The sequence below is a fragment of the Pelophylax lessonae genome (genome assembly GCF_965119305.1).
Source record: "Pelophylax lessonae genome assembly, chromosome: 6".
NCBI classification, from domain to species: Eukaryota; Metazoa; Chordata; class Amphibia; order Anura; family Ranidae; genus Pelophylax; species Pelophylax lessonae.
Window position 1 is genome coordinate 277,890,755 of NC_138773.1, and position 144,179 is coordinate 278,034,933.

Consider the following 144,179-nt stretch of genomic DNA (forward strand, 5'->3'; position numbering starts at 1 on the left):
TTGGATAGAAACGGACAGGCGGTCCATTTCCATCTGAATGCCCCATAGAGAACAGTGGGCTGTGTCTGTGTCCGCTCTGTACAGGCATACCCCACTTTTAAGTACACAATGGGACCAGAGCATTTATGTAAAACTAAAATGTACTTTAAGTGAAGCAACACCTTTTTTTCACTTCTCAATGCATGCAAATACACTAGCTCCATAGGAAATCTTGGTCAGCTTGATATGGCACTGCTCCCAAACCATAAGTGACAACGACACCAAGCTTGGGGAGCATGTTAAGGCCAGGGGATCCAGGACTATGACCTGGTAGATTACAAATAGGATATGTTGTAGTCCTGGGTCCCTTCTCGGTGCTCCCTAAGTTTGGTATCCCCGTCACTTATGGTTTGGGAGCAGTGCCATGTCAAGCTGACCAAGATTTCCCATAGACGCCAATGTTAAAAACCAGGTGTAGTGCCATGCCAAGTTGACCAGGCTGTGTCTGTTCTCGCGAGTGTATGTAAAGTGAGTGTACTTAAAATGGGGTATGCCTGTATAGTGATGAACTGTCATCCGTCTGCTCGGTGAGGATCAGCAGGGACATCCCCAGCTGAGCAGACGGATCCACTTGCCGGAGTTCGCCCTATCTAAAAGGGGCCTAAGCACTCATCTGAAGCCGCACGATTTCAAAGCAGCATGTCTATGCCACTTCGGGTGCAACTTGAATGACATCTGTACGGCTTCATGCACAGATGTCTATTAAAGTCACACCAGAAATCAGCAAAAGTAGTGCAGAAGCTACTTTTGCAAATTGGTGCGGCGCCGCATAGTCGGCATTGCACCATTGCCGGCAATAGGCTGCGACTTGTCATGCGATTTGACCTATCATATCGCGTGACAAATCGGTTCAGTGTGAACGAAGGCTCAAGGTAATTTATGGTTTTTCCCTCAGAAAATGATAATTAATTAGGTGTCATGGTAATCTGACATTATTTTCCAAGTTATTGACCTTACTTGCAGCATGCTGTTTCTGGGTCACTGACTCAGCAAGTATTAAAATAGACCATAGCTAAATGACATTTAGTTTGTAAAATGTGTGTGTGATAGCACTGGACTGGAAGAAGTGAGACTTGGTTCTGATAAATATACAATAAAGCTATAATGAGCTTTCCTTCATAGGAGCTGATCCATGATGAAGATATTAGTATTAAAAAAGCTCAGATCAAGTTAGAGATATTCAGCACATGTACCACCGTCCCAGTATTGGAATATAGAAAATAGTACGGGGGGGGGGGGGCTAAGAGGACTTTACAGGCTTTGGGATACATGTACCTGCATGGATGTATCCATAATTATACCAGTGACCTTTTGGCCCCTCAAATTTAACCGCATATTCATCTGACCCCCCCGCCCACCCATATGCTGATTGTTTCAAGTACATAGGTATGTACCCTCCTTTTCTACTTCCACACTTATGATTTTTTTACAATGTGAAGGAGCTCTATGTACTCCTAGCTTAATTATTATAGGAAAACTTACCATTATATATATCCTTGATTTTAGAGAGCTGGATACACACTTTTATTCTGAACCATCACCTGTGGTCCATGCATATACAGGCATACCCCGTTTTAAGCACACTCACTTTACATACACTCGCGAGTATAGACACAGCCTGGTCAGCTTGGCATGGCACTACTCCCGGTTTTTAACTTTGGTGTCTATGGGAAATCTTGAGCAGTTTGACATGGCACTGCTCCCAAACCATAAGTGACAGGGATACAAAACTTAGGGAGCACCGAGTGGGGACCCAGGACTACAACATATCCTATTTGTGGCCAGCCAGCTTGCCAAGGTAATCTACCATATCATAGTCCTGGATCCCCTTAACATGCTCCCCAAGCTTGGTGTCCTTGCCAATGAGAAGGGAAAGTACTGGACAGCCAGGGCTCTTGTGCAATATCTCTGGATTGAGATGGGGCTCAGGTAAGTGTTAAGGGGGCTGATGGGAGATGCTGCACACAGAAGGTTTTTTTATCCTTATGCATTCAGATAAAAAAAAAAAAAACTTCTGCCTTTAGAACCATTTTAGGAGTTTGGATTTACATATATTTTAAATCCAGGACCAGGGAAGGACTGGGCCAGGGGGCCAGGGCTGCTGTTAGAAATCGCGGGGCCCCGTACAGACTACCTGGCAGGGCCCCCCCAAGAAAATATTAAAGATATATTTAGCTAAAATTACAACAAAATCACTATTAGCAGACACAAATATAACATAACTCGCATAATTCCTGATTGAGATGAAAAAAATATACAGGCTGGGCAGTTGGAGCTCAGTGATCAGAGAGACAGAGGAAGAGAAACAAAGTTACAAATAAACTCCTGAGCAGAGATAACATTAGAACCAGTGCTGGGAGGGGGGCCCACACAGGGAGGGGGATTAGTGAGGGACGACTGTCTCTTTCTCAGCAGATAAAAGCTGATAGCAGAGAGAGGGACAGAGATCAGATTCAGGTGCTGGAGGAAGATTTCTGTATTTGTTGTCCATCACTAATACCCCTCCCTGTGTGGGCCCTCTTGTGTGCTCAGGCCCCCTACAAGAGGGCTGGTGGTCCCCCCCTATCAGCGGCCCTGCAGGGGGCAGGGGGGAAATTGCCCCCGGGCCACTCTGATGCCCCATAAAAAGGCTGCACCACTTCTGCCAAAGACATGCCTAAATGATTCCTGGTGAAGAGAAGTAAAAGATCCCTGCCGCTGACCTACTTAGTGTGGGCTGAAGACAAGGACAGAGCGCAGGCCTCCCCCCAGCATGGATGGTGTAAACTGTGTCTGAGCAGAGGACAGTTCAATGCCCTACTGAAAACTCTCCTCCCCCAGCCAGCCCCAACCAAGCTGTCCCAGCTCCCCCCAACCGCCCCCTGCTGGCCAGGTCAGGAACCCGAACATGGCCAGTGAGTAGAGAGTACCTGGAGCAGAGCTTCAGCCTGGAATGGGGGTCAGGAGGTGGCCAGGAAGAGGGAGAGTGGGAGGGGGATTGAGACACTCCACCATGGGCCTCTGATTTGTATTTGCTCCCTGGGCCGAAAGTTACCCGTCAGCCCCTGTCCAGGACAACCAAGAGAGCAGCATTTTCAAAAGGAGATTATCAATGAAAAGCCAACAAATTGATTTCATGACAGGTCTCCTTTAAAAAGAATTGGTATCACAGAGTTCATTACGTATATTTTTACCTGCATTGCCTAACACATGAAATGTAATTGACGCAGGTTTAGTCCAATATAATTAGATGAAATGTTGGTCATTATCAGCTATAGCTGCCAAAAGCCTAATTTTAATTTATCGTGGGTTTTATGAATTATAACAAAATGAAGAGACCGCTGTTCTTTGGCAATACAGAAACACCTGAACAGAAAAGCCTAATTAGACTGTGCAATCACTTCAGACAGTATGATTGACAGGTGTATTATTTTATTGTACGGCTGTATTGTGTTATTGTGATTGGCTTAGTAAACCTGGTTTACTCTCAAGGAATGCATTGTTCTATGAACTGTGGATCTTCTTTCTGCATAATACATTGTTGTACTGCTATACAAATCACAACTACAAAGAAAATAAAGCCCTTCTACACTGAGCTCCCACTACTATTAGCATCTAGCAGGCTTAAAGTAACTGTAAAGCCAATAACTAAAATCTCATATAAGCTTTATAGTGTATGTAAATTCTAAATACAGCTTTCTATGAAACTGTTGCAAAGTTTCTTACTTGAAGATCCTGCCCATAAGTGCACTTCCTGCTGCTACCAGACAAGATCATTGAGTTGACTGTTGGGCTGGCTGTAGGACAGCTCCCTAGAGGCAGGTAAGCTAGGCCAAGTCCCAATCAGGGGCCTCCTGTAGAACTATGAAACAAGATAGGCTTGGGTTACTGAGCCCCCTACCCACTGTGGAACTGCCTGCTATTTTACAATTACAGGGCCACCAGGATCACATACTGGTCTCTTGCCCAAATCATATTTGAGGCCCATCAGGGATACTTGCCTCTACGCAAATAAGGATGGCACAAATCTCAGCTTACTCAATAATGGAATGTCCAGTTGGTTGCAGCTTTTTTGAACACTATATTTAACAGCCATTCCTCCAGCTAGTTCTTCTCATAGTATGTCAGAATATCCTGCATCAGGGGCGTAACTACAGGGGTTGCGATTGCAACCGGGCCCCATGCTCCAAGGGGGGCATGTGCGCCTCCCCTGTACACCTGGATAGGAGGGGCGGTGAGGGCAGCATGTAGAGAAATCACTGTCCACCTTTTTCCTCCTGTAGCTGCGGGAGGAAAATGGAGGAGATTGATTCCTCTGTATGCTTTACCAGCTCCTTCCTTTTCTGAATGGACAGAGTCATAGTCAGTGACGTTGTAAAAAATAAAATAAAATGATAAAAAATAATACAATTAAAATACTAAAAAATAAAATCTACTGACACCAGTGGGTGAACTTCCAGAATCGCCAAGGTCACACTTGCGACCGGGCCCTGGCAATCCACCACCGTAGGGAGGCCCCAAGATGGCAGGAAGGGGGCCCACTGCAGAACTTGTGAAAGGGACGCGCTGTGGGACCATAATAAAGGGTCCCGTAACGAGAGTAAAGGGCCCCAGGATCAGTGGGAAGAACCCCAGGCTTGAAGGATAGGGCCCCGGCCAGGGGTCCGGGGGGCCCTTCATGGTTTCTTGCACCAGGGCCCTGAAGGTTCTAGTTACGCCTCTGTCCTGCATAGATGGGTTGGCTGCCAACACAGAGGGGAAAAACACATGGATCTTAATCCACCATGAAAATTAGTACTTCAATGCTGTCTCTTCCCATACACACTACACTAGCATCTCTTTGCCCTTTTAATAAACCTAACCAGGGGGAGGAAGTCCAGCTCTGACTGGCTGGAGATAGGGTGGAGACCACCTTAAAAGAAACACTAACCTCTTACATGCCCATCTTATAGACCCGATAGGCAGCCTAACCGCCAACTGATAAGTCGTAATCCATGATTTCCAATGAGTACCGTTCATATCTGTGAGACTTCAAGTTGCAACGACTTTAACCACTTTAAGACCGGAAGATTTCACCCCCTTTCTGACCAGGCCCTATTTCGCGATTTGGCACTGCGTTAATTTAATGGACAATTGCGTGGTCGTGCGACGCTGTACCCAAATAAAATTGATGTCCTTTTTTTCCCACAAATAGAGATTTCTTTTGGTGGTATTTGATCACCTGTGCGATTTTTAATTTTTGCGCTATAAACAAAAAAAGAGTGACAATTTTGAAAAAATATATATATATTTTTCACATTCTGCTATATAACATTCCCCCCCAAAAAAATTTAAAAATCAAATTTTTTTTAACATTTTAGACTAATTTGTTTTCTGCTACATATTTTTGGTAATAAAAAAATATTTTGATTGGTTTGCGCAAAAGTTATCGCGTTTACTAACTACGGGAAAGATTTATGTCTTTTTTAATGTTTTTTTTTTTTTTTACTAGTAATGGCGGCGATCTGCGTTTTTTAACGGGACTGCGACATTGCAGCGGACAGATCGGACCCCTAACTGACCTTTTTGACACTTGGGGGGACCAATTACATTACTACAGTAATCAGTGCTATAAATATGCACTGGTACTGTAATAATGACACTGGCAGGGAAGAGGTTAATCCTATGAGTGATCAAAGGGTTAAATGTATGCCTCATGCTTACTGACGTGTGGGGGGGATGGGGGTTCTGTGACACAGACAGAGATCGCAGGTTCAGCTATACTGAATCCTGTGATCTCTCCCTGTCTGTCACTGAGAAGATCTGCCTGCTTTGTTTACATAAGCAGGCAGGTCTTCTCACACTTTCCCAGACGATCGCCGCCTCTCCTCCTCCGGCCCAACTCCCGCTGTGTCTAAACACAGTGGGAGCGAGCCTCCAGCAGCGCGAGACCACTAGGAGTGGTCCCCTACGTCGCTGGACCCAGGGGAGCCGCACTGCCGCAGTAGGATTACTGTCGGCAGTTGGCAAGTGATTAAATTAATCACTGCACTACTTTGGTCCAACTTTAATGCGTTTTGAGGTCCATAGACATAGGTATTGCTTAAAGTCCAGTAAACGTTGCGGCAAAGTGGCGTCGAAATCATGGCAAAATCGTGGTAAAATCGGGACAAAATCGCACGACTTTTAGGTCGAACAAGTGTGAAAGGGGTCTAAATTTGTATTATCAACAAACACTGAGATTAAACTATTTATTCCAGCCTTTTTATAAACAAGTTAAACAGAATTGTTCCTGGGAACGAGCCCTGGGGCACCCCACTCAAAACTCCAGGACATTCAGAAAAAATGCCATTATATCACTACCCTCTGGGCATGCTCCTACAACCAGCTTACTATCCGAATACATACAATATCATCATTGCCAAAGGCATTAATTTGCAAATTAGGTGTTTATGGGGTACAGTATCGAAAGCCAGATACACTGTGTCCACAGACCTTCCTTTATCCAAATTAACCCTTACACTCCATATATTATGTTGAATGATACATAGTCCTGACTGCTATATCACACCTCCCAACTTTTTGAGATGGTAACGAGGAACACCTATTAGCAAAAGTATGTAGTCATAGGACACACACCCTGTCACGCCCCCTTAAAGGAGAATTATCCAAAAATTGTATTAGTTAAACCCAGTGCTTTTTTTTCTTAACCACTACTATTCCTTTATACTGTTTTTTGGAATTTACAAATGCAGTAATTTAGAAATTGGATGAAAAGGTTTAGCACTGTGAAACACTTTTTGAAAGATAAAATGTTTTTTATATAGATCAGGCCAAAATGAGGGACAAATAAGGATGAAAGAGGGACTTTGTTCCAAATCAGGGACACTACATCGATATCAGGGACAGTTAGGAGCTATGCTATATTGTATATGCTATACACTATATTGTGCATCAAATAGTCCTGATTGCTGGTTGAAAAATAGTTCCCAATTATTTGAATGAAGTTCTTTGAGGTAAGATCAGATAAAATTTTAGCTCTCTGTATATTCTGTGTGCAGAAAAGCAACTTAAATGAAAGAGTTTCATTTAAAAAAAAAATGATCCTTTGTGCCAAGGTTTCTGTGTGTCTTTGAGATTCTTACTTGTGAGTAATAAAGTATATTTTGTGGATAAAAGGAATTCAGCATATGTGTGCCCTGTATACATCAATTAGCATCACACTCTATTTATTCTATTCTTCTTAACCACTTAAGCCCCGGAGGATTTGGCTGCTCAAAGACCAGGCCCTATTTTGCGATTCGGCACTGCGTGAGTTTAACAGACAATTGCGCGGTCGTGTGACGCTGTACCCAAATGAAATTGATGTCCTTTTTTGCCCACAAACAGAGTTTTCTTTTGGTGGTATTTGATCACCTGTGCGATTTTTACTTTTTGCGCTATAAACAAAAAAAGAGCGACAATTTTGAAAAAATAACAATATATATTTTTCACATTCTGCTATATAACATTCCCCCCAAAAAAAAATTAAAAATCAAAATTTAACATTTTAGGCCAATTTGTTTTCTGCTACATATGTTTGGTAAAAAAAATCGTAATAAGCGTATTTTGATTGGTTTGCGCAAAAGTTATTGCGTTTACTAAGGGAAATATTTTTGTCATTTTTATTGGGTTTATTTTTTGTCGAGTAATGGCGGCGATCTGCGATTTTTTTTTTGCGGGACTGCAACATTGCGGCGGCCAGATCGGACCCTTGACTGACATTTTGATACTTTGATACCAGTGACATTACTACAGTAATCAGTGCTATAAATATGCCCTGTTACTGTAAAAATTACACTGGCAGGGAAGGGGTTAACTTTATTAGTGATCAAGGGGTTAAATGTGACCCTAGGGGCGTGCTTCTAACTGTAAAGGGGCGTGGCTAGTGATGTAACCACAGAGACATACGATCCTACATTGCAGGATCGTATGATCTCTGCTGTTACATCAGGGAGAATGACAGGCGGCTTTGTTTACATCAGTCGCCTGCCTTTCTCCCTCTCCACCGCGAGATCGCGAGTGACCGGCGGACATCGGACCCGCCGGTCACTCGCACGGACATGTCTGGGAACGAGCGGGGGCGGGAGCGTGCCTCTGGCGGCGTGCGCTCGCCCCCTAGAGGCTCGTAGGCGAGCAACGTAGTACTACGTCACTTTGCCTGTACGGGGCTGACTGCCGCAGTAAATAGTCGTGCAGCAGTTGGCAAGTGGTTAAGCCACTCCCACTTGCAGACATGATTTTATAAAAAAACAGTACTTTAGCAAACTAAATATCATTCGGTTAGGATCCACACTGAGCAGACTTTGCATTTATCACATGCTAAACACTGTCTCCCCTTTTCTGTGCCAGTTTATATTATAGGTCCCATATATAAATGTCCAGAGGAAGAAGGCCGCTTAGGCAGGCCATACACAATGCGAATTTCGAATGGAAATCCAAATCGAACGTAAAATCTATCGTTTTTCGTATCGTTAGTGTGGTATGTGCGACTTTCGTACGACAGCCAAAATTGACTGATCCAACATGTTGTTTTTTTTGCGAAAATTGTCCCAATTTCGTATCATTAATGGGGGAGTTGTATGATTTCACCTAACAAAACACAGTACAGTAGGGGGTGTGTCCAGTAGAGGTGTGGTTAAAAGGTCAAAACAACATTGCATCACTTCCCATACTGGCACAAAAAATAATGTTTGGAAGTACGATTTTCGAATCACATTGATGGTACACTCGCATACTGTACGTGAGCGCCGCTTTTGTTTATCGATCAACAGATCGTTCGAAATTCGCATTGTGTATCGTCTGCCTTACTTCCTTGGTTCTTGTGCCCTCCTTGCCTTTGAAATCTCCTGGAAATTTAGACAGTAACCAGTGCTGTGTCTTCTTCCCTCCTAGTGATAGTAAAAAGAGGGAATAATCTCATTACATGGCCAGCAGACTAGGGTCACATTTAAAGCAGGGCTGCCTAAACAGTTTGGCATTCCCTAAAGGCTGAAGTGAATCACCAGCATCAAGCAGACAGAAATAAGCTAAATTTACCAAAAATATAGGAAATAATTTCACAGAGCCTAAAGCGCACAGCTTCTTTAAAGTGATACCAAAGTGATTGTAAAATCTCGTTTTTTTTTTTTTTTTTTTAAATAACAAACGTTATACTTACCTGCTCTGTGCAGTTGGTTTTTCACAGAACAGCCCAGATCCTCCTCTTCTCGGGTCCCTCTGCTGGGCTCCTTGTCCCTCCCTCCCGTTGAGTGCCCGACAACAAGTAGCTTGCTATTGGGGCACCCGAGCCGAGTCACAGCTACCTGTGTCCATTCAGACATGGAGCCACGACATGGCCCCGCCTCCTGTCTCTCCTGATTGGCGGACTGACTTTCATTTACAGCAGCGGGAGCCAATCACACCACGCTGCTGTCTCAGCCAATGAAGAGGAGAGTCCCAGGCAGCTGAGACACTGCTGCAACATCGCTGGATAGAAATAGGCTCAGGTAAGTATTAGGAGGGCTGAGAGGGGCTGCTGCACACAGAAGGTTTTTTTTTTTTTCTTAACCACTTGCCGACCGCCGCACGCCGATCTACGTCGGCGGTCAGCCCCTCACAGGCAAAGTGACGTAGGGCTACGTCACTAGCTTGTGAGGGTCTAGGGAGCGAGCGCGCGCCTCCGGAGGCGCGCTCCCGCTCCCGCGTGGTCACGGACCCCCCCGCGCGTGTGATCGGCGGGGGAGAGGGAGAAAGTCAGGCAGCTTGTGTAAACAAGCTGCCTGTCATTCTCCCCTCTGTATGAGAGCTGATCATATGGATCTACTATGTAGATCCGTTGATCACTCTGCATACAGCTGAAGCCACAGCCAATCACAGTTAGAATCACGCCCCTAGGGACACACACAGCCCCTCCCTCTCAAATAAAGTTAACCCCTTCACTACCAGTGTATTTTTACAGTAACAGTGTGTATATATATAGCACTGATTACTGTAGAAATGTCACTGGTAACCCCAAAAGTGTCAAAAATGTCAGTCAAGGGTCTGATCTGTCCGCCACAATGTCGCAGTACCGCAAAAAAAATTGCAGATCGCCGCCATTACGCGTTAAAAAAAAAAAAAAAAAAAAATGACAAAAATCTTTCCCTTAGTCAGTAAACGCAATAACTTTTGCGCAAACCAATCAAAATACGCTTTTTGCGATTTTTTTTACCAAACATATGTAGCATAAAACAAATTGGCCGAAAATGTTAAAAAATTTTGATTTTTACATTTTTTTGGGGGGGAATTTCATATAAAAAAAGGGAAAAATATTGCTATTTTTGCAAAATTGACGCTCTTTTTTTGTTTATAGCGCGTGATCAAAAAATCGCACAGGTGATCAAATACCGCCAAAAGAAAGCTCTGTTTGTGGGAAAAAAAGGACGCCAAATTTGTTTAGGTACAGCGTCGCACGACCGCGCAATTGTCCGTTAAAGTCACGCAGTGCCGAATCGCAAAATAACCCCTGGTCGTTTAGCAGCCAAATCCTCCGGGGCTTAAGTGGTTAATGCAAAGAGTGCATTAAGTTAAAAAAAAAAAACCTTCTGCCTTTACAATCCCTTTAAACACTAAGTTTTTCATCAGTTACTGAGTATGCAGCTTCTTTATCTTTTAATCCTTGCCTATGTTCCTGTTTAGCCTGGTGCCACGATCACTGGCCCAAGTTTCCTGTTTCAGGGTGGCTCCTCTCCTGCAGCATCCTATAGAGCCACCCTTGCATGCAAGGACTAGAGTTGTGTCTCCCTACACTGCATACATCATTAGCAACATGCAAATAGCAAGGTACTCCTCCTTCCCCTCCCCTCTGCAAGCTAACAGACTGGCTGGAGACTGTACTGTCCACTGTTAACTGTTATTTGTGAAGACTGGAAATTCAGCGAAGCAGCACTGAGAAAATATAAGCCAGCAGTATTGGAGGCTGTAAAACATCAAGTGTTGGGGTAAGAATGTTAACAAATAGTGTACTGGAGAATATCTTTGTTTAAATTGTGATTAATGCATTCATTTAAAAAACTCTGAGGGTTTAATAAAACTTCAAGTACAGATACATTATTGCCACGTGTTTATTAACCACTTAAGCCCCGGAAGATTTTACCCCCTTCCTGACCAGGGGGTTTTTTGCGATTTTTTACTGCGTGATTTTAATGGACAATTGGGCGGTCGGGCGACGCTGTACCTAAACAAATTTGACGTCCTTTTTTTCCCACAAACAGAGCTTTCTTTTGGTGGTATTTGATCACCTGTGCGATTTTTTGATCATGCGCTATAAACAAAAAAAGAGCGTAAATTTTGCAAAAATAACAATATTTTTCACATTTTTTTATATGAAATTCCCCCAAAAAAATGTAAAAATCAAAATTTTTTAACATTTTCGGCCAATTTGTTTTATGCTTCATATGTTTGGTAAAAAAAAATCGCAATAAGCGTATTTTGATTGGTTTGCGCAAAAGTTATCGCGCTTACTAACAAAGGGAAAGATTTTTGTCATTTTTGGTGGGTTTTTTTTAACGAGTAATGGCGGCGATCTGCGATTTTTTTGCGGGACTGCGACATTGCGGCAGACAGATCAGACCCTTGACTGACATTTTTGACACTTTTGGGGGTACCAGTGACATTACTGCAGTAATCAGTGCTATACATATGCACTGTTACTGCAAAAATGACACTGGCAGGGAAGGGGTTAACTGTATTAGAGAGGGAGGGGTTAAGTGTGTCTTAGGGGCGTGCTTCTAACTGTGATTGGACATGGCTACTAGTGTAAAAACAGAGATCAACGGTCCTACATAGTAGAACCGTCTGATCTCCATTTTTACACAGGAGAGAATGACAGGCGGCTTGTTTACATTAGCCGCCTGCCTTTCTCCCTTCCCGCCGAACGATCGCGAGTGACCGGCGGACATCGGGTCCGCCGGTCACACGCACTGACTTGTCTGTGAATGAGCCAGGGTGGGCGCGCGCCTCAGCGGGCGCGCGCTCGCCCGCTATTGGCTCACAAGCCAGTGACAGGCTAGTGACGTATATATACGTCACTTTGCCTGGCCGGGGCTGACCGCCGCAGTATATGTACTTGCGGCGGTCGGTAACCGGTTAAATCAAGTGTAGCACTGCCCCCCTGGGAGCTGCTGAGAATGGATTCCTCTGGGTTAGCCATAGCAACAGTTTGTAAAACTTACCACTTTAAGTCCTCGGCTCAGTCAATGAACTGTCCAGGGGATTCGATTTTTTGTGTTTTATTTTGAACTGGGATGGGAGAAGGGATGAGTGGGATACTCCAACCTAGGACATCTAGCTGTAGTGTATACAGCAAGGCCGCTGCTTCACCTTGCCACCGAAGTCAAGATATAAAAAGTGAACTATACTTTAGGTTACTCTTCAGGGTCTAACTTGGCACCCCCTTTCTTACTTGCCATGTGTGCTAGATCCTGTCCACTGACTCTCTCCGGAGTGGTCCCCTTCCTGGGTAGACCCCTGGTAGGCTCTCTGGTACTCACGGATACTGTTTCTCCTCAGGTTGCTCTGCCACTTGCTCCACCGTCAGTATCCTCTGGACCTTTTAGCTCAGCACCACACTTCTGGCCAACTAGGCCAACTGCTGAGACCACTTTCCAACTGACAGGAGGAGAGACAGCCATCACCCTCTTCCTGGGACCTGGCTTCCTGCCGAAATACACCCTGTCACATGTGCCCTTGGCTTTTATGACCAGTCCCAGGATGCATCACTGTTGTGCCCTCCCACTGGGACAGCCACAAAAGCCTGTGTGTCACTGGCTGTGTTTCCTCCACTGTCCAACAGGCTCCCCTATTGGATACAGTGAGGGCACTCCCTCAGACTAGGTGAATTACACATGGACACATGCAATAGGCCTAACTATTGATCAGGCTCTCCTGATAAGCAGGCAGAGCAAAAACTATGCTTTTCCTAGCACCTATCTAGGAGGGTGCTACACAAGTCACTGATTAAAGTGTTACTAAACCCAGGACCCTGCATTCACTATATCTGGTCTCCCACAGTACACAGAACATGGAAATGCAATTATTTTAGTAAATATAAACTGCTAAATACCTTTTCTCATCAGCAGTATATAGCAGTCCTGTGACTTCTATCAGTGTCTGGTTAAAGCTTGTAGGAAGAGTTTTCATTCTGCACTGGCTGCCCCATGTCCTATCAAGATGCAGGATCCCTGACCCTCTGTCTGGACAGTGCTGATTGGCCCTGTGATGATCACATGCACTGTACCAAGAGAAAAAAACTCTCTAGCAACACACACCAAAACTGAGCATGTGCAGACTGACTCCACTTATGTGGACATGTTTGGGGGGCAATGCAAAAAGGGGAGGATTAGAGAAGACAGGATCAAACAGCCTTTTTACACTATGCAGAAAAGTAACCCATGAGGTTCCACAGTGAGTATAACAAGCATGCTTTACTGCAGTGGTCCTCAACCCTGGTCCTCAGGGCCCACTAACAGGCCAGGTTTGCAAGATAACTGAAATAAATCCCAGGTGATATCATTTGCTGCTCAGTGATTGCAGTACTCTAGTCTGCACCTCAAGGTAATACTTAAAATCTGGCCTGTTAGTGGGCCCTGAGGACCGGAGTTGAGGACCACTGATTTACTGCATACACACACTGATTTTACTGTTGTGGGTTTAGTAACACTTTAAAAGTTCAGTTGGCCAGCAAACCTATTGAACTTAAATACTTTTCTTATTGTGTTGACAATCCTGACTGAAACATTTTTACAGTTTATATGTATGCCTAAAATATGTCTTGGTTGCAGCCTGGAGGGAGACTGTCCTTTGGGACTGATATTGACCCTGGTTTTCTGGAAAGTTTGTCTTCAGAACTGAAATGTGACAGTTCTGTCCTTCCCCCAGGAAAACCTCTTTGGCATTTTTAACATAACCGTGACATACCAGTTCTCCAAGGTATTAGCCTTCCACTGTAGCTGAAATAAAAATAAGTCTGAACTATATTGTGAGTTTTTCTGTTAGAGCACTTTCTGAAATGCCACATAATAAAGTGAACCTGTATTGTGTGGAAGTACCTTTATTTGCAAAGTTGTATAAAGTACTCGAAACCCATACTTGAGTAAAAGTACAAGTGCTCGATCAAAAAGTGACTTGAGTAGAAGTGGAAGTGCTCGATCAAAAAGTGACTTGAGTAGAAGTATTAAAGTATTCAACATTATTTGTACATAAGTATTGCAAGTAGTTTTTTAAAAAAAATTTGCTACTCAAGTACTGAAAGTAAAAGTACCAGTAGTTTTGGAAAAAAAATTGCTACTCAAGTACTGAAAGTAAAAGTACAAGTACTGTGTTATGTAGTTATTAAAGAAAGAAGTCAAAAGTTTGAACATCATATTGTTTTTTATTATTTCAAATGCAGCTTTTATTTATACATACAGTAGCATTTATTTTCGTATGCGCTGATAATACACATGTTTTGAGCTTCATGAAACCTGCCATCTACTGTTCTGGCAGTGGTAATTTTTATAATTGTAACGAGTAACTATGCAGCACAAAAAAAAAATATTGGAGTAGAAGTATTGAACTCATCGAAAAATGTAGTGAAGTAAAAGTGGAAGTAGGAGAAAAAAATTCTATTCTAGGAAAGTACAGATACCGCCTTTTGGTACTGAAGTACAGTAATGAAGTAGTTCTACTTAGTTACTATACATCTCTGTTTGTTTGTAAATCGGGCTCTTTACACCTGGGGAAACATTAGACCCATGCACACAGTGTGGGGACTCCCAGAGCTCTGGTACACCACACACTGTCCCACAACCAAAGAGAAGGAGACTCCTTGGCCAACACAGGAGTGATAAGCTCATATATGATACATACTTACCTTCCTCTGACAAGACCCTGGCTGGATGCGTCTCATATTGTGCATGCACATTGTGGTCTCAATCATTCATATGTCAAGTTCTGGTACACCTCACACTACAGCGAAAATGGAGGAGACTTTTTGGCTAACACAGAAGGTATAGGTTCATGTAAATTACGTTCTTACCTTCTGACACGGTTCTGGCTGGATACTACTCATACAGCTCATGCACATTGTGGCCTCAATCATTCCTATGGGGAGCTCTGGTACACCCCACAGCCGAAAATTACCTAGCCAACACAAAAAGACCTGGCCAACACAAAGATGCAAGTTTACCTAAAGCTGTACTAAACCCTGCTATCTTTCACAGCAAAGGAAGTTGCCATCTTAGCCTTTGTTTGCTCTTCAATTGCAATGGGGTGGGGGATCTCCTAAGCATCTTCAAAACTGTTCTTGTTGCCCAGAGAGCAACCAATCAGCTTTCTCCAACAAGGTTCTGGCTGACTCCTATTCATACTGTGCATGCACGCTGTGGCCACATGAATTCCTATAGGAAGCTCTGGTACACCTCACACTGTCCTACAGCCATAAAGGAGAAGACACATTGGCCAATTCAGAAATGCCAGGTCCACATAAAGTATATTCCTATCTTCCTCCGAATAGACATTGGTTGCATGTTGCATGTCTTTATGGACCTTGCTTTGTGCACTGGTCCAAATCATTTGGTGGAGGGGGGATTATGGTGTGGGGTTGTTTTTCAGGAGTTGGGCTTGGCTCCTTAGTTCCAGTGAAGGGAACTCTTAAGTTCATGCTCCCAACTTTGTGGGAACAGTTTGGGGTTGGCCCTTCCTGTTTAAACATGACTGCGCACCAGTGCACAAAGCAAGGTCCATAAAGACATGGATGAGCGAGTTTGGGGTGGAGGAACTTGACTGGCTTGACCTCAACCCAATAGAACACCTTTGGGATAAATTTGAGCGCAGACTGCAAGCCAGGCTTTCTCATCCACATCAGTGCCTGAAATCACAAATATTCTTCTGGAAGAATGGTCAAACATTCCTATAGACACACTCCTAAACCTTGTATTTGAAGAGTCTGCGCTAAGGATATCCCTATCTGGCTGCAGCCTACCTCATATATAATCCCACAGGGGATATATGTAGATATTAGAATAAAGGAGAGGTATTAGGCGCTGCCTAATATTCCAAAAAGTGTAACAAACTATAAATAATGAAGGTGCAATAAACAAATATAATAAATATTGTAAATGACTAATGGCTGCTCCTGATGACGTTATATCGACGAAACACGTAGAACGTCATCGTGTCACTTTCGCAAACTTCCGGTCTTTGGAACACATAGCGTTCTGGAAGTGCTTCACGTATCCGGGAACGATTGATTTACCGGTTTTTACTGCCTGTGTTCATCTAACTTTGTGAGTACCATTCTTTTGTAATAAACATCATTGTGTTTAAGCAGTATTTCCCTATAAGAGCTTTTTATTCCTACATATCAGGGGCATATAAGACCTACATATACTGTCTGTTGACATCGTGGTTGTGTAACTGGACATCCATAGGAGAATCATCTTTCCAAATTGATATGCCTGTTACCCCTGTGGGGGTTCCCTTATCTGGTGAGTGCGGTCCTGGGTGTGAGGGGAGCACGAGCAGTGCTGTATCTTGGCCTAGGCTAACAAGGCCCAGGCCTAGGGCAGCACTTTGCAGGGGGGCAGCAAGAAAGCTGCACCCAGAACAAAAAAAAAAGAAAACAGCCTCCTCCCGACTCCCAAGCAAAAAGAGTCCCTGCCAACTTGCGCTACACTTTTAGTATAGTGCCAGTCTAATGGGGCGTATTGGGCCAGAGGGCAGGGTCCAGAAGGCAAATCAGTCTGGCACCCTCTTAAAGCTGTCACACTGCTACCTGCCGGTATGATAATACCGGCGGGTGGGGACATTCGGATAGACCGCAGGGCGCCGACCACACTTAATACAACTGGCCCCACAGCTGCCAATGCTAATAAGTGTGGCACTGCAGCCTAATGCTCCGCCTACCCTCCTCCACCCCCAGGCATCATGTCAATAATATAATTTCATTTCTTTAAACATCCTTGTCCTTGAGCAAGCATATTGAATTGCATCATATACAAATAAGACTTTTAATAGTATATGATGGCGATAATATTTTGGACCTTTTCACCTCATATGCGCTATCGCAATATGTCACTGGGTTAGTAAGATTACTCCAATCTTATAAGATATTTGGACTTATGTTTGCTGCCACTGATTATTTCACTTATTTGTATAATGACTATGGACTTCCTATTTATTTTATAAATAAGTGAAATAATCCTTTGATTACAATCAGTGGCAGCAAACACAAGTCCAAATATCTTAGGCTGCACTAATGGGCACTGATAGGCTGCACTGGTGGCCACTGATGGGGCTTTACTGATGGGCACTCATGAGGCTACACTGATATGCTGCACTGATTGGCAGTAATGAGGCGGCACTGATAAGTTTGCACTGATGGGCACTGATGAGACTGAACTTATAGGAACTGATGAGGCTACGCTGATGGGAACTGATACACTGTGGTTGTGGTCTGTGGTTTACAGATGATAGGGTGGGTCATAAACAGGAAGGGCTGTGGCCTTACAGGAAGGGGAGGGTCATATTTAAATTAGGGGGTGCACACGTTTATTCAAGCCTAGGGCAGCACAAAACCTAAATACACCACTGAGCATGAGTGTTTTTCAAACCATCACCAGTCACTCTGAAGATCACCAAGGAATTTTTTTGATTTTCATTTATTATTTTTGTATATACATTTTTCATATGGACTGTGGTTTTTTGACTTGGATTGCACTGAAGTCACATTTTTCACTTGTCACTTCATCTACCTTGTAGCTGCTATATTAGTGGTCCTTTGTTGCATATTTGCACAATTTTAGGACTTTACTGAGATATAGCACTGTGGCACATTATGAAATGTTTTTTGAATACTAATTATAGAATTGCTTTTTAACAATGTATGCACTATTGTCATTTCATACTTATTTATTAGGTGGATTATTATTGATTTTATTATTAGATGGATTATTATTGATTTTATTAGTAGGTGGATTATTATTGTTTTTTTTTAGTCATTTACAATATTTATTATATTTGTTTATTGCACCTTCATTATTCATAGTTACACTTTTTGGAATATTAGGCAGCGCCAGATACCTCCCCTTTATTCTAATGCCCCGTACACACGTGCAGATTGTCGGCCGAAAAGATTCGGCCGACGACCGATCAGCCGATTTTTGGCTTGTTAGTATGATGCTTCCGACAGCCAACAGCGCACTTTCGGCCGAACAGAATCTGTCGTGCAAGCATTAAAATTTTTGTATGCCGACACCAGAGCGGCCGATTGTTCGCCAGTCAATACAGAATTCGGCCGACAGACAGCAGATTTGCAAGACTGGGCATGCTCAGAAAAGAAAAAACACACGGAAAGTTAACCATCACATGACATCACTTCTGCAGTCGGCTGTAGTCGGCGGACAAAATTCTTGTGCAGTCTTTTGCACTTTTCAACAGACACGACAGCCCGGGGACAAAAGACGGCCGATCGTTCGGCCGACGATCTGCACGTGTGTACGAGGCATAACACTCCTAAACCTTGTGGACAGCCTTCCCAGAAGAGTTGAAGCTGTTATAGCTGCAAAGGGTGGGCCAACTCAATATTGAACCCTACGGACTAAGACTAGGATGCCATTAAAGTTCATGTGAATGTAAAGGCAGGTGTCCCAATACTTTTGGTAATATAGTGTAGCTGTAAAGGCTCGGTTGTTCAGGTTTGCAGGATGACGCATGCTGTTTTTAGAAGAATCTTTTACAATGCTTCCAGAACATGCTATCAGCCCAGTAAATAATATACCCAGGCATTGCACTGAGGGAAGGGTGTTTTAGCAGAAGTCATACCTGACTATTATATTATTACAAGGGCAATTTTTCACCAGGGAATTAATTAAATGTAATCACCACCTGCAGCTGAAGCCGGCTCCCTCTGTCCTCCTCTGTGTGATGATTCAGGTGTCGGCTCTTTGTGATGGCAGAGATATGATAACGCTCAGCATCAGAACAGCAGAGAATCAGTGGGGCATCTCACCTCCTCTTTCATCATTTCTACGTAATTGTAATATTCTCTCCTACCTACGAAATCAGGGATAATAATGACAGCGTTCTGCATCCAATTCTTTTATTTAGCTATTTTTAACCATTATCACTAAGGAATCCATTCTCTTGCATTTTACAAATTCACTTCTTCTTCTGTCTTAAAGGGGTACCCAAATGAAATTGATGTCCTTTTTTTCCCACAAACAGAGCTTTCTTTTGGTGGTATTTGATCACCTGTGCGATTTTTATTTTTTGCGCTATAAACAAAAAAAAAAGCAACAATTTTGAAAAAAATAACAATATTTTTCACTTTTTTCTTTATATGAAATTCTCAAAAAAAATGTAAAAATCAATTTTTTTTTAACATTTTAAGCCAATTTGTTTTCTGCTACATATTTTTGGTAAAAAAAATCGCAATAAGCATATTTTGATTGGTTTGCGCAAAAGTTATTGAGTTTACTAACTATGCAAAAGATTTATGTCATTTTTATTGTTTTTTTTTTAACTAGTAATGGCGGCGATCTGCAATTTTTTTGCGGGACTGCGACATTTTGGCGAACAGATCGGACCCCTGACTGACATTTTCGACACTTTTGGGGGTACCAGTGACATTACTACAGTAATCAGTGCTATACATATGCACTGTTACTGTAAAAATGACACTGGCAGGGAAGGAGTTAACTTTATTGGTGATCATGGGGTTAAGTGTGTCCCTAGGGGCGTGATTCTATCTGTTAGGGGCGTGGCTAGTGAAGTAATCACAGAGACATACGATCCTACATAGCAGGATCGCATAGCCTCTGTGATCACTTTAGTGAGAATGACAGACGGCTGTGTTTACATCAGCCGTCTGCCTTTCTCCCTCTCCTGAGGGAGATCGCGAGTGGCCGGTGGACATCGGAGCCGCCGGTCACATGCGCTGGCTAGGCAGAGAATGAGCGGGAGAAGGTGCGTGCCGCCGGCGGCACGCGCTCACCCCCTACAGGCTCGTGGGCGAGCGACGTACCCCTACGTCACTTTGCCTGTAGGGGGCTGACTGCCGCAGTAAATAGTCGTGCGGCAGTCTGCAAGTGGTTAATCATCCCTTGTGATAGCATGGGCCAGGACAGATTCTCTTAATTAATAGATCTGGGGTTTATTAGACTCCAGATCTCTCCTCTGCCCTTCTTAGCATGCGGTAACAGCAAGTAAACAAACGACCAAAACCGGAAGTGACGAAATGGTTGGACAAGGGAGTCCGGAAACCACAGCACACGGCTGCAGGAGGGGGGCCATCATCCATCACTTGTAAAAGTGATCAAGTGGCTGTTAAGTGATGCACTGTTGCTTCGCAAAAAGTTAATTGCTGGAGCTAAAGAATGGTCAGTTAAAGACACCCTAATGCACTTCCACAATGCACTTCCACAATGCAAAAACTAAGTTTAGTTGAAGAAGCCTCCTTAAACATATAGACACTATATTGTCAAAAGTATTGGCACACCTGTCTTTACACGCACATGAACTTTAATGGCATCCCAGTCTTAGTCCGTAGGGTTAAATATTGAGTTGGCCCACCCTCTGCAGCTATAACAGCTTCAACTCTTCTTGGAAGGCTGTCCACAAGGTTTAGGTGTGTGTCTATGGGAATTTAATGAATTTTAGTGCACACAAATAAAATATAATACTTCCAGGCAGTGATGTTGGACAAAAAGGCCTGGCTCGCAGTCTCCACTCTATTTCATCCTTATTGTGTACTATTGGGTTGAGGTCAGGACTCTGTGCAGACCATTCAAGTTCCTCCACCCCAAATTCGCTCACCCAGACGATGTCAAATTTGATGAAATGCGTCGGATGGAGCTTGTGTCTATGATGTCATTGCATCTTTGATCCATGACCTTCATATTACTGTCTCTGGGATGAATGTTTTTATACAGCTCTGTTTTCCATTTGGATTGTTGTAAGTGTTTTTTACATTATAAATAAAAGGTTTTATTAATGGTTTCACACTATGTACGGATACTTGGTATTCCTTTACATATACCCAAGAGACAGGAGCTGGATCTGTGAGTGTGGTGACCTCCTATCCGGATTTGGAGCATTGGGAGACCTATAACATCTCTTATGGTGCGATTGAGCCTCATTGGAAAGATGGAGATCTTTCAACAGCTTTGTTGACTCAGTACCCATGGTATATGAGTCCACTATCTCTGGTAAGCATGCTGGCTACACACTGTGGTGGTGGATCACAGGTTGACTGCTATCATCTTTCACGGGGGGATTCATTTATATTCTGTTTGGATTTATTCCTTACATTGATTGCTATATTTCATTTATTACATCACTGATTTTGTGCTATTGTCATCCTGAGGACCATCTTGATGCACTAATTTGTGGAAGTGTAATTATTTCACTTCTATTATATATGCATTTAATTTTCTTCAAATTTTTTTTTATTCTATGTATTGAATTCAGAACACATACACTATATTACCAAAAGTATTGTGACGACTGCCTTTGCACCCACATGAACTTTTAGGAGTGTGTCTTTGGGAATGTTTGACCATTCTTCCAGATGCGCATTTGTGAGGTCAGGCACTGATGTTGGAGAGAGGGCCTGGCTCGCAGTCTGCGCTCAAATTTATCCCAAAGGTGTTCCCAAAGAGCCAACCCCAAACTGTTCCCACAAAGTTGGAAGCAGTGGCGTACCTAGAGCATTTGGCACCCGGGGCGGATCCTATATCTGGCACCCCCCCCCCCCCGACTTTAAAATGTAAAAACACCCACAAAAAAATGTAATGTTTTCAAGAATATTTTTTGCACAAATTTCACAGCCCCCCATCACAGTGCCCCTTGCAGTCTGCCCTCCGTCTCTCTAATCACAGTTCCCCCTTTTGCACTCTCTGCCTCCCCTGCACAGTCCTACCTTCAGCATAGATAGATAGCTAATATTAGCAATGTGTTTAAGTTTGAGTAAGAGATTGGAGAATTGCTAAAGGAGATATTCAGAGACTACAGACATGATACAGTAGATGGTCAGAGACTGCAGACGTGATACAGGAGATGGTCAGAGACTGCAGACGTGATACAGGAGATGGTCAGAGACTGCAGACGTGATACAGGAGATGGCCAGAGACTGCAGACATGATACAGGAGATGGTCAGAGACTGCAGACATGATACAGGAGATGGTCAGAGACTGCAGACATGATACAGGAGATGGTCAGAGACTGAGGACATGATACAGTAGATGGTCAGAGACTACAGACATGATACAGGAGATGGTCAGAGACTGCAGACATGATACAGGAGATGGTCAGAGACTGCAGACGTGATACAGGAGATGGTCAGAGACTGCAGACATGATACAGGAGATGGTCAGAGACTGCGGACATGATACAGGAGATGGTCAGAGAATGAGGACATGATACAGGAGATGGTCAGAGACTGAGGACATGATACAGTAGATGGTCAGAGACTACAGACATGATACAGGAGATGGTCAGAGACTGCAGACATGATACAGGAGATGGTCAGAGACTGCAGACATGATACAGGAGATGGTCAGAGACTGAGGACATGATACAGTAGATGGTCAGAGACTACAGACATGATACAGGAGATGGTCAGAGACAGCAGACATGATACAGGAGATGGTCAGAGACTGCAGACGTGATACAGGAGATGGTCAGAGACTGCAGACATGATACAGGAGATGGTCAGAGACTGCGGACATGATACAGGAGATGGTCAGAGACTGAGGACATGATACAGGAGATGGTCAGAGACTGAGGACATGATACAGTAGATGGTCAGAGACTACAGACATGATACAGGAGATGGTCAGAGACTGCAGACATGATACAGGAGATGGTCAGAGACTGCAGACATGATACAGGAGATGGTCAGAGACTGCAGACGTGATACAGTAGATGATCAGAGACTACAGACATGATACAGTAGATGGTCAGAGACTGCAGACGTGATACAGGAGATGGTCAGAGACTGCAGACGTGATACAGGAGATGGTCAGAGACTGCAGACGTGATACAGGAGATGGCCAGAGACTGCAGACATGCTACAGGAGATGGTCAGAGACTGCAGACATGATACAGGAGATGGTCAGAGACTGCAGACATGATACAGGAGATGGTCAGAGACTGAGGACATGATACAGTAGATGGTCAGAGACTACAGACATGATACAGGAGATGGTCAGAGACTGCAGACATGATACAGGAGATGGTCAGAGACTGCAGACGTGATACAGGAGATGGTCAGAGACTGCAGACATGATACAGGAGATGGTCAGAGACTGCGGACATGATACAGGAGATGGTCAGAGACTGAGGACATGATACAGGAGATGGTCAGAGACTGAGGACATGATACAGTAGATGGTCAGAGACTACAGACATGATACAGGAGATGGTCAGAGACTGCAGACATGATACAGGAGATGGTCAGAGACTGCAGACATGATACAGGAGATGGTCAGAGACTGAGGACATGATACAGTAGATGGTCAGAGACTACAGACATGATACAGGAGATGGTCAGAGACAGCAGACATGATACAGGAGATGGTCAGAGACTGCAGACGTGATACAGGAGATGGTCAGAGACTGCAGACATGATACAGGAGATGGTCAGAGACTGCGGACATGATACAGGAGATGGTCAGAGACTGAGGACATGATACAGGAGATGGTCAGAGACTGAGGACATGATACAGTAGATGGTCAGAGACTACAGACATGATACAGGAGATGGTCAGAGACTGCAGACATGATACAGGAGATGGTCAGAGACTGCAGACATGATACAGGAGATGGTCAGAGACTGCAGACATGATACAGGAGATGGTCAGAGACTGCAGACATGATACAGGAGATGGTCAGAGACTGAGGACATGATACAGGAGATGGTCAGAGACTGAGGACATGATACAGTAGATGGTCAGAGACTACAGACATGATACAGGAGATGGTCAGAGACTGAGGACATGATACAGTAGATGGTCAGAGACTACAGACATGATACAGGAGATGGTCAGAGACTGCAGACATGATACAGGAGATGGTCAGAGACTGCGGACATGATACAGGAGATGGTCAGAGACTGAGGACATGATACAGGAGATGGTCAGAGACTGAGGACATGATACAGTAGATGGTCAGAGACTACAGACATGATACAGGAGATGGTCAGAGACTGCAGACATGATACAGGAGATGGTCAGAGACTGCAGACATGATACAGGAGATGGTCAGAGACTGAGGACATGATACAGTAGATGGTCAGAGACTACAGACATGATACAGGAGATGGTCAGAGACAGCAGACATGATACAGGAGATGGTCAGAGACTGCAGACGTGATACAGGAGATGGTCAGAGACTGCAGACATGATACAGGAGATGGTCAGAGACTGCGGACATGATACAGGAGATGGTCAGAGACTGAGGACATGATACAGGAGATGGTCAGAGACTGAGGACATGATACAGTAGATGGTCAGAGACTACAGACATGATACAGGAGATGGTCAGAGACTGCAGACATGATACAGGAGATGGTCAGAGACTGCAGACATGATACAGTAGATGATCAGAGACTGCAGACATGATACAGGAGATGGTCAGAGACTGAGGACATGATACAGGAGATGGTCAGAGACTGAGGACATGATACAGTAGATGGTCAGAGACTACAGACATGATACAGGAGATGGTCAGAGACTGCAGACATGATACAGGAGATGGTCAGAGACTGCAGACATGATACAGGAGATGGTCAGAGACTGAGGACATGATACAGTAGATGGTCAGAGACTACAGACATGATACAGGAGATGGTCAGAGACTGCAGACGTGATGCAGGAGATGGTCAGAGACTACAGACATGATACAGTAGATTATCAGAGACTGCAGACATGATACAGGAGATGGTCAGAGACTGAGGACATGATACAGGAGATGGTCAGAGACTGAGGACATGATACAGTAGATGGTCAGAGACTACAGACATGATACAGGAGATGGTCAGAGACTGCAGACATGATACAGGAGATGGTCAGAGACTGCAGACATGATACAGGAGATGGTCAGAGACTGCAGACATGATACAGGAGATGGTCATAGACTGAGGACATGATACAGTAGATGGTCAGAGACTGAGGACATGATACAGTAGATGGTCAGAGACTACAGACATGATACAGTAGATGCTCAGAGGCTGAGGACATGATAGAAGATAGAAAAGCACTAGGGGGGCCGGAGAGCACAGATGAAGCAGAGAGCACTGGAGGTGCTGAAGGGCACGGTGGGGGGGGGGGGAACTGGAGAGAATTAAGAGAGGGTTTGGAAAGCATTGTAGGGGGGTTGGAAGGTGCAGGGGGTGGATTGCACTGGGGGGGACAGGGAGCACTTGGGGGGGCGAGCAGGGAAAACCAGGAGGGTGGAGAGCACTGGGGGGACAGGGAGCACTTAGGGGGGTGGGCAAGGAAAATCAGGGGGGTGGAGAGCACTGGGGGGACAGGGAGTACTTGGGGGGCGAGCAGGGAAAATCAGGGGGGTGGAGAGCACTGGGGGGACAGGGAGCACTTGGGGGGCGAGCAGGGAAAATCAGGGGGGTGGAGAGCACTGGGGGGACAGGGAGCACTTAGGGGGGTGGGCAAGGAAAATCAGGGGGGTGGAGAGCACTGGGGGGGCGAGCAGGGAAAACCAGGGGGGTGGAGAGCACTGGGGGGACAGGGAGCACTTAGGGGGGTGGGCAAGGAAAATCAGGGGGGTGGAGAGCACTGGGGGGACAGGGAGTACTTGGGGGGCGAGCAGGGAAAATCAGGGGGGTGGAGAGCACTGGGGGGACAGGGAGCACTTAGGGGGGTGGGCAAGGAAAATCAGGGGGGTGGAGAGCACTGGGGGGACAGGGAGTACTTAGGGGGGTGGGCAAGGAAAATCAGGGGGGTGGAGAGCACTGGGGGGACAGGGAGCACTTAGGGGGGTGGGCAAGGAAAATCAGGGGGGTGGAGAGCACTGGGGGGACAGGGAGTACTTGGGGGGCGAGCAGGGAAAATCAGGGGGGTGGAGAGCACTGGGGGGACAGGGAGCACTTGGGGGGCGAGCAGGGAAAATCAGGGGGGTGGAGAGCACTGGGGGGACAGGGAGCACTTAGGGGGGTGGGCAAGGAAAATCAGGGGGGTGGAGAGCACTGGGGGGGCGAGCAGGGAAAACCAGGGGGGTGGAGAGCACTGGGGGGACAGGGAGCACTTAGGGGGGTGGGCAAGGAAAATCAGGGGGGTGGAGAGCACTGGGGGGACAGGGAGTACTTGGGGGGCGAGCAGGGAAAATCAGGGGGGTGGAGAGCACTGGGGGGACAGGGAGCACTTAGGGGGGTGGGCAAGGAAAATCAGGGGGGTGGAGAGCATGGGGGGACAGGGAGTACTTAGGGGGGTGGGCAAGGAAAATCAGGGGGGTGGAGAGCACTGGGGGGGCGAGCAGGGAAAACCAGGGGGGTGGAGAGCACTGGGGGGACAGGGAGCACTTAGGGGGGTGGGCAAGGAAAATCAGGGGGGTGGAGAGCACTGGGGGGACGGGGAGCACTTAGGGGGGAGGGAGAAAGCACTGTGGGGAGTTGAAGAGCATGGGGGGGGGCTAAAGAACAGGGGGGGGCTAGTGCACTGGGGGAGAGGGGCTAAAAGCACTGAGGGAGGGATTAGGAGCACTGGAGGAGGTTAAGAACTTTGGGGGGCCAGCAAAAGAAGTTGTATAGGAGGGGGATGGGGCAGTTGCATATAGATGAATTGATCTTTCCCTATTCTTCCTGCAGGAGGGAGAGGAGGAAAATCAGTTATTCAGCAGGAAGTTGCAGGAAGAATAGAGAAAGATGAATTCCTCTATATGTAGCAGCCCCATCCCCCTCCTATCCAGCAAACACTTTTGCAATGGGCACTCACCTTCTTCCTGCCGAGGCTCCGCCCCTTATTCCCGCCGCGACTTCGCCCCCTTATTCCCGCCGCGGCTCCGCCCCCTTATTCCCGCCGTGGCTCCACCCCCCACTAGCAGCACGGACTGAAGGAGCTGCCAGCCACTGCAGCTGCCTTCACACTGCGGGATCTGTCTGACTATGAACACACCGGGCAGGACACCGGCTGACACCCCCCAGTGAGTGGCACCCGGGGCGGGCCGCACCCCCGCCCCCCCCATTGGTACGCCACTGGTTGGAAGCATGAATTTGTCCAAAATCTCTTGGTATGCTGACGCCTTAAGAGTTCTCTTTACTGGAACTAAGGGGCAAAGACCAACCCCTGAAACACTCCCACATCATAACCCTCACCGCCACCAAATGATTTGGACCACTGCACAAAGCAAGGTCCATAAAGACATGGATGAGCGAGTTTGGGGCAGAGTAACTTGAACTCAATATTGAACCCCAAGGACTAAGACTGGGATGCCATTAAAGTTCATGTGGGTGTAAAGGCAGTCGTCCCAGTACTTTTGGTAATATAGTGTATCTTTGATTGCCATTGTTACATTACTTTGGGGGTTTATTCACTTCAATTCTAGCGCTGCACTATAATGTATGTATTTGATTATGCACCAGTTTATGTCCAGTGAAGTGTCAGCAGCCACATATATCCTCTAAGAGTAGTTTCTTCAATCTTTTCATTAAAATAAATAAACCTTCCTTCTCTGTGAAGCCCCCTCCCCATCCTTATACCTACGTGCACCGGTCATGATCTAACAGTTTTTTATGAGGCAGGTGAGGCAGGGTCTCTCTCGGCTATCTCCCTTCTCATTGGCTCAGACACAGCAGCAGGAGCCATTGGCTTCCGCTGCTGTCAATCACAGCCAGTGAGGAGGGAGCAGGGCGGGGCTGAGGCACGCTCTGTGTGTCAATTGACAGAGAGCCAGCTTGGGAGTGAGCATGCACAAGTGCCCCCATAGCCAGCGACATGTTATGGTGGGCACTTGGCAGGGGGGAGAAGCCAGGAGTGCTGGCAGGGGACCCTAGAAAAGGGAGGATCAGGCCATTCTGTACAAAACCATCACACAGGGCAGGTAAGTATGACATGTTTGTTATTAAAAAACAAAAATTGCATTTGCAATCACTTTAAGAGTCAGTTCACACTGGGGCGACTTGTCAGGCGACTTGGTCGCCTGACAAGTCGCCGTGGGTAGCCTGTCATAGATTAGCACAGGACCCGTTCTAATAGGAGCGACACAAGTCGCTCCGACTTAGAAAAAGGGTCCTGTACTACTTTGGGGCGACCTGGAGCGACCTGCATTGACTTCAATGATATGAAGTCCGTGCATGTCGCTCCGAGGTCGCGGTGTGCGCTGTGCACCGCGACTTCACAGGTCGCCCCGGCAATTCGGGTCATCTGTATGTGAACTGGCTCATAATATCATGTCACAGAAATGATCAGGTGAAATGAAAGAATAAAGAAAAAACTCCAGACCAAAAGGCTGACATCACTAGACGTGAGAACCAGATTCCTCAAACCAAAGAAATGGGTTCAGATTTCCCATTAGGCAAAGCCGCCACATAACAATAGACAGCCGAGGCAATTATAGACCACACAATTCTTCCATTCTTTGTACAAATATTCATCCTATATAAGGATATTTACACATTATCACAATATTCAAAGCCAGGTTAGGACCAGGAAAACAGGTTGATGTTTTATTTAAAAGAGGAGCTCCTAGATGGGGGATATTAAAGATGCCAACAGCTTTGTGCCTACAGGCTTTCGTGATGAAAATGCCATCCTGTATAATAATAATAATATATAGGGATTGTTCTTTTTCCTAAAATGAATATGCAGTCACACATGTTAAAAAATACAATATTATTGCTTTGCATTCATTTATTGCTTTGAAGATGATCTGAAGCTTCAGAAACTTTCTGCCTATTTGCAGATACAAAGACATTTTGGGAAACAGGCAGCTTTGGAATGTAGCGAATTATCTTCTTGAAGTTTTGCAAAGGAAAACCAGGCAATCCTATTTCCTTGTTAAGCCGCTGAAGAAAGCGTTCAAACAACTCGGATTTTTGTCACAGTTTTTCTTTGCCGTTCACTCGTCAACTGTTATCAAAGCAGCTGGCCATGGACTTCCTGGAAAGAAAGACAGATGATTATGTAGAGAAAATTGTTTGTACCGGCTTTAATCCTATTCTGCTCTTGATTTCCCTGAAATATGTTGATGCGCCATAATCTTTAAAAACTTTTCAAAAGGAAGCCATATTTTTTTTTCATTAGCCTTATTATTTAGTATACTGTATATAGGGTCGTTAAAAAACATAATAAAGTAGAACTAAAGGTGAAACATATTTTTTTCATTTTGGATAGTGTAATGGAGAGTTATAGCCCCTCTAAGTTTTTGGGGGTTTTTTGCCATCTGTGTCCCATTGGGAAGATTTTTTTCCATTTCCTGTCCGGATGAGCCTAACTTCAGCCAAATTTATTTATTTTTTTTTAATTTTGGATACAGTGGGAAAGGGTTGGAGCCTCCAAAACACCTGTCACATAAAGTCAGAACTCTTTAACTACTTCAACTTCTGAAGATTTACCCTGCTTCATGACCAGTAGGGATAATAGAACTGTTCGGGTGGACCATCGGTTCGACCCGAACATTGGGTGTTCGAAATTCGGCCGAATTCCGAACTTTTTGCGGTAAAAGTTTGGAATTCGGCCACCAGAACCGCCCAAAATGCAATGGGACAGGAACTGGGCTTTAAAAGCCCGTGATTGGCCCAGAAACATCAGTAAAAGCCAATTGAGGAGGCAGGAGTCTGCTAGGAATGTGATTGGAGTGACTACGGGGTCCAGAGGCCAATCAGGAGTGAATACGCCCCCCATACGTTCCCAGTATATAACATAGCCCCGCCAAACCTCTAGCATTGTAATACAGAGGCTGTGGAAGAAAGTGGAAGCATTTGTGTTTCTTCTGCTGCTTGTAAAGCTCCAGTGTCATTTTGCAATTATAAGTGTGAGGAAAGGGTTATGCAGTATAGTTAGGGTACTATATACCACTATAGTTAGATTCAAAAATCTAGTTTGTCAGGGTGACCGTAGTGTAGTTTAGGGTGAACTGACTCTGCCATGTCAGGGTGACCGAACTCTGCCATGTCAGGGTGACCGAACTCTGCCATGTCAGGGTGACCGTAGTGTAGTTTAGGGTGAACTGGCTCTGCCATGTCAGGGTGACCGAACTCTGCCATGTCAGGGTGACCGTAGTGTAGTTTAGAGAGAACTGACTCTGCCATGTCAGGGTGACCGTAGTGTAGTTTAGGGTGAACTGACTCTGGCATGTCAGGGTGACCGAACTCATCCATGTCAGGGTGACCCCACTGTGCAGATTCTGGGTTAGGGGTATACATATATATATATATATATATATATATACACATATGTGTGTATATATATGTATATATATACACACACACACACACATACACATATGTGTGTATATATATGTATATATATACACACACACACACACACATATATATATATATATATACATACAGAAGTTCAGAAAAACGCCCAAAAAACGCCTGAAAAACGCCTAAAACAAAAACGCCCAGGTGTGAAAGGAGGGTAACACCATCCCTGCGCTACTGAAATTCTAAGAAGTTCGGGTCCCATTGATTTCAATGGAGTTCTGGAATCCGAACCGAACTTTCGGGAAATTCGGGTGTTCTGGTCGAACCGAACTTTTCAAAAGTTCGATCATCCCTAATGACCAGGCCATTTTTTTGTAATACCGCACTGCATTACTTTAACTGACAATTGCGCCGTGGTGCGACACTGTACCCATATAAAATGTTTGTCCTTTTTTTCCCCACAAATAGAGATTTCTTTTGATGGTATTCGATCACCAATGGCTGCCGGGAGTGGGCGGCAAGGAGTTGAACATCAGATTGTTTTGGTCTGTTTTGTGGCTGCCATCAATTATATTTGTGTTTTGGGCAAACAGAAGGGTGCAAAAGGGTTAATAGCTAAGCAGATTGTATGTGTTATATCTTAAGATCTATGTAATGATTGTACAAACGAATACATTTTTTTTTAATTGAAGAACGCCAGCAAATGTGGTTAGGTGATGTGTGCAATGCGTTCTTTACAATTTTTACTCTGCTGAAATAGTACAGCTACAGTCTAAGTATTTTCTGGATCATTTTGGGCATTCACTGAGAGATTTAATTTTCTGCTTGAAGATGTCATATAAAGGAAGTGATGTTATGTACGTCAATCAAATTAATGGAATTAGTTAAGGGTTATGTATAGTAGTTTTCCACATGTTTTCTTTAACCACTTGCCGACTGCTCACAGTAATATTACTGCGGCAGTGTGGCTCCCCTGGGTCCAGCCACGTAGACCTACGTCACTGGACTGCTAGGGACTCCGGCGGCGCGCGTGCGCCACCGAAATCTAAACACAGCGGGAGTCCGGCCACGGGAGGGACAGCTCAGATTGCCACTGCCCTCCCCAATCATCAGGGAAACGGAGAGAAGACCCACCTGCTTATGTAAACAAAGCAGGTGGATCTTCTCAGTGACAGACAGGAAGAGATCAGCAGATCCAGCAAAGCTGAAACTGCGATCTCTGTCTCTGTCACAGAACCCCCCCCCCCACACACACACACACACACACACACACACACACACACACACACGTTAGTAAGCATGAGGCATATAATTAACCCCTTGATCACCCACAGTATTAACCCCTTCCCTGCCAGTGTAATTATTACAGTAACAGTGCATATTTTTAGAACTGATTACTGTAGTAATGTCACTGGTCCCCCCAAAAGTGTCAAAAATGTCAGTTAGGGGTCCGATCTGTCTGCCGCAATGTCGCAGTCCCGCAAAAAAATCGCAGATCGCTGCCATTACTAGTAAAAAAAATTAAAAATAAAAATTACATAAATCTTTCCTGTAGTTGGTAGACGCAATAACTTTTTCGCAAACCAATCAAAATACGCATTTTTTTTTTTACCAAAAATATGTAGTAGAAAACAAATTGGCCTAAAATGTTAAAAAATTTTGATTTTTAAATTTTTTTTGGGGAATGTCATATAGCAGAATGTGAAAAATATTGTTTTTTTTTTTTTTTCAAAATTGTCGCTCTTTTTTTATTTGTTTGTTTGTTTTTTTTTTTTTTCCAAAATCGCACAGGTGATCAAAAAACACCAAAAGAAAGCTCTATTTGTGGGGAAAAAAGGACGTAAATTTTATTTGGGTACAGTGTCGCACGACCACGCAATTGTCCGTTAAATTAATGCAGTGCCGAATCACAAAAAAGGGCCTGGTCAGAAAGGGGGCAAATCCTTCCGGGGCTGAAGTGGTTAATTATTTCTTATAGGACTTAGAAATAAATTAATAGAAATTTTTTTTTCTTCTCCTTTTTAGGCCAGCAGGTGGAGCTCCAGTCTCTTTACACAGTTTTCAAAATCTCAGCTTGTTTCTTTGAGTAGCTTACAGCGGTACTAAAGCCCGCTTTGTAATTTTTACAAACAGGTAAGTCTATAATAAGGCTTACCTGTAGGTAAAATGAATATCTCCTAAACCTGCACCATTTAGGAGATATTCACCCTGCATGCAGCCAGTGACAACACCGACTCATGTGCTTTGAAGTTCCAGCGTACCTTGCCGGAACTTCAGAGGTTCGTACATCATCACAGCTCCAGCCAATCACACAGCCAGAATGCTCAAATCCGGAAGAAAGGCTGGGTAAAGATGTCAGCCCTCCCAGCGGTGAAAATGCACCGTGAGAGGGCGCTCTAAGGTAAGTATTCCATAATGTGCTAGTATGCAATGCAAACTAGCATATTATACAATTGCCTTACAGGTGTTTTTTTTTTTTCCAGCCCTGGTTTACAACCGCTATAAAGCGGAAATTTACCCGAACCAACTTGATAACAAATAAAGTTTTTTTTAGCAAGGAACATACTGTACATTCTACATTAACAATAATGCTACCAAAATTAGTGTATGCTGTAAATTGCCTTCAGCATTGCTCCTGTTTCTTCTTGCTGGAGGATTCCATTTTGCTGAAGCCCTGAGCCCCTGAGCAGCAATAAATCTTGAGGGTGTCAGCAGATCGGCCTCTAGTGGCTCTTATTTTAGGCACAGTGTCATAAATATAGCCAGCAACTGAACATGAGCAGAGCAGGGTGAGACAGTGTATTACTGGATTTTAAACAGTATAGGCACTTATTTTTAATGTTTTATATATCTATACCTGCAAAAGAGCCAGCATGACGTGATCTATCAGAACTTACTTTTGTGACTAAAGTTCCACTTAAAGGGGCCATGCACACTAGGTAGCAGAAAAAATGCCAGAACTGCTGGCAGAAAAAAGCAGCAAAAGAAAATGCTCCCAGGGAGCATATTGTACACACGTTTAGGTGCATTTGTGCACGTTTATGAGCGTTTTTCCCGAAAAATGTCAAGTTTAGGCATATCAAGTGTTTTTTTCTGCCTGAAAGTTCCTCTCAAAAACGCACTTGCGATGGGGTTTTTTTCAGCGTGTAAACGCTCCCGTACAAGTATGCCTGTAAATGCCCAAATCTGCATGGACACATAGGCTAACAGAGTTGCTTCTACAGGCTGAAAGAAAAAATGCCAAACGCTTTTATAAGAAGTATTTTTTATGGCCAGTGTGCATGAGGCCTAAAAGAAGTCCTTTGTTTATAAATGTGAAAACATAATGGACAGACATTTCAGAAGTGGTCAACGTCAAACGATAATTCTTTTTTTTTTGGTTAAAATTAAAAAGTATGTTATACTTACCTGCTTTGTGCAACAATATTGCACAGAAAGGTCCCTTTCCTCCTCTTGTGGTAGTCCCCCGCCAGTGCTGTCATCTTCTTCTTCCACCAGATGCCTCCTGTTGCAAGCTGAATGGTAGGGAGGCACCCCTGTCCGTATACTCCTCATTCCGGCTGTGTGCGCCCAAAGACACACATAGCATTATTAAACCACACCCACACCACCTCCTCACAGACGTTTGACTGACAGCAGCAGGAGCCAATGGTTCCTGTTGGCCTCAGTGTTTTCTGTCAAAACGGGAAGTGAGTGAGCAGTGTTGCAGCTAAGACAGCGTTGGGCAGTGACAGGAGTCAGGTAAGTGTTTCTTAATGTGAACGGATACTAGGATAAGTAGTGAGGCATTTTTTACCTTTACTAAACCCACAACAGTAAAATCAGTCCTTATATGCAATAAAGCATGCTTGTTATACTCCCCGTGGAACCTAAGGGGTTAATCCTCTTCATTGAGTAAAAAGGCTGTTTGATCCTGTATACACAGATCTTCCTCTTCTTGCATTGTCCCCATAACATGTCCGGATAAGACAGAGCTACCGGAGTCAGGCTGCACATGCTCAGTTTGGTGTGTATTGCTAGAGAGTTTGTTTTTCTTTTTTCTTGAGAGAGTGCACTTAATCAGCACAGGGCCAATCAGCACTGTCCAGACAGAGGGTCAAGGGTCTTGCATCCTCATAGGACAGCCAGTGCAGTATGAAAACTCCTCCTACAAGCTTTAACCAGGAACTGATAGAAGTCAAAGGACTGTTATATACTGCTGATAAGAAAAGGTATTTAACAGTTTATATTTACTAAAATAATTGTATTTCCATGTTCTGTGTACTGTGGGAGACCAGTTATAGTGAATGCAGGCTCCTGGGCTTACTATCACTTTATTGCAGATAATACATTAGGGTAAAAAAAATAAAAAAAATAACATTTTTTTTACTTTAGAACCACTTTAATGTTTATTCTGACTCAAGTGTGTTTTTTTAAATTCCTTGTGGGAATCATTAGGCCCAGAGGGGAAATAAAAGCTTTTTAAAACATTTGCTTCACTGAAAGTCATTTTCACAAGCTGCTATTGTTATTTTTTTTTTTTTGGTTTTGCATTTAGAACAGCAGATGGTACCTTTCTAATAGGCAGGTACATAACAAGTGAATCTCTCTGCCAAGTCATTGTGGGCCATAGTCAGAATTTAATTTACCATGGAAAAATAATATTGTTTTGGCAGTTCTTGGACACAAATGGCAGACAAATATATAATGGATCTATTTTCAGTACCCCGAGGACATTTAACAAATACAGATCAATTAGTGAAGTTGTAAAAGTCAATTAATGTATATGAATATAGTCATCCTAAGTAGAGATGTTTTATTAAAGTAAAACTATTGCCTGCACAAAGTGGAAGAGTTTATAAGATGAGTGTATGACCTAATAAAGATGTGATGGTATCAATATGCAAACACCTAAACAAAGAAGGATGGAGTTAAAATCAGTCGCTAAACTACTAAAGACATTGAGGCCAACAATGATATAAGTGACCCCACAGTACCGAACTGAAGGAAATGATTTGCTCAGAGACAGTATCATTGCACAATTACTACAACTCTGCAACACCTGAACAGAAAACCTTAACCTAACACCTAAACCTAACCCATATTGTCTAACATTCCTCTAACACATTGGTCGCCAAACTGCGGCCAGTGGGCTAGATGTGGCCATTTGCTTCCTCTATCTGGTCTTTGAGGCACCATTCCATCTACTGACACCAGTGATGGGGCACTATTCATCCCCTAAATACCAACAATAAAGCACCATTTCTCCCGCTGATACCAACAATGGGGCACTATTCATCCCACTAAAACCAATGATGGGGCACTATTCCTACAATTGATACCAAGATGGGGCACTATTCCTTCCAATGACACCAAGGAAAGGACACTAGTCCTTCCAATGATACCAATGATGGGGCACTATTCCTACAGTTGATACCAAGATGGGGCATTATTCCTTCCAATCACACCAAGGAAAGGACACTAGTCCTTCCACTGATACCAATGATGGGGCACTATTCCTACAGTTGATACCAAGATGGGGCATTATTCCTTCCAATGACACCAAGGAAAGAACACTAGTCCTTCCACTGATACCAATGATGGGGCACTATTCCTACAGTTGATACCAAGATGGGGCATTATTCCTTCCAATGACACCAAGGAAAGGACACTACACTAGTCCTTTCACTGATACCAATGATGGGGTACTATTCCTCCCAATAACACCAGCAATAGGGCTCTATTCGTCACACTAAAACCAATGAGGAGGCACCGTTTACTTCCGCTGGTGCAAAGGTGTTTTCTACTCCCACTGGCCACAGCTTGGCCCCTCTAAAATCTGAAGGGCAGGTAACTGGCCTTTTGTTTAGAAAGTTTTTTTTTTTTTTTTTTATTTAAAATTTTGTCATATAACACTTGAAAGTCAACAACATGTACAATATAAGTATACATACACTTTATGCAAACGGGGTCCCTCAGCGAATGGGAGCTGTGGGCGGGGAAGGCAGGGGGGGGGTTATGGGGAGTGGGGAGGAATTGCATCAGTGGCCTAGGGGGCTGGATAGTGTATGTGGCACTAGGGGAGAGGTTTTGGGCGAGTCCTGAAAGTTGAACCTATAATGAGCCATGGTGGGGTCAGTAGCTGTCCCATTTCTGGAAGAAAGATTGCCGTGAAGAGGGGGCTGAAAAGTTTAGAAAGTTTTGAGACCCTTGCTCTAACACTTAAGATGAGCCCAGACTTTACCATTTACCTGACCTTATGCCCTGTATTGAAAAGCTTCTGCCCCCAGCTCTTGGCTGCTGCAAGTATTCAACTGGCTGAATAGGTTAAATACCTGTTTACCCCATCCCATGTAGTGGTTATTTCCACTATCTTGTAAGTCTGGTGGTGACATATGAGTTGGTGGGAGGAACCATAGCATGCAGCGGGGGAGCAGCTCCAAAAGAAAAAAGGCTCCAAATGAAAATATTTTCTGAGCTTTTTATCTCCTGGGATATTATTCTAAAAATATATCCCTGTAAAAGCTTCTCTTCTGTAAACGTCTAAAAAGTCCTAAGACTGCTGCTTGGTGTCACCATCTTGGATGATATATCAGCAGCCCCAGCCAAATCAGAGCTGTCCATTTATGTGACACTCTATAGAAACTATTCTCAACAAGGGTTTCATGGAACCCTGGTTTCCTCCTAAGGTTACTAAGGGGTTCCTTGAGCTGTGGCTAAGTGACCTCCCATTTGATAGTGCCTGGATAACTTTGGGTCCATCGCTTTGTAGAACCAGAAGCATGACACCTATTATCTTATTTTAGTAGTCTTTAGGAGTGGCATCCTGACCACCACTATAAGAGATGCATTCTTCCCATTGGCTCCCATATAATTTAAGCAGGGGACCTAAAACATATTTTCAGGGTTCTTCTGGGCTAAGGAAGGCTTCTCAATAGTAATCCTCTTTTCTCCTCCTTCACAGCAGCTACATAAAAAGTTATGTAGGAAGGTGAGGTGAGGAGCAGAGATGCTAGGCCAGCACAGGCAGTAGTTAGACTCTCACAGAAGAAGGCGGGGGTATGACTTGTAAGGATCATCTATATAAAAGGAAAAACACCTTGCAGTCAGTGCAAAAATTAAAAATAAATATAATTAATAATTTTTAATAATATTTACTTGTAATATTTTATGAGAAACAATATGCAACAATATAATTCAAAATATAAATATAAAGGGGTAAGGATAAAGAGGACTGTGCTAGGGAATTTACTCTTCTGGAGTAGTCACATTTTCTAGCAAGTTCAGAGACAAAGTCCCTTTAATGCTTGTATACTCACTGTATGTCCCGCTGTTGATGTCTTCACCTTAAGACTTTGTTGACACCTTTAGGCCCGGTCCAAATCCCAAAAAGTTCTGAGCTCAGCCAGTAAACAGGATAGACTCTGTGAGGACTTTACATCCTGACACTGGGCTGACAGAGAAGAACAGAACAAATAGCTATCCTTAAAGTGTTACTAAACATACAACAATAAAATTTGTCTGTAGATGCAGAATAGCATGCTTGGTATACTCACTGTGTAATTTAAGTGTTTAACCCTCTGCATTGTGTAAAATCCTGTATGCACAGATCCTCCCCCTCCTGCATGTTCACTCTGGACAGGTCCAGAGAACACACAGTAAGTGTAGCAGACATCTCAAGTCTCCCGCAAGTCGCGGGAGACTCCCGCTTTCCGCCCTGAGCTCACGGACACCCGCAAGCTCAGGGCAATATCCCGGCTGTGTGTGAGTCACAGTGAGTCAGATGAGATGACTCATTGATGCAGGAGAGTGTGTCAGCTGTCAGCAAGCTGAGCCTGCACAGAGAAATCACGTCGGAGCGGAAGTAGATCCGGCTCACAGGCGGAGTGATATGAGTCATGCACTCCGCCTGTGGGAGGAGCTGCAGAGAGCAAGCAGCGGCTTTGCTCTCTACTACAGCCACATCATCTACTCCGGGACCAATCATCGTGACACCCCACTCTGTGACAGACACGTGACCTAACCTGAGAGCAGCACCAGAGAGCCAGCACCTGAGACCAGTACCAGCAAATGACCAGGCCAGTACCAGCACCAGTGACCAGACCAGTACCAGCACCAGTGACCAGGCCAGTACCAGCACCAGTGACCAGACCAGTACCAGCACCAGTGACCAGGCCAGTACCAGCACCAGTGACCAGGCCAGTACCAGTGACCAGACCAGTACCAGTACCAGCACCAGTGACCAGTACCAGCACCAGTGACCAGGCCAGTACCAGCACCAGTGACCAGGCCAGTACCAGCACCAGTGACCAGGCCAGTACCAGTACCAGCACCAGTAACCAGTACCAGCACCAGTGACCAGGCCAGTACCAGCACCAGTGACCAGGCCAGTACCAGCACCAGTGACCAGGCCAGTACCAGCACCAGTGACCAGGCCAGTACCAGCACCAGTGACCAGGCCAGTACCAGTGACCAGGCCAGTACCAGCACCAGTGACCAGGCCAGTACCAGCACCAGTACCAGCACCAGTGACCAGGTCAGTACCAGCACCAGTGACCAGGCCAGTACCAGCACCAGTGACCAGGCCAGTACCAGCACCAGTGACCAGGCCAGTACCAGCACCAGTGACCAGGGCAGTACCAGCACCAGTGACCAGTACCAGTGTCCAGTACCCGCACCAGTTACCAGACCAGTACAGTACCAGCACCAGTGAACAGTACCAGCATCAGTGAACAGTACCAGCATCAGTGACCAGTACCAGCATCAGTGACCAGCACCAGTGACCAGGTATACTGATTACATTTCATTATTCTCTGGTAGTGTTAAATTGGAAAGGGGAGGGTGCGGCGCAGGCGTGCGTGGGGGGCGGCGGTGGCGGCGTGTGGGGGAGGGGGGGGGGCTCACCTCCCTGAAATGACTTTGCCACCTCCCTGAAATGAGTTTTTGCAGGTTGGGATGTCTGGTGTAGTTCAGCTGCACATGCTCAGTTTGGTCTCTATTGCTGGAGAGAACACTTTGTGGTTTTAGCTGAGCTATTAAGGCAACGTGATATTGACATCACACATTTGGGCGTGTACACTGATCCTAAATGACAGCCCAGTCCCTCCTCCTCCATGCCCGGTAACTAAAAAAAAACCACAGTGGGTGGGATGTCATGTCTTGATTGATGGATGATCGGCCTCCCATAAAAGCAAGAGTACACAGGCTGTACAGGATTTCAATATGCAGTGATTACATAAAGGAGATATAACATATTTATAAACTTTTAAAAATACATTTATTTCCCAATTTCTAAAATCATAAATAATACAGATCATGCCAAAATGTGTTATGTTCTGTTTTTTTTTCATATTTGTGATCCTTCTTTCTCTCTTTCTGTGCCTTTCCTCTTTTTCTCTCTCTCTCTCTCCCCTGTCATCCTAATCCCACCTGGAAACTAACACCCCACCCCCTGTCCTCCTCATCCTCATCTTCATCACACACTGATACCTTGCGAACAACCCACCCCCTGCCATCCCACCCCCTGCCATCCTCATCCCACCTGGCACCCCACTGCCATCATCATCCCACCTGGCAACCCACTGCAACCTGTTTAAAACCTAGGGCTGGCCCAAGACATTGTGCTGCCTGGGTCTAAGAAGGAAATGCTCCCCCACCCCCTCAAAAAATAAATCTTGCCCACCAAAAGGCCCCCACATCCATTATTTTATATCAATATAAAATCTTGAAAATATTATAAATACTGTTATCTTCTTCCATAACTCAATAACTCACCACTGGGCTGGTCCACCAAACACCCACCTTCTGTCTTCAGTCCTCCTGTCACTCCTACGTCTGCCACGGTCACCGCCTTAGAAAATCCAGCCCGCGCTGTGTGAGATGGAGTGTGCTGATGTCTGACGTCATTCCGGAGAGACACTCCGCCTCTTCATACTCATCAGTTTGCACTATAGGGGGCAGTATAAGATGGTGAAATGCGCTGCAAACTGATGAAACACAAAGCTACTGTAAAAAAAAAAATCATGGGCGTCAATTTGCTGCCCCTTTCAAAGTGCCATAGACCCATGGTAGGGCTGGCCCTGCTAACACCCCACCCCCTGCCATCCTCCACCTCATCTTCATCACACCTGGCACCTCACTGCAACCTTTCTAACACACTACCCCCTATCATCCTCATCACACCTGGCAATCCACTGCCACCTTGCTAACACCCCACCCCCTGTCATTCTCATCCTACCTGGCAACTCACTGCAACCTTGCTAATCCCCCACCCCCTGCCATCCTCATCACACCTGGCACCCCACTGCAACCTTCCCAACACACTACCCCCAGTCATCCTCATCACACCTGGCAACCCACTAATACTTTGCTAACACCCCACCCCCAGTCATCCTCATTTTCATCACACCTGGCACCCCACTGCACTATTCCAAACACGCTACTCCCTGTCATCTTCATCAAACCTGACAACCCACTGATACCTTGCTAACACCCCACCCCCTGTCATCCTCATCTTCATTACACCTGGCACCCCACTGCAACCTTCCTAACACAGTACCCCCTGTCAACCTCATCTTCATCACACATGGTAACCCACTGCAACCTTGCAAACACCCCACCCCCTGTCATCCTCATCTTCATTACACCTGGCACCCCCCTGCAACCTTGCTAACACCCCACCCCCTGTCATCCTCATCTTCATCACACCTGGCAACCCACTGAAAACTTGAAAACACCCCACCCCCTGCCATCCGCATCCTCATCTTCATCACACCTGGCACCCCACTGCAACCTTCCTAACACAGTACCCCCCGTCACCCTCATCTTCATCACACATGGCAACCCACTGCAACCTTGCAAACACTTCACCCCTGCCATCCTTATCTTCATCACACCTGGCACCCCACTGAAACCTTCCTAACACACTACCCCCTGTCATCCTCATACTCATCACACCTGGAAATCTATTGATACCTTGCTAACACCCCACCCACTGTCATCCTCATCACACCTGGCACCCCACTGCAACCTTCCTAACACAGTACCCCGTCATCCTCATCACACCTGGCAACCCACTGCAACCTTGCTAACACCCCACCCTGTGATCCTTATCCCCATCTTCAGTACACCTGGCAAACCACTGCAACCTTGCAAACACCTCACCCCCTGTCATCCTCATCACACCTGGCACCCCACTGCAACCTTGCTAACACCCCACCCCCTTTCATCCTCATCCTCATCACACCTGGCACCCAACAAATACCTTGCTAACACCCCACCCCCTGTCCTCCTCATCTTCATCATACCTGGCAACCCTCTGCAACCTTGCTAACACCCCAACCCCGGTCATCCTCATCTTCATCACACCTGGCAACCCACTGCAACCTTGTTAACACCCCGCCCCCTGTCATCCACATCCCCCCTATAACTCACTCTGCCAGCTTCCAAAAATCTGCATTGAGAAAGCAGCTTATTCCAATGTTGAAAGGACAAGGGTCTCTTCCCCACAAATGTGTGGTGGCGGGTAACGTGGTCTGCGGACGGGTAACATGGTCTGTGGGCGGGGGCACATTGATATTTAGAACACTATGTTAACAATAAAGATGCAACCCCAGGTGAATGAATAAAGTGTTACTAAACCCACAACAGTAAAATCAGTCTGTATATGCAGTAAAGCATGCTTGTTACACCCCTTGGTGTGGATCCTAAAGGGTTAATCCTCTGCATTGTGTAAAAAGGCTGTTCGATCCTGTCCTCTCTGATCCTCTCCTTCTTCCACAGACTCCAAAAAATAACCAAATATTTACAGAGTCTATAGAGTCAGGCTGCTCACATTGGTGTGTATTGCTAGAAAGCTTGTTTTTTTTCTTGGGAGGGTGCATGTGATCAACACAGGGCCAATCAGCACTGCCCAGACATGTTCAGACAAAGAATTAAGGGTCTTGAAACCTGATAGGACAATCGTGGGAGAAACGAAAACTCCTCCTACAAGCAATCAGCACTCACTGATACAAGTCACAAGATTGCTCTAATTGCTATATAGAGTTGATGAGAAAAGGTATTTAGCAGTTTATATTTATTAAATAATTGCATTTCCATGTTCTGTGTACTGTGGGAGACCAAAAATAGTGAATGCAGGGTCTGGGTTTAGTAACATTTTGAGGCTGGTATCACAACTTTGCGCTGCAGGGAACGCGCAGGTTACCAAGCGTTTTACCCGCAACTTCCAATTACACACATGTTGCACATTGTGGTGCTGCAGTGCCCTTCATTCATCATAGCACCCCAATGTTCCTTACCAATGAATGTGCACTATCATGCTTTGTGGTGTGTTGCCTTTAACCGCTTGCCGACCGCCCACAGTAATATTACAGCGGCAGTGCGACTCTTCTGCGTCCAGTCACGTAGTGCATGTGATTCCGGCGGCGCGCGCCGTGGGAGCCATGCTCCAGCTGTGTTTAGACACAGCAGGAGGCAGGCTGCAGGAGGAGAGGCAGCGATTGCCGCCTTCCTCCCCCGATCGTCCGGGAAACGGAGAGAAGACCCGTCTGCTTATGTAAACAAAGCAGGTGGATCTTCTGTGAGACAGGCAGGGACAGATCATAAGTTTCAGCTAAGCTGTCTCTTTGAACCCCCCCCCCCCCCACACACACACACACACAGTTAGTAAACATATAGGCATACATTAACCCCTTTGATCGCCCACGGGGTTAACCCCTTCCCTGCCAATTGCATTATTACAGTAACAGTGCAAATTTTTAGCACTGATTACTGTAGTAATGTCACTGGTCCCCCTAAAAGTGTCAAAAATGTCAGTTAGGGGTCCGATCTGTCCGCTGCAATGTTGCAGTCCCGCAAAAAATCACAGATCGGCGCCATTACTAGTAAAAAAAACAATAAAAATTACATAAATCTTTACCGTAGTTAGTAGATGCGATAACTTTTGCGCAAACCAATCAAAATAGACCTATTGCGATTTTTTTTTTACCAAAAATATGTAGCAGAAAACAATTTGGCCTAAAATGTTAAAAAAATTCAATTTTTACATTTGGGGGGGGGGGGGGATGTCCTATAGCAGAATGTAAAAAATATTGTTTTTTTTTTCAGACTCGTCACTCTTTTTTTGCTTATAGCGCAAAAAATAAAAATCGCACAGGTGATCAAATACCAGCAAAAGAAAGCTCTATTTGTGGGGAAAAAATGGTTGTAAGTTTTGTTTGGGTACAGCATCGCACGACCGCACAATTGTCCATTAAAATAATGCAGTGCCGAATCGCAAAATAGGGCCTGGTCAGGAAGGGGGTAAAACCTTCCGGAGCTGAAGTGGTTAAGAAAAAAGTACATGCATTTTTTTGATGCATTTTAGTGTGCTAGACAGCTAATTCAAAGAAATGGGCTGCCCCAATACAGACACACAAAATAAGGCACATTAACATGCTGTGGGTTAACGCACTGCGGACGTAGGTGTGAATGTAGCCTGAGAGGTAGGGTTATACCATTAAAACAATTTACCAGTTGGAATTCGTCTTTTAAATACCCATTCCTGGCCTGTTCTCTTTAAGGCCTTTCCCTGTACACAAAACCAGTCTGCTAGGTAATAAGTGTTAATTGGGAAACAGTGCGACTTTGCAGTTGTTGGCTGTGACATATTACAGTACACAAGCTGTGAGGGCTCAGTCCTGTGTTGTGTGATTACTGTGCACTGACCTTTGTAGAACCCGGTAATTGCAGTGACATTTGGGAGTTTTTATTTCCTGAAAAGATGTCACATCTTAATTTTGCTCAGGAACAAACTACACCAAATGTATGACCCATGGAAAAAAAGTAATTAGGAAGCAGAGACTGGCATAACACTATATAAGAGAAAACTTATAGAAATATTTGCTGGATGAACTGAATTATTATTGATCCGTATATATTTATATCATTGAACATATCACATTTGTTTCCTATGAGTTTGGAAGTAGCAAAAAACTTTTTAAAAGGAACTGAAATTGGGCTTTAACCACTTCTGGCACTCCTACACATAAAAATCATAATTTTTTTTGCTACAAAATTACTCGCAACCCCCAAACATTATATATATATTTTTTTTTAGCAGAGACCCTAGGGAATAAAATGGCGCTTTTAAAAATGTTTACAGGTTACCAGTTTAGAGTTACAGTGGAGGTCTTGGGCTAGAATTGTTGCTCTTACTCTCACGGGCGAGCTGGTAGAAGCACCAGAGGGCGGCAGGAGGGGGTGATGTTGCTTTGTGCACTGGAGCGCAGTCATGTTGGAACAGGAAGGGGCCATCCCCAAACTGTTCCCACAAAGTTGGGAGCATGAAATTGTCCAAAATGTCTTGGTATGCTGACGCCATAGGAGTTCCCTTCACTGGAACTAAGGGGCCAAGCCCAACCCCTGAAAATCAACCCCCCCTTCACCAAATGTTTTGGACCAGTGCATAAATCAAGGTCTATTAAGACATGGTTAAGAGCTTTTGGGGTGGAGGAACTTGACTGGCCTGCACAGAGTCCTGATCTCAACCCGATAGAACACCTTTGGGATGAATTAGAGCGCAGACTGCAAGCCATGCCTTCTCGCCAACATCATTGCCTAACTTCACCAATGTGCTTCCAGAAGAATGATCTAACATTCCCATAGACACACTCCTATATGTTGTGGACAGCCTTCCCAGACTAGTTGAAGCTGTTATAGCTGCAAAGAGTGAGCATACTCAATATTGAAGCCTATGGACTAAGACTGGGATGTCATTAAAGTTCGTGTGCGTGTAAAGGCAGGTGTCCCAATACTTTTGTTAATATAGTGTATATATGTGCCATACCTGTGGGTTCCCTGTGGAAGCTGGAAATTACTGTAGTAGGAACCACTACTACTTTGATTGCCACTAACTTCCAGGTCCTGTGCTAAGCAGCTGCCCTACTGCTTACTGATCACAGGAGAGTGCCCACTCAGCACATGTGCCATTCAGAGAACACTTTCCAATTTCACAATAAATGCAAAGCGTTCTCTAATTGAACAAGGTGGGGATTGTGAAATTGGAAAGTGTTCTCTGAATGGCACCTATGCTGAGCTGGGGACCTCCTGTGTTCACTAAGCAGCAGGGTAGCCACTCAGAATTAGGACCCAGAATTTGGTAAAACTCACTGGAGTAACCATGCCAGCTTCCACAGGGATCCCCCAGGTATGACACCTACATTTGTCCAAACTGGTCCAATATAACTATGTAACAATAAAAGCAAGCATTAAACAAAAACAAAAGTTTACAACAGATAGTGAATATTTATCCATGGAGGATAGTAAAATAAGAAATCTTCATGATCTTACTTTAAGGTAATACAATACATTACTGTACTCGCAGTACACAGAAACCATTTGTACGCTTTCCCATTCTCCAATTAAAAGTTTACAAGTGGCTGATGCACTTGTGATTGAGGATAATAACGGTCAAGAAGTAAAATCTTCACTGAAGTGTTGTCCTTAGAGAGGTAAAGTGCTTATGTTCTTGAAACGCTGGGCTGTAATTTCCAGATAATAGAGTACACTGCTCCAAGATTTAAAGAAGAGACAAAACTTCCCTGTGGTTTCTGGCAAAGGAACCATTTAGATGATCATCCAAACCCAAGAACAAGAACAGAACATATCTTAGCTTAATTTTCTTTGCACCTGGTGGCTGCATTAATTTTATTTATTTTTAGAATTTTTTTCTTTATTTTCACGTGGTGATCCTTCTAAGAACACATTTCCTGCCCTAGGGTGACAACCATACTCTACCATACCATAACCATACCATACCGTACCTAGGAGGAGCAGCATTGTCTCCCTAAGAAGGGAGTGTGTAAGGTATATATAGTGTGTTAGGACTATTTAGCAATTCTCCTACTCCATAACATAAGAGTGGAAGAGTATAAAAGTACACGCTATTTGTCTTTTTTAAGTTCAACCAAGCTGGTTGAATGAAAAAACTGTCAGCTCCAGTCAGAGCTGCTGTACCAACGATCCGCCGTTAAAGAGGAAGTAAACCCTCCTCTGCAACTTGTACCTATAGGTAAGCCTATATTAAGGCTTACCTATAGGTACTGTAAATAACTCCTAAACATGCACCGTTTAGGAAATATTTACCTTACATGCAGCCAGGGACGTCACTGGTGCATGCGCTCTGAAAGAACGGCCGCCGGTGCCGTTCCTTCAGAGTCCTGTGCCGTGACCGTCGGCTCCTGCGCGCGTGCGCGGGAGTGACGTCGCCGCGGCTCCGGCCAATCAGATGGCCGGATGCCGCGATCCCGGAAGACGGGCGACTGGACATGTCGTCCGTCATACAGGTAAGCGGGCAGCACAGCGGGGGCTCGTTCTAAGGTAAGTATTTCATAATGAGCTAGTATGCGATGCATACTAGCTCATTATGTGTTTGTCTTTTAGGTTGAAAAAAAAAAGTTTCATGGGTTTACAACCTCTTTAATACAGCAATCTCTCCCGCTAAGCTGTTGTGTTCTGACAGGGGGACCGCCCCCCACCAGAACATTCTGATCAGGAGCTGGTCGGCTTTTGGTTTACTAGCATGCTCATCCAACTGAAGCCGCCAAACGGGCCGAATGTTGGCCGGTTTTTATTGAACCGGACGATGTCGGCCGGCATTCGGCCCGGGGCTTTAGTCAATGGAGATAGCTGAGAACAATGCTAACTGATAATGTCCTGCACAGAAAGAAAGCACAGAAAGATAACAACTCACAAGATTTCTCCACCTTATTTAACCGCTTGCCGACCACCCCACGCAAATATACTGCGGCAGGGCGACTCGGCTGCGCAAAATCACGTAGATCTAAATCTCTGTTTAGACACAGTGGGAGGCCGGCCGTGGGAGGAGTGTCGGCGATCGCCGCCAGCCTCCCGCAATCGTCAGAGAAACTGACAGAAGCCCCACCTGCTTATGTAAACAATGCAGGCGAGTCTTCTGTCACACAGGCAGGGAGAGATAGAACCCAACAACAATTTTGTCTCTGCTGCTGGTTGTGGGAAATCTGCTGATATGCAAAGCAGCTGATCTCATAAAACAGAGGGAATAATTTGCTTTCTTTGATTTGCTTTATAATAAAACTCCTGGCAGATATTATAGAAAAACACCGAATCCATTTATGAATTAATGTACTACAGACTGCTAGCAAAAGTACCAGATTTGGCGTTAACTTCATCCTCCTATACTCTCACATACTGTAGTCAATCATACTTTGTGCTTTGCTGAGTCCTGTCGATCTAACACACTGAATGTGCAATTTCTCCTTCACCATCCAATCACAGACTGGGGTGGGTCTTGCATTGTTGAACTGTAGAGTCTCCAGATGGGGCTTATGGTGTGCAGGACCTGGCTATGCTGTCTGGATTACAAGACTTTTTTGGGCAGTTCACAGATAAACTATATTAATAAAGTATTGGGACGCCTGCCTTTCCATACACATAAACTTTAGTGGCATCCCAGTCTTAGTCCAGAGTGTTTAATATTCAGTTGGCCTACCTTTTGCAGCTGTAACAGCTTCAACGCTTCAACGCTTCTGGGAAGGCTGTCCACAAGGTTTAGGAGTGTGTCTATGGGAATGTTCTTTCAGAAGCACATTTGTGAGATCAGGTACTGATGTTGGGGAGAAGGCCTGGCTCGCAGCCTGCGCTCTAATTCATCCCAAAGGTGTTCTATATCGGGTATAGGTCAGGACACTGTGGAGGCCAATCAGGTTCCTCCACCCATCTCATCCGTGTCTTTATGGACCTTACTTTGTGCACTGGTCCAAATCATTGGTGGAGAGGGGGATTATGGTGTGGAGTTATTTTTCAGGGGTTGGGCTTGGCCCCTTAGTTCCAGTGAAGGAAACTCTAAAGACATCAGCATACCAAGACATTTTGGACAATTTCATGCTCCCTCTTTGTGGGAACAGTTCGAGGATGGCCCTTCCTGTTCCAACATGACTGCACACCAGTGAACAAACAAGGTCCATAAAGTCAGGAATGAGTGAGTTTGGGGTGGAGGAACTTGACTGGCCTGCAAAGAGTCCTGACCTCAACCCGATAGAACACCTTTGGGATGATTTAGAGCGCAGACTGCGAGCCAGGCCATCTCATCCACATCAGTGCCTGACCTCACAAATGCACTTCTGGAAGAATGGTCAAACATTCCCATAGACACACTCCTAAAGCTTGTGGACAGCCTTCCCAGAAGAGGTGAAGCTGTTGCAAAGGGTGAGCCAACTCAATACAGAACCCTACGGACTAAAACTGGGATGCCATTAAAGTTCATATGAGTGTAAAGGCAGGTGTCCCAATACCTTTGGTAATAAAATGTATATATTTTAACTATGTATTTAGCTGTTTAACGTTCGGCTTTAGAGTTCACCTGCCAGTACTTTACTGATACTTACAGGCAGGAGCACTATAGAAAATAGTACCTACCCATACAATTGGGTGCATTCTTCCATAGCCCAGGTATAACCAGCATGATTTGACAGTTGCTGATAGTGTTTAGTGTTGTTTCCGGCTCCCCCTTCATAATCCAATTGGCCTATCACGATACTGAGTGATCTGACTGGCCAATAGGAACGTGCAGGAGGAGGGAGGTTAAACATTTAAGAAGACAAGAAACTTCTGGAAACCTGCTGATTACATCATCCCAGGATTCAGGGCCACTGAATAATGTATCTGAGGATCTGTTGCAATGTTGCATGAACATTAGGGTGTACATTTTTTTGCCCAGAGGTCCACTGCAAAAAGGCAGCCCTATAATTTTGAATAAGCTGTCAAGACACCTCAGAACACTTTTCTTTGTATATTTTTGTTTTCAGATGTCTTGAGACCAGACATGTGGCATGCAGGGTCAACTTCCATTTTAGGACATCTTATGGCAGTGTGGGGGTTTTCAATGATGCGGAGCATGTTGTTAACATAATGACAGTACTGCTCTCTGCCTCAGTACACTGTGCCATGGCGACATCTCCCATGGGGCAGGTCCACGATGCCCTGCACCCACAGTGTATCCTTATTATTCCAGATTTAGTGGTGCTGGTGTCATTTAACCTAGCAATTCTGAGGACATCTTGTGGTATAGAAAATGTACTGCAGGGGACAGTACTGGAGATGAGGTGAGTATTGCAGCCAGAGCTTGTTTTTTTAACCACTTGAAGACCCGGCCTTTTTCTGACACTTTTTGTTTACAAGTAAAAATCTGATTTTTTTTGCTGGAAAATTACTTAGAACCCCCAAACATATACAGGTGCATCTCATAAAATTAGAATACCATCAAAAAGTTTATTTATTTCAGTAATTCAATTAAAACAAGTGAAACTCATATATTTTATATTGATGCATTACACACAGAGTGATATATTTCAATCATTTCTTTCTATTAATTTTGATGACTATGGCTTACAGCTAGTGAACACCCAAAATTCACTATCTCAGAAAATTAGAATATTACATAAGACCAATACAAAAAAAATGATTTTTAATACAGAAATGTTGGCTTACTGAAAAGTATGTCCATGTACAGTATAGTATGCACTCAATACTTGGTCAGGGCTCTTTTTGCATGAATTACTGCATCAATGTGGTGTGGCATGGAGGCGATCAGCCTGTGGCACTGCTGAGATGTTATGGAAGCCCAGGTTGCTTTTATAGCAGCCTTCAGCTCATCTGCATTGTTGGGTCTGGTGTCTCTCATCTTCCTCTTGACAATACCCCACAGATTCTCTATGGGGTTTAGGTCAGGTGAGTTTGCTGGCCAGTCAAGCACAGTGACACCATGATCATGTGACCAGTATTGGTACTTTTGGCAGGGTGGGCAGGTACCAAGTCCTTCTGGAAAATGAAATCAGCATCTCCATAAAGCTGATCAGCAGAGAGAAGCATTAAGTGCTCTAGAATTTCCTGGTACAGGGCCTCAGTGACTTTGGACTTGATAAACACAGTCGACCAATACCAGACAACATGGCTCCCCAAATCACCACGGACTGTGGAAAAAATGTCCATTTAATTTGAAAATTAAGTTTCCAGAGTCTATAGGAAGGTTGGAGAGAAACAGAATCCAATTTGCATGTGGTCCAGTGTGAAGTTTCAACAATCACTGATGATTTGGGGAGCCATGTCATCTGCTGGTGTTGGTTCACTGCTTTTATCAAGTCCAAAGTCAGCGCTGCCTTTTACCAGCAAATTCTAAAGCACTTCATGCTCGACTCTGCTGACCAGCTTTATGGAGATGCTGATTTATTTTTGCAGCAGGACTTGGCACCTGCCCACACTGCCAAAAGTACCAATAGCTGGTTTAATGATCATCGTATCACTGTGTTTGATTGGCCAGCAAACTCGCCTGACCTAAATCTCATAGAGAATCTGTGGAGTATTGTCAAGAGGAAGATGAGAGACACCAGACCCAACAATGCAGATGAGCTGAAGGCCGCTAGAAAAACAACCTGGGCTTCCAGAACACCTCAGCAGTGCCACAGGCTGATCCCCTCCATGCCACACCGCATGGATGCAGTAATTCCTGCAAAAGGAGCCCCAACCAAGTATTGAGTGCATACTATACTGTACATGGACATACTTTTCTGTAAGCCAACATTTCAACATGTAGGTGATTTGGATTTAAGTGGCTAATACTGCTAGGGGACCATGATATAAAAAAAAATAGCCCGGAGTTGGTATTTAACATGTGTTGAGGTAATATGTCGTAAAATATAGTACAACAAAGAAAACATGCTCTACCGCAAATAAACTGCAAGGCTGGGAACCAGTGCTTTGACCCAAATGTCTTTGGAATGTAGCAATAATCCTCGAATATATTGAAGCTGGTTAATCAATAACATCCATTGCATCAATTCTTTATTGGCTACATAGCAGGATAAAGCAGTAACACGCTAACGCATTTCGGCTATAGCTATACTCATAACCTATGTTCGCCAACTGATTCAGACATGCTTTTCTATTGTATGCTGAAAATGAGTAGTGGACATATTTAGTTCTATTTTTATTTATTTTTTATTCTTCCATAGAGCCTGACTATTACAGGCAAGACAAAATGCCAAAAACGTGCTTTTACATAGAAACATTTTCTTTCCGAAACTGCATTGGGGTCATTGTTTGTAGCTTGTGTCCATGCAGATAATGCTTAATTTACTCATTTTTCTCTTATTTACGATAATAAAAAATTGTAGCTATTCTGTTATTTCTGTTATGGACGGAATGATGGTTAGACTATGGCGAGCAGACAGTACTTTACAGTAATCTCCAGATGTTACAAAGATAACTACATGAAAATGCATATAAATAAATCAGTTATGTAGCTTCACGCAGAGGCATAAAATCAAAATGCATCAGCATTAGCCAAAGACATGCTTACGCATATACATTATTCAATGCTTATCTTTCACATTTACTTGTTATGCTCAGCCTAATAATTTTAAATTGGATAATATAAGTCTTCTTTGTCCTAGGTGTCGATAAATACCTCTTACTTTCTTGACAGCAAGCTGAAATTAAGTTCCTTGACTCAATTTAGAATTTAGTCCAATAAGTTAGCTACACATAATTCATCAAAAAGGGTTTGCCGTTCAGCTCACCAATAAGCAACAGGGAGTTAGAATCCATCATCTCTTCCTACTGTCAATTGTTATGGCTAACCGTAAAGTTCCTGAAGCATCATGGGAACTTTGTTCTTTCTTAAAACTATTTGGTATTCCTAAGGCTCCTTTAAGAGGGTCTGACTCCCCCAGCAGATCCACCTGCTTAGTGGGGAAGCTGATCCCTGCTGAGCAGGCAGATGACAGGTACATGTCTGATCCACGATCGAATGTACACAGATCAGTTTCAATCTGTTTTTAGTGGATAGGATCAGATGGGATGTCGGTGGGAGTCAACGAACACATGCCCGCTCCATAGGGGGGAATAGATGGTCCGATCGTGGCTGCTGAAAAAACTCACAGGCGGACCCGATTGGTTCACCCATGTTAAAGGAGCCTAAAGATAATGAGTGTTATGGAGCCAAAGAATTTAAAGACTATGTTAACCCAACATTTTATATTCTTACCATGTAGACGACGTCTTTTGATGACGAAACGCGTTGGCGGCACCAGACGCAACGTCCAAACGCCCCCATCCGTGCTGGCCTTTACTTTGTTACTCTGTTGAGAAGACGCGGGACGCCACAATCGGATCTTCAGCCCTATTTGTTGATGTGCCGTTTTTATGTCAGATATGTTGTAAGTAGCCTTTTAATAAATCTGTATGAAGTCTTTTATGGAATTACGCTATGGTCTGTGTCATATATTTTCCATATACATCTGCGTCCATCTGGTTTATTGAGATCTGCTGTGGAGACTGGACCTTCTTGTTGCAGCCTCTTTGATGATTATGGAGTCTACCTGCCTTTACTCATATGCTTGTGTGGCCAGTTCATTAACTTGATTAGCTATATTGTTCTGGTAAGCTGCCTCCCATCATTATTGCACAGTGGTGTCCCCTGTTTGCACTTCCCTGTGGTTGTCACAAGAAGAATCCTTAATAACTCATTTCAAAAATCAGTTTTATGGTTCTGGATTACCCCCTCATTTTCACTTTTTGGGACTTTTGTGTGCACTACTTGGACTTTACATCATTATTATTATTATATATGTTCATTCATGATTATTTTCTATTCACATGTATTTTATGTATTAGCGCTACACTACTTTTTTTACTTATGCATTTTGGATCACTGTCTGTTGGTCTAGTGTCAGCAGCTTTTTCGCTTTTATATTTTTCTCAATTATCAATTTTGTCATCTAGTTAGTCTTTAGATATATATTTGAACTAATAAAAGAGGAACATCAGTAACCTTTCATGTGGCTCCTCCTTCTCCAGCAGCACCATCTCTGTTATTTTGTGCAGACATGCTTAGAGGCTCTGCCCTGCTTTAGGGTTCCAGCACAACCCTTTAGCGTATCTCCACATGCGCGGGGGGATATTCTGTGCATGCAAGCACTGCATGTTTGGGACATGCATCAAAACCCTCATCTTGTATAGCACCCTCTATGTGTAGCACCCTCTAGTGTGTGCTAGATGTAAATAGGTTGTTAGTGCAGGAAAATTGGCTTGGCTGAGAGCCAGGCCTGGGTTGAATCTGAGTCAGGGCCGAGTCAAGGATGACTCAGCAAGCAGCACCTCTGGTAACTCCCCCTCAGAAGCTTCTAGAAGTAGAGGGTGGAGCTGCTTGGCATATTTAAGAGTTCCTTGACTAATCCCCAGCAAAGGGACTGGAAGGGGGGCTTGTTGTGCATGAGTCATGCTAGCAGGTGCATTTTGGTGAAAGATTGGGGATGGAGTGCTGAGGAGGCTGTTGGTGGACCTCAAGGGCGACGCCTAGTCTGGGGGGTATCTTTGGGCCTGGGGCTCAGGTGCTGGAGAGACCCCCTACAACACAAGGAGGACTCCTATCCTGGAGACATTGCAGCAAGGAAAGGACAGCGGGAGCAGGTCAGCAGGTCTGGGAGATCTCCTGAGTGTCAGCCTGGAGGACCGGGGAGCATCAGTCAGAAGGACTGTGGAGAAGTAGCCAGTAGGGCTAGGGAAAGGGGCTGCAGCAGTTAGGAGGGCTGGCAGGGCTTGAAGAGGTAGTGACAGGACCAGTGACCACGAGAGGAGGTGCAGTAAATGTTTTAGTGGTGTCACTTTATATTCCACAAGTATTGGGGCTGCGAGTCCCTGCCTGTAACTGGCCATTTCTACAAAGTCTCATACTGTAGAGTGACACTGCTGGAGATTCTGCAAGCAAGTGAAGTGCTGGAGGAAGAAAAAAAGCTGTATATAGGACCGTATATACTAGGGGTTGTCCCTGAGGTTTGCTTTGAAGTCAAGTGGGCATCACATATTAACCCTATCCCCCATCCATGTACAATACCCTCAATAAAACAAAACAAAAAAAAGCACTGGACTGTTTTCTGACTCTGAAGTGACTGTGAAAAATTTGATGTGCCTGGCTGTGCAGGTTGGGGGATCCCATTATACTTGCGGCTCCTTAGGGGGGTGCGCTACATTTGTGCGGAAGACTCTGCGTGTGCGCAGATTTGTGTCTAGGCAATCTTAGCAGAAGTAGGACAGTTACCTAGGGTGAAGTTTCACTTTAATATCCACATGTGAGAGAATGAGGTGGAAGGTCGGAGGACAAAATTAAAGTAAATTTAGGGCGAAGGTCCTCTTTAACCATCAGCAATGATCTGCAGATGGTTTGTGGCTGTAGGCCTACTTCGGGGTTTAGGGCACAAGCATGTGCACCCCCCCGCCTTGCTCCCGCTTTGATTGTACAGCAGAATTGTGATTCTGCCACACTTCTTAGGAGAACATTGTGCATCACCCTAAGAGGAGTGCCAGCTGACAGCAGTGAGAGACCAGCAGATTCATAAGGTCATCCCCCTGCTCACACTGCTCTCTCCTGAGAGTTCCTGATGTTCCTTGTCAGCGTATTTGCATGCAGCATACCTAACTGGCAGCCAGCGCTGCACCTCCCTCTCCAAGTCTAAAGTGGGGTACACACTATAAGAAAATCGGGCGAACGATCATCCGATTTTCCCTCGTTGTTTCACTGCAAATCAGAACTGATGAATGAAAATTCGTATGAAAATTCCCATATGACAAAGGCTTTTTTTGTTTATTGTTTCTGATCATGCGCAGTCTTTTGTTTCTGATTTTTCTCCTACGAAAATCGTACGAAAACGGTACACATTAAACGAAAATCGTTCGTTCAGTTTGTCGTACGTACCCTGTGAACTAAGACTGGGATGCCATTAAAGTGCATGTGCGTGTAAAGGCAGGAGTCCCAATACTTTTGGTAATATAGTGTATATACTATATACTGTATGTAAATATACTATGAATATATATATATATATATATATATATATATATATGTATATTAAAAAAGATATTTTTTAATATACATGTCTTTTGGTTCATAGCTGCACCAGCTTTAGAAATACATGGGTATGCTCCCCCAAATTTTTTGCTTGTTTAATATATATATATATATATATATATATATATATATATAGTATCTCACAAAAGTGAGTACACCCAGTGCTGTATCCTGGCCTAGGCCAACAAGGCCCAGGCCTAGGGCAGCACTTTGCAGGGGGGGCAGCAAAAAAAATATTTCATTATTTGTAAAATGACTATGGACTTCCTATTTATTATACACAGGGCTTTTTTTCAGCGAGAACGCAGGGGAACGCATTTCCGGAACCTCCTGTCTAAATGTATGCAATGGCAAAGGGGTTCTGGGGCCAGTGGGGTGAGCTGAAGGGCCTATTGATGCTGGCTGCTGGGGAATCTATTGTTGCTGGTGTGAATCTATTGTTTCTGGCGGGTATTTTGTTGTGGATGGGGCTTTTTTTGCAGTGGAGGATTTATTGTTGCTTTGAGGAACTTTTGTTGCTGGGGGGCTATTATTGTTGGGGGGGGAGTCTATTGTTGCAGGGGAGGATTTATTGTAGTAGGGGTATTGTTGCTGGGGGGCTATTGTTGCTGATTGCAGGGAATCTATTTTACTGCTTTTTCTATTGTTGCAGGGGAAGATTTATTGCTGCTGTGGGGATCTATTGTTGGGGGGGGGGGTCTATTGTTGCTGATTCCAGGGGATCTATTTTACTGCTTTTCTAGTTATCATTAACAAATTCCATACAAATTACCTAGAACCACAACATGATACTTGGTTCTGTATTCTCTAAAAGGTGGGGGGGGGGTTTACTGGGAGGTGGGCAGAGGGTGGAATCAAAGGACAGTGCTCGGAGGTGGGTAGGGAGTGGAGACAAGGGGTGACTCAGAAGAGGGGAGTACCTGCACCTATTCTCTGAGAAAAAAAGCCCTGATTATACAAGTAAGTGAAATAATCCTATAATTACAATCAGTGGCAGCAAACACAAGTCCAAATATCTTAAAAGAAAGGAGTAATCTTACTAATCCTGTGACATAAGGCTGTACTAATGGGCACTGATAGGCTGCACTGGTGGCCACTGATGGGGCTGCACTGGTGACCACTGATGAGGCCACAATGATATGCTGCACTGATGGGCAGTAAAGAGGCGGCACTGATAAGGCTGCACTGATGAGGCTGAACTTATGGGAACTGATAAAGCTATGCTGATTGCCACTGATAGACTGTGGTAATGGTCTGTGGTTTACAGATGACAGGATGGGTCATAAACAGGAAGGGGTGTGGCCTTTACAGGAAGGGGTGGGTCATATTTAAATTAGGGGGTGCATAAATTTAGTCAGGCCTAGGGCAGCACAAAACCTAAATACACCACTGAGTACACCCCTCACATTTTTGTAAATATATACCACCGTGGGGAGGCCCCAAGATTGTAGGAAGGGGATCCCACTGCAGAACTTGTGAAAAGGTCCTGCTGCGGGACATAGTAAAGGGCCCTGCAAAGAGAGTAAAGGGCCCCAGGATCAATGGGAAGAGCCCCAGGCTTGAAGGGAAGGGCCCTGGCTAGGGGTCCGCGGGGCCCTTCATGGTTTCCATCATCCAGGTCCTGAAGATTCTAGTTACGCCTCAGCTGTACTCCTTCATCCAGAATGTAGGCCCTCTAATACAGGAGGTGTGTTACTGGCCAGATCACCAGGTGACAAAACAGAGAGAGAAAAAAGCCTAAAAAATAAAAGAAATGCAGTTTAATTTTAACAAATTTTATTTTGTTCTGGGTTTAATACTGCTTCAACTCATTCAACAGACTTTTTGCTAAAGGGAAAAAAAACCCCATAAACTCCCAAATTCATATCTACAGAGTGCATGTATTTTTTTAATAAAATAGAGGCCAACAAGTACACATAGACACATATGAATACTGTATATTCAGAAACTTGGCACATACTTCCCAGTTAGTTTCAGCAAAACTTTTTTTACAGCCATCTCTGAATCACAGACAGACTTTCTCAGTGCTCATCCATTAAATATAAAGCCCAAGAGTTTTTCCTCCATGGACAAACTAATTGCAAAGAGAGTGAGACCACATGAAACTGAATCTAGGATTTTAAGACAACGGAAAATAATAGAACAGGGAGTACAACGTGTGCCCAGAGCCGTAACAGCTGACTCCATTATATGTTTAATATGGCGGGCTCGCTGCGGTCCTTCTATAAACTACAAGTCTTTATACTTAAGCTGCTACTGAAAGTTTCATTTAAAGTGCAATCAGAGTATAAAGAAAAAGATGTTGGAATTATTTATAACGTAACAAGGTGTTCACCACATTAAGGAGTCTACTGTAAAGTCTCTTTTTATTAAACTCTAACATGGTCTAATATTGATTTTCTGCAAAATACGTCAGCAAGAGTTTGCAATGAATAATATATGCAGGGTGAGTTAAAGGTGATTTGCTGTGTGGAAACAGTGAGAAGAAACTTAAAGAATATATAAACCCAACATTTCACATTTCTGATATGTGCCTGCTACACCATGTACTTGTATGAAAAAGTATCCTGTTCTCTTTGTATTGCTTCCTTTGTGTGAAATACCTAGTGATCCTCCTAGTTCCTCTGCTTTCTTATCAAAAACTGACCATACTAGGCATGCAAGCACAATATAGTCAGTTCTCTAGCGGTGCTGGGAACTCAGCCTGCTCTCCTCCAATGGTCAGATTTGTCCTGACACATCCCCATCCTGCACAGCCATTCACTGGAAAGATCAGGGTGCTGCTGCTTCTCCTCCTATAGCTCTCTAAGATCTTTATGCAGTTGAGAACAGAGGGTATGTATAGACTTATAAAAAAAGGTATTTAGAGTGTTATATATACACATACACTATATTACCAAAAGTATTGGGACGCCTGCCTTTACACATTAACGTTTATGGCATCCCAGTTTTAGTCCATAAGATTTAGGAGTGTGTCTATGGGAATGTTTGACCATTCTTCCAATTGTGAGGTCAGGCACTCAAGTGGATGAGAAGGCCTGGCTTCCAGTCTAATGTATCCCAAATGTGTTCTATCGGGTTGGGGTCAGGACTCTGTGCAGCCCAGTCAAGTTCCTCCACCCCAAACTCACTCATCCATGTCTTTATGGACATTGCTTTGTGCACTGGTCCAAATCATTTAGTGGCGGGGGGATTATGGTGTGGGGGGGGGGATTATGGTGTGGGGTTGTTTTTCAGGGGTTGTGCTTGGCCCTTTAGTTCCAGTCAAGGGAAATCTTAAGGCGTCAGCATACCAAGACATTTTGGATAAATTCATGCTCCCAACTTTGTGGGAACAGTTTGGGGATGGCCCCTTCTTGTTCTAACATGACTGCGCACCAATGCACAAAGCAAGGTCCATAAAGACATGAATGAGCGAGTTTGTAGTGGAGGAACGTGACTGGCCTGCACAGAGTCCTGATCCGATTTCAGAGCAGCCTAATGAATATGGAGACTGCCACTGCTAACCTCTCCTTATAAACATTAGTTACCTAGTTGTCAATAGCTTTGGCACTTTCTGAGTAAACCTCAAACTTTCTGAGTAAACCTAAAACAAGCATGCAGATAAGGAATTTTGCCTTCTCTCACTAATTTCCATGCTTCTTCCAGGTCAACGACTGAGAAAGTACTAAAGCCACAGCCTGCCAAACATTCTTTGAAAGAGATCATCAATGGCAGACCCTGTATTTTTCTCAGTATAGGTTTCCTTTAATCTTTTAGTGGGGGGGGGGGGGCTTATCTCTGAATATGAAACATCCTGCTCGATGCCGCCTATTCTAATGGAAATAAAATGCACATTTATTACAGATCTGCAATGGAGCGTTTCACTGGTGTGATACACAATTAGGAAAACTTGAAAGAAACACATTTCCTTTAATGTCCCAGATGAGGCGTTAGAAGTCGACCAAATTACTCTGTAAATCCAAGCGGCAGCGAGATCTGTCATTAATGAACCCAATCAAACATATTCATGTTTATCCTTTGGCACTCCATGCCGGGGAGAGCACCAAAGGCTAATTCTATTTCGACAGCTCTGTTGGCAAGAGACACCAGCATGTGAGTGATCCAGCTGTTTTCACAAAGACTGTGGAGTATTGTTTTACTGCTCTGATAATTTACAGACAGAGTAGAAGGAATTAGAGTGAGAATTATTCTGAGTTATTAGGTTTACTCAAAAGTACACTATATGGCCAAAATGTTGTGTCAACCTTGACCCTTACACATATATGATCTCATGGCCACTCTCAGAAATCATGGGGCCCCGTACAGCCTATCTGGCAGGGCCCCCTCTTGGGCAAAAAAAATGGAGAACTATGAGGGGACCCGTGGGTGTGCCAAAATTGTGTTAACAGTGGTAAGGGCGACAACTTTAAGCCTACGTATAAGGCAGTGATGGCAAACCTATGGCACGCGTGCCAGAGCTGGCATGCAGGGCCCTCTCTGTGGGCATGCAGGGCCCTCTCTGTGGACATGCAGGGCCCTCTCTGTGGGCACCCCAGCTATACTGGGAAGCTGCTGCCGCTGATGCCTTGGCTCTCGAATCCTCTCCCCCCCCCCCCCCCACGGCAGCGGCACTGTGACAAGGAGAGAAGCGAGCATGGACTGTCAGTGTTTTCCGGCTCGCCCTCCTTCTGTCATGCAGCACTGGACAGGGACAGAGCGGCGCTTGCAGAGATCGTCGCCCGCTCTGATTCCTTCTGCCTCCCCATTGGCTGTAGCCAAGCACCAATGAGGAGGTTGACAAGTGCACCATGGGACATGTAGTCCTGGAAGACTATGGGGAGAGAGATCATGGGAAAGACTGGAGCAGCCCACTGTGACCCAGGGGACAGAGAGGCTGTGTGGATATCCCCCCTGCAGTGTCAGTTGCAGCCTTGCCACGGGCAACCGAGAATGAGTGGACATCTGTTCGGAGGAAGTATTGCTGTGTCCCTGGGATTGGTGAGAGGCCAATCTGTGGCTGTTATTAATTGGCACTTTGAAAAAAATAACTTTGTTTTGTGTCACAGTTTGGGCACTCGGGCTCAAAACAAAAAGGTTTGCCATCACTGGTATAGGGTGTGGGTGTCAGGTGCATGCAATGCACATAATGCAGAAGCATATAATGTATAGAATGAAGGGCTCATGAATGGGTAACACACAGAGTTCAAGGGTCAGGAATGTGTAATGTACAAAGTGCATGGTCATCTACAGGTCTGTAAAGAGTCAGTTCTTTCAGACAGATACTTTTGCCCCCTTTAAGATTTTTTTTCTCATGAGTGGTAAGGGAGTGATAAAAACGGGCAACTCAGCTGCAATTTTACTACCCCTTGTCTGCCCACCCTTAATCTAGAATACAGCTGAAGCCCCTCCACATGTGCCACAGCTGCAATGATTTGTGTCACCACCATGTGAAATCTGGGCTTTCAGGTCAATGGGGACACGCCACAACCATAACCCTAAAACACTTGGGTTGCTGTTGTGGCTCATTAGTCCCATAATAAACTTCCACTTGGCTAAAATGAAAAAAAAGAAGAAAAAAAGAATTAAGGATGTGGGGGATTAAGGAGGAATTATTATCAATAGTTTTGCTCCCTTTAATAAGGATGGCAGTAAACTGACACTAATGCTGCACTGTCATCCTGGTAAAAGGGCAGAAATATGGGAGGCATTACAATGACTTATTAAAGGAGGAAAAATTATTGATAAGGAGCATAGGCACAGGAACATGCACTGTGCACCCATTGGCTGAGGAGGCAGCAGGAGGTGGTGCATTCTGTAAGCCTCCTGCTGCCTCCTCAGCCAATGGGTATTTGAGGATCTCTCATTAGTTCCTCCCTCATGACATCACCCAGGATCTCCTGAGTCTTGGGCCTGCTAGTTCACTTTGTGGGCGGGCCAGGAGGACACGTAGTAAGATACAGGACGATCTATTAAAGGGGGTAGTGACAATCCTCACATACACATACATGCTTCCTTGCCGGGCGTCTTTGCTGAGGGACCCATGCCCGGTACAAGAGGGCAGCCTGTATCCCCTTATCATCAGCGGCCCTGTATGAATTTGCTGGACATCCAATTTCAAACCATGTGCTTTAATATAGCATTGCCCTGCCCATAGTCTACATCAGCTTTTTTCAAATATTTTACACCAGAGGAACCCTTAAAACCATTTTTAGTTTTGAAAACTCCTGCTAAAAATATTTTATATAGCTCATAGTACATGTGCAAGATCAGTAAGTCAGTTAAAGACCTAAAAATAAATGAAATAAAGAAGGGAAAATAGCGAGAGTAGACAGTTTTAAGAATAAAACTGCTCCAAGCACCCATATCCTCCACACTGTCCCAGGGGTATTGGGTGTGTCCTTGCAATACACAAAGTATGCTGGGAAAACTACAGGTTGCGCACTAATGACATCACTAAAGTAAAAACAACACACACTTTAACCCCACCCCTCTAATGCATTTCACCCATCACGGGCTTAATCAGCTGTGATGGGTGAAACGCATCAGCACAGGGTAGCCCTAAGGCAGGCATCCTGTTTGTGTGATCAGACTAAAATCTGCTTTTACTTCAGTGACATAAACGGAGTGTGAGTGGTTGTTCTTCTGGCATAGGTAGAGTATTTGATATCACAGGTAGATAATTTTTTAACACCTCTGTTTTATATGATAAAATAGTTTTAAGTAAAAAAAATCAATTATAAAATTAAAATAAAAATAACAATAATGTCTAGAAAAGAAACACAGAAGGCTCCCTTACAATAATGGTCAGTGGCCTTCTTAGGGGCAGAGAGAGAGGGGCCTGCTTACATCTATGTTCATTGAGAGGAATAATGAGTCTTATTTTTGCAGTCAGTGAAAATAATGTACCATTTCACAGAGGGTCAGTAGGATAACGGCATTGTAATTTTATAGTCAGTAAAAACCAGAATACCCCTTACATTATGCCCCTATAACAGTGATTGTCAGTGGGAAGAATGCCCCTCTAACAGTGACAGTTAATAGGAAGAATGGCTCCCTAATAGTCATAGTCAGTGGAAAGAATGCCTCCTAACAGTGGAGGTTGGTGGGTAAAATGCCCCCTTAATAATGGTGGTCAGTGGGAAATATGCCCCCCTAACAGTTGTGTGGTCAGTGAGAAGAAAGCCTCGCTAACAGTGGTGGCTAGTGGGAAGAGTGCCCCCCCCCCCCCCCAACAGTGATGGTCAGTGGGAAGAATGCCTCCTAACAGGGGCAATCGGTGGAAATAATTTCCCCTTAACAGTGATCAGTAGGAAGAATGGTTAGTGGGAATAATGCCTCCTAACAGTGGAGGTTAGTGGGAAGAATGCCCCCCTAATAAAGGTGGCCAGTGGGAAGAGTACCTCCTAACAGAGGTGGTCAGTGGGAAGAAATCCTCCCCAACAGTGATGGTTAGTGGGAAAGATGCCCCTCCTAAAAGTGGTTGGTGGTTTGAAAGAGGAATGTCCCCCCCCCCTCCCAACAGTGGTAGTCAATGAGAAGAATATATCCCAACAGTGGTGTTCAGTTGGAAGAATGCCCCCTAAATGTGGTGGTCAGTGGGATGAATGCCTCCCTTCCAGACAGCTAAGAAAATGTCATGTTACTGGGTTTGCCATCTATGGCACTATGAGATTGGAGGTTAAACCACCACTACTCAAGGAATCCCTGGCAACCTCTGAAGGAATTGGGTTTCAAGAATTGGAATAGTTGAGAATACCTGGTCTACAACAAATCAATGGCAGCTCACACATTTCTAACCTGACAGGTTATTTTACGGTTTTAAGAGACAGCTTAGGCACAGACAATAGAAATCTACAGATGTCAGAGAAAGCCTTTTGCACTCAGGCAGTACGTAGAGGTCAAATCTTGCTTTGTGCAATGACGCCCATTATAAAGCAGTTAATGGAGGTACAACCAACTACTTGATGTTACTCTTACATTTAAACCAAACCTATTGTAATATTCCTGACATTTTAAGAGCCCTTCTCAATTTCTGTCGACTGGTAGAATTTTCTCTTCGTAACTTGTCACTGTATATTCTATTAAAAGCGTTTTAAATCCCGATCTGTAAAAGGATGCAATTACAATCACTGCAAGGTTTGGCGGCTTAATTTCATCAAAAGCGTACCAACGTTCCAATGTTCTTCCTTATAAATTCTATTTAGCAGAGCGTTAAATCAAGGACTTGATGAGATGATTGTGTCCATTTTCATTTAGTGATGGAATTAGAGAAAAGAAAAATATATATGCCGTGCTCAAGGTGAAAGGGATTCGACATGGTTCCCTGCTGAGACGTTATATTGTTAAAATGGACCAGTAATCTGCACATAAGAGTCATTTAAAGGTGAATGTTGGGTATTTTAAAGTAGTATTAAACATGGCACACTTTTTCTTTTTTAGATGCATTCCGTGCAACCTCTTAATCATTTTATCGTGCCCATATATCAAATAAAACACTTACATGGTTTGCTTTTCAACACTGTTTGCTTCAGTTCACACAGCACCTCTTCCCCCAACTTCCTAGTGGCTCAGCACCCTAAGTACTTCACATGCACACTGCAGTAGGGACAGCACAGGCTTCATTTTCAGAAAGGGGGGGGCAGGGGAATGGTTTCTCACTGGGGCTATCTCTTTCTGTGGAAGTAAGGAGACTCTGATGTAGTGCCAGCTAGGAGTATGCACACAAAGGTGGCTCCATGAGGTCCTGTAAGGGGCAGAGTGATCATGGAGAGAAACCAGGGAAAAGAGCATTAACAGGATAAAAACTGAAAGCAATCACAAGCCTAAAAAGAAGAGCAAAAATAGTGTTTTTCATAGCAGATTATAATTTGTCAGTAATCCTTCTGGTGAGTTTGCATTCTATCTGGTGATTGGTGGTACTCGTGTTTCTGGTTGAAATCCCTTGATGATGGTGGAGGATCTCACAGGTACATACACTTACATTGTTTGGTGAGCAGTGTGTGTAACTTTTGAGCACATATTTTGATATAACTAATACACTATGGTCCCTCTTTTTGCTCTGGTATATAAGCTTTGTCTATAAAGCAACCTGATACATTACTGCCCCCAATATGTGGGGTAAAGTACCGGGAAGAGCTGGACAGAGGCTGGAGCAGATTTAACAGGGAACCTTATAAATCACTTTTATGCATTTTTGCTGCTTGTGATTTGGCAGCCATTAATTCTGGTGAGTTTGTAATCAGACGAGAGACCAGTGATACAGTATATGGATATCCAGTTGATATACATTTAATGGTGATGGAGAATTATATGCAAATTAAATTTGAAAAGGACCTTTTTAACCACTTGCCGACTGCCGCAAGTACATATACTGCGGCGGTCAGCCCCTCACAGGCAAAGTGACGTACCGGTACGTCACTAGCCTGTGAGGCTCTGGGGAGCAAACGCGCGCCGCCGGAGGTGCGCTCCCGCTCCCGCGCGGTCACGGACCCCCCCGCGCGTGTGAGCGGTGGACCCAATGTCCGCCGCTCACTCACGATCGTCCGTGACAGAGGGAGAAAGGCAGGCGGCTGGTGTAAACAAGCTGCCTGTCATTCTCCCCTGTGTAGAAACAGTGATCATACGGTTCTACTATGTAGGACCGTTGATCATTGTTCCTACACTTCAAGCCACAGCCAATCACAGTAAGAATCACGCCCCTAGGGACACACACAGCCCCCCCCTCTCAAATAAAGTTAACCCCTTCACTACCAGTGTAATTTTACAGTAACCGTGCATATGTATAGCACTGATTACTGCAGTAATGTCACTGGTAACCCCAAAAGTGTCAAAAATGTCAGTCAAGAGTCCGATCTGTCCGCCCCAGTACCGCAAAAAAATCGCAGATCGCCGCCATTACGCGTTAAAAAAAAAAACAACAAAAATGACAAAAATCTTTCCCTTTGCTAGTAAACGCGATAACTTTTGCGCAAACCAATCAAAATACGCTTTTTGTGTTTTTTTTTACCAAACATATGTAGCAGAAAACAAATTGGCCGAAAATGTTAAAAAATTTTGATTTTTACATTTTTTTGGGGGGAATTTCATATAAAAAAATGTGAAAAATATTGTTATTTTCGCAAAATTGACGCTCTTTTTTTGTTTATAGCGCATGATCAAAAAATTGCACAGGTGATCAAATACCACCAAAAGAAAGCTCTGTTTGTGGGAAAAAAAGGACATCAAATTCGTTTAGGTACAGCGTCGCACGACCGTGCAATTGTCCGTTAAAGTCACGCAGTGCCGAATCGCAAAATACCCCCTGGTCAGGAAGGGGGTAAAATCTTCCGAGGCTTAAGTTAAACACTTCACTTTATTTATACATTTTCCTATGTTTGTGCAGTACGTTCTGTTTGTGGCCCTGCATTATTAATATTTCTAAAAGAAAAGCAGATATGCAAACATGATAAGTGGCGAGGTCTGCAGTAACACTTTTTACTTATATCACTTTAAATAAGTACAATTTTTAGGCATTATTGTAAAGTTAAAGTGTTACAAAACCCCGGATCTTGCATTGACTATATCTGGTCTCCCACAGTACACAGAACATGGAAATGTAATAGTTTCAGTAAATATAAACTGGTTAATACCTTTTCTCATCATATAAAATAAATAAAGTACAGCGCTAATAATAATGACTGAACAAACAAGTCTATATACATAAGAATTCACCAAAGATGGTGAATAAACATATAAAAAAAGTCCCATGTGAGTAGTGCAACAAATCATCCAAGCATGGTAAATGTGGTCACAGTGGCAGCCAGACCCCAACACCATTGTTCCAATCAGTGGTCATAGGATGGATTCAGAGGAGAGGAAGTCTCAACCCACTATCTACATATGTGTTCGGGTCTAAAGGGATGAGGTGGCAACCCTAGCTCAGATCTCATTCCCCTACCATGGCACTGGTACCTTGAGCTGGTGATAGGGGGTTGAGACTTCCTCTCCTCTGAATCCATTCTATGACCACTGATTGGAACATCCGAGGCCAGTACGGGCATTTGGAGTTATTAAGAACATAATATACCAGCTCATTTGACTCTTTTGCCATAACGTATTTTGGGCCCAAAGTCTCCGGTGAGCGCATTATTATTTCTCCTCTGATGGTGTTGGGGTCTGGCTGCCACTGTGACCACATTTACCACGCTTAGATGATTTTTTGCACTACTCGCATGGAACTTTTTTATATGTTTTTTCACCATCTTTGGTGAATTCTTATGTATATGGACTTGTTTGTTCAGTCACTATTTTTAGTGCTGCACTTTATTTATTTATTTATTTATTTTGTTCACATTTTGCTAACCCCATGTCTGGTTTTTGTGCTAGCAGCTTTTTTTGTGTATAGCTAGTGCAGTTGATCACTTCTTCCTTTGTCCCCCAACCACACCGGAAACACATGTAATACACTCGGTTGCAGTGCAGCAGGGTTTCACTGAACAGGTGTTCAGTCATATGTTCAACATATGACCTCCGATCAACAACCTCAGAAAAGTGATCCACTGCAGATTGCTTTTTAGAAGGGCAGTAAAATATACCGCACATGTAAACAAGGCCTTACAAATATCCATTGCAGTGCCATCTTAAGAGCATTATAGGCCCCCAGGCAATGCAATGCACTGGGGCCCCACCTACACAATCGCTCACGAGAATAAAAATGCAAATTATCGATAAGGCGATATTTATTGGTAGATGTACGTCGGCCCCACGCAGGAAGCTAGGGGGCAAGCGTGCGCTGCCGGCGACACACTCCTGCCCCCACTTGGCAGCGGGGAAGCCGAAGCGCGGGTAAGGCGGCTCCGATTAGGGTGGAGAGCACTGGGGGGGACAGGGAAAACCAGGGGGGGTGGAGAGCACGGGGGGAAGGGGGGAACTGGAAATCACTGAGGGGGGAGCCAGGGAGCACAGGGGGGTGGAGAGCACTGGGGGAGCCAGAGATCATAGGGGGAAGCTGAAGAACACCGGGGGGGCTAAATAGCATCGGGGGGGCTAAAGAGCACAGGGGGGGCTAAAGAGCGCTGGGGGGGTGTTTAGAGCGGGGGGGATGTTAAGAGCAGGGGGGTGTTAAGAGCACTGGGAGGGTGTTAAGAGCACGGGGGGGTGTTAAGAGCAGGGGGGGGCTGGAAAGCACTAGGGGGCCAGCAAGTTGTATAGGAGGGGGATGGGACAGCTGCATATAGATGATTTGATCTTTCCATATTCCTCCTGCAGCCGCTGAATGACTGCAGGAGGGAGAGGAGGAGAATCAGCCATTCAGCGGCAGCAAGAGGAATACGGAAAGATGAATTCCTCTATATGCAGCTGTCCCATCCCCTCTCCTATCCAGCCACACACAAGGCTGCTCACCTTCTTCCCGCCGGCTGCCGCCCCCGCGAGCAGCGCGTATTGAAGGAGCTGCCACTGCAGCTGCAACTGTCCTATACAACTGCCGAAATACCTCACTACCAGGGGGACCCGAGCCACACTTCTGAGCACAGAAAGAGGAAGGCCGCCATCCTACACATACAAACATATGCTGTACACTCTAGGTGCCAGGTCAAATTTGCACTTTAACAAGTGAGTGTATTTTAAACATTTTTATTTAACAAACGATAGAGAGAGAGAATAACATAAAAAAAAAAGCAGCAGTTTCATTACCTTCCCGCAGCGGTCGCACACAGAGCATTAATGGAGGAGGTGGGTGGAGCCATTCTAGGCACGGAGGAGGACGAGGAGGATCCTCCCCCGCTGTGCATGCCGTGTCCTATCCTCCAGACGTCACTGGTTGCTAGAGGCTGGCCATCCTAGCAACCAGTGTAGCGCAGAGCCTGAAGCTACAGCAGCTGGCGCCCGTGGAGGAGTAGGCTGGTCTGGGGGGGTGCTAGACCACCAGGTAAATTAAACTGGGGGGGACAGATGGGGGTAAATTGCCACCCTGCGTGGGGCCCCTTGGCAAGTGGGGCCCCCGGGCAACTGCTGGGCGTGCCCATACGGAAAGACGGCCCTGGTCCATTGCTCTCCCATGGCTTTGGGAGTCTGGAGCTAAGTGAGGTCAGTAATGTGAAGGGGAGAGAAAGAAAATTTTTTCAAAGTCTCATGACCCTTCTCCTCCAATCACAGACGTCTCTCTTTTGCGTTAAGCAGCAAGAACTCTATGGTGCAACGGCAGCTTCACAATGCGGCCCCCATTTAATGAATGGGCAGGCCACGCATAGCCTAATGGAGTGTAATGGAGAGCCTCCATTAGAAATTGGCCCCTAATGTGTTATAAAATCTCCTGACTGGTAGAGAATGCTTGTAGTAATAGTTCTCGGCGTGTAGTTATATTTCTCAGTAATATAATTTGTTGTAGAGAGCAGCTGTTGGCATCATTACAGATTTTTTGTTTTCACTCTTTTGTAACTCACCTGTCAGTCATACAATGATCAGCTAAATTATGTTATTAGTTTAGTTTCAGCAGGGCTCACTGTTAGACAGCCAACATATGCTGCCTGTCATAGGATGAATAGGCTCTCCAATGAACATTACTTCATGTCTCTTCCTCTCCATATGGATCAGCAAGTGATGTGTTCACGTCTTCACACTTCTGCATGAGATGTGTCACCTCGTCACCCCTGAACATCAACTAAATCATGAGATATGAAACAAATCACACCACAGAAGCTAGTTACAGTTTTTATGTATTCATTTTATGCCACAGCAGCTCCTTGGCATAAAAGCGGGCAATTCATTTACTACAACTAACTTTTTTGGTAACTTTTTTTTGCTGTGTTTTTTACCTTTATTTTCCATTCAAAATATATATTTCACAAACATAAAAATCATATATGTATGCAGTTATCATTCATATACACAAAAAAGCTATTTATAAGGACTGTGGTTCCACCCACTGGCCTCGTCATCATTACACAGCACGCAACAAGGGCATAGAAGTCAACATGTAGGCAGGTGCCTAGAATGTTACTGGTATATGCACTTGGGTTAATGTTTGTAAATTGAAGGGTTAACATGCTGTGGTATTTGCCTTCTTTGTCTGTGGTGCTTCCCATAAGGAGGATTTATATAGGCAGTGGGAGGTTGGGCCTTTGTGGTTGTTGGTCATGGGACTTGGACAGAGACCATACATATGGAGATGTAGTCACTGCACCAGGAGAGGGCTTTTCCCATAGCGGGACCCTGAAACAGGACTAAGTTGAGGCTTGGTTGGGAACTGATATAACCTAAAGGTATGAGCAGTACAGCACAGTAATGCACATAGAACTTGAAAAAAGGATAAGAACTGTATTGTGAAGATGTAGTGTAATGTTCCAAATTACTTTTATATTGTAAAGGAGGTCCTGATTTAACAACATCTGGTCTGAATTACTCCTACAGTGAATGGAAATGGGGAACCGAGTGTACATCTTTATATTAACTTTCTGGGTAGTAAAGTGTGAGAATAAAAGGGAAGAAGGACCTGCCAGCTCAGGAGCGTGGGTGGAGGGAGGAGATGGGGGTGGACAGGAGACAGAGATTCCATAGGAGGGCACTGATGGCTATGTGCTTTGCCTTTCTGAGCAGCGGGGTCCCTATGTTAGGGCCCTCTGCATGAAGAAACTGTCCTAGGGACAAGGTCTGGACCACAGTGTGCAAGGCCTAACAAACTACGCAGAGGCTTCCCTCCATGTCTTCAGGATGAATTTGCCTTAATTCATATTATTTCCATCAATATAAACACAAAGTTTTTGGCTGGATTGAACTTAATGGTAGTCAGAAGCTAGTGGAAACCCACTTTAACTGCTTCCCACCCGGGCCATTGTTCTAGGAAGACATCAAATGATGTCCTTCTTAGAACATGCCTCACTGGGCCGCACTCCATTGCAATATGTCACCTGCAGTATCCACCAGACACAGTGAATGACCAATCATAGCAGAGCATATGACAATTGTAAACAATGAATGGCTTCCTTTCATGCCATTTATTTTGTACAATTGCGTTGCTAGCTGATTGGTCACAGTGATCACATGGTACAGACAGGCCAATTACAGCCCATCTGTACCATGTAATCAGCTGTGGTCAATCACAGCTAATCACAACAATACACACTGAATACACACTTTCATTTGGTAAAAAATGTTTGAAATTTACAGCTATAAGCAATCATAGCGTGTTACAAAAAACATCCCGATCACTTCCTCAGAGCAGTACAATGTTACTGGGGCTGAAAATTGACCTGGGCAGGAAGGCGGTAAAAGTGTCTGGTATTTAAGTGGTTAAAGAGTGAAAGCTCATGCAACCAAATTGTGAATTGACTTATTGAAATATTGGTAAAATTGATGACAAAATGTAAACATGGTGAGTTCTTCTAATCAATTCCATTTAAACCTTTAGTGCATTTAAAACATCCTTTTTTGATAGCAAAAATGGAAACAAACAAGTAATCCGGTATTCTATATCCATGTTGCCCTAAAAATCCATCTTTATTGGAAACTGGATCTAAGAGCAGTAACCTGCTACATCCAATATATTTGAAGTTCATAAAGATGGATTTAGGACTATTGTGGATATAGAATTCTGGATTACCTGTTTGTTTTCATCTGTAAAAGGGCATCGGGATTCGGCAATAATGTCTATGTACTTGAGTTGGAGAGATATCCTTGAACGGGTGAGCAGTGTGGAATTTTTATTAAGCAAAATTAACAGTAAATAATTCACCATAGTGAAAATGAAGCATGTGCTATGCTTAAAGCGGAGTTCCAGTCCCCCAAATAATTTTTTTTTTTTAAAACACTTCGAGGTAATTGTGTACACTTATACTGCAACATTTAGATAATGTCAAATATTTGTTCCTTTTACTTTATATTTAAATAGTTGAAAACTGACCAGATCTCAGAAGCAGGCAGGTTCCATCTCTGCTGTGGGCATCTGAAGCCCTCTTCTCTTACTTTCCAGGATTCGGTGCAGCTGGCTACCCAGCATGCACCTCCCGATCTCATGCCTGGACAGTAGTGCCACTCGGCTGTACATGGAAAAAAAGGTATTAAAAAATATATATATATTTGTCATTTTAAATATAGAGGAAGATGGGCAATGGATTAATCCCAAATAAAAAAATAAAAAAGGGTGTAACTCTGCTTTAAATGAACTGATGCTAAAGACTTGTGGAATTTGTATCTTTTAGAAACTAACATGAACCCATCTTTCACTTTTCAGGCAACAATTATTTGAAATTTAATTGGCCGATACGGGCTACCAAATTTTGCACAAAATAACTGTTCTTTCAGTGTCTTAATTAAATAGCCGGATTCTTTTATTTTTGCAGTCTGTACAGTACACAATGAATACAATTTACACACTTCATTATCTCAGTGTAATGTTTTTACAATGTCAAACTTGTCAAAAGCTTGGTGTTACACTAAAAGCTTACTTGTAATTTAGCAGTAAACACTATTATGTGATGAAGAATGGAAGAGACGGAGGATGCTGTACTTGGTCCCTATAAGGGTTTAGGTTCAATGTGTTATAGAGGTGTCAGGTGTACAGCTGGCCATAAGCATAAAAATGTCTCAATGAGCAGTGCTGGGACAATGTCATCCAGTGCCCAGGGTGAATATACCAAAATGGGCACCCCTATCCCAGGTGGAGTGAATAACAATGCATACAGCACATCACACTGAAACATATGACTTTAATAGCAGTGCACATTCTATCCTGCACTAAAATCTGGGGCTAATAGTGATGTAGAAAGAAATGCCCCAGCATCAGTGTAAGTAAAAAAATAAAAAAACCCATGTTAGTGGTTTCGCTGGAAGGAAAAAATGCCCCAGCATTGGTGGTGTCACTGAAAGGAAAAATGCCCCTGCATCCATGGTGTCACTGAAAGGAAAAATGCCCCAGCATTGGTGGTGTCACTGAAAGGAAAAATGCCCCAGTGACAGCAGTGCCACTGAAAGTAAAAATGGTCCTGCATTTGTGTTGTCGCTGGAAGGAAAATTGTCCCTTCATCCATGGTGTCACTGGAAGGAGAAAAGTCCCAGCACCTGAAGTGTCACTGGAAGAAAAAATGTTCCTACATCTGAGGTGTCAATGGAAGGAAAATATGTTCCTACATGGATAGTGCCAATGGAAGGAAAAATGCCCCCTGTGTTTGTGGTGTCACTGGAAGGAAAAGATACCCATGTGACGGTGGTGTCAGCCTGAGGAGGACTCATTTAGTGGTGGTGGTATGAAGTGGTGAAGGGTATCTGGAAGGTTGGGGCTCTGTGGGGTGTATTTAACTAAGGGGCCCTGTGTGGTAGCTAGTTTATACCAGTGTTATCTCTCTGAAAAATGATCCTCAATGGCAGTAAGGAGGCGTTAGGTTGTCTACTTACCATCTGTTTTAACCCCTAAAAGCCCGCATTCAGTTAAATAGGTAATGCTTGGCAGGTGGTAATGACCACTGAACGCATTACAGGATTTATTCTTGACGTGGCCACAGCATGTGTACATCCCTGTCCACAGCCTTTGCAGCTTAAGAAGGAGGGGATGTGGGGGCTTTAAAAATGCAGCTCAACCATCTGATTTTATCACCCCCCTACAGCAACTACAAATAAGCCCTGAAGGAAGTAGGGTGGCTATGAGAGGGAGTTGGGAGTTCTGGGGATAACTTGCTCCCCCATCCTCTGTGAACTCAGTCTTGAACTCAGTTCAGTCTTATCACCACATGGCAATGAAGGGTGATGCCACTTCTTTCCATCTCCGATCATGTGATATGTCACATGACAAGGGGAGTTGGCAGGAAGGGTAGTCTGCCCTCACTCTCCGGCAGGCTTCTGTTTGGAGAAGTAGATGTCTGTATCCTTAGACTAAGTGTTGTCCTGCCTGCTTTCTCCTACCCACATTACACTTCTGTTGGAGGACAGAGAGAGCCGAATCCTCCCTGCAGCTGCTATTGCAGCCTCTGCACTGTTCTCCATTCTGAATAATGGATGTGACCACAGCATCACTCCTGCCATTCAGGCAGCTAGAGAGCGGGGCATTGACAAGCTCTTAGTGCCCCCCTCTCCGCATAGCAATGCTGCACCCAGGGAAGGTGCCCTTCTGTTGCCCCATGTCTCAGCCTTGTCACTTAAAATAAGTGACAACACATAATTTTGTCCTTCTTTACATTACTGTACTGACTACAAGGACCAGGTTTTTTTTTTTTTTTTTTTTCAGGAAAGCAGGGTTTGTGCCGGGACAAGGTCATCCAGCGCCCAGGGCAAAGATGCCAGGCTGTGCCTCCATCTTCCCTTAGGGTTAGGGTCAGGGCACCCCTATCCCTGCAATAAACCATTGCGCCCAGGGCAGCCTTCCCTCCTGCCCACCCCTTGTCCCAGCCCTGATCAGGGTAACACAGTCACAGCATCTGCAGCACTGAATTTTTGTAATGCCAAGGGGTGCAGAAGTGTGGACCTTAGATAAGAGAGAGCAGGCCGCCTAAACTCAAATCAGAGTCCCCACACCTACAGGTAAGCCTATAATAAGGTAAAATTAATTTCTCCTAAACGTGCACTGTTTAGGAGATATTCACCCTGGATGCAGCTGGTGACGTCATCAGTGCATGCGCTCTGAAGGTTGGGCATACTGTGCTGGACCTTCAGAGCACCATTCCGTAACTGAAGGCTCCGGCACATGTGACGTAATCATGGCTCTGGCCAGAGTCTGCGAACCTGGAAGGAAGACCAGGGGAAGATAGGAGCCCTCTCAGCAGTGAAAGCGTGCCGCTGGAAGGCTTTGTTTAAGGGAAGTATTTCATAATGTGCTGGTATGTGATGGATTCTATTACATTATGCTATTATTTTGCAGGGGAAATTTGTTTTTTCATTGCAGCAGTTTACTACCACTTTAAATAAATGATTTTATGCAATGGGAGCCCCCTGTTTGGTCTATATTTCCTTTGGGTTATGAGCTGTGGAAAACACAGAAATAGGATCTGGGAGTCTAAATAGACTGGTAAAGGAGTGGAAACCTGGAGGGAGGAGAAGGAACTAAAGAAAGCAGAGGGAATCCTGACACTGGTGGTGCACTCCAATTAAGGCTTTTGGATTTTCTAACAACTGGATGGTCCCAATTGGTTCTGGTGAGTGATCAGTGGAGTGGGTTGTTGGTCACCGCAGCACAGAATGTTGGTGTGGATATTCACACTTGGGCTGCACTGTGGAGTGGTGGTGGATAACCCTCTGAATGATTGAACTTCTTCTTTATCCATTTGATAAACTGCTATATTTTTTGGCTGTTTCATGCTAATTATGTGCATGAAATTTTGTGTGATATACTTGCACTTTTTCATAAATGTTTCATTTGTGGTTTTAGCACTTTTTAGCACCATTATGATTTTGATTTTGGGATTTTTGTACCCTTTTTTTTTAAAAAAGCAATTTTTCACAGATTATGAGGATTTGCATATGTACTAAGCTTTCACAGGGTTGTGTTATTTGTATAAATTAGTTATCAACAATTTTGTACAATAATTTGTATAATAGCACTTTATTGTGATTTTGCACATTTCTTGGGAAAGTTTTGGTATAATAAGATAACATTTAGTTTGAACAAAAGAGAAAAAAAAAAGCAGGGTGCTTGCGGTATTTTTATTGAAGTAATTTTATACTTGAGGAGTGCTGGATTTAATAAATCCTACGTGGGTTTCTGTATAACAGCAGCTCCTTAGGTAAGAGATTGGATAATCTTTCCGTGGCGCAGGTGAAATCTTGTAATCTTATATCTTATTTACAAGCTCAGAATTTTTTAGGCTAGGTATAGACTTGTAGAACAAAAAAAAAAACATTCTGTGTTCCGGCAGAGGGATGTACCTTTGGACCAGTGTATCTCATCCTTTTTCCGGTTAAGGCACCCTTTAAAATTTTGCACAATCTAGAGGCACCCCATTCTGAAATGTAATAAAACGAAACTAACAGTTTAATACACTGCTCAAAAAAATGAAAGGAACACTTTTTATTCAGAGTAAAGCATCAAGTCAATTAAACTCCTGGGATATTAATCCAGTCAGTTAAGTAGCACAGGGGGTTGTTAATCAGTTTCAGCAGCTTTGGTGTTAAATTGAAATGAAAAAACAGGAATGGTTTTACAGGTGAAGGCTATTGACAATTTTTTTTCCCTACTCATCCTTTCTGACTGTTTTTCACTAGTTTTGCATTTAGCTAGGGTCAGTGTCACTACTGGTAGTGTGAGGCGATACTTGGACCCTATAGAGGTTGCACAGGCAGTCAAACTTCTCCGGAATGGCACATCAATATATACTATTGTCAGAAGGTTTGCTGTGTCTCCCAGGACAGTCTTAGGAGCATGGAGGAGATTCCAGGAGACAGGCAGTTACTCTAGGAGAGCTGGACAGGTCAGTAGAAGGTCCTTAATCCATCAGCAGGACCAGCATTTGCTTCTTTGTGCAAGTAGGCACAGGATGAGCACTGCCAGAGCCCTACAAAATGACCTCCAGCAGGCCATTGGTGTGAATGTCTCTGACCAAGAAATCAGAAACAGACTTCATGAGGGTGGCCTGAGGGCCCAACGTTCTCTAGTGGACCTTTTGCTCACTGCCCCGCACCCTGGAGCTTGATTAGCATTTGCCATTGAACCCTAGAATTGGCAGGTCCGCCACTGGCGCCCTATGCTTTTCACAGATGAGAGCATGTTCACCCTGAGCACAAGTGACAGACGTGAAAGGGTCTGGAGAAGGCGTGGAGAACATTATGCTGCCTGTAACATCATTCAGCATGACTGGTTTGATGGTGGGTCAGTGATGGTCTTGGGAGGCATATCCATGGAGGAATGTATAGACCTCTACAGGCTAGACAATGGCATCCTGACTGCCATTAAGTATCGGGATGAAATCCTTGGACCCATTGTAAGACCGTGCGCTGGTGAAGTGGGTCTTGGGTTCCTCCTGGTGCCGGGCCTCATGTGGTGAGAGTATGCAGCCAGTTCATGGAGGATGAAGGAATTGATACCATTGAATGGCCCCCACGCTCGCCTGACCTGAATCCAATAGAACACCTCTGGGACATTATGTTTTGGTCCATCAGACGGCACCAGGTTGCACTCCAGTCTGTTCAGGAGCTCAGTGATGGTCCAGATCTGGGAGGAAATACCCCAGGACACCATCCATCGTCTCATAAGGAGCATGCCCTGACATTGTCAGGCATGCATACAAGTATGTGGGGGCCATATAAACTACTGAGTACCATTTTGAGTTGCTGCAATGAAATTTCAGCAAAATGAACTAGCTTGCTGCATCATTTTTTCACTTTGATTTCGTGGGTGTGTTTGAATTCAGCCCTCTGTACGTTGATAATTTTCATTTACATCAAACAATGCGGCATCCTTTCCTTCCTAACACATTACCGAGTCCATATCAGTATAGATATTCAGCATGTTCTTTTTTTCCCCATTGAGATCTGATGTGTTTTCAAAGTGTTTCTTTAATTTTTTTGAGCAGTGTATAAAACAACAACATCCACACATGTGGGACACCCAACATAAGGGGGGTTTATTCTTATAAAACAAATACACCTTTGCACACTGGTACTGACTAGTATTTTCTATCCGTCTGGAGGATCAGATTGGATGGGATCAGATGAAAACGGACAGGCAGTCTATTTTCATCCGATCTCTCCATAGAGGAGAGCGGGGCTCTGACAGGTCCATCTCAGCACAAAGATGTAGACCTTTCATCCCTCTGCTCAGTGGGCATCGAGCAAAGCGGCGTGCCCCGGGAGCGGAAAGCCCATGTGAAAGGACCCTTAGTCCTAACATCAGCACTTTAACCATTTGACCTTCAGAAGATTTACTTCCCTTTATGACCATGCCATTTTTTGCAATACGGCACTGCGTTACTTTAACTGACAATTTCACAGTCGTGCAATGTTGTACCCAAATAAAACGTATGTCATTTTTTCCCCACAAGTAGAGCTTTCTTTTGGTGGTATTTGATCACTATAAACAAAAAAAGGCCGACAATTTTGAAAAAAAAAAAACAAAAAAAAAAAACAATATTTTTTACTTTCTGCTTTCTGCTATAAAGCATATCCAATAAAAACATTTTAAAATTTTGATTTCTTTTTTCATAAGTTTTTATTGAAAAGATTAAGTCATACAAAACCATAAAGTAATACAAAGACATATCGGATTTGTAATCAGAGTACATGAAGTTAAATGTATTCATAAATTTAAGCCAATATGTATTCTGCTACATATTTTTGGTAAAAAAAAAAAAAAATAGTGTCTACAAACTATAGGATATTTATTTTTATTTATTTTTATTTTTTTACGAGTAATGGCAGCGATCAGTGACTTATATCAGGGCTGCAATATTGTGGCAGACATCTGACACTTTTAACACTTTTTGGGGACCAGTGACACTAATACAGTGATCAGTGCTAAAAATATGCTCTGTCACAGTACTAATTACACTGGCTGGGAAGGGGTTAACATCAGGGGTGATCAATGGGTTAATTGTGTGCCTAACCAGTGTTTATTCTATACTGTGTGAGGTGCTTTTACTAGGGGAAGAGATAGAATTTATTCCCTGCTTTGCAGAGACACAAATTCCATCCCTTCCCTCCTGTCAGAAGGACGATGTGCCTTGTCTACATAGGCAGATCACAGTTCTGTCTCTCTGCCTAACGATCAGCGGGTGCCATGTGTAATCACAGAGGAAGTGAGTCACCGGCAGCATTCATGCATGCATGCCCCTACCCTACTGTGTCAGATAATGTATATATATGTGATCTGGCACACAGGTGCCATCCTGTATCAGTAAACCTGCTATAAAGAACACCTAAATCGGTTAATGGAATGATCTAAAACACAGATATGCATAAATCCATAATGCCCAATCATCTATCACCCTCTCCCTAAGCTTCTTAAAGTTAATTTCCAATTGGCTGACCAGTGGCAGCTGGTGCATTGCACCCATCCATGCAACCGGCCCCCTAATCTACCTGCAGGGTGCCGGACGCATGGATTCCAATGGGGTTTTTTTTTTTTTTTTGTGATTAGAGCCAGAGGCTCTAATAGGCTTCAAAAAGGGGTGGGCTCAGGGAACGAGCTGGTGTGGTCCGGGGGGGGGGGGGGGGTATGGTGTGGTCTGTCTGTTGCCCCCCCGGCCCATGGAGCACCAGCCGCCACTGGGGCTGACTTTGGTTACTACTGCACCTTGCACTATGGGATTGCTTAGTTTACAATTCCAGTAAGTGCAGTACAATATACCAAAGCCTGACTTGCTTTGTATGACTGTCTGTGAGATTTTATTGAAACTGTAAAAAAAAAAAAAAAAAACTGAACAGTGTTATATTTATAGGCATTTATTTGTTTCCACCTTTTCACCCCATTAAAAGAAAGAAGAAAAAAAACATTGTTTTTTAAAGCGGTTTTGGATTATAAAGGGGAAGAAAATCCTGGTGTCTCTTTGACAGTGTAATATTTTATTTGTATACAAATCAGCCCCGGCTAGTTGTCTTGACAAGCGTGCAGAGCTTGGATGCTGAATGAAATATAACTCTTTATTTTCCTTGCAGCATTTGTGGTTTACAGAGATAGAAAATCCATTAGTTTAGAGGCGCTGCAGGCAATTTGCGCTCAGTGATGATCTGCTGCTGTCAAGCGCTAGAGTAACATGCTTGCTTGTCAAATATTTTTGCAAGCTCATTAGCAGGACTACAATAGGCTTTTGTGTTTGATAAATGAAGCTTGTGAATAATGGGCAATTTTCGGAAAGAAGGACACTTTTTTTCTGTGGCCTAGTGGAACTCATTGTCTTTCTGTTAGAAATTCGCTTTAAACATGTTAGGAAATAGGATGTGTGCGTGATGTAATGAAGGAAGATGCTTGCATGTCAAAAGGTAAGGAATGACATGGCAGAAATCCATCATCGTAGGTTTGATCACAGGATTTTTCTATGGAGATTATGCCAAATTCTTTATCAAAGAACAAGATTGTGAATGCATTTTATGTATTGCTGTTCCCGAGGGTGCCGTTGAACACTTTAAGGGAAAGCTGATGCTAACCTGTCAAATTCAAACTGAGCGTATGATGAAAACAGCATGAGTTAAGGTTATTTTCAATGAAAACCGCATGTCAGAATGATCAGCAGAGATAGAGGCAACTGATCTCAACTTTTTCTGTAAAAGTTAAGTGTGACCTGTCTTTAACTTATTGGAATTTAATGTGATAGGTGCAATGGCATATCTACAGTATGTCACAAAAGTGAGTACGCCCCTCACCTTTTTGTAAATATTTTATTATATCTTTTCATGTGACAACACTGAAGAAATGGCACTTTTCTACAATGTAAAGTAGTGAGTGTACAGCTTGTATAACAGTGTAAATTTGCTGTCCCTCGAAATAACTCAACACACAGCCATTAATGTCTAAACCGCTGGCAACAAAAGTGAGTACACCCCTAAGTGAAAACGTCCAAATTGGACCCAAAGTGTCAATATTATGTGTGATCACCATTTTTTTTCAGCACTGCCTTAACCCTCTTGGACATGGAGTTCACCAGAGCTTCACAGGTTGCCCCTGGAGTCCTCTTCTACTCCTCCGTGATGACATCATGGAGCTGGTGAATGTTAGAGACCTTCGCTCCTCCACCTTCCATTTGAGGATGCCCCACAGATGCTCAATAGGGTTTAGGTCTGGAGACATGCTTGGCCAGTCCATCACCTTTACCCTCAGCTTCTTTAGCAAGGCAGTGTTCGTCTTGGAAATGTGTTTGGGATCGTTATAATGTTTAAATACTGCACTGCGGCCCAGTCTCCGAAGGGAGGGGATCATGCTCTGCTTCAATATGTCACAGTACATGTTGGCATTCATGGTTCCCTCAAGGAACTGTAGCTCCCCAGTGCCGGCAGCACTCCTGCAGCCCCAGACCATGACACTCCCACCAGTTGTGTATTTCAGTTTTCTACTGCCCTAGGCAAGACTAAAATTGGGCACCCCTCTTCCCCTCCTATGTAAATTTGCCCACTCCTTCCTGTTTAACAGATGTGACTGCCTGCTAGCAAGAACCCCCAAGATCTTATGAGAGGGGGTGGAAGAGAGAGGGTGGGGGAGAGAGAGAGATGATGAGGGAGGGTGAGGGGGGGTGAGAGAGATGGTGGTTGAGGGAGGGTGAGAGGGGTGGGGGTGAGAGAAAGGGGGCAGGTAAGGGAGGGTGAGGGGGGGGTGAGAGAGACAGGGGGGTGGGAGAAAGAGAGGGAGAGGAGGTGGTGGGCGAGAGAGAGGAGGTGGTGGGCGAGAGAGAAGAGGGCGAGAGAGAAGAGGTGGTGGGCGAGAGAGATAGTGGTGGGCACAAGAGACGGGGGGATGAGAGGAGAGGGGGGATGAGAGGGGATGAGAGAGAGAAAGAGGGGGCAGGGCCAGGGAGTCACAGCTGTGACGTCACTGGTTGCTAGACACCAGGCGGCTCTAGCAACCAGTGGCCAATAGAGTCTCAGGTGGAGGCGGGGTCAGCCCCCCTGCAAAGTGCTGCCCTAGGCCTGGGCCTTGTCGGCCTAGGCCAAAATACAGCACTGACTCCCACCACCATGCTTGACTGTAGGCAAGACACACTTGTCTTTGTACTCCTCACCTGGTTGCCACCACACACGCTTGACACCATCTGAACCAAATAAGTTTATCTTGGTCTCATCAGACCACAGGACATGGTTCCAGTTCCATGTCTTTAGTCTGCTTGTCTTCAGCAAACTGTTTGCAGGCTTTCTTGTGCATCATCTTTAAAAGAGGCTTCCTTCTGGGACATAAGCCATGCAGACCAATTTGATTCAGTGTGTGGCGTATGGTCTGAGCACTGATAGGCTGACCTCCCACCCCTTCAACCTCTGTATCAATGCTGGCCGCACTCATACGTCTATTTCCCAAAGACAACCTCTGGATATGACGCTGACCACGTGCACTTCACTTCTTTGGTCCACCATGGCAAGGCCTGTCCTGAGTGGAACATGTCCTGTTAAACCGCCGTATGGTCTTGGCCATTGGGCAGCAGCTCAATTTTTGGGGTCTTGGCAATCTTCTTATAACCTAGGCCAGTGATGGCAAACCTTGGGACCCCAGATGTTTTGGAACTACATTTCCCATGATGCTCATGAACTCAGCAGTGTAGTTGAGCACCATGGGAAATGTAGTTACAAAACATCTGGGGTGCCAAGGTTCGCCATCACTGACCCAGGCTATCTTTATGTAGAGCAAAAATTTTGTTTTTCAGATCCTCAGAGAGTTCTTTGCCATGAGAGTGAGAGCAATAACACCAAATTTAACACACCTATTCCACATTCACACCTGAGACCTTGTAACACTAACACTAACAAGTCACATGACATTGGGGAAGGAAAATGGCTCATTGGGCCTAATTTGGACATTTTCACTTAGTGGTGTACTCACTTTTGTTGACAGCGTTGTAGACATTAATGGCTGTGTGTCCAGGTATTTTGAGGGGATGGCAAACTATTATACAAGCTGTACACTCACTTCATTGTAGCAAAGTGTAATTTCTTCAGTATTGTCACATGAAAAGATATAATAAAAAAATGACAAAAATGTATGGGGAACCACAAAATGGCTGACTCTAGTCTAGAAGAAAATCTGTTGATAGTAGAGATAAATGACAAAGAAGGGAGAGGTTTTCCTTTTAGATGACTTCATTACAAACAAATGGTCACTGCCCACAACTATAACTGGCCTTTGCAGCAAAGAGTACATGGAAGGGCAATGCATGCAAAACAAAACCAGAAAAATTCCCAGCTCAACTTACCAACCAGCCTGCAACAAAACAAATTATCCTGTCTAGCAGTATGCAGTTAAAACAGAGGTTTAGTCTGCACACATTTACAATTACATGCATAAGCTACAGAGCCCAGTCAAGGCACCACAGTATTTTCTGTAGTCCTAACTCTAAATTGTGAGAGCCTCCACATTGGAAACACATGCATTATAATATATAGGCAGAGGGCAGATGAGGCTGGAGGGAGCCCACCCCTCCTTAAAGACAGAGAGGTGCACTGGACACCCACCACATAGCACTATGGCAGTACAGGTGTCCAGTGTGTCCCCTTACCACTGATGAAGGTGACCTCATCAATCATCATGCCTGATATTATCTGGAATTTTCAAACTGCGCTTACAATCAGGAGCATATAATAGATGCACTGAATTGGGCTTCTCTGTAACAGTTTAACAAAAGCTCAACCCAAGGAGATCATATCTTAGACCTGGCACTAACAAATGGGGGATACATTATGTTATGTTGAGTTGGGTTAAAATGTGGTTTCTAGTGATCACCAATGGTTTGATATTAAAAGAATTTAAAATACATGCACCAAAACAAAACTTTTGAATTTCATAAAGACACATATTGCTGAAATGATTGATTTTCTAAAAAATAAATAAAAAAGTTGAAGTAAAATGGCAGGTGTCAATAGCGAGTGGGCACTATTGAAGTCTACAGTCCTGGAGGCAAACTAGTATGAGTAAATGGAGGAAAAACCAACATAGTTCACTAAACAGTTAAGGAGAATGGTAAAGGGGAAAAAAAAGAAAAGAGAAAGTGTAGCTGATAAAGAAGTGGATACAAATAGACAAAAAGGCTAAACACATTATCAGTGCTAAAACACAGAGATAGGAAGAAATGATTGTATCAATTAAAAATGGAGACAAAACCTTTTTAGGTACTGTACAGTGAGGGGCATGAACTACGTACAACGCCAATGTGGAGGTAGACCTGGATATAGCAAACCATTTAAACAATTAGTTCAGTTCATATTTTTTTTTTTTAAATAAATGACACTAACCAAACAAGTTGGGGAATCATATTGGTCCTACTGATTAATTTCATTTTAAGTTTTTCTAGAGACAGCGGTAGCAAAGGAACTGGCTCAGTTAAGGCCTAATAAAGCAATGGGTCTGATAGTATTCATCTTAGAATTCCAAAAAAACTCCAGTTATATTTGTGGGACCACTAGCTTATCATTTTATTCAATCTCTACTAAACAGAGAACTTCCTCATGACTGGGGGACAGCTAATATTATACCTATCCACAAGAAGGGTAGTAAGAAGAAGCTAGCAACTACGGGCCAGTGAGTTTAACATCTGTTTTAGTTTTAGTTAAATGAATGGAAGCACTCGTAAAAAGAAGGAGCAATGATCACTTAACCACTTTACCTCCGCCCACAGTAATATTACTGCGGCAGAGTGGCTCGTTATCGTCTGACGACGTAGTACTACGTCGTCAGACACTCCCCCTTCTGGGCGGAGCTTGCGCGCCGCCGGAGGCTCGCTCCCGCTGTTTTCGGTCACAGCGGGAGTCGGGCCAGGGGAAGAGCAGCGGCGATCGCCGCCGCTCATCCCCGATCGTCGGGGATCTAGTGTGGAGATCCGCCCGCCTGTGTAAACACAAGCGGGCGGATCTCCCAAGTGACAGGGAGTGACAGATCGGAGTGTTCAGCATAGCTGGACATCCGATCTGTCCTTCTGTCACATAGTCACCTCCCCCCCCCACACGTCAGTAAGCACCAGGCATACATTAACCCCTCCCTCTCCAATAAAATTAACCCCTTCCCTGCCAGTGTCATTTTTACAGTAACAGTGCATATTTATAGCACTGATTACTGCAGTAAGGTCACTGGTACCCCCAAAAGTGTCAAAAATGTCAGTCAAGGGTCCGATCTGCTCGACGCAATGTCGCAGTACCGCAAAAAAAATCGCAGATCGCCGCCATTACGCGTTAAAAAAAAAACACCAAAAATGACAGAAATCTTTCCCTTTGTTAGTAAACGCAATAACTTTTGCGCAAACCAATCAAAATATGCTTATTGTGATTTTTTTTTACCAAACATAGGTAGCAGAAAACAAATTAGCCAAAAATGTAAAAAAAAATTGGTTTTTACATCTTTTTTGGGGGGAATTTCATATAAAAAAATGTTAAAAATATTGTTATTTTTTCAAAATAAATGCTCTTTTTTTGTTTATAGCGCAAAAAGTAAAAATCACACAGGTGATCAAATACCACCAAAAGAAAGCTCTGTTTGTGGGGAAAAAAAAGGACGTAAATTTCGTTTGGGTACGGCATTGCACGATCGCGCAATTGTCAGTTAAAGTCGCACAGCGCCGAATCGCAAAAAGTGGCCTGGACGTAAGACAGCAAAATCCTCCGGTGGTAAAGTGGTTAAAAACACTCAATTTATTGGACCCGCTTGACTTTACTGAGGACAAATCATGTCAGACTAACCTTATTTTATTTTTTTGACTATATAAGAAATGTTTTGGGCCAGGGTACTCAGGAAGAGCTGACATATAATGCACAGGAGGCGTTTTTGGGATCACTAATCACAGATCTCCATTTGATCTCCCTTTGCAATAAGCAGAATTTGTTCAGCTGTCTTAGAAGGGTAGATGTTTTTCCTTCAGAAATTCTACTAATAACCCGTAACCTGCTGCATGGAAACAAACCTGTATGAGGAACACAGTCTTCTTCGGGCTGTAAAAAAATGTGTTTCCTCATCTAAAAATTAGAGCTAAAGGAAGTTTTTAAAATGTGACAATTAGATATGCGTAAAGCCTCGTACACACGCAACGAATTTCCGCCGACCGGTTGTCCGTCTTTCGGGCAGATCGGTCATCGGACGAAATTTCCCTTCCGAATTTCTTATCGTGTGTACGGGGCTTAAGACCATTAACAAGTGTGTTACGTCGTTGGCCAAATATTCAAATCATGCCAAACAGAAGGTTTGGCCACAGTCCTTGCACCCACAAAATATGCCCTAACAACATGCCACATGTGATTCCTAATAACACACATACACTTTAGAATAAAGAATATTTTTATAAATAAAACTGCTATTTTGTATGCTTTTCTGCCCACAGAATATAGACATAGAATTACATAATCTGAGTCTGAGCCTACCTAATAAATAGTTGGAGACTACTAAGCAACCAGCAACTGCTGAGACAATGAAAACTTTGCTTAAAAGTAGGGATGAGCTAAAGGTTTGGTCCGAACACAACTTTGAACAGAACTTTGCTTGTTTGGGAGTTCATCTCGCGGGAGGTGAGCGACATACAGTATATAGTGGTGTTTTTTCTATTGTTAATATATAGGACAGCTTCCTTCTTCCACTGTCATTGGTTTTTAAAGAGTAACTCCACTTTCGTGGGGGAAAAAATTGCAAATAAAGAAAAAACAATATAGCGTATACAATTGCGACACAAATCATATTGTAATTGAATGTTATTAAAAATGAGCTTTTCTTTTCAATCTGCAGCTGCAGTAATTTTCTGAAAATGCAATGCAATATGGCTACCTGGAGGTGTTCTGTACACAGAATGTATACTGACCACCAGTGTTGGGGTAGTTACTCAAAAAATGTAACTAGTTACTAATTACTAGTTACTTCTGTAAATTGTAACGAGATTACTTTACTAGTTACTGCATTTGAAAAGTAACTTCACTACTTATTACTTTACTTTCCTCTTTCTTAATTGACCGTGTAGAAGAAGATACATGACACTCTTTCTGCATAGAGTTTATTGTATAAACACAGGCTTTGGGAAACATGAGAACAAAACCTGAAAAAACTGAATAAAACATAAAGTGCAACAAAAAGTCATAAACTTCATCCCTCTCTATTCTTCGAAATAATGATTGTATCGCACGGCTTGGGTAACGCAGGAAAGTGCGTTCCTATAGCCTAGTAAAGTAGTGTAGTTACCTCCTATAGCCTAGTAAAGTAGTGTAGTTACCTCCTATAGCCTAGTAAAGTAGTGTAGTTACCAATATTAGTATTGTAGCTAGTTACGTTACTTCGTTACCAAAAAATGTAATGTAGTTACTGTAATCAGTTACTTTGTAACTAGTTACCCCCAACACTGCTGACCACACCCCAGAAACATCCTTTCCTGCTTGTGTGATTGGCTTACCAATTTTCCCAGAAGTCTGCTCTAAGGTACAAGTCAGATTTCAGGCATCCCCTGCAACGAAAATGTCATTTTTGGTGAGATACTCCCAATATGAACACTGCTAAAGAGATGTAGGTCCAGCAGATTTCATCATTAGTGCTCTTCAGTTGCACAGCTGATTGATAATGATGAAACCACTCCCATTAGACCCACTCAGCACAGAACAAACAATGATTTCTTCAGAATAACAAAAGGTAGGAATCTGCAGCAAAGGTTGTTATAATCCTTGCAATGTACAGAGATCACCCAGAGGGGGATGTTTTTTTTTCAACAAATGTGGAGTTACGCTTTAAGGAAACTTCAGATGGCAGGACCTGCTTACCAGTGGTGACACCCAATGCTATTTATTTGCTAGCTGGGAATCCCCAGACATGTAAACACAGGGACAGGGATAGTGGCTAACATCATTATAACATCAAATATGGCCACATGTCCAAGTACATTTGGCTCATCCCTACTCAACTGTATGTATTGTACAACATAGCATATAGAGCAATGTTTCTCAACTCCGGTTCTCAGGGCACACTAAAGGGCCATACACACTATAAGATTTTCTGAAGACTTTTTCCTTCAGATTTACCTTTTCTATGTAGTGCAAGGGCCTGCCAGATTGCATACAAATTGAAAGTGTTTAGGTTTGACCTCATATTATCTGGTTTTCGTAAATCTAAAGGAAAAAGTCTTCAGAAAATCTTATAGTGTGTATGGCCCATTACAGGCCAGGTTTGCAAGAAAACTGAAATACATCACAGGTGATATCATTTGCTGCTCAGTGATTTCAGTATTCTAGTCTACACCTCCCCAAGGTAATACTTAAAATCTGGCCTGTTAGTTTGCCTTGAGGACCAGAGTTGAGAAACACTGATATAGAGCACTGCATTTAGAACTATGTAATATAAAGCACAGCTTACAGTGTATAACAGTCAGGACTGTGTCATGTACAGAATACCTTACAGAGTAGACCAGTCAGGAGTATGTCAGGAGTTTTCAATGTGCAGAGTGGTCCGTGTAAAGCCTCCTTTCATTAGTGGTCAGTGGTGAAGTGTCCCTTACATTGGTGGTCCTTTACATTTGTCGTCAGTGGTGACTGTCCCTTTTATAGATGGTCATTGGTGGAATGGCTACCAAAATTGGTTTCTGTTCAGTGCACCTACTCCTTTGCTCTAGCCTTATTAAAGTGGTTGTAAAGGAAAAACATTTTTTTACCTTAAATTAGAACTGTAGGCAAAACCTTTTTTTACATATTGGATAGAGTAGTGGTTCTCAACTCTGGTCCTCAGGTCCTCAGGACCCACTAACAGGCCAGGTTTGCAAGATAACTGAAATCATCAAAGGTGATATAATTTGCTGCTCAGTGATTGCAGTATTCTAGTCTGCATCTACCCAAACTAATACTTAAAATCTGGCCTGTTAGTTGGTCCTGAGGACTGGAGTGGAGAACCACTGGGATAGAGCAAGGAAAGGGTATAACCCTTGTCAGATTTTTTTCACCATCTGTGTCCCATTGTGGAGATTTCCCTTCACTTCCTGTCCCATAGCCAAACAGGAAGTGAGAGGAAATCTCTGTAAATCAAGGGAATTCCTTTGGGAACCCCAGGTCACCAGAACTAGTGTCCCATTTGGAATATTTCTCCTCTATTACTTTTCTGGGGACAACCCAAAATTTGGGGTTTTCTTTTACTTTCACTTACAATGATAATAGTAAACAGGACAAATAGAGAGGGTGAATCTCATTAACAGGGGCACAGACAACAATAAAAACCGGCAGGTGTTCTAATCCCTCTCCACTCTTTCCAAAACGAAAAAACTGTTTTGACTTTAGTTATACTTTAATGCATTCCCTGCATTACTGTAAAAAATGTTCGAGAATTTATATAGCTCAATCATTCTCTTATACTTGCCTGAGTCCTTTCTCGATCCAGCGCTGTGCCCATCTGCAGCGGCTCTAGTCTCCCTCCTCAAAGGACAGAGAGGCAGCAGTGGGTCCCCAGAAGAGGAGGTTTGGGGCTGATTTGTGCAGTATCATTGCACAGAGCAGGTAAGTATAGCAAGTTTATTATTTTAGAAAAACAACTAGACTTTAAAACCACTTTAGGGAAAGATCAGTGCATATGATGATTAATGATGATGTTCTCTTGTAAAAGATCCACCTACTGTGTCATGTGATTTTATTAGTAAAACATGCATCTAGAATGTGCTAGAATCCCTGGCATTTCCTTTCCTATATAGTCCTCATGTATAATTTAGCCACATACAGTATGCCCACAGGTGACTGGGAGAAGGAAACAAAGAAAACAAAAGTTATCACTTTTAAATCTAAGACCTCATTTACATGGGATGTATGAATCTGTGCCCCATGCGTGGGTCGTGTTTACCCGCACAGGGATTCACTGGTGTTCCATGCATCCCTGTATGGGCAGTCCCATTGCTGTCAGTTGGGACACATAATTAAAGCATACAGGATACAGAGAATGGGCACCCAGGAACATTATAAGTTGGTTTGTTCTGCAACTTTTTCCATTATTTTCAAGTCGTTTTCCATTATTTTCAATGAGCCCCATTCATATTTGTGCGTTTTGAAGTCGCACCGACTTCAAAGTAGTTCCTGCACTACTTTGGCACGATTTTAATGCGTTTTGAGGTATATAGCCATAGCCATTGCTTTCAAAATCGCGTCAAAATCGCGGCAAAGTCACGTCAAAATCGCTGTAAAATTGCGTCGCATAAGTGTGAAAGGGGCCTAAAACATCTGCTTACCCAAGCCTCTTACTAAACTCTTACTAAACTAAGATCAGTTCCTGACTAACAGGGTGCCACCTAATGGGTTCCCCAACACAGACAGGCAGTACATACATTTTTAGTGCTCTCTCAGTCTTTTCATACAGGTCCCACTGCAGAGAGAGCAAGAGAGAGAGCACTGAGCATCAGTCAGCTCCAGAGATGTATAGTAACTAAGTAGAACTACTTCACTACTGTACTTAAGTACCAAAAGGCGGTATCTGTACTTTCCTGGAGTAGAATTTTTTTCTCCTACTTCCACTTTTACTTCACTACATTTTTTCAATGATTTCAATACTTCTACTCCGATATTTTTTTTTTGTGCTGCATAGTTACTCATTACTATTATACTACTTGCAATACTTAAGTACAGAAAATGTTGAATACTTTAGTACTTCTACTCAAGTCACTTTTTGATCGAGCACTTCCACTTCTACTCAAGTCACTTTTTGATCGAGCACTTGTACTTTTACTCAAGTATGGGTTTTAAGTACTTTATACAACTCTGGTCAGCTCACATATAAAAAGGCCTGTGGCCAACTGAAACTAACAATGAGGTCTGATTACTATGAAGAGTAAAGCCTAGTACACACGCAACGATTATCAGCCAAACGATCGTCCGTCTTTTGTCCAGAGTGGTGTTTTGTTGGTTGGAATGTGCCTAGACTGCACACAAATTTTCTCGCCAGACAAAATTCTACTTCAGAAGTGATGTCATGTGTTGGTTTACTTTCTTTGTGTTCTTTCTTCTCTGAGCATGCCCAGTCTTGCTCATTAGATTTTTCCCTGTCGAAATCTGTACTGACTGCAGGAAAATCGGCCGTGTTTTGACGGCGGACAAAAATTTTATAGCCTGCACACCAGATTTTTTTCGGCCGAAAAGTCGGAGTTGGTTGTCGGAAGCATCATACTAACAAGCCGAAAATCTGCAGATTGGTCGTTGGACGAAAATTCCCTGCTGATTTTTGACGCATGTGTACGAGGCTTGAGGCTCCTTTCACACACTCCGTCCGTTGGACGGAGTCTGTTTTTCTCGAGCCGCCGATCCCCCGCTGAGCAGCAGGAGGACAGCTGTGTCTCCATGCTGTGTGCGGAGACACAGCTGACAGTTCCCCATGCATCTCTATGGGGGAAATCGGATGTCAACGGACCATCAGTCCGTTCTCACCCGATCCCATCCGATCCGATCCGCTGGACGGATGATGGAAAATAGGGTTTCCATCCGTCCAGATTTGACGGATCGGATTGGGTCGGATGTCAGCGGACATGTCTCCGCTGACATCCGATGCCCCATAGGAATGCATGGGGGGACCGTTCAGATCCGCCAAAAAAACGGACAGGCGGATCTGAACGGTCCGCCTGTGTGAAAGGGGCCTGAGGCTCCTTTCACACAGGCTTTCTGATCAGGTCCGCCTGTCAGTTTACCAGCGGACCTTACTGAACGCTCCATTTTCCCCTGTGGGCAACCGAGGTCAGCGGTGATATGTCCACTGATACCCGCTGCTATCTGATCCGATCATGTCTGTGAAATCCAGATGGATGATAACCCTATTTTCCTGTTGGATGGGATCGGATGAAAATGGGCAGGCGGTCTGTTTTGGGCAGGCGGTCTGTTTTCATCCGATCTCCCCATAGAGGAGAGCGGGACTCTGACTGGTCCGTCTCTGCACAGTGAGCGGAAACTAACCTGTCATCCACCTGCTTAGAGGGGATCAGCGGATCGATCCCCCACTGAGCAAAGTAGAGTCCGCCGGGTGGAACTCCTGTGTGAAAGGACCCTAGGCCTTGGTTCACACTGGTGCGAATTTGCATGTCAGGAGACTGTGACTGGCTCTCAATGTAGCCGGTTCACAGAGCTCCAGGATGGCTGTGGAGCGGTTTGCAGAAGGGTTCTGTGCATCTTCTGGTCTGTTTCAGGTCCGAATTCAGCCAAAAATTCTGACCCAGTTCAGCCCTGAAATAGTGAACAGGGAAGCACCAGACCCCCTGCTGCGAACACACAGTTGAACCCAGCCTAAAATGAGGACCTAGAGGTTTACTCTTAATCATATCCAAAGCTTTACAAAGCCTCCAGACTCCAGGACACATGCATAATGTATTACAATTCTGATAAATCAATTAAAATTGCTTTCTCCTTATCATTCATGACTCCTGCAGCCCCCCCCCCCCCCCACTAACTGTAAGTGAGAAACTTAGTTAACACCTATACTGTACACCGCCCACAATCCTGCCAACCTGTACCGCACAATATATATAACACTTTGAAAACACATCAGATCTCCACGGGGAAAAATATCATGCTGGATATCTATAATGATAAGGACTGGGTAATGTGTTAGGAAGGAAAGGATGCCTCATCGTTTGATGGAAATGAAATTGATCAACCTACAGAGGGCTGAATACAAAGACACCCTGAAAATCAAAGTGAAAAAATGATGCAGCAGGCTAGTCCATTTTGCTGAAATTTCATTGCAGCAACGCAAAATGGTAAAATTTTATGGCCCCCACGTGCTTGTATGCATGCCTGACAATGTCCGGGCATGCTCCTAATGAGACAATGGATGATGTCCTGGAGTATTTCCTCCCAGATCTGGACCAGGGCATCACTGAGCTTCTAAACAGACTGAGGTGCAACCTGGTGGCTTTGAATGGACCGAAACATAATGTCCCAGAGGTGTTCTATTAGATTTAGGTCAGGTGAGCTGGAGGGCCATTCAATGGTATCAACTCCTTCATTCTCCATGAACTGGCTGCATACTCTCATCACATAAGGCTGGGCATTGTCATGCACCAGGAGGAACCCAGGACCCACTGCACCAGCGTAGGGTCTGACAATGGGTCCAAGGATTTCATCCCGATACCTAATGGCAGTCAGGGTGCCATTGTCTAGCCTGCAGAGGTCTATACATTCCTCCATGGATATGCCTCTCCAGACCATCAATGACCCACCAACAAACCGGTCATGCTGAAAGATGTCACAGGCAGCATAACATTCTCCGGGGCTTCTTCAGATCCTTCCACATCTGTCACATGTGCTCAAGGTGAACCTGCACTCATCTGTGAAAAGCATAGGGCGCCAGTGGCAGACCTGCTAATTCTGGTGTTAAATGGCAAATGCCACTCAAGCTCCACTGTGCCGGATAGTGAGCACAGGGCCCACTAGAGGACGTCGGGCCCTCAGGCCACCCACAGCAAGCCTGTTTCTGATTGTTTGGTCAGAGAAATTTCACACCAGTGGCCTGCTGGAGGTTATTTTGTAGGGCTCTGGCAGTGCTCATCCTGTCCCTCCTTGCACAAAAGAAACAGATACTGGTCCTGCACATGAGTTAAGGACCTTCTGCGGCCCTATCCAGCTCTTCTAGAGTAACTGCCTGTCTCCTGGAATCTCCTTCATGCTCTTTTAACTGTGCTGGGAGTCACAGCAAACCTGACAATGGCACGTATTGATGTGCCATCCTGGAGGAGTTGGACTGCCTGTGCAACCTCTATAGGGTCCAAGTAACACCTCATGCTAACAGTAGTGATACTGACCCTAGCCAAATGCAGAACTAGTGCAAAACAGTCAGAAACAAAAGAAGGGAAAAAAAAAAAATTTGGTGGCCTCCACCTGTAAAACCATTCCTGTTTTGGGGGTGATCTCAATGTTGCCCATCTAGTGCAACTGTTGTTAATTTCATCAACACCAAAACAGATGAAACTGATTAACAACCCCTCTGCTACTTAACTGACCAGATCAATATCCCAGGAGATTAATTGACTTGATGCTGTATGCTGATTGAAAAGTGTTCCTTTAATTTTTTTGAGCAGTGTATATATATATATATATATACATCATATATTAAAAATATCAACATATAACATAAGGGGTGGAGTTTGTACAGAAGGGCATTGTGATCTCCGTATTCCTAGGGCCAGATTGCTACTCAAATTGAGCCCTGAAAATGGCTGCTGTTGAAAAAAAAACACAAAGAAAAATGGCCCAATGCAACCAGCTGTCAACTTCATTTTTGAGCCTGCCCGGGAAAAATGACGGGTGGAGTTTGATTGCTCTGGGCAACTCTGAAACTTTTTTTACCTAAACCATTATACTGAGTTTTAATGTTTTCTCTGCTGGCAATTCCAAATAATTTATGCAGCATTTAAAGGGCTGGATGAACGAGAGAAGTTGCCATGGTAACAGGAAGATAACATGTAATTATGGAGCAAATTCATTGAGGTATTAGTAACAGCATAAACAGAAATAATTTGTGTACACATACAGATGATAGACATCAGGAAGATAAAGAGATTTCAATGTTTTGCAGTGTTATGAAACAATAGCCCTTTTTAGGAAACTTCGTCATGGCTACTGACAAATTTTACACCTGTATAGTATCTGAAGGCTGAGCCTCTGCTCATTAGGAAGTATGGATCATCTGTCTGTGTATCTCTGCAGCAGAGCCTCCATTCACCTAGGCTTTGAGATTGCAAGTGGGACCTCCATTTGGGAGGTACACACAGTGCCTTACGAAAGTATTCGGCCCCCTTGAACTTTGTGACCTTTTGCCACATTTCAGGCTTCAAACATAAAGATATAAAACTGTAATTTTTTGTGAAGAATTAACAACAAGTGGGACACAATCATGAAGTGGAACTAAATTTATTGGATATTTCATACTTTGTTAACAAATAAAAAACTGAAAAATTGGGCGTGCAAAATTATTCAGCCCCCTTAAGTTAATACTTTGTAGCACCACCTTTTGCTGCGATTACAGCTGTAAGTCGCTTGGGGTATGTCTCTATCAGTTTTGCACATCAAGAGACTGACATTTCTGCCCATTCCTCCTTGCAAAACAGCTCGAGCTCAGTGAGGTTGGATGGAGAGCGTTTGTGAACAGCAGTTTTCAGTTCTTTCCACAGATTCTCGATTGGATTCAGGTCTGGACTTTGACTTGGCCATTCTAACACCTGGATATGTTTATTTGTGAACCATTCCATTGTAGATTTTGTTTTATGTTTTGGATCATTGTCTTGTTGGAAGACAAATCTCAGGTCTTTTGCAGACTCCATCAGGTTTTCTTCCAGAATGGTCCTGTATTTGGCTCCATCCATCTTCCCATCAATATTCCCTGTCCCTGCTGAAGAAAAGCAGGCCCAAACCATGATGCTGCCACCACCATGTTTGACAGTGGGTATGGTGTGTTCAGGGTGATGAGCTGTGTTGCTTTTACGCCAAACATAACATTTTGCATTGTTGCCAAAAAGTTTGATTTTGGTTTCATCTGACCAGAGCACCTTCTTTCACATGTTTAGTGTGTCTCCCAGGTGGCTTGTGGCAAACTTTAAACTTTTTATGGATATCTTTAAGAAACGGCTTTCTTCTTGCCACTCTTCCATAAAGGCCAGATTTGTGCAGTATACGACTGATTGTTGTCCTATGGACAGAGTCTCCCACCTCAGCTGTAGATCTCTGCAGTTCATCCAGAGTGATCATGGGCCTCTTGACTGCATCTCTGATCAGTCTTCTCCTTGTATGAGCTGAAAGTTTAGAGGGACGGCCAGGTCTTCGTAGATTTGCAGTGGTCTGATACTCCTTCCATTTCAATATTATCGCTTGCACAGTGCTCCTTGGGATGTTTAAAGCTTGGGAAATCTTTTTGTATCCAAATCCGGCTTTAAACTTCTCCACAACAGTATCTCGGACCTGCCTGGTGTGTTCCTTGTTCTTCATGATGCTATCTGCGCTTTCAACGGATCTCTGAGACTATCACAGTACAGGTGCATTTATACAGAGACTTGATTACACACAGGTGGATTCTATTTATCATCATTAGTCATTTAGGTCAACATTGGATCATTCAGAGATCCTCACTGAACTTCTGGAGAGAGTTTGCTGCACTGAAAGTAAAGGGGCTGAATAATTTTGCACGCCCAATTTTTCAGTTTTTTATTTGTTAACAAAGTTTGAAATATCCAATAAATTTTGTTCCACTTCATGATTGTGTCCCACTTGTTGTTGATTCTTCACAAAAAATTACAGTTTTATATCTTTATGTTTGAAGCCTGAAATGTGGCAAAAGGTCGCAAAGTTCAAGGGGGCTGAATACTTTCGCAAGGCACTGTACCTTGTCCCAAGGCAATTCTACTCACTTCCTGTAAATGCTGAATAACCCCAGTACGCAGTTCCATTGATATCTATGTGAAGCTTTAATGCAGATAACGTTAAAAAGTAGAAAGGAGTGGATATATCACCCAAAGGTTGGGTCTTTGATCTCCCACAGGTAACAATGCTGGATGTTAACCTTCCCTTGCCGGTCCTAACTCGTAGCAAGCTGAAGTAGCTTCCAACATAGCAATACCTTCTGTATTTTCTCTGCATTAGGAATGTAACTATAGCATTAGGTCGATGGAGGTTCTATTGTTGCTTTAGTGTCCTCAACCAACAAATCAAGACATATGGGTCTTCAGCAACAAGTTTTGCCAGTTGTTGAGTTTTCAGTTTATGAAGAATGAACCTTCAAGGCTCAGGACCAACATGTAGACCCTATGACTCTTATAGAAGGTCGCCCCTTACATTTAACTGTTTGCCTGACCCAACCCACTGGACCTAACTCCTCAGTGATTGTGCAGCTTTTACATACTGTATTTAAAGAGGAAGTAAACCCTCCTCTGCAACTTGTACCTATAGGTAAGCCTATGATAAGACTTACCTATAGGTACTGTAAATATCTCCTAAATATGTACCGTTTAGGAGATATTTACCTTACATGCAGCCAGTGACGTCACTGGCGCATGCGCTCTGAAGGAACGGCCGCTGGTGCCGTTCCTTCAGAGTCCCGTGCCGTGACCGTCGGCTCCCGCATGCGTGCGCGGGAGTGACGTCACCGCGGCTCCGGCCAATCAGATGGCCGGATGCCGCGATCCCGGAAGACAAGCGACTGGACATGTCGCCCGTCATAGAGATAAGCGGGCGGCACGGCGGGGGGCTTGTTCTAAGGTAAGTATTTCATAATGAGCTAGTATGTGATGCATACTAGCTCATTATGGGTTTCTCTTTCAGGTTGAAAAAAAAACCTCTTTAAGGTTCAGGTTGTTCTAAAGCCTCCCTTTTTTTAAATAAAGTACATCTATTAGTTACATGAAACAAGCAACAATGAAACATGCATCCATCATTCTTTAACCACTTCAGTACCAGGCACTTTCATGCCCAGGCCATATTTCAGCTTTCAGCAACGTTGCACTTTGAATCACAATTGCGCGGTCATGCAACACTGTACCCAAATTAAACTTTCACACAAATAGAGCTTTCTTTTGGTGGTATTTAATCACCACTGGCTTTTTATTGTTTGCTAAAAAAAAAGGGGAGAAGACTAAATAAAAAAAAAGGAGCTTTCCGGGACCTCAGAACAACAGAGGTAAATGACTAAAATATTATGCCTGTCACCAAATATCACTAAATGTTTTTTCATAGCTTATCAGGGATCCTTGCTCTTTAGTGTATGAGCTTCCAACTAGCAGAGCGCACTCCAGGGTACAAGTAAAAAAGCTTTTGGGACTACATGTCCCATCACGCTTTGTGCTAGCATGCATTCGCTCCTCTTCACCTTTTGAGCAGCTGAACAAGCAAATCCCCATCACCTGCAGAAAGAAGCTCTTAGCTCCTCCTCCCAAGCATGCCCTATCACCTCCTCCAAGCAACAGTGTCCGCCGATCCAGAGATCTCTGTGTGTGCAGGTGCAGGCAGTGTTAGGACACCAGTATTTAATCCTAAAGCCTGGCAGTGCGCATGCACAGGTGCTTCCATCAGATCAGCACTGTATAGGCGGCACTGAAGAGAGGAGACTAGTGGAAGTGGCTAAAACAAAGAAAGAATACTAATATAAAGAGAAGGCTTGGAAACAATAGTTTAAGCTTACTGATTAAGATTATTGATAAGGAACTGAAATTTACAATAAAAGATGAGGGTTTAAACATTTTCCGACCGCCTGCCGAATATTTACTGCGGCAGTTCGGCTCTATTGCGCAAATCGTGTACCTGTACGTCATTTTGTTCAATAGCCACTGGGTGTCACACTCTGGAGGCACAATCGCATGCTGATTGGACGGGGGATGCCAACCAGTGGGCCTGTTGGACCTGACGTCCACCAGGACGTCAGGTCCAACTAACCTTTTTCGCACCTTCCAAATCGTTCCCCAGGGAGGCAGAATGGCAGTATGCCTATGTAAACAAGGCAGATCGTTCCCCAGGGAGGTCATCCAGTGCCAACTAGTAATCAACTTTAGTTTACACGGGGCCCCAGAGCACCACCTGCATTTTCTGAATGACTCATATAGATTGAGGTGTCCTGTGGAGAGTGGATGTCAGTATCTTCTCTCCATTTTAAATAGCCCCCTAAATGTAACTGTGCCCTGATTTAAATTTAATTTTACATAGTTGCACTTTAAAACAAACCTGTCAGCCATTAAAGTTTGAAAGCGATGTAGTTTTGATCCTAGTTTCAAGTTCTTGCTAAATCGATAGCTTCTCTATTTTCCGGTCTAAGCATCTCCCCCCCCCCCCCCCCCCCAACAAGCACTAAGCCCAACTTACCACATGTCCCTCTTTACAATGAGAGAGAGTTGGGGTACTCCCAGAGGCGTAACTAGAACCTTCAGGGCCCCGGTGCAAGAAACCATGAAGGGCCCCCCGGACCCCTTGCCAGGGCCCTTCCCTTCAAGCCTGGGGCTCTTCCCACTGATCCTGGGGCCCTTTAGTCTCATTGCGAGGCTCTTTATTATGGTCCCACAGCGGGACCCTTTCTCAAGTTCTGCAGTGGGCCCCCTTCCTGCCATCTTGGGGCCTCCCCACGGTGGTGGAATGCCAGGGCCCGATTGCAAGTGTGACCTTTGCGATCCTGGAAGTTTACCCACTGGTGTCAGTAGTTTTTTATTTTTTTGGTATTTAAATTGTATTATTCTTTATCATTTTATTTTATTTTTTTACAATGTCACTGACTATGACTCTGTCCATTCAGAAAAGGAAGGAACTGATAAATTACATATTTACCGACCCCTTCCTGGTTCTCTATTGTAACACATCCCCTGCAGCAGCCGGCAGGAGAGGGAGGGAGCACAGTGTGGGGGGTGGGGGGGGGGGCAACACAGTGGGGGGGTGACCAGGGGAGCACACAGGGGCCCAGAGACAGCAGAACACAAGTGAACCTGGATAGGAGGAGTGGAGGGGCAGCATACAGAGGAACCAATCTCCCCCATTTTCCTCCTGCAGCTACAGGAGGAAAAAGGAGGACATTGATTTCTCTACATGCTGCCCCCGGCCGCCCCTCCTATCCAGATGTACAGGGGAGCCGCACAGGCCCCCTGGAGCATGGGGCCCGGTTGCAAATGCAACCCCTGCAACCCCTGTAGTTACGCTCCTGGGTACTCCTATTGGATAGATGGATGATGTGTTGGGGGGGGGGGCTGGTTTTCAGGATGGAGTTTATCCTAAACTCAGGTAAGTGGAACTTCTAGAACATAGTAAAACCAGGATCAGAAAGTTGCTCAGAACCATTTTTGTATGGCTAACAAAGGTAATTGCAGACACTTTTTGCTGTTTGGCATGATTTGTAACTTTTAAAGTGCAACGTGGCTGACAATTTTAGTATAAGATTACAATATCTCCTTCTTTAGACTCAAACATGTTGAATCAAGGCATTTTTTATTGCGTAATGTTAATCTCCTCATTTTTTTTTTACCAGCCTAGGAAGTGAATTGCTTACGCACTGTGTTGAGTGCTGGCTGTGCAAAATAAACCATGGAGTCCAGCAGAGCATCAGATAATTGATCAGACTTGCTCTAAAGCTCCGGGCTGTTGTCAGTAAAATTATACGGCACATGAGAGCACAACAAATGGAAGTGCAGGATGACCGCTGCAAGACCAGAGCCGTGCTCTCAGATAATAATGGCTGGATGAATGGAAACTTTCCCAGCATGTACAGATAGGTATCTTTCATATTTTATTTTCTGGCTAGACCACCATCCGTGAGTCAGAAAGAGCAAGAGCAAATTCATTTGCTATGACATTGGATGGGAGATTGTGGAGCTACTGAAACTAATCCTGAATTTAAAAAAATATCTTGAAGGGTGTGAAGTGCTGAGAATGATCGGCTCGGCGCACTTAGAATTCACCTTCCATGTACATAAAGAAGATTGGTCAGTGGCAGACAAATACAAAAAGATGTAGACTTTATTTAACCACTTTACCACCGGAGGATTTTGCTGTCTTACGTCTGGGCCACTTTTTGCGATTCGGCACTGTGCGACTTTAACTGACAATTGCGTGGTCGTGCGACGCCGTACCCAAACGAAATTTACATCCTTTTTTTCCCACAAACAGAGCTTTCTTTTGGTGGTATTTGATCACCTGTGGGATTTTTACTTTTTGTGCTATAAACAAAAAAATAGCATAGATTTTGAAAAAATAACAATATTTTTCACATTTTTTTTATATGAAATTCCCCCCAAAAAAATGCAAAAATCAAAATTTTTTTAAATTTTTGGCCAATTTGTTTTCTGCTACCTATGTTTGGTAAAAAAAATAACAATAAGCGTATTTTGATTGGTTTGCGCAAAAGTTATTGCGTTTACTAACTAAGGGAAAGATTTCTGTCATTTTTGGTGTTTATTTTTTTAACGAGTAATGGCGGCGATCTGCGATTTTTTTTTTTTTTGTGGGACTGCGACATTGCGGCGGACAGATCGGACCCTTGACTGACATTTTTTACACTTTTGGGGGTACCAGTGACATTACTACAGTAATCAGTGCTATATATATGCACTGTTACTGTAAAAATGACACTGGCAGGGAAGGGGTTAATTTTATTGGAGAGGGAGGGGTTAATGTATGCCTGGTGCTTACTAACGTGTGTGGGGGGAGGTGACTGAGTGACACAGGGACAGATCGCAGGTTCAGCTATGCTGAACCCTGCAATCTGACCCTGCCTGTCACTTAGGAGATCCGCCCGCTTTGTTTACACAAGCGGGCGGATCTCCAAACTCGATTCCCCGACAATCGGGGAAGAGCAGCGGCGATCGCCGCCGCTCCTCCCCTGGGCTGACTCCCGCTGTGACTGAATACAGCGGGAGCGAGCCTCTGGCGGCGCACGTGCGCCGCCCACAAGGGGGGGAGTCCAGCGACGTAGATCTACATCGCTGGACGGTAACGAGCCACTTTGCTGCAGTAGAGCTTGAGTGAGCGGTCGGCAAGTGGTTAAAGGGTAACTCCACTTTTGTGGGGAAAAAATCAGCAAATAAAGAAAAAACAATAAAGCATATACAATTGCGACACAAATCATATTATAATTGAGTGTTATTAAAAATTACCTTTCCTTTTCAATCTGTAGCTGTTGTAATTTTCAGAAAATGCAATGCAATATGGCTGCCTGGAGCTTTTCTGTACACAGAATGTATACTGACCACACCCCAGAAACATCATTTCCTGCTTGTGTGTTTGGCTCAGCAATTTTCCCAGAAGTCTGCCTAAGATGAAAGTCAGATTTCTGGAATCCCCTGCAACAAAAATGCCCTTTTTGGTGAGATACTCCCAATAGGAACGCGTCTAAAGGGATGCAGGCCCAGCAGCTTTCCTCATTAGAGCCCTGCAGCTGCCACAGCTGACAGATAATTATGAAACCATTCCTATTAGACCCACTCAGCACAGAGGAACAAACAGTGATTTCTTCAGAATAACAAAAGGTAGAAATCTGCAACAAAGTTTGGTAAAATCATTGCAATGTACAGAGATCACCAGAGGGGAATGTTTTTTTCTCAACAAAAATTGAGTTAAGCTTTAAACATCATGCTGACCTAGGAACTCAACCGGCATCTTTTTGTACCTGCCCCTTACCTTATGTCATGTGAGTATTTTAGTAAAAATACTACTGCTGTGTTATTGGAGGCAGAATTTTATATTCTTAATATGCATATGTACTTCCCAACTGTACAGCATGTCAAACAACAAGATAGAGAGTTGGCTTTATTTTTCCCGAATAGGAGACTTCTGTTTGAGAGGACTTCATCCCCCCCCCCCCCCCCCAATCCTATCTTTTTTTAAATCCTCTTACTTGATCCTGGATTGTCCTCAACTCAGATACTTACCCACCCAATGGATCCGGCATTGCCCTGCTGAAATTTGCTTCTCCTCCTGCACTTCTCATGTCCCAAGTCACCATCTTCTTTTGTGTTGTCATTGAGAGGAGGCTGTCTTTACTGGATTTAAGGCAGCCACATCCTGATGACATGCTACCAGGTCCACCCCTGTGCTCCTTTCATGAATTGGAGCCCATGCCTCCTAGGACAGGGTTCAGGAGTGCAGCACATCATTCTCGCAAGGGCCAGAATGGAGGAGAGGCAATTAAAAATGTGAAAAACAAGGTAAACAAAAAGCAAAAAAAAAGGGGGGTTGGTTGGAGAGGAGGAAAGTTAAACTTAGATGTTAAGTTCCATTTTAACAACCCCTGTACCCAAGGCCGGTGTTATCACTAGGCAAACTAGGCAGTCACCTAGGGCACAGCCATGGCCTGGCCGGTTATTGCTGGGTCCAAAACCCCCCAGAGTATCCCGCCCAAATACCCAGTCAGTGTATCTGCTGTCACAGTCCTGCCGCTCAGAAACAGTGTAGGCTGTGCAGCGATCAGAGCTGTGCCTGAATGCACGGCAGCTATTAGTATCCACCACCACCACCATCGTTGTTCTCAGCACTAGGGTTTGGTTGCTAGGACTGCCCATGTCCTAGCAACCAATCACATGCTTGCCCCTCCCCCAGGGAGACCCTGATGTAAGGAGGGCTATGTGGACCCTGATGTAAGGGGGAACCTTGGGATCCTAATGTAAGTAGAGACTTTGGGAACCCTAATGAAAGTGGGATCTCTGATGTAAGGGCAAATTCTGGGGAGCCTGATGTAAGGGGGGAACTCTGTGGCCCCCGATTTAAGAAGAGGGGACTTTTTGGACCCTGATGTAAGGGGTTTAATCCGGGAACACTGATGAAAGGAGAGGGGACACTTGGGACCCTGATGTAAGGGAAATAACTTTGGGGACCCTAATGAAAGGGGTAAACTCTGATGTAAGGGGGTCAGGCCCGGAGGGTCCAGACATAAAGCTGTGTAAGGGGCCCCAAAATTTCTGATGGCTACACTGTTCCCCATACACTGCGCCAACGTTCCACATACCGCTGCAGGATTGGATGTTAGATGGAGATTAAGCTATCTCCTGCAAAACTTCAGCCAACCAGTGAAGAAGAGGTATCCAGCCAATGAGGTGCCACACAAGCCATGGTGCACACAACATCACATCCTCCCTGCTCCCCTGTCAGTCTCCACATGGAGTTAACGTTGGCAAGGAGGTAAGAATGCCCTGCACAAGCTGCATTTGCAGCCTTTTATTTTTTATTTTATGGAGGCGGATGCAAGTAGCTGGTCTTGCCTGGGGTACAAAATGGTCTAGCACCAGCCTTGCCTGCACCCCTTTCCCTTAGCTCAATTTACCGTCAAATATCCAGAGATGGCAAGAACAGGAAAACAATATAAGACAATATTGATCATAATTTTAAATGCAGAGTCTTGGCACTCCCTATCTAACCCTGCTGCCCTAGGCACTTTGCCTATTGCAAAGGCAGTCCTGAAAAAAAAAATCCCCCTCCCCTTACCCACTAAGATCTTTTTTACCTATATTCTGGAGCAGCCTTTCTCAAACAGGATTCCTCCAGAGGTTTTTAAGGGTTCCTTGAGCAGTGATGGGTGATCTCCTACCTTATGGCCCCCAAATAGTTCCGGCAACAACACCACTTAGCAGAACCACAGAAATGGGACCAGTGGAGCTTCTCCTCTTTTTTCTCCTCAGATAAGTAACCACTGAAACCAGTATGCATGTCTGCTGTCTGTAATAGAAAGATTCTTACCACTGACCACCAAAGTAAGGAGCATTTTTTTTCACTGTCCCCCAGTGTATGGCAGGCCCAACACTGACCATCACTGAAATGGGCATTTTTCTCATGAAGCACTGTTGTAATGGGAATAGTTCTCACTGACCACCAGTGTAAAGAAGCACCATCTCTCACCAATCACCAATGTGGTGTGGCTACTGTACCACAAGCTGTAGATATCATCATTTTAAGAAGGGGTTCCCTGAGTTCTGAATATTATTTCAAAGGTTCCTTCATGGCAAAAAGCATGAGAAAGGCTGTTCTAAAGCATGGAGTCCACCATCCAGGTCCCTCATTGGTCCCCTTTTGCTGACAACAAGGCTGACATTTTTGTTTAGAATCATAGGGGGACCTTGCCACAAGACAGTCAATGGGAAGTAAGCAATTAAAGAAGTATCCTGCCTTCTGTACACAGATGAAGAGACAAGATATAGACTGAAACGTGACGGCAAATTGTGGGAAGAAAAAAGGGCATTTAGGTAGCTTTTTTCTTTTTTGTAAACAACTAGTTAGAACTATCAATAATAATAAAAGCCTGAAAAATATACTGAAATCCAATGCATGTCCCTTTTCTGGGCAATGTACAATGGTATGATTTAACATGCCGTGCTTCTCACCCACTGGAAACTAAGATTTCATTTTTATTTTGTTCCATAAAAATGTATTAAAATGATTCTCCGCCTATGTATCTGTAGACGATTAAAGGGAAAATAGAGGACATTTTATTATCTATGCTTACTACAAGTAAGTAAGTAAGTCTCCAAATCACCTAATGCTTTCAAGTATCAGCCTAGTGTATAATACATTTCTAACCTTCCTACAAAACCATAAAAACATGCAAATGCTGTATATATCCTGGCCGCAAATAAATTCTCCAAATCAACTTACATAATCTAAGAATTACAGCCTAATATACTGTATATAAATATATATATATATCCTAGCTGCAGATAAATCCTCCAAATCAACTTACAAAATGTAGGAATTACAGCCTTGTATATACTTTATTTCTGACTTTCCCATAGCTCCAAAGAAAGCAGAAGTACTTTATCTACAGTGGCTGCAAAAAATGATATCTCTGAGTCACTCATTGCTTACCAAGTTATAAAGGCTCCATTCACACCTGAGCGTAAAACACCATGGGTGTTTTTTTTGGGCATTTTTCCAGGCTTTTTTTGCAGGTATTAGGAGGCAGGCATTGACATCTAACAAAAATGCTGGTAATCTGCCAAAAAAGAAGCTCATGTACTTCTTGAGCTTCAGGCGTTAAAATGCTCATATGTGAACAGGGGCCATTGAAATGAATAGGATTTTGCTTGTTGGGTGTTTTGAGACTTCAGAGATGAGCATTTTACGAGCTGAAAAACACTCAGGTGTGAACAGGGCCTAAGTATCAGCCTAGTATCTGTTCCTTTTCTGTCCTTCCCATACATCCATGAAAAAAAAAAAATATTCTATCTAAACAGCTGCAAATAAATTCTATATCCAAGTCAATAATAACTTCCAGTGCTTGTAATTGCCAGCCCAGGATAAACTACATTTTATATCTTATCCTATGAATATATAAATGGACTAAATACCCTATACATTCTGATAAGAAATAATTTTACTTAAAACTAGTTTCTTTGTTTAGAGTTAGGTGGAACAGGGCTTAATCCCAAAAAAAAAAAAAGTCTTCACTGCTGCATCAATCCCTGATGAGAAGAAGCCATAGTTTTGGCCATAAATGGGATACTAAGGAGCATAAATCCCTGCCAGGAGATGCAAACTTGTTGGTTATAAAGAAATCATCAGGGGGGTTCTGTATGGATCGGTTTCTCTGGCCTCAGCATTTTCAAATCCATTCACTTACTAAGAGGGGACTTTAAGGGCTCTTTCACACGGGCGTTCCGTATGTCCGTTTTTCATCCCATCCGTTTGCGGATGAAAAACGGACATAATGTATCTCTATGTAAATACGGATGTCATCGGATGATCATCCTCTGACATCCGTTTTTTGTCAGTTCAGTTCAGTTCAGTTCAGTTTTTTTGAACGGAGGAGAACCCTATTTTTTCTTCCTTTCAAAAAACGGAACTGAAGCAAAAACGGATGTCAGTGGTGTCATCCGCAGACATCCGTATTTACATAGACATGCATTATGTCAGTTTTTCATCCGCAAACGGATGGGATAAAAAACGGACATACGGACCGGATGACACAAGTGTCATCCGTGTCCGTTACAAAAAAAAAAAAAAAGGACCTGATCGGGCAAAAAAAAAGGAACGCCCGTGTGAAAGAGCCCTTAACCTGCAGCTTTCAGCTCATTAACTTCCATGAGGAAGTACCTAACTTGTGTGATTATATTAAGGCCTCTTTCACAGGGCCGCTCCGATTTCTTCTTCCGCCGCGGCACTTTTTTTTTTTTTTCACGGACACGGGTGACACTTGCTCCGTATGTCCACATATCATCCCATCCGTTTGCGGATGATATACGGACATAATGTAAGTCTATGGGGATTGCGGATGTCAGCGGATGACACCGGTGACATCCGATTTTGCATCCGTTCCGTTTTTTTAGCGGAAGAAAAATAGGGTTCTGTTCCGTTCCAAAAAATGGAACAGAACTGAAAGGACACAAATCGGATGTCAGCGGATGGTCATCCGCTGACATCCGCAATCCCATTGACATGCATTATGTCCGTATATCACCCGCAAACGGATGGGGTGATATACGGACATACGGAACGCCCGTGTGAAAGAGCCCTAAAGCTCTTGTACTAAAACATAAGGAACAAACTATTCAGAGAGAGGAGATACAATAAGACACGTGGCCATTCACTAAAACTAGAGGAAAGGCGGTTTAACCTTAAAATGCGTAAGGGGTTCTTCACTGTAAGAGCGGTAAGGATGTGGAATTCTCTTCCACAAGCAGTCGTATCAGCTGGGAGCATTGATAGTTTCAAAAAACTATTAGATGGGCACCTTGGAGACCACAACATACAGGGGTATACAATGTACGGTTAAAAGCAAACACATACACATCATAGGTTGAACTGGATGGACTGATGTATTTTTTCAACCTCACTAACTATGTAACTATATGTAAAAAAAAACGGATTGTTGGTGGCAGAGTCGTTGAAACAGACACTGATTCAATTATTTGGAAAGCTTTGGCAGTAACCTTTTTAAGCTCATCACAGTATAACTGATTTCAGGTAAGGGTTTAAACTTCACATATCTACTGTATGTCTCTTCTATGGAAATGTAAGTAGTTTATGAGCTGGGATCTGAAGTTTTATGACTTCCCTTTTTTGTAGGTAGATTAGAAGTGGTTTCTTATATCCTGAAGCCTTACAGAATTTCTAACTTTAGCACAGTTACATTGTTTCTAGGATAACATTAGAAGTTTATTGATTGATTTCACTTTTGATTGCACTTTAAAGAATTTGTAAACCCAACATTTCATATTCCTGGTATGTGCCTGCTGTACCATGATGTACTTGTATGAAACAGTATCCTGTTCTCTTTGTATTGCTTCCTTCATGTGAAAACCCTGGTGTTCCTGCCAGTCCCTCTGCTTTCCTAATAAAAACTGACCACACTAAGCAAAAGAGCACACTATGGTCAGTATTCTAGCTGTGCCGGGAGCTCAGCCTGCTCTCCTCCAATGAGCAGACTTCCCCTGACCCCCCCCCCCCCCCCTGGCAGCCTTTCCTTAGGAAGCTCAGTGTGCTGCTGTGTCTCCTCCCTGGGCCTCTTATTCATTTAGTATGATCATTTATAAAAAAAAAAAAAAAGTGTGAAAAAGGGTATTTATGATGTTTTTTTTTTTTATATCTCTACACAAATGTTTTGCCTTTCATTTCTATTTTAAATAGAATGGGTTGTTTTACAAGTTGATCATTTACAGTCACTTTAAGTTTAAATCAGACTTCTAGTGTAGTGTTACCTGATATGCTCAGTGCTTTAAGTGGCCCAAAAGAGGTGGCGGTACTCTATTATAGCCTATAAATTTTGTCGCCCACCCCACATCAGGGTCCCCACAGAGCACCCCCCCTGGGCTTGGCTGGGCTGGGACTCCGGAGCAGGGGGACTCACTGGTGGTGACTGGTCTGGCTCTGGAGTGGGAAATATTCTTCGGGGGGGGGCAACTGAGGGCGCAGATGTCCAAAATGAGCGTACTGGTATGCTAAGGCGCATGGAGAGGTGGCGGTATGCTCAAGAGCCATATTTGGAAGTGGCGGTACTGAGTATCAGTGCATACCGGCCCACTTGAAGCACTGTGTATGCTGATGGGTAGCATATATGGATTGGTTTAAAGGAGAGTTTGAACTGAATGAGCGTCGCCAGTGTCTTAGAACTCCTTGCTCATCCAAAGGGTGGGCAGTAACCCAGGGCAGTGGCACATAGTCTACTGAAATGCAGACTCAAGCGTTGTCACCCTTAGTATGACTTGTAGCCATATGATACAGAAAGGATGTTTACTTGAAAAGGTAAGACGGTTTATATACTGTATATGCATGTGATTTAGTCGTGTTTCACTTTACTGAATTTAAATCAGTTGGGGAAAAAGACTTTGATTGGTTGCTTTAGATTACTGCATTTTATATATAACGCTTGCCCTTCGTACTGCTCTGCTAAACAAGTCCACTTATCTAACACCAGCACACTACTCTTTCAATTTCCAAATATAATTATTGGTATACATAAGCTGTTCAACATTCATTAGGTGAAAAGCCATCTACAGTCAGCTGAAAATGAAAAATGAAATACACTCCATGGATATTTTTGATATTTTCAACATATTTAAACACATAAATATCAGTGCCTACAAACAAAGGTAATATACTTGAATATGAACACAAGAAACATTTAACATTTAAATAATTTATTATGGAAAAATATCATAATACCTTAATAAAGAAAAATATATAATATCATAATATAAAAACAGATGTAATGGTGTACAGTGGAAAAACTAAATACACCTTTGGCATCATTCTGCAAAACCGCCCACCAGTTTCCTCCAATAATGGTTTACCACTTTACAATGCAAAATGTTTTTTCTGTATGAACTGCCTGTTTCAATATCTCCCCTCAAAAACTCAATGGGGTTCAAATCAGCACTTTGGGTCATTATCATGTTGAAATACTAATTTCCAGTTTAAAGTGGTAATAAACCTAAAAGCAAACATTTATTATATTGCACCTTACCAATCCTCGAATGTAATGGTTGCATTCATTTCTTATTTGGCTTTCTTTCTTTCCTTTATTTTAGGTGATCTGGCCAGTAGGTATGTTGTTTTTCAAAAGAACAAGCCGTTCTACAGAAGTAGCAGTTACATGGATCAGACAAACCATTTAATACTGATAGGGTGCTTCCATCGATCAGCTTTTATTTATTTATATCTATTTATTTTTATATTTATTTTTTATATTTATATATTTTTATATTTATATTTATATATATATTTAAACTTTATCCCATAAGGAAAAAAAAATGTTTGCTGTAACTGTTTATAAAGTGTAAGTTGAGTTTCAATGTGTTAATTTCTCTAAATCTGCTAATACATCTAACACTCCCCTCCCCCAGACTGACAATGTTGCTGTCTAAAGGTGCGCCTGTGCTCCTTCATCCAGAGTGGGGCACTCTAATACAGGAGGTGTGTTACTGCCTGATCACCAAGTAAAAACATAAGAAGAAAGAGGGAAAAAAAAAGAAATCTAATGCAGCCACCCCATCTAATAGTAAGCTGCAATATATTACATTTTTGGTTTTGGGTTTAATACTGATTTAACAAACAATTTTTGGACAAATGGTGACACATTCTCATCAAGCACGCTTTGATATGACAGAAAATGTATAGTGAACTCAATGCCAATGAGCTGCCTAAGCCCTAGAGTAGCAAATCAACCCCAAACCATAACATTTCCACCACCATACTTCACAGTTGTTATGCGGTTATTCTCCTGAAATGCTGTTTTTCGGTTTGCAGCAAACATGTCTACTTTAACTGTTGCCAAAGAACTCAGTCTTCAACACTTGTTCCAAAAGTCCTAGTCTTTACCCATATGTTCATTGGTAAACTGTAATTTTGCTGTAATATTCTTTTTGGACAGCAAAGTCTTTCTTGACATGCTTAACATAGAGATTGAGTTGGTGTGATCTCTTTCTGATTGTAGATAAAAACCTCCACTGTTGAAAGAGTTATCTGAACAGCCCGCAAATAAATGTTGGGGTTCTTGTTGGTTGTAAGCATCAACACAATCAGCTCCTGGGTTGAATTTACTAGGCGTGCCAGTCCTAGCCAAAAGCCAAAGAGCAGTGGTTTGAAACCACTGAACTTGTAGATTTTTTTATGTACAGTGGAATGATTGATTTCAAATCTTCCTAAATCCCTTGTCAGACTCAAAGGCATCTTCAACCTTCTTTCTGAGGTCCTTATAGAACTTTGTTGATTTTTGCATGATGACACCACACACGTCTATAGCAAAGAGATACCTGATGTTTAAATAGAACAGATTCCACCTGAATACTCCCTAAGGAGGTTATCATTGGCACTTAACCTCTTCCCGCCCACGCTATAGCCAAAAGACAGCTACAGCATGGGCTCACATTGCTGGGAGGGGCGTCCATGGACATCCTCCCAGGATTGTGATGCACAAATGCCCCCTGCAGGGTGAATCGGCAGGGATCTGTGATTGCTATGTCTATAGGACACAGTGACACAGCTGATTACAGATCGAGGTAAAGAGCCAATCACAGCTGCTCTTTACCATGTGAACAGCTGTGTCCAATTGCAAACAGTATTTGCCGGTTATCAGCAGTCCCCTCCTCACGTGATGTAAGAGGAGAGCCAATAACCTGCAAATCCACACAGAGGACATCTACACTGATAATCAGGGGACTGATCATCAGTGTCCTGATTATCAGTACAGCCCCAACATTGCCCAAAAATGCTGCCAATCTGTAGCCATCAGTGCTGCCAATGAGTGCCCACCAGTTCTGCCAATTAGTGCCCATCAGTTATGCCTCTCAGTGCCCATCAGTGCCACCTATCAGTGTCACCTATCAGTGCAGCCTCATCAGTGCCCATCAGTGCTGCCTCATCTGTGCCCAGCAGTGCAGCCTATCAGTGGAGCCTCATCAGCGCACATCAGTGAAAGAAAAAAATGACTTAATTTATTAACAAAAACTTTTTTTAAAAAATATTTGGTCTTTTTTAATTTGTTTAGCGAAAAAAAAAAAAAAAAAACAGTGGTAGTTAAATACCACAAAAAGAAAGCTCTATCTGTCTTTAAAAAAATAATTTGGGTACAGTAATTCATGACTGTGCAATTGTCATTCAAAGTGTGACAGTGCTGAAAGCTGAAAATTGGCCTGGGCAGGAAGGGGGTGAAGGTGCCCAGTAGGCAATTGGTTAGTACCAGATCCTACTTTTATGTATTTGGAGTGGTGGAAAATGCAGGAGTGTACTTACTTTTTCAACTTTTTTTAACAAATTAGTTTTTTGTTCATTTAGATTATGAAAATCAATACATCATGTCAGTGTATTTTTCATTTGTGCAAGTCTATTATCTTTATCTTGTAGGCACTATTAGAATCAAGATCTAATGATTGCCTGTTCAGATATGTTGAAAAAGTCAATAATTTCCATGGGATGTACTTACCTTTAAATATGACTGGCATAGGTCACTACAACAAAAGTATAATTCCATCTTAAGGAGGCAATAGTTTCCTCTTACAATACTCCTTCATTTTATGTGTGTGACCACAACGTCCAGTAATGATGTTACTATGCTAGCTAAGCTCATTAAAAATATAATAATGAAAGAATTGTGAATCTATTACACATTCATTAAAACGCATAAATATTTCATCACAAAGATAAGTCCTCATTAAGTTTTTTTCACAGGTAAAGTTTAGCAAAGAACAGACTTTTTCATTTTGAATTCAAGACAAGCAGACTTCCCATTAGCAATTAATTATTTCAGACTATTTAATGAGATTGTTATGCCAAAGCCCATTTAGTGCTGTTAGTGTCTGCAATTGGGTCATGTTGGTTAAACAAATAAAGGAAATCATGACCGTCTAATTGAAGAAAGTTTTCCTCTCTAAACTTTTCATACAAAGAATGGGTGGTTGAATAGTGAAATGTTTAAATTTAATTTGGGAAATAGAGAAACATTAGGCTAAACGTTTGCTGATGGTAAGCAGGGTTACAAATTAAAATAAGAGTAATAAAGATGAAGCATGCCAAAAGTAGGTGAAAACCCTAACTGAATGATATTTAGATAATGTATGTTCTATCACAATGCTGCACCCTCACTTTTTCCTATTGTCCTACTTATCAAGTAAATTAAGCCTGCCTTAAAATATATGTAAAACCAATCACTAAAATCTTATATACTGTAAGCTATAAAATATTAATGTAATTTCAAAAGTACATTTTAATATTTTTAATTACTTTAGCCCCGGAGGATTTGGCTGCTCAATGACCAGGCCCTATTTTGCGATTCGGCACTGCGTGACTTTAACGGACAATTGCGCGGTCATGCAACACTGTACCCAAACAAAAATTACGTCCTTTTTTTCCCACAAACAGAGCTTTTTTTGGTGGTATTTAATCACCTGTGCAATTTTTATTTTTTGCGCTATAAACAAAAAAATAGTGACAATTTTGAAAAAATAACAATTTTTTTCACATTTTTTTTTTTTTCTTAACGTCCACTGGTAGTTTTATAAAATATTCATAGCACAGAAACCAGGGTGTACATTAATCAAATCTTGTGTAGACTAATATACAGTATATTACGACTTCTTTTAACATCTGGGTGCAACTTCTTCAGTTTCCCGCTAGTAAATGTGAGTGAGAGCACTGTACGAATCCTTTTCCATTCTCAGGGGGAATTGTAAAAAATGAATTCAGCTGGCCATTAAGACCAAAATTCTTTCTACTTTCCAGAAATGTTTCAAAAGAGACCCGGGTACCCAAAACTCTCATATTTTAAAGAAGCCATATGGTAATACTCCATAGCTGAGAAAACAGTCTGCGGTATCCTCCCTCTAGTAACTGCTGAGTATATGAAATTCTCAAAAAAAAAAAATGTAAAAATCAAAATTTTTTAACATTTTAGACCAATTTATTTTCTGCTACATATTTTTGGTAAAAAAAATCACAATAAACGTATTTTGATTGGTTTGCGCAAAAGTTATTGCGTTTACTAACTACGGGAAAAATGTATGTAATTTTTATTGTTTTTTTTTTTCACTAGTAATAGTGGCGATTTGCAATTTTTTTTTGCGGGACTGCGACATTGCGGCAGACAGATCAGACCCCCTAACTGACATTTTAGACATTTTTGGGGGTACCAGTGACATTACTACAGTAATCAGTGCTAAAAATATGCACTGTTACTGTATAAATGACACTGGCAGGGAAGAGGTTAACTGTACTGGTGATCAAGGGGTTAAATGTGTCCCTAGGGGCGTGATTCTAACTATCAGGGGGCGTGGCTTGTAAAGTAATCACAGAGACATGCGATCCTATATAGCAGGATCACATAGCCTCTGTGATCACTTCAAGGAGAATGACAGACGGCTGTGTTTACATCAGCCGTCTTTCCTTCTCTCTCTACTGCGGGAGATCCGAGTGGCCAGCGGCCATCGGAGCCGCCGGTCACACGCGCTGGCTCCCCAGGTAATGAGCGGGGGCGGGAGCACTCCGCCGGCGGTGCGCGCTCGCCCCCTACAGTCTTCTGAGCGAGTGACAAAGGGCTACGTCGCTTTGCCCAGCAGTGGCAGAATGCCGCAATAAATGTACCGTTGGCGGGGCGCAAGTGGTTAAAATTTGTATTATCAAACACTACCTGGTAATCCTGCGTTTATGGTGCTTGTTCAGGTACTTCCTGTTATAGGATGACAACTGTTCCTATCTCCCAATTGTACTTCTGCATTGTCACCCTTTCACATAGGCTCTTTTTGGACCCCACAAGTGGTCATGCCAACACACATTACACAAATGTTGTCAGTATCAAGTGACACGCTGTCACTGGAACATACTGTATAGACTGAAAGTTGCTGAAAAAGGCTGCAGGAACTCAGCAGTACTGAGATGCAAATGAAATACACCATTTTTTTTTAATTTAACATGATGCTTTTGCAAACTAAGGAACCCATTCTCAAACATCAACAAAGAAAAATTCCCAGCTCAACTTACCAGTCAGCCTGCAAACCGAATTGTCCTGTCTAACACGTTAAACATGGTGGTTTCGTTTTCAGACATTTGCATCGTTCTTCTATGTGCTTCTTGCTTTTAAGACCAGTTATAGGTTGGGACAGTTGCCGTTTGTTTGCACTTGTTAGCAGGGCTTTTTTTCTCGGAGAATAGGTGCAGGTACTCTGCTCTTCTGAGTCACCCCTTGTCGCCACCCCCTACCCACCTCCGAGCGCTGTCCTTTGGTTCCACCCTTTACCCACCTCCCAGTACCCCCCCCCCCCCTTTTTAGAGAATACAGAACCAAGTATCATGTTGTGGTTCTAGGTAATTTGTATGGAATTTGTTAATGATATCTAGAAAAGCAGTAAAACAGATTCCCTGGAATCAGAAACAATAGACCCCCCCCAACAATAGATCCCCTCAGCAACAATAAATCTTACTCTGCAACAGTAGAAAAAAGAGTAAAATAGATCCCCTGCAATCAGCAACAACAGACCCCCCAACAACAATTGACCCCCAGCAACAATAAAACCTCCCCTGCAACAATTCCCCCCAATAAATCCTCCCCCAACAACAATAGCGCCCCCGGGAACAATAGTTCCCCCAAGCAACAATAAATACTCCCCTGCAACAAATTCCTCCCCAATAAATCCTCCCCCAACAACAATAGCGCCCCCAGGATCAATAGTTCCCCCAAGCAACAATTAATCCTCTGCTGCAACAATAGCCCCACCCACAACAAAATGCCCTCCAGCAACAATAGATTCACCCCAGCAACAATGGATTCCCCAGCAGCCAGCATCAATAGGCCCTTCAGCTCACTCCACTGACCCCAGCACACCTTTGCCATTGAATAAATTCAGACTGGAGGTTCCGGAACTGCGTTCCCCCGCGTTCCCGCTGAAAAAAAAGCCCTGCTTGTTAGACAGGACAATTCAGTTTCCTGCAGGCTGCCTGGTAAGCTGACCTGGGAATTTTTCTTTGTTGCTGTTTGACATGCGTCACCCTTCCATGTGCTCCTTGCTGTTAAGGACAGCTATAGGTTTGGGTAGTTACCATTTGTTTGCACTAAGAGCTTCATTCTGTCTGAAAATTGAGCCTTATTTGAATGGGAAAAAGACACAGCAGCCTTTCACCTAAACATCTAAAACATCATTAGTTTGGAGTTGTGAAGTGAGGGTGTCAAGAAAAATGTTTGCATACATGTAGGCGCATAAGCCTAAGAACCCCTGCCTGTAGCTGCGTAACAAGAGGGTGCGCACAAGGGCATTGTACATTGGTGTCAGGCGGGCTATTTAATCTGCACTAGTCCTCTGTGTGTGTCAGTGGCGTTTGGTCTATTATGCTCCCAAGCATGTGTGCATCTGTTCCTGTGTTGTTCCGCTGTTGCTGACCTCATCTGTACCTGACTTCCCTGAACGCCACCTGTGCCGACCCCAGGCCTGTCTCTAGACTATTCTATTGCTTGCTCCCTTGGATGATCTGCCTTGCTGTTACCCACCCCAGCCTGGTTCCTGACTACCCCGCTGCCTGCTGTCTGTACCTTGATCTGCCTGAAAGTTGCTGACCTGGACTGTCCGACCTTGCTTGGGCTATCATACCTGCATCTGTATCAGCCCACTTGGACACGTGTGCCCACAAATGCCTACCCACAAGTTACAGAGGACAAGAGTAAAACCCAAAAGCTTAATGACAACGTGACTGCAGTAAAAATCTACAAAAAAAGTATTTCTCTAAAAATGCTTGTTGCACTATCCATGCAGTAAGGTTAAAGGTGTTCTTGTGCTTTACCTTACCTTATACTTTTACATTAGTGTAGAGTGGAAATGTTTCCAATGGAGATACAGAAGCAAAGAAAACCTGACAAGTTTTTTAGCCCAGTGGTGGTCAACCTACAAGGTATAGAGGGACTCAATCTGGGCTCCTACCATTACCTGGGGGCTGCAGACAATACTCAGTCGTTGTATTATTTTTCAGCAGAAAAGCAGTGAGAAGTTCCCTGTCTTCCTTGACATTGGCTGCACTACCTAAATATTAGAGAGGTAAAAAAGAGGCTTTAGGTCCAAAGGCAGTGTGATCTCATGGCATGGAACCGAACGGTTCGGCTCGCTTTTGTGCTTTTCCACTGCTGGTACCGCATGGTATGGTGTAGGAACGGTTCGGTACGGTACGGTATGGCGGCGCTTTTTCACTGCATGGAACCGAACGGTACGGCTCTCAAAAACAGTACCACCTCAATTGCGGTTCCAAGAGGTACCATACCCGGTACCATATCCCACAATCCTTTGCATGCAGTCACTACTAGCCACTGATTGGTCAGAGAATCCCACCCACCCCGTTGTTATCCCAGCCACTTAACTTTAGTACTACTTTAGTGGAAAAGCAAACCATACCGTACCCTACCGAACCGTTCCAACACTGTACCATGCGGTACCAGCAGTGGAAAAGCAAACCGGGCCAAGCAGGGCCGAGTAGAGCCGAGCCGGTACTTGCAGTGGAAAAGTGCCATAATAGTACCAGGTTATAGATAGATAATATAGATATTGAAAAGTACATGGGCTCTTATTAGGCAGATCACAGACACAAAGAGGTCTCTGGAGGGGGGGTGGGTGGCACAGGTGAAAACCAAGATGTATATGGAAAGAGGAGCACCAGACCAATGGTTGGGAAACTGTGGGCTATATATTTATTGTTTAAACACCAAAAGGACAACCCAATGTTTTTGGGGGATTTTAAAGGGCTACCTTCTTCTGAGCGCTGATGTGTTGATAGTAATAGGGTTGATATCTCGTTAAAAATAATTATAAGCTATAAATAAGATAATCTCAGGGCTTAAGCAACCTCCAGAAGCTAATTTATTAAACCTTAAGGGAAAAAAATAAAATAAACTCTCAACAATTGGTCTGGCACTCCTCTTTACTGTACCTCTTGGATTCCATAAAAAATAGTCCAGGCCACTTGAAAATATCTGTTTCTGCTGTGTTTTCTCTTTAACAGTCCATGCAAAAAAAACACTTTGTTAAGGAAAAACTGTTCTGTTTTATCTCATTTTCTCTGCCGTAAACTCTTTTGTTTTAATACTTTGGTGAAACGCTGAAGCATTCTTGTCAAGATATCCTTCCCTTGGCTTTTCATGTGTATACTTTGCTGTCAAGAAATATCAGATAATCCCCATATAAAGAATGACCTTTAGTTAGTGCTGTAACAGCTTAAGCCTCACGTTGAATCTCATGAATTTTTGTGGATAGAAAAACGTCAGTCAGCTTTTCTAGTGCTGTCACTTCACAGAAGAATAGCACAAAGTAAGCAGCATACATACTTTATGGTGAAGAGTTATTTTGGCATATGTAATAAATAATGCAGTTTTAAAATGAAAAAAAAAAAAATGAAAGACTTAGGGTGAGATTTCAACTCATTTGAGGACTCTGGAAATCTGACAGAGGTTCCAAAGTGTAATGGACAAAAATCAATTTAAAAGTCACTTAAAGAGACTTTAAAGTGACTTTTTTTTACAGCAGCTGGCAAATCCTCACCGGTCTAATTTTTGCTTCTCCTTTCTTTAAAGAAAATTCAAAAGCAAATCGTTTTAAGGAAAGCTGCACTAAGAGAAGTACAAGGATTGCTGCCACTGGCTTCTTTCTGAAAATATTACCTGTCTGGGAGTTATGCTGATCCTGCCCGCTTTAAAACTTTGGAGTTCTGAGCCGAAACAAGTAGAGTAGAAAGCCAAAATAAAATGATCGACATACTTGTTTTAAGGCCAGTACTTTAAAGTACTGAAGTCATTGGATAAACAGGATAGCCAGTAAACTAGCATTTTCACAAGCTGAGTTGCCTTAAAAGTATTCACTCAGTACGTGGTTTACAAAAGCATTTAGCATGCAAATAAGCATTGAGTAATTGAGAAAACCAAGATATCACACAAAAAAAATTTCCATGTTGGTAAAATTCATCAGGAAAGGCAAAATTAAAGTGGTCCTTAAAGGATCAATGCCCCTTTGCCTTTGCAGATAAGGAGCACATGTAGATAAAAGCAAACTGTACAGCTTTGGCCAAAGTTTGAAAAAAAACCCTTGCTATAGGTGTAGATAATTTATGTATCTCCCAAAGCTTGGCCTACAAAAATCCCAGAGATGGCATCACCCCTCCCTGCCTTTTTGCTAGGATGTCGCTCAGACAATCACAGCCATTACTGCTCACCCTCACTATCATAGGGCTGAGCTCTTTCTCTAATTCAAACACCCTCACATGTACTCTTTTTCCCCCATCGCAGCAGCTCTGAGCTCAGCAATGAAGGAGAGAGTGAACCGCACATGTGTGGGGGTTTGGGAACTCATTTCTGTGATGATAAGAGTAAGCAATAACAGCTGACAGTGTCTTAGCAACATCCTAGCAACAAACGGAGGGATTATTAATAAACCAAGCTACCCTTAATACACACCTCCAAAAACACACCTTCTGTACTGAACAAAATTATAAACGCAACACTTGTTTTTGCCCCTATTTTTCATGAGCTGAACTCAAAGATCTAAGAAAACCGGGATTCATCCGGGAAGAGAACAGCTCCCAAAAGTGCCAGACGCCATTGAATGTGAGCATTTGCCCACTCAAGTCAGTTAAGGCAACGAAATGCAGTCAGGTTAAAACCCTGCTGAGGATGACAAGCATGCAGATGAGCTTCCCTGAGACGGTTACTGAGAGTTTGTGCAGAAATTCTTTGGTTATGCAAACCGATTGTTGCAGCAGCTGTCCGGGTGGTTGGTCTCAGAAGATCTTGGAGGTGAAGATGCTGGATGTTCCTGGGCTGGTGTGGTTACACGTGGTCTGCGGTTGTGAGGCTGGTTGGATGTACTGCCAAATTCTCTGAAAAACCTTTGGAGATGGCTTATGGTGATGAAATGAACATTAAATTCACGGGAAACAGCTCTGGTGGACATTCCTGCAGTCACCATGCCAATTGCACGCTCCCTCAAAACTTGTGACATCTGTGACATTGCGCTGTGTGAAAAAACTGCACATTTTAGAGTGGCCTTTTATTGTGGCCGACCTAAGGCACACCTGTGCAATAATCATGCTGTCTAATCAGCATCTTGATATGCCACACCTGTGAGGTGGATGGATTATCTCGGCAAAGGAGAAATGTTCACTCATAGGCGTGCGCAGCCTGATGCATTAGGGTGTGCACCCCAAAGCTCAAACACACACGCCTTTCTCTGCAGCCTCAGCTTCACTGGACAGTGAATGAATGGGAAGTGCTCTGTGCTGAGCAGTTCTCTGGTTATTCACAAACTGAAGCATAGTAAACACAATTTGCTATGCTTCAGTTACAAATGAACGCAGTGAGTGAGTGTGTTCACTTAGAAAAGGAAGGGGCCGGTAAATTACATATTGACTAGCCCCTTCCCCTGCAGCAACCGGGGGGGGGGGAGGACAAAAACCAGCAGCACTGTGGGTGGGGTGGGAGGCACAACACAGAGGAAATCCCCTAGCAATAGGGGGAATCGGCACCACACAAATTGATTAGGGTGTGCACAGGCACACCTGTCACACCCCCTGCGCACACCTATGCGCTCACTAACACAGATTTAGACAGATTTGTAAACAATATTTGAGAGAAATAGGCCTTTTGTGTATATAGAAAAAGTCTTAGATCTTTGGGTTCAGCTCTTAAAAAATGGGGGCAAAAATAAAAGTGTTGCATTTATAATTTTGTTCAGTGTACATAAAAAAAAAAAAGAGTAGATTTTTATTTCCCAAGTAGATGTCTTCTAACCAACTGAACTGATGACATTTTGCAAAAGTTGAACATTTCATACATTTTGATTTTCTTCAGTCATAACGCTTAGTTATTTTCTCTGAATGATATGTAGGTCTTTGTAACTCAGTTCAGACCCTGGACAGCTCCATTGTGTTTTGCTGCCATGCAAATTCTGTAGTGCTGATTTACGAGAACTACAGCTGATCCTAGTTTGGTATAAAAGAGATATCTGGTGCCGTAAAATGTTTATTGTGCTGTACTGGTGACAGCAACCTCTGTTTGCCTGTTAGTGAACAGTTTTATGAGTGGCTCATCTGTTCCCTTCTTGGTGCATGCTCTCATTTCATGCCAGCAATTTTAACTAGGCTCCGCTAGCTGCCAGCCCTTCTGTATTCGTGTCTTTTTATAGCATTTTTTAAACTCTAATATTATTTGCATATTTCCTGTCATGGAACAGAATGTATCCAAGTGATCATAAAAATCAGTTAAACAAATCCCTGTTAAAGGTGTCAAGTCAGTTCCACTCTATACAAGATAAATTCAAATCATTACTTGCTTTACATGTTTTATGGTCGAAAACTAAAAAAAAAGAAAGAATATTAATATCAAAACATATGTATGCGCATTTGTTTTATTCATTGATATATTACCATAGCAACGTATTCTGCAGCAGTTTACAGACTATATTGAAGCAGAAGCTTACAATCTTCTCCATAGCCCAAACCCAGACTCCATTACCAGAGATTTTCTTTTGGTAGCTAAGGCAAACAGTCACTTCCAGCTCTATGAGGCCTTCAGCAGTGTGGCACAACCAGAACAATGGTAATACCAAAGGACTAAGCGGATGCTGCCCTCCTCAGATGGGGTGGTCCGATGGATACTACAAGAAAAAAGAATTGAAGGCGCATTAACAAAAACACATTTAATGTATAGTAAAATCGATAAAAAATGGGTACTCACAAGATGGTAATTGATAGCAGGCCATAAAAACACACACACACAATGCTGAATAGTGTGCGAGGCAGCTTAGCTCTGAGGAAGGGGGTGCGTCCCCGAAACCCATCAGCTTTATACCCTGCAAATGTGAATGTGGCACACATGTGTCCACACTGGAAGTTGTATTTCAATTGACCTATTACTCCATAAAGGCCTACATAAGAGAAATGCATGATTTATTTGATTGGATAATCAATATTAATAGTCTGACTTGTTAAAGGTGAACTCTGGACACAAGAGCTTTAATAGAAATATATTCACCAAAAGCCACAGAGGGTATAGATTTATTTTTTGTGCACCAAATTCCTTTGCAAATTCAGATATTTATCAACACAACACAATATACAGTGCTCTAAAGATTGAACAGGTGTGGCGCTACTACTTTATTATATCAAAAGATATATCATACCATTGTGCTTACTGTGGCTTAATGCAATCCCACATAAATATTGATTTAAAAAAATTAAAAAATAAAGTGCATTGTGCTAAGTGAATCAATTTATAAATGTAAACAATCAGTTCATAATATAAAGTGCTCCGTGCCGTATAAACACATTTAATTCCTACTCTAATATACAATGCTTTCAATTGGAAGTCTGTCCCTACTGTTCCCGTTTTTAGATGGATGGATGTCCCTCAGGAGTACTTCATTATGCGTACATGTGAGGTAAGATAAAAACCAGGCAGCTCTCCATAGCTGGATACAATTTTATTAAGTAAATAAAAGATACACACATAAAATTAATGCTCGCATTACACAAGCAAAACTCACATGTAGTTTAATTTCTGACCCACTACGTCTATCATAGGCCAGAAGGGAGGAAGCGGAAGTGATGTCAACCGCACAATGCGTTTTGTCACTGTGAAGTCATCAGGAGTGGGCGCTACTATGGACCGCAGATGGGCATAGTGAGTTGGAAGCTAAACTATATGCAAGTTTGGCTTGTGTAATGTGAACATTAATTTTGTGTGAATAGTTTTTTATATGCTTTTATTTACCTAATAAAACAGTATCACACTATAGAGAGCTGCCTGGTTTTTATCTTCCTTTATTCATTTATACAAAAAGGGGAACAGCAGGGACAGGACAAGAAAAGCTGTCTAATGTAAAGCATTTGTGCTGTTATTATCTGGTGAGTGTGGTGACAAAAGAGGGGGGCACAGAGTGAATTTACCAAGATCACTGGATATATAATTTAAGCACTGAGCACATTAAAAATGACATTTTACATTTATGAACTTTACAATTCTTCACTGGATGGTCCAGTTGGACGCATTGTTTATTAGAGTAGGAATTTAATTTCTTTAAAAGGGCATGGAGCACTTTATATTATGAATCAATTTTTTACATTGATGAATTGATTCACTTGGCACGATGCATTATTTTTTGATTGATATTTATGTGGGATTGCATTGAGCCACAGTAAGCACAATGATGGTATGGTATATATTTTGATATTTTTATGTAGTAGTGCCACACCTGTTCAAACTTTTTTTAAGATTATCCCGACACAGGCAGGCAGGCAGCTAAGTATCATAGCGCGGAGTTCACATTTTAAATTATACAGTGCTATAAACTAAATAAATTAAGACCAAGTATATAATACTCATGTATATTTATGTAAAACTATGCTAGTAATATATATCCAAATGTAACCAAATTTATCAATCCCCTATAATCTATGGTACACCTCTTGTTTAAAAACATAGACCTTTTTAAAGTGAGCGGTGCCAGTGCAACACAATGTGCAATAATAACACACTTTTGTGAATTTTATAGCCTGTACATATATAACACGCATCTTTTGTGAATAATATATTCCACCCCAGTTGTGTTTAATAACAAAAACAAATCTGATCTTTGCTCCCCACGCATTTCGTCATCTGGACATCATCTGGACGTAAGAAATTATACCTCCCAACTGAGATATTACCTTGTGAAATAGTGGTGGCAAAATCACTTTGCTAATTATAGCCTGTGCAGAGAGCGGAGCTGTGGTAAAGGCCCAGCAGTCCCCAATCACTACAGGCTGCCTGCAGAAAACTACAGGAGGGGGCGGAGACAAGACCAGTCACCAGTCTTCACTGTCAGAGCAGTAAGGATGTGGAATTCTCTTCCGCAAACAGTCGTATCAGCAGGGAGCATCGATAGTTTCAAAAAACTATTAGATGGGCACCTTAAAGACCATGAAATTCTAAAAAAACAGTGCAAAAAAGGTACGTGTATCAAATATTAAACGAATCTTCAAATAATCATAAAGTGCTATGTGCAACCCAGTGCTTACATACACCTAAAATATTCCACAATAAATACCATAATAAAAAAAATTAAAAGAAAAATAATGCCAAAAAAAAAAATATATATATATATATATATATATATATATATATATATATATATATATAATAAAGTGTCCACAAATATCAGTGCAAATATGCAAAAAGACTAAAATAGTTCAATAAATACATGGTGAAATCAGCAAATGTCCTTATAATAATCCACCGATACTATGGTATTTATTGTGGAATATTTTAGGTGTATGTAAGCACTGGGTTGCACATAGCACTTTATTATTATTTGAAGATTTATTTAATATTTGATACACGTACCTTTTTGCGCTGTTTTTTTAGAATTTCATACTGGGAATCTAGATACCATCCAGTTTTTGCACAGCTGCACTTTGGTCACTATAATTATAATTATTTTTACCCATAGCGCGGCACATTTCTTATTTTTCACCTTAAAGACCATAACATAGAGGGGTATACAATGTACGGTTAACAGCAAACACACACACACATCACAGGTTGAACTGGATGGACTGATGTCTTTTTTCAACCTCACTAACTATGTAACTATGTAACTATGTAACTAAAATAAAGAGGCATTTTTTTTTTATGTTTGGAGGTGACACGTATTATTAAGCTGAACCTGTTGTTATCCCTTCTAAAGTTTATTCTTCATTTCTTCCTATGGAGAATGCACCGAGGACCAGTGAGTGTCATTGGCATTGGCTGTCTACTGGATTCCTAATTAACACTAGAAAGACACAAAACCTTCAGCTCATTATATGATTTTCTATATAATTTTTTTATGGTTTTCAGTATGCATTCCTGTTCACAAGCTGTTCCCATCAAGAATAACTTACCTTGTACAATATTTTTGAGACTGACACTCCATGTACTCTGTATATTGTTGGCTTAGGTCCTCTGAGCCATTTTTCTTTACCTTCCTGTACCTATTTTTTTACAATAAAATTTTTGTGGAAAAAAAAAGAAGAAAAACACTAAACACTAACAACAATAACAAGAGGAAGTTAAGTACATGGCATCCCCCAGGAGGTCACCAAGACAGGAAGTGGGACCAAATCTTTCAGAAAAATAGTGTTCATGTACCTACTATTTCCATTTCAGTACGGTGATTACTACTTTAAATAGATAAGGTAGAAACAAGTAGTTGCTCACGTTTATTTCATTGCTCCCTATGGCTTACTGTCAATGTTTAATTAGAGGCATTAGTCAGAGCCTTCAAAATATGCAAATAAAGATAGAAAAATAAAGTTCTCATCAGCGATAGAGCAAAGAGATATAAACTTGGCAGCAGAATCACTGACCCGTAGCTTGCAGTCGGCAACCTCTGAATAACACTCAAATCCCTGATCAAACTTACCGCAAGGTTAGAGTTAGCTCCTCTGCCTGCTGTGCAGACTTCTATCTGAGTAACTACATTCTGGAAAGCCCACATTGCTTTATGAAGCCCATTAAGGGCCTGGAAGAGTTTAAAGACAAGTTCAACTAACCACTAGCTGTGTCTAAACTGGTCTAATAACATTATCCTGGAATAACTTGAAAAGAATAGCAATACTGTCAGTTATTGCTCAATTCCAGGTTCATTTATAGCCCATTTCTGGGCAAAAGCAAACCCCCCTTAATCCCTTCAACCCATCCCGATTGTAACCATTCACATTTTAAAAGAACAAAAAAAACAAAACACTAACACCGTTTTTTTTACCTCTTATCTCTTTACCTCAGCGCCTCTTCGATAGCGTAAAACAATACAAAGTGGGTCCCCAGCAAGGTATCAGAATTAGCGGATAGGCTGCAATATATAAATACACAAAATTATAGTCCCCCCCCCCCCCCAGACTGACAAAGCTGCTTTTTGCTGTGCCCCCTGTGCTTCTTCAACCAGAGTGAGGGCACTCTAATACAGAAAGTGTTACTGCCAGATCACCAGGTGAAAACGAAGGGAAAAAAACCTAAAAAAAAAAACATCTAATGATTGGTAAGCTGCATTAAATTAAATTTTTGGTTTGGGGTTTAATACTGCTTTAAGCTATAAGTATTATAAAGAGACTAAATGGTCAAGATAGCTAATAAGTGCTGCATGAGGGTTGTACAAATACAGGGGTTTATTATTGATAAGATGTATTGTTGATGGGTTTTAGGCTTTTTCTGTTTTCCTTTTAATTGATATCAATAAAAGAATTATATTCTTGTAAATTGTGATTTGGGTACATCAAAAGCAGTGGCGGCTGGTGAAGTTTTAAGATGGGGGGGCGCAAGACCCCGCCCTTCTATTTTGGCCCCTCCCATTTCTCAGAAGCCACACCCCTTAGACCCCACCCATTTTGTCCCCTGTATTTTGCTTGCGTGAACCAATTCTCCCAATATATCACATATTAAGGGGTCCATCAGTACTAGTATATCCCATAATAGGGAGCAGGGGCCCTATTATGGGATACACTGACAGAGTGGCACAAACCCCACAGTACAGGCCCCTTGTACAAACCCCACAGTACAGACCCCCTAGCACAGACCACACAGTACATGCCCCCTTTCAATGCAGTGACCAGCGTACATGCCCCCTTTCAATGTAGTGACCAGTGTGCATGCCCCCTTTCAATGTAGTGACCAGCGTACATGCCCCCTTTCAATGTAGTGACCAGCGTACATGCCCCCTTTCAATGCAGTGACCAGCGTACATGCCCCCTTTCAATGTAGTGACCAGCGTACATGCCCCCTTTCAATGCAGTGACCAGCATACATGCCCCCTTTCAATGCAGTGACCAGTATACATGCCCCCTTTCAATGCAGTGACCAGCGTACATGCCCCCTTTCAATGCAGTGACCAGCGTACATGCCCCCTTTCAATGCAGTGACCAGCGTACATGCCCCCTTTCAATGTAGTGACCAGTATACAGGCCCCCTTTCAATGTAGTGACCAGTATACATGCCCCCTTTCAATGCAGTGACCAGCGTACATGCCCCCTTTCAATGCAGTGACCAGCGTACATGCCCCCTTTCAATGCAGTGACCAGCATACATGCCCCCTTTCAATGTAGTGACCAGTATACATGCCCCCTTTCAATGCAGTGACCAGCGTACATGCCCCCTTTCAATGTAGTGACCAGCGTACATGCCCCCTTTCAATACAGTGACCAGCGTACATGCCCCCTTTCAATGTAGTGACCAGCGTACATGCCCCCTTTTAATGTAGTGACCAGTATACAGGCCCCCTTTAAATGTAGTGACCAGTATACAGGCCCCCTTTCAATGTAGTGACCAGTATACATGCCCCCTTTCAATGTAGTGACCAGTATACAGGCCCCCTTTCAATGTAGTGACCAGCGTACATGCCCCCTTTCAATGTAGTGACCAGCGTACATGCCCCCTTTCAATGTAGTGACCAGCATACATGCCCCCTTTCAATGTAGTGACCAGCGTACATGCCCCCTTTCAATGTAGTGACCAGCGTACATGCCCCCTTTCAATGTAGTGACCAGCGTACATGCCCCCTTTCAATGTAGTGACCAGCGTACATGCCCCCTTTCAATGTAGTGACCAGCGTACATGCCCCCTTTCAATGTAGTGACCAGTATACAGGCCCCCTTTCAATGTAGTGACCAGCGTACATGCCCCCTTTCAATGTAGTGACCAGCGTACATGCCCCCTTTCAATACAGTGACCAGCGTACATGCCCCCTTTCAATGTAGTGACCAGCGTACATGCCCCCTTTCAATGTAGTGACCAGTATACAGGCCCCCTTTCAATGTAGTGACCAGCGTACATGCCCCCTTTCAATGTAGTGACCAGCGTACATGCCCCCTTTCAATGTAGTGACCAGCGTACATGCCCCCTTTCAATGTAGTGACCAGCATACATGCCCCCTTTCAATACAGTGACCAGCGTACATGCCCCCTTTAAATGTAGTGACCAGCGTACATGCCCCCTTTCAATGTAGTGACCAGTATACAGGCCCCCTTTCAATGTAGTGACCAGCGTACATGCCCCCTTTCAATGTAGTGACCAGCATACATGCCCCCTTTCAATGTAGTGACCAGCGTACATGCCCCCTTTCAATGTAGTGACCAGCGTACATGCCCCCTTTCAATGCAGTGACCAGCATACATGCCCCCTTTCAATGCAGTGACCAGCATACATGCCCCCTTTCAATGCAGTGACCAGCATACATGCCCCCTTTCAATGTAGTGACCAGCGTACATGCCCCCTTTCAATGCAGTGACCAGCGTACATGCCCCCTTTCAATGCAGTGACCAGCGTACATGCCCCCTTTCAATGTAGTGACCAGTATACATGCCCCCTTTCAATGTAGTGACCAGTATACATGCCCCCTTTCAATGCAGTGACCAGCATACATGCCCCCTTTCAATGCAGTGACCAGCATACATGCCCCCTTTCAATGTAGTGACCAGCGTACATGCCCCCTTTCAATGTAGTGACCAGTATACATGCCCCCTTTCAATGTAGTGACCAGCGTACATGCCCCCTTTCAATGTAGTGACCAGCATACATGCCCCCTTTCAATGCAGTGACCAGCATACATGCCCCCTTTCAATGTAGTGACCAGTATACAGGCCCCCTTTCAATGTAGTGACCAGTATACAGGCCCCCTTTCAATGTAGTGACCAGTATACAGGCCCCCTTTAAATGTAGTGACCAGCGTACATGCCCCCTTTCAATGTAGTGACCAGTATACATGCCCCCTTTCAATACAGTGACCAGCGTACATGCCCCCTTTCAATGTAGTGACCAGCGTACATGCCCCCTTTCAATACAGTGACCAGCGTACATGCCCCCTGCAGAGGTATGGCAGTGGGAGAGATGGGATCAGGCAAAGGGATGGCGGTGGGAGGGATGGTCATGGGATGAGGCAGAGCATAGGGGGATGGCGGTGGAAAAGCTGGATGGATGGTCATGGAGGACTGACAGGACAGGAGGACTCACCGGTGGTGATGTCTTCTTCCAGCAGATGACCTCCGGTGGTCTGGTCTCCTCTCCGGTGCCGCCGTCACTCCCGTCCGGTGTCCACCCGACTCCATCGCCCGCGGTCCGGTCCACTGCTGCGAGTGACGTCAGCGGGGTCAGCGTTGGATGTCCTGGATGCTGTGATTGGTCCAGGCTGGAGGCTGGACCAATCACAGCCAGGAATCCACGAAGTGGGGGTTTCCAAGGAATCTGCCTTGCGCCCAGGTTACGCCCCCCACGCCCCCCAGAAGGCAGCCAATCGGCGCCTCTTCTGGGTGGTAACCCCACCCCCCCACCCCCTCCACATCGGCTGGCGGCGGCGGCGGCGAACGCAATTTTTTTTTTTTTTTCAAACTTTATTGCTCGTTTTGCAATCTTTTTTTTTTTTTTTATCTTTTTTTTTTTTCTTCCTTTTTTCAGGGGGGGCGGCGCCCTAGCGCCCCCTATGCACCGGCCGCCACTGATCAAAAGTCTGTTAGATACATATTCTGCTCGCTGATTAAAGTAATTTGGATGTGGTATCCTTGCTTAGCCCACTCCTTCTTTCCATTAGTTAGTTAATTAATTTACTAATAACAGGTTAAAAACATAAGTTTTAGTTGGAAACATTTGTAAATACATATGGAAGCTTAACCACTTCCATACCGGGCCATTGTAAAATGACGCCGGTAGGAAGGGCTCGTCGATCCGGGCGGCCTCCCGCTGCTACTGCGCGCCCCCGTGGCTGGTGACAGGTACTCGTGTACTCCGATGACAGGTACTCGGGTACTCCGATGACAGGTACTTGGGTACTCCGATGACAGGTACTCGGGTACTCCGATGACAGGTACACCAGCCCATCAGAGTACCTGAGTACCTATCTGCAGCCCATGCCTCCTAGATTATGTGTTGGGGTGTTTGCTTTCCAAAATGGGGTCATTTTATGGGGGTTTCCATTGTCCTGGGGTTCCAGGGCCTTCAAAAGTGTGATTGGATGTAATGAAATTATATGTGTAATTTATGGTCCTAGAACACCTGACGGTGCTTCTTGCATGTTGGGCCTCTGTATGTGGCTATGCTGTGACAAAGTCTCACACATGTGGTATCGCCATACACAGGAGGAGTAGCAGAATGTATTTTGGGGTATCATTTTTGCTATGTACATGTTATGTGTTAGAAATATCCTATAAATTGACAACTTTGTGTAAAAAAAAATGTGTGTTCATTTTCTTTCCACATTTTCCAAAAACTTGTGGAAAAAAATGACATGTTCAAAAGAGTCATTATGTCTCATAGAATATACATTGGGGTGTTTGCTTTCCAAAATGGGATCATTTTGTGGTTAATTCCATTGTCCTGGTGCTCCAGGGCCTTCAAAAGTGTGATAGGTTGTTAGGAAATGATATGTGTAATTTATGCTCCTAGAACACCTGACGGTGTTCCTTGAATGTTGGGCCTCTGTATGTGGCCAGGCTGTGTAAAAGTCTCACACATGTGGTATTGCCATAATCAGGAGGAGTAGCAGAATGTATTTTGGGGTGTAATTGCAAGTATGCATATACTGTGTGTGGGAAATAACTTGTTGTTATGACAATTTTGTGTAACAAAAATAAATAAATATTTCTTAATATTCCCAAGAATTGTGGGAAAAAAATTACAACTTCAAAAAACTCACCATGCCTCTTACTAAATGCCCTGGAATGTCTACGTTCCAAAAAGGGGTCATTTGGGGGGTATTTGTACTGTCCTGACATTTCAGGGCCTTAAGAGATAGGCCATCGGCACATCAGGTGTGATACATTTTCAATGAGTGGCACCATAGTTTGTAGACTCTATAACTTTCACACAGACTAAATAATAACCACTAATTTGGGTTATTTTTACCAAAAATATGTAGAAGTATAGATTTTGGCCCAAATTTATGAAAAAAAAATATTATTTGCAAAATTTTATAATAGAAACTAAAACAAAATGTGTTTTTTTCATAATTTTCGCAATTTTTTCACTTATATCACAAAAAATAAAAAACCCAGTGGTGATTAAATACTACCAAAAGAAAGCTCTATTTTTGTGAAAAAAAATGATAAAACATTTGATTGGGTACAGCGTTGTATGACTGAGTAATTATCATTCAAAATGTGAGACCGCCAAAAGCTGAAAATTGGTCTTGGCAGGAAGGGGGTGTAACTGCTCCGTATGGAAGTGGTTAAAAACATTACCAAAGGTGAATTGACACAACAGTAACAGTAAGGCAGCCCATAGATCAGGAATATGCAAACTGTGGCCCTCCAGATGTTGCAGAACTACAAGTCCCATGAGGCATAGCAAGACTCCAACAGTCACAAGCATGAGACCCAGAGGCATGATGGGACTTGTAGTTTTGCAACAGCTGGAGGGCCACAGTTTGAATATCTCTGCCATAGATGGTTCAATCTTCTTTCCTTCCATCACAGGTCAGTCAGTGTTGATGGGGGATGCCTCGGTGGGGGGCGTAGGGAACCTTCTTGGCTGGCAGAACACAATGACTACTGATAGCGGCTATAGCCCCCAACACAGTAATCAAATCTAAAAAAACAGACAGGCTGGTTGAACTCAAGTTGATGGAAATATTGCCTTTTGTACAATCAGCCTGCCCACGTACATGGATCTAATCTCAGCCATTCCCTGCTGACCTGGCTGAATTTGGATCCATGTATGGGCAGCCTAACATGAATATTTGAAACAGATTAGTTGGTTTATTTATTTATTTATTGCTGGCTAGTTTGAAAGTGTGCTGCGGACTTCTGTTATACTGTTTTGTACATTGTCCTGCCTGTCACAAGTTAGCCTGCAGTTTCCTGCTTGAGTATTCTTACCTCCTTCCTTCTGGGCTTTCTCTACCCTGATTCCTTTCACATGTGTGGTTTGGCTGCGTTCACCTATGGGCATCGCCGGTCATTCTTCCCTTCCCTTCCCTTCATTCCCTTCCCTTCTATCACTTCCTGGCCCTCCTCTTAGTTTGCTGTCATATATAGGATAGTGTAACCCACATTGCCTGAGCAACTTCACGGTTCTATGAGCTCCCCAATAAACCGCCGAAGCCACATGCACTCCAGTCACGTAGTACTACGTGACTGGACACAGCCGAGCTGCCCTACCACAGTAAAATTACGGTGGGCGGTTGGCAAGTGGTTAAGAACCACTTTAAACCCAAAAATGTCATCTATTGGTGCTCACCAATTATTAGATGTGGTGGTTGCATTAGTTTTGTTCTTAAGCTTTTTCCCCTCTGTATTCACCTGGTGATCTGGCCAGTATTACACTTTCTGTTAGAGTTGTATAAAGTACTCGAAACCCATACTTGAGTAAAAGTACAAGTGCTCGATCAAAAAGTGACTTGAGTAGAAGTGGAAGTGCTCAATCAAAAAGTGACTTGAGTAGAAGTACTAAAGTATTCAACATTTTTTGTACTTAAGTATTGCAAGTAGTTTTTTTTTTTTAATGTTGCTACTCAAGTACTGAAAGTAAAAGTACCAGTAGTTTTGAAAAAAAAATTTGCTACTCAAGTACTGAAAGTAAAAGTACAAGTACTGTGTTATGTAGTTATTAAAGAAAGAAGTCAAAAGTTTGAACATCATATTGTTTTTTATTATTTCAAATGCAGCTTTTATGTATACATACAGTAGCATTTATTTTCGTATGCGCTGATAATACACATGTTTTGAGCTTGATGAAACCTCCCATCTACTGTTCTGGCAGTGGTAATTTTTATAATTGTAACGAGTAACTATGCAGCACAAAAAGAAATATTGGAGTAGAAGTATTGAAATCATTGAAAAAAATGTAGTGAAGTAAAAGTGAAAGTAGGAGAAAAAAATTCTACTCTAGGAAAGTACAGATACTGCCTTTCAGTACTCAAGTACAGTAGTGAAGTAGTTCTACTTAGTTACTATACATCTCTACTTTCTGTATTAGAGTGCCCCCACTCTGGATGAATGAGCCAAGGGGGGACCTTTGGACAGCAGCAATGTCAGTCTGGGGGGGGTGGGGGGGGAGTGTGTTAAATGTATTATCAGATTTAAATATGCTAGCCAACTGAAGTCACTTTATAATCAGTTACAGCAAACAGCTTTTTTCCTTTTTGGATATAGGTTTTATCTGGAAGTAATAGAAAAGCATGAATAGCCACAAACCAAAATGTAAATATAATTTTATTAACATATTCGTTTGCATGGCATTTTTTCAGTAATGTAAATATCTAATAAAAACTGTTACGCTTTAATATCCTTAAAGTTATGTGTTTTGTTATTTTTTATTTATTTTCTGTAATAAAACTTAATTTTACTTGGTTTTATTTCTGGGGAAACAAACTCCCTTCTGTAAGATAAAAAGTTTTGGAAGTGATGACAAGTTAAAGAAGTGCAGGGCTGGACACAGCGTTATAAATCAGCCTCCACAGTCTCCTCTCCAGTCTAATGATGTTATAAGTCAGACAACTGTGATATATCGAGGCTGCAGTCCCAAAGCTGCGTCTCACCTTACATGTTCCAAAGAGCTAAATAGATTAGATTCCTCCCAAAGAGACTGGAAATAGGATTACGTCTCCTTGAACTTGAGACATGAACCTTCATTCTGGACAATGAAAGCTTGCTATAATCCTTGCAATATGATTTAATGACTTACAAGGGGACCGTAAAGGTTTAGTAGACCAGTTGTTGCTCCATCTTTTCATTGAATGACCTCCAACCAAAGAAATGTCACTGAACATAATTCACTTCTTATAGAACTGACATAATGCTATACCAAGCTCAGAATATTATTGCGTCTTGTAGAATCCTAATACATAGGTTCTGACGCATTGGCCATGTCATCGGGATAGTCATCTCTGGCCTTCTAGCTCCAACCATAAGTACATTTTTATTACACCTTAGCTTCTTTAATACATCCTGGCAGTTGAAACACATTTGCTGATACAACATTTTACATTTTTCTTTTATGTCATGGAGAGTCCCATCAGTTAAAATTTTCCTGTGTTTATTTTAAAGCCCAACCCCAGGAAATTGTAAAATTACTCCTTAGCATGGGGCTGCATCCATACTGCAAGGGTTGGTAGCTCATATTGTCTAACAGGGAGGAGACACTGTTTTACTTACCTGAACCTCCACTCCCCTAGCAGATGGTGCTCCACTACTCTTCAGTGATGGACTGTCCCTCACCATCATGTCCAATGCAGGGCTACAGATCCTCCTCTGGTCAGGATCGTAGATTGCTAGAGCGTAGTAGAGAAGAGGCTGTGGGTACCAGTCTAGCTGTAAGAAGGAGCAAGGGATCGGCAGAGTAAATTCTAATTTTTTTTTCCCCCCTAGAGCTAAATGAGCAATTTAGGAGTGGCCACGGCCCTACTGTAAGACAAGCACTGAGCAAGCTGATGAAAACTTCTGTGCATCAGGGATGAGCCTTGGGAGTCTGTCTCTCTCTCTGTGGGGTCCAAAAAGGCAGAGTGGGTCCTTTTTTTTTTTAAAGGTTTTTTATTAAACAAACAAAACACAGTACACCAAAAGAAAAATGGCAGTGCAACATAAAAGAGAGGATACAGAACATACAGAGCATCCTCTCCAATCATCTAACAAAATAAAACCACAGTACAGAGAATACCCAGTAATCGTGGTAAAAGGGGGGGTAACACATTATTATAAGCAATATATAACGACACATGCGGAGCAAAAGAAGGCACTGTAGACATCGCCTAGGAGGCGTCAGACACCGAGGAGGCAGTAAGATCAGAGTCTACCCAGAAGGACCAGATTTTATTGAATTTCTTCGGACATCCTCTGGCCTCATACGTCAGTTTATACAGAGGCAGAGCCTGATTAACAATAGAGATCCAAAATGGAACGTCAGGGGGTGTGGAAGATTTCCAACGGAGAGCAATAGCTTTCCTAGCATAGAAAAAGAGCAAACGCAGAAATAGTTTCGTGCGAGCCGGAGCATCCTCATCATCCACATGTCCTAGGAGACAACGAAGGGGGTTACAGACATTGGACAATTGAGAGATATCAGTTATAAAGGCCGTCACCCCTGACCAAAAGGCACGGACAGGGGGACATTCCCAAAACATGTGAAAGAAGGATCCCACACCATCAGAGCACTTAGAGCAGAGAGGGGAGGATAATGTACCAATTTTATGAAGGAACAGGGGAGTGTAGTAAGCCCTATACAGGAATTTCAATTGTATGACTCTATCCCTGGAGGAGAGTGGGTCCTTAAAGCGTCAGCACATCTTTTACATTGGTGAACACCGTATGATTGGATTCGTACTGGAGCTGATTTTCTGGATACAGGCGAAGTAGTCCTCTAACTACTTACCGTGTATGCCCCGTCTCTCTCTGGTAAGAGGCTATATGTGGTGAAGGGCTTCACAAGCGTCTGTCTGCAATTTACACCAGGGTGGAAATTTACCTTGCATTTTCATGAACTGTATACTCATCAAGGCTGAATGTGGCTGTGATGTGATTCCCAGTTATTGCTGCTCTTCTTCCATGGGATTTATTGACTGTTCTACCGAGCGCGACTCTTTTTATATCATTTTCTTTTATACATCCAGCTGTATGAGTTCGCTGCTATAAGGTTTTATATACTTATTTTAATTTTTTAGTTGTGCCATTGAGCTTTAAAGAAGATAGTAGGGAAACCTAAAAAACTTAAAGCGTAACTTTAACATTTTTTTTGTGGAGAAAAAAACATTCCCCTCTGGGTGATCTCCGGACATTACAAGAATTTTAATAAACTTTGTTGCAGATCCCTACCTTTTGTTATTCTGAAGAAATCATTATTTGTTCCTCTGTGCTGAGTGGGTCAAATGGGAGTGGTTTCATAATTATCAATCAGCTGTGACAGCTGCAGGGCACTAATGAGGAAAGCTGTTGGTTCTGCGTCCCTTTAGACTTGTTCCTATTGGGAGTATCTCACCAAAAAATGACAAATGACTGTATCTTATGCAGACTTCTGGGAAAATTGATGAGCCAATCACACACGCAGGAAATGATGTTTCTGGGGTGTGGTCAGTATACATTCTGTGTACAGAACAGCTCCAGGTAGTCATATTGCATTGCAAATTCAGAAAATTACAGAGCTGCAGATTGAAAAGGAAAGGTTATTTTTAATAACATTCAATTAAAATATGATTTGTGTCTCAATTGTATACGCTTTATTGTTTTTTATTTACTTGCTATTTTTTTCCCTTACGAAAGTGGAGTTACCTTTTAAAGTGACCCTTCACTTAAAAAATAATTTTCCAGCATTGCATTGCCCCCCCCCCCCCCCAATCCTTGCAGTGTAAGACTGGGTTCTGACATTTCAGCATGTTGCATGTAGGGCAGCCTATTCATTTTAATGGGTTGCCCTACGCATGAGAAACGCAGAAAAAAAGTCCCTGACTTTTTTCAAAAATGTCCTGCGCCAAATGCACACATTTGATGATTCATGGGGGGGCCAATAACAATTAATGGCACTGCCTTGTGTGTGCTAAATGGCGGCATGTTTTAATGAACCTAGCCTAAAAAATCTGGCCTTTCTTTCGAGGGAAAGGGTTTGGTCATCACATCTAATAATTGGTAAGCGGCAATATATTACATTTTTGGTTTTGGGTTTAAAGTGGTTCTAAAGGTTGCATTTTTTAAAAATAACAAACTTGTTATACTAACCTGCTCTGTTCAGCGGTTTTGCACAGAGAAACCCTGATCCTCCTCTTCTTTTTGGGTCCCTCTCCATTTTAGCCCTGGTCAGAATTACTTATCTTAAACCCTCTTGGACCTGGCATGTGTCATCAGGAGGCCGGCTGCCTAGACCCAGAAGAGACAGTTGGCTCCCAATGATGTCAGAGAGGAAAATGGTGGATCGGCTGCAGCTATGGTTTGATAAAGGGGCAGCACTTTTGCCCTGAAACATGTAGCCATGCCCCATCCACTTCCTGTTATCATTACCCAGCCGAGAGAGGTGCTGAATGGAGCCGCAGCCATCTTGCTACACCCAAAAGCAGCTGCTGCCTATTTTCCTGCCTGAAGCCTGACAGCTGTTCTTCCACTAAGAACTCTGCTTCAGCTAGCCACTTGCCTACCGAGCTCTGCAGCCTCACGGTAATCCTATGGGAGGTCTATAAAGGTTTATGACAAGCCTTGATCCACTTATAACTAGTGCATTTTTATTGTCTTCTTTTATTCTTTTTAATAAATTGCCACACCTAGATGGAGGCGCCCTCTTGTGTTTGTTTTATATTCTCATATCAGCATGCTTCTTGTTAGAGCATGAGCAGTGCAGCACAACTGATCTACTTTATGTATTGCTTCACCCTCTCTAAGGCCCCTTTCACACACTCGACTGAGCAGGCGGATGAAAGCTGTGTCTTTGCGCTGTGTGCGGAGACACAGCTGTCGAGTCCCCATGCATCTCTATGGGGGAATCGGATGGGAACGGACTGTCTGTTCGTTCTCATCTGATCCAATTCACCAGACGGATGGAAAATAGGGTTTCCATCCGTCCGGTTTTGACGGATTGGATTGCATCGGATGTCTCCGCTGACATCCGATGCCCCATAGAGATCCATGGGGCGTCCGTTCAGATCTGCCAAAAAAACTGACAGGTGGATCTGAACGGACTCCCTGTGTGAACGGGGTCTAAAGCCCCGTACACACGTACTGATTGTCGGCCGTAAATATTCGGCCACGGACCGATCAGCCGATTGTAGCCTTGTTAGTATGATGCTTCCGACAGCCGACAGCGCATTTTCGGCCGAACAGAATCTGTCGTGCAGACTTTAAAATTTTTGTTGGCCAACACCAGAACGGCCGATTGTTCGCCAGTCAGTACAGATTTCGGCAGACAGACAGCAGATTAGCAAGACTGGGCATGCTCAGAAAAGAAAAAAGACAAGGAAAGTTAACCATCACATGACATCACTTCTGCAGTCGGCTGTTGTTGGCCGACAAAATTTGTGTGCAGTCTTTTGCAGTTTTCAACAGACACGACAGCCCTGGACAAAAGACGGCCGATCGTTCGGCGACGATCAGTACGTGTGTACGGGGCTTTAGTCTGAACTCTGCTGATCAAGGATTGAAAAAAGCTAAATAAAAAGTCAAATTCGGGAATTTACTCTGCTTGCTTTAAAAAAAAATGTGTTTATTAATTTAATAATATATACAGAGCTGTGATAATTTGTGACTTTTATATGTGGCTAGGCTTCAGCTTTAAAACTTTTTTCCAAAATGTAAGTGAACCTGGTACTTAAAGAGGAAGTAAAGTAAAAAAAAAAAAAACTGAGAAAAAAAAGCCCTGTAAAGAGAGAGGCATAATGAGCTAGTATGCATCGCATACTAGCTCATTATGTAGTACTTACCTTAAAACGAAGCCCCCGCCGTGCCGCCACCTCAGCGACAGGACGGCGACATGTCCTGCCGTCCCGCTTCCGGGTTCGCGTCCTCCGGCCATCTGATTGGCCGGAGGCGCGATTACATCACTCCCGCGCATGCGCGCGGGAGCCGCCGTTCACGGCACTGAGCTCTGAAGGAACGGCACGGGTGGCCGTTCCCTCAGAGCACCTGCGCCGATGACGTCATTGGCAGTTTGTGCTGTAAATATCTCCTAAATGGTGCAAGTTTGGGAGATATTTATAGCACCTATAGGTAAGCCTTAATATAGGCTTACCTATAGGTAAAAGTTATACAAGAGGGTTTACAACCTCTTTAAGAATTTAAAAAATTTTAAAAGGTGACTTCATTGTCCGTAGCAGAGTTTTATTCAACAGATTAAGGAACTGGAAAGAATGTAGCAAACTGTGAAATGACCCTGGGTCAGCTCTGTTCCGAATGCAGACAAATTGTTCCTTTTTGAAATCTATTCATTTTGATGTTCTCCCCAGAAGGCATATTGATGACCTAAGTTCAGGCAGCTGACACAATTAAAAAAATTGAAGAATCGTCAAAGAGATACACAATCGTGGCCAGCAAAAGGTCCAGAGATTTGCTCACCAATTTTTGGACGACGATATCATGAACGGTAATTGGAAATGTTTGCCACAAAGTTTCCTCCTCTGAATTATTATTCTTGAAACATTTCAATATAATTTGTTTTCTGGAATGGTCACAGCTTTCAAAGAGAGGCACAAAGCAAAGCAACAAAAAACAAAGACTAGCTGTACCGAACATTAAAGCAGTGCCGAATTGTCGACTGAATTGTAGTTCCAGCCCTCGTTCCCCTGAGGCTCACTATCGGAGGCAAGTGCGATCATAGGCTACAGAAAGGCTGGTATCTGGCCGTAACTGGTATGTAGAAAGCATCTAGAAAGTATTCACAGCGCTTCACCTTTTCTACATTTTCTTTATGTTACAGCCTTATTCCAAAACAGATTCAATACATTATTTTCTACAAACAATACCCCATAATGACAACATGAAAGAAGTTTGTTGGTAATCTTTTTAAATGTATTAAAAATAAAAAAACGAAAAAAAATCCCATGTAGATAATTATTCACAGCCTTTGCCATGACACTCAAAATTGAGCTCAGGTGCATCCTGTTTCCACTGATCACCGTTGACATGTTTCTACAACTTGATTGGAGTCCACCTGTGGTAAATTCAGTTTATTGTACATGGTTAGGAAAGGCACACACCTGTCTATATAAGGTCCGAAAGTTAACAGTGCATGTCAGAGTACAAACCAAACCATGAAGGCCATAGACCTCCAAGACAGGATTGTATTGAGGCACAGATCTGGGGAAGGGTACAGAAAAATGTCTGCAGCATTGAAAGTCCCAATGAGCACAGTGGCCTCCATCATACGTAAATTAAAGAAGTTTGGAACCACTAGGACTCTTCCTAGAGTGGGCCACTCAGCCAAACTGAATGATCAGAGGAGAAGGGCCTTAGTCAGGGAGGTGGCCAAGAATCCAATGGCCAATCTGACAGAGCTCCAGTGTTTCTCTGTGGAGAGAGGAGAACTTTCCAGAAGAACTCCACCAATCAGGCTTCTATGGTAGAGTTGCCAGACGGAAGCCACTCCTCAGTAAAAGGCACATGACAGCCCGTCTGGAGTTTTCCAAAAAGGACTTTCAGACCATGGGAAACAAAATTCTCTTGTCTGATGACACAAAGATTGAAATCTTTGGCCTGAATGGCAAGCAAGCTTCATGTCTGGAGGAAATCAGGCATAGCTCATCACCTGGCCAATACCAGCCCTACAGTGAAGCATGGTGGTGGCAGCATTATGCTGTGGGGATGTTTTTTTAGCAGCAGGAACTGGTAGACTCAAGGTCTGGATTCAGGATTGAGGGAAAGATGAATGCAGCAATGTACAGAGACATCCTTGATGAAAACCTGCTCCAGAGAGCTCTGGACCTCAGACTGGGGTGAAGATTCATCTTCCAACAGGACAATGACCCTAAGCACACAGCCAAGATAACAAAAGAGTGGCTACGGGACAATTCTGTGAATGTCCTTGAGTGGCCCAGCCAGAGCCCAGACTTGATCCCAATTGAACATCTCTGGAGAGATCTGAAATTGGCTGTGCACCAAAGTTCCCCATCCAACCTGATGGAGTTTGAGAGGTCCTGTAAAGAAGACTGGGAGAAACTGCCCAATAATAGGTGTGTCAAGCTTGTAGCCTCATACTCAAAAAGACGTGAGGCTGTAATTGGTGCCAAAGGTGCTTCAACATAGTATTGAACAAAGGCTGTGAATACATATGTACATGGGATTTTTTTCCTTTTTTTAATTTTTTATAAATTTGCAAAGATTTCAAACAAACTTCTTTTTTGTTGTCATTATGGGATATTGTTTGTAGAATTTTGAGGAAAATATTGAATTTTATCCATTCTGGAATAAGGCTGTAACATAACAAAATGTGGAAAAAGTAAAGCGCTGTGAATACTTTTTCCGAATGCACTGTATGTCTAGATTTAAAAATCTAGGGTCAATGGCAAAAATAATGCAAGGTCTGCTTATGTTGCAACCTCAACCCCCTCAATAACAAATGCTCATTGAGCATTTAAAAATTGTTTGAAAAAAAAAATATAACAATGTAAGTAAAATCTTAAAGATACTCACTTTACAGTTTGAGCTTCTTGCACTTGCACAGGTAACATCACTAGTACCTGCAGGGAGGGACTGGTAACTTTAAAGTAAGATACATACTTTTTTCTTACTCTTTTCCTCAAATGTTTATTTTATTTACATCTTGTGTGCAAAGTGACTACTGTATGTTCTGGCTGGCCATCTTCATTTTCAGGATGTGGCTCTACAAAAATATATAGGGGAGTACTGCACAGGTGCAACTAGTACCTAAAAGATGTTCGGGTTAGGATTTAAACAAATAGTGGATGGGGGGGCCACCTAAATGAGGCAAGTATGGTTCTAAAGAGGGAGAGAGTGGACTGACTAAGGTCGGGGGGGGGGGGGCAAAAACAATAGGTGGACTTTTTTTTTGTTTTATTTTAGTATTATTATTATTATTATTATTATATTTTATTGTTGCTATTATTATTATTATTATTATTATCATTATTATTTCATTATAGTTTTTTTAGTCCCATGCTACTAAAAAAGTGCATGATTTTTGTCTGTGTCCGTGCTTGAGATATAAATGTGTAAAAAAAAAAAAAAAACTTGGCAGAGGTTTTCACCATAGCAAAAAAAATAAATAGATTTTTTTAAAGTATTACTCTGATGTGTTTTTTAAAGCTGAAGTATAGTCATTTTTAAGGGGAATACAGCAATAGTTACCAGTAGTGGTGTAAATCCCATGTCCTGCAGGCTGCTGTTTCATGTAAAAAATCCTTCCTTCATGCCACCGGATAGCGGATACTGTTGAGGGCAGGGGAAGATTGAGCCAGGGGGCAGGGGAGCAATTGCCCCCTGGGCCGGGCCACTCTGATGCCCCATAAAAAGGCTGCACTGCTTCTGCCACAGACATGCCTAAAGGATTCCTGGTGAAGAGAAGTCAAAAGTCCCCACCGCTAACCTACTGAGTGTGGGATAAAGACAAGGACAGAGCGCAGCTCTCACCCCAGCATGGATGGTGTAAACTGTGTTTGAGCAGAGGCCGGTGTCATGCCCCACTGGAGACTCTTCTCCTCCAGGCCAGCCCCGACCAAGCTGTCCCAGCTCCCCCCAACCTCCCCTGCTGGCCAGGTTGAGAAATCAGATTTGGTCGGTGAGTAGAGAGTACCTGGAGCGGAGCTTTAGCCTGGAATGGGGGTCAGGAGGAGGCCGGAAAGAGAGAGAGAGTGAGAGGGGGGGGGCTGAGTCGCTGCACTATGGGCCTATGGGTTGTACTTGTTCCCTGGGCTGAAAGTTGTCAGTCAGCCCCTGGTTGAGAGTGGCAATCTTTCAATGCTGCATGGGATGAAGATCAGCAGCCGCAAGTATGAAGGACTTGCGCTACTCACCAGCCCCTTCCTGCCCCATCCACTATTCACAGAACTCTGATTGTTACTGTCTAGCAATGCAACATGTACTGTTATTGGGCAGGGGAGATCCTCTTATTGATCGCCTCCATTCACAAAATGTGTTTCATTGTTCTGAGATTCCTGCAGCAACAGCAGGCTCTGGGCTGTACTTGATGGCATTAAATAAGGCTTTTTACATGAACAAGCAGCCTGCTGGGCATGGGATACACATAATTACATGTAACTGTAATTTTAACATAACTGTAACTGTATGGTAACTGTAATAAATGCGTTTGATGCTGTAACCCCAAAAATGTACAAAACTTTAGCTTAAATTAAGGTTCTGCACACAGGACAGATAGTGAGCCATCCAGCGGAACAGGGTTGCTTAAAAAAGCTAATTTCCCCATAGAACTGCTAATATGATACATTAGAAGTCCAGTCAAATATCAACTAAGCTTAAACCTACTCCCCCCCCCCCCCCCATTCTATGGCATATTCTAACTACCCTGTATAGGAAAGTTGTATATACATACCTATTCTGAAGGTGCTCTATTGCAGTTATATCATTATATGATCTCGCTAGCAGATAAATTGAACTAGGTTGCTCAGTACAGAGCTTTGTCAGTACAATGAAGAACATTCATAAAAATAGAGGTGATACAACACATTTTTTGGGCCAGTTTAGCTTTGATAATAAAGAAAAATCAGGAGATATCCATTACCATTTACCACCAAATGAAAGCCCAATTTGTCCTGTAAAACAAGGTATAATCCACCTGGATGCATAAAGTAGTTGTGATGATATGTATTGGTTTTACTAACACGTGTCAAAGTTGCAAAATTGTGCCTAAGCATTAACATTGGTTTTACCGTTAGGCAGGAATGGGTTAAAGCAGAGCTCTACCCAAAAGAGTAAGTTCTGCTTTAAGCATTCCTCTCCCCTAAAATTTGGCATGTAATTTTTTTGAGGGGGAGCAGGTACCTAGTTTTGACAGGTACCAGCTCCCACTTCCGGTTGGGCCACCTAGGCAATCCAAACAGAAGTTCTCCTCTCCCCCTACTGCCTACAATCATCTGGGACATGTCACGGGTCCAAGAAGTTTGCCTGACCATTACGAAGTCGCAGCACAACTCGCGCGTGCACAGTGCGCACCCGGCTATGAAGCCGCAATCTGTCACAGTCAGGTGCCCACACTTGCAATGCAGGCGCCGGAGAGAGGAGAGGGAGAGAACCAAGGGTTCGGCCAGTCACATCGCTGGACCCTGGGACAAATGAGCGAGTGTTTTTAATAAAAGTCAGCAACTACACTTTTTGTAGCTGCTGACTTTTAGTAAGAACAAAAACGACTGGAACTCGGCTTTCAGCAGTAGATCCAGGGGTTCCATATTCTTTCAAATAATTTAGGTTTGTCAATTAAGATATCAAAAAGACCTTTATTAACCATTGGTTGTGTCATTTCAAAAGTTGTTATCAATATCTTTAAATATATCAATTCAAAAACTCATTATGTTATAATGTAGTAACTGTCTCCCATTAGTGCTCCTATGTTACAACCTTGTTACATGATGCACCCCTGATATAGACTATGAGGCCCCGTTCACACTGGGGCGATCCGACTTCCTGGGGCGACCTCCGAGGTCGCGGTGCGAGCAGCGCGCCGCGACCTCGGAGCGGCCGGCACGGACTTCATAACATTGAAGTCTATGACGGTCGCTCCGGGTCGCCCCAAAGAAGCTCCGGACCCTTTTTCTAAGTCGGAGCGACTTGTGTCGCTCCTATTAGAACGGGTCCACAGCTTCTCTATGGAAGGCGACCTGTGAGGCGACCAGGTCGCCTTACAGGTCGCCCCAGTGTGAACGGGGACTTAGTGGGTTTGCTGACACACAATGCACAGACATGGTCCACCATTGTTACCAACAGGATGCCAGTCCAGATTAATGTTAATCACCCCAGGGTGGGGCAAGTGCACATATACAGGAAGTGGCTGCAGGAGATCAACAGAAATGAGAAACAAGAGAGAATAAAAAAGGTAAAAAGGTTATTTTATAAAAAAAAAAAAAAAAGGACGTGGATATTGTTTACAATGCACAGAGGTTTTGAAAGTTAAAGGAGATCTATTGTCACAGCATACACTTTCATTTTTATAATTACCATTGTAATAGAATACAAACAACAGTAATTTTCGAAAATCCAATGTAAGCTTACTTGAAAAATTTATTTTTTATGTTCTGAATTCTGCCTGTCTGCTGGTCATCCCTTTCCACAAACTGCTGGATTTCTTGAATAGGTGCAGCTTCTCCTCTGCTGTTTACTTTGACTTTCTAAGGACTACATATCCCATGGTACATTGCTGTCTGCAAGCAGAGATTCCTATACTCCTAAAACTCCTCCTCTCAGCACCTCTGTAGTTCATTGTGAATATAGTGAATTGTGTGACGCAGCAGTGCCTACTCACAGTGACGTGTCACAGAATTCAAGGAATACATGTGTGGGGATTTTCACAAGGTTTACAAACATCAAGATCCTTCAGATTAGTAGGAGAAGCCCTGCCCCAACTATCCCTCTTTCCTCCTCATTTGTCCCTCATTTTGGTCTGACTCTGATCTATAAAGTTGTATATAAAATGCATTTTTTATCTTTAAAAGTGTTTCCCAGTGCTAAACATTTAATTGAAATTCTGAATTGCTGCATTTGCAAAAGCCAGTATAAAAGAATAGTAGTGGTGAAAAAAAAAAAAAAGCACTTCATTTTTTTGTATAATTCTCCTTTAAAGGGGCGTGGCAGGGGGTGTGTCCTATGCCTGCATACTTTTGCTAATAGGTGTCCCTCGTTCCCATCCATTCCTTTGCTCTCAGGGACAGCGGGCACAGCATTTTCTTACTTGCGCGTCGTCGATAGACATACAACCACCTGGATTATCCTCCTTGTCCACTTTCGTGCTTCTCCCTTGCCCCTGCGTGCACCCTGGCAGATCTTGCTGGTTCTCATTTTACATGGGGGGGCTGCGAATTCTGCAATCACCTCCTCTATGAGCAATAGAATGGACATCATCAATGGTTTTTCAAATATTTCAGCTGCTGTATTTTGTGGTTCCTTTGCATAAATATAAGTGCTCTGTTAAGCTAGCTTACACCCCTGAGGAAAGAATGCATTTTCTGAAACGCGTCGAGTTACTTCCATGGTTTCCTAGCCGTGACGGCAGTCTTGACAGAAGCCCATGGAACATGCAGAATTGTTTGCATTCAGGAATATATGCTTTGTTCATTCAAATATACATCAGCCTTTAATTGTTTTTAACAATTTTCTCAATAAAATTTGTATTGTACTTTTATACTGCTTTGATGGAATACATCTTCACATGTTCATATTTTCTACTACAGGCTGGTAAAGTCCCATTAGGATTTTTTTTACTTTTTGTTGACTTCATTATTGGGGTTGTTGGCCTGACTTTTTGTATCGATTATACTAGTGGCGGCTGGTGCTCTGTAATTTGGGGGGGTGGCGGCAAACCAATGCACCCCCCGGTCGGTCGGTCAGTCGTCAGGCAACACATTTCC